Source organism: Catharus ustulatus, chromosome 3 (genome assembly GCF_009819885.2).
Source record: "Catharus ustulatus isolate bCatUst1 chromosome 3, bCatUst1.pri.v2, whole genome shotgun sequence".
Taxonomy (NCBI): Eukaryota; Metazoa; Chordata; class Aves; order Passeriformes; family Turdidae; genus Catharus; species Catharus ustulatus.
Genome location: NC_046223.1, coordinates 46,809,078 through 46,939,692, shown reverse-complemented (window position 1 = coordinate 46,939,692; position 130,615 = coordinate 46,809,078). Strand labels below are relative to the sequence as shown.

Sequence of the window (130,615 nt, the reverse complement as noted above, 5' to 3'; positions counted from 1 at the left end):
AGCAACCCTCCAGCCTCAGACTGTGTTCAGTCTGCTTGAGAAACTGGAGTTGTACAAACTACCAAAAGGGCACGACTGAAGCAAGATACACTCAGAGGGTGAAGTGGATGAGTGGTAAAGAGGAATGAGTGGATGAGTGCTAAAGGTATCATTCATCCAATAAAAAAGTAACAACACAAAACTTCAGCCTTAATGTGCTTTGCAGTGTTAGAGAATCTCAGGTCCCTTTTCTTGCTTTTCTTGCTTTTCTTGTTTTTCTTGCTTTTCTTGCTTTTCTGGGAGTCCCGATGCATGTCCCTATCCCAAGGCTGACACACACCTGCAATTACGAAGGTTTCTGAGCTGTTTCTTTGAGATGCCCTAACACATGGTGTGCTTGAAGGAAACATTCAAAGATTTGCAGTGAACATGCCCTTAAGTTGTTAAGGGGGTTGTTAAGTTGTTAAGTTTTTGGGGGTTTTTTTGTCTTATGGAGCATTGTTCTTATTTTGCTAAATTAGCCTGTCAAAATACTGTTTCTTTTAATACATTTAGTGCAATACCAGGAGCAGTTTAGAGTTGTAGAGCAGTGAGTAAAGCAGAGGAGAACACAAAGGTGGCATCATTCCTGTGTGTATGTAAGTTCAAACACAGGTCTTGAGCCCACTCTTACCTTTTGGGGTTGTGTTTTAATACCTCCACAACATTAATTACAAAAATACACCTCTCATTCTCATATTACCTGCCTTTATGTCTGAGGATGCATTTCCTAGTGGGTTATTCACATAAGTAATCCTTATTTAAACAAGAACAGTAAAATTATTCATGTTACTATAGAACAGTTGCATTTCAGAGAAATATCTTCAAGCGAAGCATTCACAACTCCATGCAGAAGTCTGAAGTGGAAAAACAGATTAATCTGATTTCAGAGCACAGCTCTTGGCACTCTCTTCTGTGAAATTACCACTTGTGCTGTTTTGCTGCAGCTGGATTCTTGCCCTATTTTGGATTGCTAAGTCGCACTACTTGTTTCTTATTTTCAGAATTTTCTTTGAGCTTAAGAATTACTATTTATTTTTAATAATTTTGTAGACCCAAAACTTAGAGGGTGATTTTTTTTTTATTTTTTTTTTGTGATTGAAATAAAAATTATCTGTTCTGTATAAGTCAAATTATGACCTTAACAATTTTCTTCTAGGATCAAAATATTACCTGAAGGCAAAAGAAAACTGAGTGCTTCAAGATCAATTCTAAGTCCATTCCAAATGTCAGAATAGACTATTAAAGATGTACAGTTCAGGGAAATACCAACAAATTTATTCTACATATTTACCATAGATTTTGGACTTCACTATTAAAAAAAAAGCCCAAAGTCCTCACGACAGTGAAATTAAACACATTAGAGTGAACTGAATATAGCCTTTTGCATCACTTTGGAGAATCTTTGTTGATGAAAGAGTGTATAAATGCCTGAATGGACTAAAATGCAGGCATGAGAGGACTGGGAATTCAATAGGGCATGTAGTCTTACAACCTACTCATACTGCTGGCAAACTGTGTTAACTGCTTTCAACTAGTTACAGGTTTGTGTCTGTAAATCTATTAGATTTAGTATTTCATTTTGAAATTTTGCAGTATTTTAAAAACTCTAAGTATGTACCTTTCAGGCATCCTCATCAAAATCATAGGAGAGAGGCTGATGGTGTTCTCAGGGCCATACCAGTCGATAAAGGTACAGACTCCAGCAGCTGAAGGGAAATGTCAGAGCACAAGCCCTAGGCATACTTTTGCTGCCTGTGCACTATAAATGGGATTACACTTCTCCTGACAAGCGCATTGGTTTGTGTTCGACACAGCTTGAGATCTACGAAAATGTGGCGACTGAGGAAGATTATAGAAAGGTTTGAGCAGCTTTGAATGGTGGACAATGAGAAGACAAAGCCAAGTAGCCCAACCATCTGCATCCTGGTAGTGCAAGCACAGCACAAAGAGGCAGAGGGAAAGGTGGCATGATGTGTGAGTGGCACTGGAGAACTTCCAGCAGTGCATCCGCCTGTCAGGCATGGCTCCATCTGTGGCAGAGAGCATCCTCAATTCTATCACTTTCTTTCATTAAACAGAAAACCTTGTAAGATTTTTTGCAAGGGCAGAGGGAATCTTTCTGTGTAAAATACCTTGAAAGACCAGTGCCCTACTTGTCTTTCTCTAAGTTACACATAGAAACAGTCCCATATGTTGTCAACAATCTCCTAAAAATCATGTTTTATAGGCTGTTCTCTTCTCTTTAAAGGACTTTGAAACTGCAGGACTTTGAAACCACATGGTTCATTCAGTTTGTTTTGAAGTCTAGCATGTTAGGTTTCAAAACTTTGTGGAAGTACTTATAATGACAGACCTAGCATTGACATTTTCCCTACCCTTTCTAGAGGCAGGCATCATCTCCCTTACCTTGAGAGGTATTTGAGCAATGCTATTCCCTCCCATGCATTCAATTCATTCTAGAAGAGCAGAAACAGAGAGGGGAGAAGGAAGCTGATGGGGTCAGGAGCAAGGAAGGAACAGCATGTATTTAAGTCCCAGACATGAGGTAGAAAACAAGTTTAAGGAACCTCTTCTAGAAATATAAACCCTTCTAGAAAACATATTTTTCTGGAGATACTAACTATGACTCAAGAAAATTGTTTTCAGATCAACATATTAAATGAAAGAAAAATGCAAGTAGTACAACAATATAGAATTATCAGACAAAAAAAGAACCTTAATGCTGAAAGTCTCGTGTATGAATGAAGAAATAAAGAAACATGAAAAAATTCTCAGAGATTATGTTGGTTCTAAATCTTGCCTAAGCCTCAGAAATAAAATTGTGAGGAAGAAGCAGCCTCTTATGCCAGCAAGAGCATGAGCAAGAGACACTGACAAGGAATGATGCTCTAGGGCAGAGTTTTTTCTTTAGTTATCAGTAGCACACATTTACATTTAGAAAAAAATGCCCAGAGTGTACTTTGTCATCCTAAAGGCCAAATATTTCCACCCTGTTGGTTACTGATATCTGTCAGGTCTTACTCTTTGACAAGTTTTCAAAATGGAACTGAAAAGTTTCTTTTGTTAGCCTGTGGTCTACAATAATGAGTTTTTTTTTTTCTTTTGACATCTCTTTTTTGTCTTTTCAAACTAAAGGACTTCACTTTGGGCTTTAACACTTGTTAAGCCTAAAATGTATTAAGCATCTAAGATCTGCTGACAAGTCCTCAGAAGTCTCTGCTATTAGCATTGCTACATCCGTTAGCATTTTCCATGTATATTTTCCGGTCTTAGTACAACCCCTCATGTAGTAGAGTCACTGTCAGTGACTTGAGTTTGGAGGCAACATAAGAGGGCTGCAAGAGAAAGTAGTTCCAAGTCTCCCTGTACATTCTGGCACATGAAAATATCCTTCCCTCCTCTCCTGTTTGCTCTCCCACATGCAAGTAGGACAGGTACATTGCGAGCTGGCAAAGCCTCCAGAAGGGTATGAAGAGGGTAGAGGCTGGGGTGTACGTTAATCACACTTAAGTCTCCTGTCCCCTCTTTACCATAGTAGAGCAAAACTCACTACAAGCATTTTGATGCTTGCAGGTGCTGGTGGAATAATCTATGTTTTATATCTTAAATTTTCATGTGGTACACAAACATCTTTCCATATAGAGCTGATGACTGGAGAGCTTACTATCATTCCAATCTATCAGAGGGTCTAATAAGTACTTCAGGAGTAGCAGGTAAAGCTAAAGATATTAAATAAAAACAAAGGGAAGAACACTCTATTGCCTTAGTACAAATCAAGAATAACTGCATTCTGATCAAGCAGAAATAAAGTGTCTCCCTTTAAAATCCAGTTTGAGGGACAGTCCTTGAAATCATTAAACTAGATTTGAGTCAACATCTGCAGTCAGAAACATTTAGGCTCTAAGGGACCGTTGTTAAAAGCGGGAAAAGGGCAGTGGCAGACAGAGGCTGGTGTCTGAGTTAGGAGGGAGAGTGATCTGCCAAGAGACAGTAATGCTTAGGAAGGGAGGTGCCACCTCAGAAAAGGCAAATTAATGGCCACTGCTAAAGGCAATCCTGTCTACAGAGCAGCACTTCAGTTAAAGGCCACCACTACAAGAAGAGGTAATGACCCTGACCAGGATATTGCCTTATGGAGCTATTCCAAAAGGCAGAATGTTCATTTCACTACAGCTGTTTCAGTTGTCCCTTGCAAATAAGGCCAGCCAGGCCATCTGGGTTCATGATCTGGCTGGAAGAAACAATGAGCCTTACAGAAAATCTGCTGGAGCTCCCAGAAGAGCAAGAGTGTTGGACTAGTCAGGTGGGGTCATAATTGAATGGTTTCAGTTTTTCATGCTGAAGGAAAATTAAAAGGCTAGTTATTAATTTTTGATGGGTGGAAGGTGTTTGCACAACCATAATCAAAACATTTAGTTTGCAGTGCTGCTGGAATGAGTCTTCTTCAGTTTAGGCAGCTGATAGAAATGTATTGTTTGTTAAGAAGAAGGAAAAGTGTTAAAAAATGTGTTGTCTTTTTTTACATATATATATGAAGTTTACATTTTTCTTTTTGCCACAAGCACAATTTCCACTGCTTACAAGTGCATATGCAGCTATATTAAAATGAAAAGTGGGAAAAAATGAAATAGAATTCAATGTAATACTTATGCATTTTTATTTACATATTAAAATACTGACATTTCAGCCCCTCAAGCCCACAACTCGTTTCAGATAATGAGACAGCTATTATTTCCAAGTGCCAGAAGTGTGTGTTGGACAGTATGGGTGTTTGCCAGCTTGCTGTGGCAAATCAGGCCTTGTCACCTTCCATTAGCGAATAACAAAGGTAAAAGTTAGAGCTGCCATGGAGTGTTGTCCCTAGACTCTGCACAAATAACAGCAAGACCACCAATGGTAGTGTAGGCAACTGTAGGCAGCGGGCAGGACAGTCAGGACAGACAAAGAGATCTCTAAAGCCAGGTCTTGGAACTTGTGGTTTATTCAAAAGGGCTTGAAAAGGGGTGAAAGGGCCCTACCTGGAGCTGCCAGCCGCAGCTTGAAGCAGGACAGTAAGAAAGTAAAGAGTAATAGAGCAAGGGGTAAGAGGGCTGTAAGAGAGGGAAGTAAGAGGTAAAAGATAAAAGCTAAGAGTAAGAGAGCGAAGTTCCCATTACAATACAATAAATCTTCTTCTGTGTTGAATATTCTAATTTCTACTAATCAATTTGAGATAGAAATCCTATAGCATTTACATACAGCCTATAAGAATCATTATATTATCATACTGTGTTACACTTTAAAAACTACTCTTTGGACCCCTTCTGACAAGCCAGCAGGGTCTTCTCTTACCTTTGGACCTGCACTGCAGCAGAAGGCATTTTTCTATCAAGGGCAGATTACTTTTGGCCGGCCATCCTATTGTCTTCTAGTTGTTTAGTAATTAAGGTTTGGTATCTCAAAGATGGCTTTCATTTCAATGTTGCTTATGGTTTCCATATTCTCAGAATCTTTTGCTAGGCTATCATATTTATACGGTTTTCCTGATTCATCCTTCACAACATGTTAGATTCTGTGCCTTTGGTTTAATGACAGCAGCAACAGACAAGACGTCAGGGATGTGGTGTTTGACTGCATCAAATCTGCCATACATGTTCATCACACTCACCTGGGCATCCCCCAAACATTACTGGGTGTCTGATTTGCATTTAAATAGGTTTGCTAAAGAGTTTGGCAAAACTGTTACTGGGGTTTGTTTCCTGGGAGGTAACATTTCCTCTCTATTGTGTTGTCTGTGTTTTGCAAACTTGCTTCAGGAACCTGGCATCATGTCCACAGTAATTCTGGTAGGTTACCAGAAGATAAAGAGATAACTAAAGCAACCAAAAAGACTTTGGGAAACAGTTTTGACATGATAAAGGAATGAAAAGCAAATCATCTTTTCTAGCATAGCTAATAGGCTAGTGGAGGGTTTATAGATGCAGTAGGTCCTACTCAAAGGAATACAGAAGGAGCTCTCAAAGCAGTTATATTACTCTGGCAGAAAAACAGACTACATTTTTGGCGTCAGTGTGCAGAGTTCTACAAGTTCGTGATCCACAAATTACTGTCAGCTTGGAGACTCTCTCGGTCACACATGACCACTTGCCATCTCCTTTTCAGATTTTCCATTATTCCTCCTGCTCATAATGGTCGGAGCCAGGACATGAGTCTGAACAAAGTGTTTGATACAGCCATTCTTTGCTTTTCTGTGGTGCCTTTTTAAAAAATTATAATGATTTGCTGTGTCTGTATTGACAGTTCCATTCAAATCAAGGCCAGACTTGCTGGCAACTTGTGCAAGCATTTCTTCTCTTTCAGTCTTATCAGCAGACCGGCTAAAACCTGAAACAGGACCTTCAGTGTCTGAGCCAAAAGAGCTGTTCTATACCTGGGCTTCTGCCACAATTATCCCTTATGCAGCTGGAAGGCTCCAGCTCAAGAGAGCACACAGGATAACCACTCCTCCTGAGGACAGCGCTCAAGGTCATTTTTCACTCAAAGCTTTAACAGGAATCCTGAAAAGAAGAAAGTTTCCATGTGTTGGGGCCAAATAAAACAGTACAGGTACAAGTAGATGAGGGATGGATAGGTGTTAAAATAGCCTCAGGACATTTATTGTCTCAGGACATTCATCCAGTGCATTTGATTTCCAAGTAATTAAAGCAATATGCTGATAAACAAATTTTTGAAAAGCAGTATTACAAGTGCTAATGAAATTTCCCAAAGCCTAGCAAATTAGCAGAGGACTTTATTTTGAAGATTAGGGTATGAAATCCTAGTCAAGCTCATATATGGAAAAGATTTGGCTTATTGTTTAATATAGCTGCCTTAATTAATGGGGGGAACGAGTGGCACTCCTAGTACTGGCTAAAAGTTTGCTGTCTGCACATAAATGTTCTTTTGTTGGGAATAATAAAGGACTTTCAGTTAAAGTGGGTGGCTAGGTCCCTAATTCCACAGTTATACAACCACTTTAAGGTAATGTAAATACAGACTGTTGCTCCAGGGGATAATCTACAGTTCTAGCCACTCTAGATATGTATTCCCAGCCAGCATGGTAACCAGACCAGGGAACTGTTCTATTTATAAATTAATGGGATCATGGAAAAATTGGAGATAGACTTGTCCTTTGTGGTGGCAGCCCACACCTTGGGTTAAAATTAGAAAGGAATTACACATTTTAAAAAGAGACTAACATGAAATAAAATCCAGCTTAGAACAGTCAGTTTTCCTATATAAAAATATTTGATCTAAAACAAGTAGAAGCTCACAAGAACATGCTAACAACTGTCTATAGTCCAGGCTTAATGCTGCTGAAGTGGCTTCCCAAATAAAATACCCTCTGAACACGAGCAGAAGGTAGACTGATGCACAAGCAAATAAGTGCACAGGTTGTTAACCTTGAAATTTGGGGAAGAGTGGCACAGGTAATGAATATGTATTATTTCCTCATTAAATATTACTGGAATTGTTTGTAGAAGCCCAGCAAAAATATTTATACTATCACAGTGATGAAAGCATGCTCCAAAGCACCTGTTCATTTACTAGCGATGATCAAACAATTACTTCCTTACAGAATTAATCTCAACCACAAGCTATTTCAGTCAAGAAAGGAAACTGCTTACCATTCAAATCCAGCTGCTAACATGAACTATTTTCCTCCTTCAGTGAGACCACTCATATCTGGGATAACCTTTACAGACACCACGAACAACCTGAATAAAATAATGTGATCTCCAAGAATTCAGAAACTGAACAACAGGTTGTTCTGATGAAAATACAAACCTCTAGGAGTGGCTCTGACCCTAGCCTTTTGTGGGCAGTGGATAAAGAAAACAGTGATGGAAACTGTACAAAGGGAAGTGTGAAGGTAGCATAAAACTGACAGCAGATTGCTACCTGTATCAGCACTTTTTAAAAATCAGTGAAAATTATTAAATCTGAAAATTATTACTATGAAATCAAAATTATCTTGGCAGGAAGTTTTTCAAAGAACTGTTGTATTCATGTAAAGTCACAGAAGATATTATATTATAGTCATTAAAGCAACTTAAAACCTTACTGAGTTTTGTAAATTGTAATTTATTCTACAACCTTCATTAACATGTTCATCAAAATAATGCTATACCTCCAGCTACTGAACCTTGATTTGGCCCCTGAGATTGACACATTCATTACCCTCGACTCAGCTACTGTACTTTTTTAAAGTAAAACTAGTTTGCTGACAGAATTAGGTGGACAGAAAATGCTGTGTTTATTCCCAGTGTGAAAAGTGATCCTGCAGAAATATACTAATGCCACCTACTAAAAACAGAGCCTTAGAGGAAAGGAAAATCTCTGTAAAATCCATAGCCCCTGAATGTGATCACAGAATATTTTAAAGGACTTTGAGGATTACCCTCTTTAGGGTAAAATGACACAGGGAGATGATACTGGGAGAAATCATTTTATAATATACCTTCATTTTACATGAAAGACATTGAAGTAATAATTATGGTGTAACATTTTTAGGCAAGTGTGAATGGATAATTAATCCCTGCAGTTCTCAGCTACTGGTTGTTCATTCTACTTTAGAAATTAAGGAAGACATATTTGGTCATTGTGGTGTCTCCTCTGGGATTGTTCTGAAATTGCTCCCACTCCACCATCTTAACCTGCAGGGTACCTGCTTTAGGATTGAAATCACACACAGATTTTTAATGCTTCTTATCCATATATTTCCAAACAATGGCCAGGGAAAGCACCATCCTTAACATCCGCTTTTTTTGCACGAGGAAAAAGTCACATACAGAAAAGTTAAGGCTGATGTCCTCAAAAGCACTGAAATCAATCTAAGATTGAAGTCTAACAAGCTACGGACATCTGTGCTCAGGTGACCTAAATGGAAACTCTCCAACTCATTCTGAGCTCCATCTCTCTTCATGAAAGCAGACCTGCCCCTCCAGCACACAGAGACATGCTCATGCAGACACAATGCATTGAAATGTGTGATAGACTTTGAACCATTAGCATCTGAAAACTCCTTTGAGTTCAGAAATGTTTCCTAGTGGCTCCTTAGAGGGAGCCACTAGGTCAATTGCCAACGACAGAGTCTCATAAGGTTTTGAAAAGCAGACTTTATTTAATAGGCACATCATTGCTTTAATAGCACTGGGCTGCACAGCTCGCTTCACCATTTGTAAATGGTTTTGTTTGATTACATTGCATTTCCTCAGTGTCAGTAGAATTCAAGTAAAAAAGTTACTGCTTTTATTCTCTGTCATTTCTCAAGATGGAAAAGACCAGTAAACGTCTAGCACACAGGAGCAGGGTACAGACAGAACTGCCTGCAACGCAGCAGAAGTCAAGACAAACTGAATTTTGAGCACTGAACAGTTAAAACTGCAAGACAACCATAACTACATCTGCTCAGATGGGAGCTTGCTTTATGTAGGATAGAGATGAATGTTGCCCACTAATACATACAATAATGCATTCTTATACTGAGAAACAAAGACTGTCCAACATAGACAAGAATGAGGGTTTCATAACAAAACAGTTCACATGAAATTATCTTCCTTATTATTTCTGATTATAAAAGTTGTATTCCCTCAACTGTAAAATGTAAAGGCCTAAAAGAATAGAACTGCTTACAGAACTCTAAAACTGCACTTTAATCAGCTTTTCCCCCTTATATTACAACTCTGTGACAAAAGCATAGCATTCTGGATTATTTTTGCAATTAAGTAGTTTATGAGGTTGTTACATTTCTTCCCTGAAAATCTGCATTTTAGTATTTTATTAAATTCCACCAATAGAAGCATAGAAAATCAGAAATCATGAGAGGAAAGTAATATTGCTCTATGAAAGAAAAAAAGCATGACTTCTAACATAGTTCTACGAACATTGTAAAAGAAGCACAATATGGCATTGAAACATTTCAAAAATGGAGAAATATTTTGCAAGTTTCAATGTTTTCAGGGTTTACATTCTGTTTTCTGAATGTCTATTTCCAAAGTAAATATCTTGCAATTTTTAAAATAGATTTTCTAGCATTGCATAGGACAGACAACCTCAAACCAACAAGGCAGGTATCTAGCGTGCTGCACACGTTCATATACACCAGTTACTAGCACTTTACACTGACGGTACCTAATGTATTTGTAAAATTTGTTTTTAAATCAGCTTGTCAAAGCTTTTGAGAAGCAATCTGGGCAATAAGGTGGGTATTTTTAGTGTCTACCATGAATACAGCCAATTACTGAATCAGAGGTCACTCTCTCCATACAGTGCTGATGAAAAAGAGGTGTAATCCAGAGCCCCAGGAACAGATCCTGGGCCAGTGTACGGAGGCATTCTCTTGATGCAGTACTGAGCCTGCTCGGGAGGCAGCTCTCGACGCAACTCATCTGCCAGGATATAAGGCTGGGAGGAGGAAAAGGATTGACAAATTCAGTATGTGTTCTTCAAAAACACAAAATGTACTTATTTTATATAACTCTGACTAATAAATTTGGACATCTTGTCTATTTTTCTGAGACCAAATATTTTCCTCAGTAAATTCCATCACAAATTACGAATTGAAGGGGACAATTCCACCAATAAACTGATTAGGTCAAAATGCAGTCTCAGGATAGGTGACTCTGTGTGTGTTAGCTACCAAGCACTGTGCAGCCATGGGCAGACTGCTACAGATGCAGCTTATCCCTGGATAGTCAGTATCTCTGCAGTGCACTACTGCCCCTTTTGCAGTGACAGGACAGATGCAGGGAGTTCCTGTTTGTTTCAAGGTTCTAATATATGTGTAAAGAAAGATGCATTATTGTTCTTAATGGTTTGCCTTTATGACATGAGGGATATCCTCTGTTAACAGACTTGACATTGCTTAAAATAGCAATCTAATGAAAACCACTTTTTCCTGAGACCATCTTCCACATGAATTGCTTCTGAGAACACGTCTGGAATTTAAAATGTGGTCCACATTAACTGAGATCACAAAATCAATACAAGTAGCTGGAATGAGAAAATCAATAGAGCGAGCTTGGGCAAATAGACCTGTACTGCTGTGATCTCTCCTTTCTCCACAGCACAGATTTGGTTTCATGACAGCACTGTTTATGGCCCTGGCTCCTCCAGAAGCTCTTGTGTTGCCATTACACTCCCTTGCATCTTCAAACACCACTCAGTCACAAGTGCACCCGGCAGTGGAGGTGAAAATATGCCAAATTCAGGGGCTTTCTCTACAAGCCCCGTAACTGGAAGAGGCCTCCTCCTGCTGCTCCTGCTATGATATCAATACCCCATATTGCATCACCCTGTTGAGTGGCCACAACATGGCCACAACCAGGGGTAGTCTTGTGCACCTGATCTATAGAGGGCCAAAATCTGCATTGAAACATCCAGACAACAGCATGAAAGGCAGAATGAGTTCCCCACTAATCAATGCTGTGGTGTGGAAATAACCTGATGTACAATATATCCATTATACAGACAAACTATGTCTTGCCTAAGATGCCTAATTTTGTGTTGGCTCTCCGCGATATGAGGATACACAGAACAAGCCTTGTATTCTACACCCATTTCAGGTAAGAGTCTTGGTTGAAAACAAGAAGAAAAGGCACATGCTTTCTCTGAAGTCTGACAAACTGCAAACAAAGCTTCACTATTACTAAAAGGCTGGTAACAAGAAGGGCTAAATGGGAGAGCAATTTAATCCTTATAGCAGCAGCACGGTGACTGACCTTATCTGAAGCCAGGATTCTGAAGGAAGCTATCACTTGCTCAGCTGTGTCTGTGTCTGCTGTTTCTCTGGTCATGAAGTCAATGAAGGACTGGAAAGTGACAGTTCCTTGCCCATTGGGGTCAACCAGAGACATGATTCGGGCAAACTCAGCTTCACCCTTTCACAAAATCCAAAACAAAGAAAATGGTCACCATAATACTGATCTCCAGCAGCCTGAGCCTCTCATGAATCATGAAACATTATCAAACTCACTCTTCATCATGCAGGTAGAAAAGGAGAAAATTACAAAAATATTAGTTTAATAACTGTTAATTTCAACTTTTAAAGTTTCCTTAATTCAAAGAGGAATGCAGTGCATCATAGAATATGGTTTTCAAGTGTTTGTTTTACTTTTAACTTCTATTTTAACCATTTGAAAATAAAGAAAAATCAAAGAAAGTACTATCTCTAGTGTAAATGACATTAGTATCCTCTCTATTTAGATAAGCTTTAGTATTGCTGTGGTTAATATTTCAGCTGTGAGCAGAATCAATTGACATTTTTTCTCAAAGCTCATACCAAATCATAACCCATTGAAATTAAGCAAGCTCTGAAATCATCATGGTCCATCAATCCATTCTTCCTCTATTGGTCGAAACAGTGTAAGGAATATAGAAGGAAGGGTTTGGAGAATCCAAAGTAATTTCCCAAGAGGATGACGAGTTTGGACCATTGGCATATTTGGATCCAGTGCATGAACAGTATTCATTGATGTTGCCAGATCAGGTCACGAGAATCATCATCAGTTTTAAAAGAGGAAGAAGTAACTAACATATTACACACAGGAAAGAGACATTTTCACCACAAAAAAGTAACATCAGGAAAGGTCAGGAGAGAGATAAGGGAGAAGAGGAGATGAATGAGACAAGAACACAGAGAACACAACCAGAGAAGACAAAGAGAAGAGCAAGGAGAAAAGTTTGTTACTAAACTAGTCAAATTCAGCAGATGCTCAAGCTGCCTCCCTGATATGAAATATCTTTGAAATGTTCTGCTTGGAATCTCTGGTAGGTAAAAGTACAGTAAAAAACAGTGAAATGCTTCATTCTAAGGCCAAAGTAAATACATTATGAGAGCAGTCTGCTGATATATGGGAAATAAGTATAGGGATTTTCCTTCTGACTGCAGGCTGTCAAGACCCTGACTACAGCAGAGATGTGCATACTGGCTTAAAGGATGAGACCTGCAAGACTTAGAAGGAGATCAGTTGAAGACCTTATATGAAATGAGGTTGCTCATTTTTCAGGCAATAACATATCTGCAAAATTCTAGACTCAAAGTTGAGTAAACATTAAATGTAAGAAGGTAAATAAATATTTCCTCTGTGCTGGGATAGATTGCAGTGGCTTGGAGAGAATTGTGTCATCCTGTATTAGGAGAGAGCATATGAGAACTTGTATTGAGTCTGAGGAAAGGAAAATTGACAAAAGTCTGAGTGCAAGAAGCATAGGAGCTCTCCTAGGTATCTAGTAGCGTCTAAATAAAATATCTCAAACCAAGTAAAACAAGCAAACAGAAAAATTTTTGAAAAATGCAAAGAAAAATACAGCTCAAAGTGATGCTGACAGTCCATCTAAACCAGTTGTCTTCCCCAAGGCAAGATCTTTTCAAAGTATTATGACCAATAGACTGGAATTTAAACATGCATTCTTTTTGGTTGTTGTTACATCTAAAAACAGAATTATTTCAGTTTCTTCTACCTGCAAGTCATTTCCAACCTGTCCTAGACTGATGAGGCAGGCTTTAAATTCATCAGACTGTAGATTGTCAGATTCGTCCTAACATCCCATCACAGGTCATGCATTTGAGAAGGGGAAAGGAAAGAAAGTTACAGGTCAGGTTAGTTGGTTAGTAAAGAACATACTATTTGCAAATTAATAATCACATTCTTTCAGAATTTCATGGAAATGTAATGTCAACATATGCAATGAATTCCCTAAAAAGTGTGCAGTTTATGCAGTTTCATACTTCAGACTTTTTCTTAGTAAAAGAGGGTCCTCATTTTAACTACAGAATTAAAACTCTGCTTCCTTCCATCTTTTTTTATAACACTTTTGCTGACAAGGTAGATTTCTTTCTATGAACTGCCATTTGTTTCTTTCCTTTTCTGTTGTCATGCAGTGTATGTAAGATGCAATAAAAATATCACTGAAACAAAACATGTTTTCCCCACTCAATTACTGTTACTTCATTGTTGATCTGGTAATACTACTTAATATAATGTGCGTCTCTCAAAATAGATAAGTTCAAAATAAATTTATAAACTTATTTTCAGTTATCTGTCTTCTTTAACAATATACACAGTCAGGTTATGCTCTGAAAACTGACTTTAAAAATGCACCACTGAATTCCAGGTTAAATGTCCCTAGTAATACCACATCAAACTGGAACATTGTTTTGAACCAGTATCTTTTTCTGTTTTGCAGGTGAAGAAATTCACACTAATTTATTAAAAACAGACTGGCTTGTCTTTTTCTTCCTTTGTTCAGAGGGGTACTTTAGAGTGAGTTAACATAAACACAATTAGGAAGATATTCCGAGATGAAAAATTATTAACCTTATTGATTTTACAGACAGTTGGGATAAGAGCCAAGGTTTTCTGTCTGCCTGCTAGATTAATAATTTATTTTTGAAAATTTCTATATAGCTATGCATACATAAAATATTAGTTTTAACAAATGCACTGAGCTTATTTAATATACTAATAGGATGAAGTGGTGCCTTAGTAAGTTAATAATGCCATGCATTTTTAAAGTATCATGCTGTTATTGACTTCCTCTGCATCAACATCCACCAGCCCCATAAAAGAAAGGTGAAAAATAACAGTGGGAAGTCAAGGAAGAGAAAAAAAGCAAAGTTACAAATCTGGAGCAGCATTTAGTTAAAAGCCATAATCATAGTAAAGGTTTTATCCTTTAATAATATGATGATTCCTGCTATAAAGCATTCAAAATGGCTTATTTTATCATTCTCAAAATGGTAATCTAGGTTGGTTTGAAACTTTCAAAAGCTGTCCTGGAGACAGGCTATGACAGGTCCCACCAGGGGTGAAGTTACTCATTTTACCTAATTTCTAAAGCTGAAGATACTTCTGTGTGACTGAAAAAAAAAAAAAAATATATATATATATATAAATGGGAGCTAAGAGCCAAATCCTGCCCCTCCACCTCCTCTAGCAGGTGTTGGTGGAGGATCATCAGATACCACCCCACTTCTTGGGGGGTGGGTGGGTGGGCAGTGTGTGCAGGAGCTCCCCAAACAGCAGCAGGAGCTGAAACAGTGGAGGGCAGATGGGAGTGAGGGGCTGGCACATCCTCCAAGATACCATTTTCTGTGGGAGAGAAGTGCAGTGGTTGTGCTGCAGCTCAGAACAGACACATGGTTAAGTGGGACTCCCTAGTGAGGGTCCAAGTAGTAGTGCCAAGTGCTATAGCAGGTTTTCACATTCTTGTAGTGAAATTTTCAAATCTTCATCATATGTTGCCTAAAAAAGCATCTTTGCAGTATATCAGAGTTTCATGGAATTCACCGGCATTTGCAACTAAGGCATAGATCAAACCCGTGTGAAGGCTTTCTTAATTGGAAATGGTTCTTGATATTTATTTTTATTGTTTGCAGACCAATATTAGGAGCTGAAATTAACCTTTTAATGTATATAAATAACTTTGCCTTGTTCATCTTTTCCTGCCAATACAAAGAAAAACACTAAAATCTCCTTCATGTTTCGTTATTAGTCTCCAGAAATCCTTCTCCTTGTGATTTATATGTGACCTAATAAAATAAGTGAACTTCTCAGTCCAACTAATCCATTCTTAAATATGTCCTTAATTTTCCTGAATGCTAATCGACATGCTTAAGCCTGAACATATGATTCCTTTAATAGGGAGCTGTTGTTTTTCTGTTAGCAAAATATAGGGTGGCATGATGCCATTTTTCTGTATGCAGAGCTCCTACTTGAAATCTGTAGTTTGCAGAAAAATCAATAGTAGAATGTATTAGCAGCCATTAAGACAGTACAGGCAGAGCAGCTGCAGATATTTCATCACATACTTTGCAATCTTATTTAGAATTTACTAAATATACTGAATCTGAAAAAGGAATCCCTGCATAAAGATATGTCAAAACCACTGACTGACAACCTATCTGTGTGGTATCCTGATTTGGCTGCATACCATTATTCAGCTATGCACCATTTTGAACACTTCTAAACTGCCTCTGTGATTCAGACACTGTGTCCCACTTTCTCTTTTTTTCTCTATGCAGTCACATTAAGGAAGGAAATATAGCAGCATTGCTGAAGATGTGTATTTATAACTACAACTAGACTGTGCCTTCAGGCACAATCTCTAGCAAGGAGTAGGGCAGCAATGTAAGCAAGGGTAAGTATCAGGAATAACCCCTGGGGCACCAACCAGCATGTGTACATGCCTGCTGGGAACACAAGAGCCAGGAGGGTTACCCCCATGAGCCAGGGGAAAAAGCCTCTTTGCCACTTGCCTTTTCAAGGATGACTTATAAAGCTCTCTGTGCAGCACATCTCTGCTGGGGGTGCACTGAAAGAAACACTTCCTTTCCTGCCCTTGTTATTCTCACATGCACTGTGAGAATTTTTTAATATATTCTTCCCAGGGAGGAAGACAGGGGTTCCTTTCTCAGATTCGTAAGCAAAGAAAGTTGTTTCTAGAACCACCTTAAAAAGAGTTGTTAGATTTATGTATACCAAAATACATACTTTAAAATGCGGAAGGGAGCTTCCTATTAGTACTTTGATGACATCCTCAACACACACTATCAGACATTAAGAAACGTCTTAAACGGGAGAAATGCCACACAAGTCAAAGCAATACCACACATAAATTATTCTGTTGTACTTAGATATTTAAAGCCTCCTTGTCAATGACAGTATTAATTTTTGGGATCCTTTCTGGCTATTCATCATGGTGAACAGCAGTCCAGTCCTTCAAGTTTATTTTTAAACTAAATCAGGCATTCAGAAATGCTGCTAAGTGCCACAAAAGTTTTACATTTATTGTTAATTCCATCTGACATGAAGAAGACAGTATTTTTCATGGTAGTGCTTATGTTCAGATAATCCAAATTAATATCTTCATTTCTATTTAAGGAAATCAAAACCATAAAAGAATCCATTACTGACTTCTCTATCTAAACATGAACAAATATAAAGTCTTCATTGTTTTATGTACACTGAAGTAACTCTTGAAGCACTTTGATTTTCCTTCATTCACCAACACTAAATATTCGAGTGTGCAAGGACACAGGGAAGATAGAAAAATTTAAAACAAGCCTGTCTTTTCCCAACATGTTTGTTAAAAGTCTCCTTCTAGCCCGTGTAGATGAGTTGCAACTGTCCATTAAGTAACAGTGTAATTTAATCCTTACAATCTTCCCTTTTATCAGTGTTTCTACTATCTGTTCCCTCCATAAAGCCTGGCCTGATGGTTGAATGGTTTTAGATCTTACCTTCTGCCTTTCAACTTGCATTATGCTACAGAGAAAATAATTGTTACGCTCTGTCAGTGCAAAAGTCCATCTAGACCAGTTTCCCATGTCTGATTTTGAGGGATGGGGTATATTAAAGAGGGCACTTCTGACCTGGATTTTTAAGCCATTGGATTATATCTGTCATGGGGAAAGGCAGGGTCTACAGCTAAACTTGCAGATCAGGCCCAGATTGTTGAGGCCATAGAAACAGATGAGGATGTATGATAAATGAAACATCTGTCTCCTTCTGCTTCTGACCTGGCCATACAGGCTTCCTATGACAGGAACCAGGGCAGAAGGAACACAGCCTAAAGCCATGACCCATTATAGCCTGAGGAAAGAGATAGTCAGGGATAGGTAAGAATCTAGGATCTGGGAAGCAATTTTGTGTTACACATTACTGTTGTAGCCCATCTCTAGTGTCCTAGCAGCTGTGTGACACAGTCACCTTCTTCCAGGTCATACAACCTTTCCTAAAGCCTTGCTCTGTTTTATGTTTTGGTATTTCAATATCTTACTGCATCTGCAAATCCTGAAAATCCATAACAGTAGGGCTGGTTGGTGTAGGATTTAGCTTCTCCCTTCAGGCAGCCTGAGGCACCAAGAGCTGACTGTGATATCTGCTCAGTCACTGAGCCAGCCTTGCTGTGAGCAGGCCAGAGAACTCACCTAAGAACTGCAAAGATACAGGGATGCTAGAAATGGCCATCCAGTGTAAAATGTACAGTAATTTCACGATTATAAGCCGCACCATTTTGACTAAAATTTTGGTCCGAACCCGAAGTGCGGCTTATAGTCAGGTGCGGCTTATACATGGACAAAGAATGAAAAGTTGCTGTTTTAGTTTGGAGGACAGGTGTCTGCTGAGAAAGGCAGGAGCTTCTCTTTGAAATGGAGAATGTAAACCCCCTCCCTACAAATTATTATAATTTTAAAATCAAGGGGCTTTCAGGCAAAAATATGGGAATTAGGAATAACAGTTCTTTTCTAGGGAAATTAAAATTGAAATACAGTACTACAAAGAAACAAACTCCAAACCCTGACAAAGTCAGAGTACAGCCTGACACCCTGTCAGGCAGGGTGTTGGTAGCAGTCCCATTAAATGGTGGCTGTATCCTCCTGCAGTGACAGATGTGATTCAGTTGGAGCAGTGCTCCTGTAGGAGGTGCAGTTTCCCTCTAATGGTCCAGTGGTGATGTGGAGAAATCTGGTTTTCCTCTGGAGTCCAGTGGAGAAAGGGGCTCCCTTAGTGTCCCAAAACCTCTGTTTTTATCTTGGTAAGAAATGTTGGGCTCTTCCCCCTGGCTGGAGCAACTTTCAATGGGATGCAGTAATTTTATCAGTCACACAGTGGGACTCAATGGGCCATTATCAGAAAATGGCTCGCTGGAGGAAGGATGGGTTGTGAAAAGATAAAGAACAATGCCCTGCCTGGTTTCAGTGGATGGCCCATTAGCAGAATATCTGCCGTTGAGATAAGGATCACTGCCCCCACCCTCAACAGATGGGGATAGAATAGATACCTTTTATCACACTCTGTACTGTAACATGCAGCTTATAATCAGGTGCAGCTTATGTATGGACAAAGAAGGAAAAATTGCTGGCACCCGGAGATGCGGCTTGTACTCAGTGTGGCTTATAATTGCGAAATTACTGTACTTTGATTCAGTCACTTTGCTTCCTCATCTTTAGGGAGCTGTCAAATCTTTGTGCAAAGACCTTGGTTTCCCTTAGAGAGGTCTCTCAAATACAGGCATGTAATTTATCCAGGCCTGGTACTCTGTCTGCTTTTAATAGCTCTAATTGCTCAATTATCTGCTCTAGTGCATTGGGAAAGCCATTTGGTATGCTCCTTCCTTCTACCCCAGGAAATCTATCTCTGCTTTTGTGGTGTTATCTCCTGCTTCCTTAGAAAATACAAAAAAGAATTATGCTGTACTAGAATCACATTAGGATTTTTCCATAAAATCCATTCCTAGTTCTATGTAGCTAAATTTCCCTATCCTTGTATGTTTCTTCTGCAAGCAGAGGTTTGACAATTTTGGTCTTCTTCCTAAATAGTTAGGGGTATTCTAAAGAAGATTTAGTAAACTGTGACTATCATCATCCAATCCATATTAAATGCAAGTGCATATATGGGCAACCAATTTGAGTAGAGGTGGACAAACAGGATGTTAGTGAAAAGAAAGTGGCATTTTGTTGTACCCTGAAATGATTTGAAGGAGCCAACTCAACAGACTGGTGCTGCATTATGAAAAGTTTTTTCAGTATTTGAACTGTGAACTTGGTTTCTAAAGTGGCTTCATGTGAGCACAGAGCCATCAGAACAAACTCACGTTCAGATCGTTCTCCAACTGCAAATATCAGATCTCCATCTGCATATAATTGCTATTGTATCTATTAATATTTATTTTTATAACAATCTGTCCATGAATACTGCATAACTCACAGAAGAGAGTTAAGTTTCTTCCCAGTAGTATTTTCCTTCCTACTTTTTTGTTCATCCATATTTAGATAACTAAAAAAAGTAACAGCTTCTTATTTCCCACATACAGCCAGAAAAATAAAGGATATTCCTGGACAGCTGTAAGTGTCCCAACTGTATTCTCTACAAATACATTTCTAGGGAGATAAGTTGTGATTCAAACAGGAAAAAAAACCTCTGTGATATAGATTACAGCTAAATTTAATGAGATGGAAACAACAGCAAGCACTTAAAACATGCTGTACTGTCTTAAAATGTCATGTTATTTTCCAAAACACATAGAATTATGCAGTTCTGCTTATTATTTGAGCAAATACTCAACCATATAAGCAGAGCTATAATTCTGCTTTACATTTAAAAAGCAAAAATTAATCTTTCACTTATGTGCACAATGCTACCAGGCTGTGGGGAGCTTGGGCAACATGATCTAGTGGATGGCATCCCTGCCCCAAGGTGGGGAGAGTGGAACTAGATGATCTTTAAAGTCCCTTCCAATCCAAGCCATCCTGTGACTTTATAAGGCTACAAATTCTTACTTAATTGATCTTTTTTTCTCTTTTAAAAAGAATCCATTGCTATTGCATGTACAGGGTTTTTAAACAGCTTATGTTTGGAATGCCAAGAAACTTGCTTTTGGGAAGAATAAATATTGCTAGCTGAGAAAAAGCAAGAGTACTGTACCCTGTCGAAGTGATTGAATGATGCTCTGAAGTCATTCATTTGTTCCTGGGTGATACCCTTGGCATCTCTTGTGAGGATCTGAGTCTCAACCTCATTGATAGTACGAGCAATGGTGGTAAGCAGGAGCTCCCATCCAACACGGATGTGCTATGAGAGAAAATACTGAGTTATTACAGAAGCAAATATATTCTTCTAAGACTACAAAAAGCACAATAAGAAAAAAATCAGCTCTAAATATTTATGTGATATTTTTTCCATACCACTAACTCTGTATTGTGACCAAGGATCACTAAAAATAAAAATGGCCTTCAGAAAAACAAAACTGGTTTCTAAATGGGTACTTCTTCACTAAAAAGTGAAAATAAATGAAAACAAGTCTTATGAGATTGCCAGAAAGCCTGCCAAATTACATCTTCTGTGGCAGTCCCTTTAAATCAGGGAAGGTAGTTACACAGCACAAGAGGAAGAATAAACATAAATACAAAAGGGAGTAAATGGCTACCTCCATGGTATAGTTGGTGTGCTTGTTGTCAAACACCAGGGCTTCTTGTATAAGCTGATGATCTCCTTCCAATTTGTCAATATTGTGTTTATAATTAATGATATTGTGCTCATATTGCTTCAGCTGATTCATCTGGTCCTCCAAAGGCCCTGTCATTTCAATAGAACTGCGGGCAATTTCCTGTCAAAAGAAAAAAAAGACAACCCCCAGTCCCACAAAATTTAAACTTTGGATGTGCTAATTTGACCAATGTTCACATGAATATGTTGTATTTTTATACTAAGAAGCAATAGTAATAAAACCTTCATACAGTGGAGATGAGAAATTTTGCTGCAGAAAACACATTTCAAAAAAAATGTGTCACATTTATATCTGGAATTAGTATTGATACCCCAGTGAACCTCGTATCTTTTCTACAAAGAGCAGAAGCTAAACAGTAATTGTTTAGTGATTGATTTTTCAAAGCTGAATCTCCTGATCACCATAAAGGTACCACTTGTACAAAGTTCAACAGTTTTAAGAATAATCTTAACAGGTGCTAAATAGTTTAGGATCAAAGAGCTGGTGAACTGTCATTGACTTTGCTGTATATAAAGTAGAGATAAAAAAATTATAAATTACCTTGTTCATCAGCTTCTGCATGAGGGTCTAACACTCACCTCCATCTTGGTCTGGATCCATGGCCCAATGACATTGGCCTGAGCAGCAAACTGGCGGCGCAGGCGCTCGTTGGCGTGCTGGCGGGCTAATTCCTCCTGCAAGGATTGATCCCTCTGAGGCACCAGCTGCTTCACCTGTTACAGTGGGAAGGCACTAAAGGTGAGTAGGCACAGTTGAATAGTTTAAAAACAAATGGAACTAGTAAGTCTACAGCTACTAATTTTTATTATTGGTCTGAAGGTCGATATCAGAAGAACAAGCCAGAATGATTACTATTTCATTGACAAATTCTGTGCTAACATAAGAAATTTATAACATGGTCTTGGGCAGCCTGACCTGAGAGACTGACATGCAGAGAGAAGAAATTCTCACCTCTGGTTGGATTCAAGGGTGAGGCAATTATTTCACTTCAACTGCTCTTAGAGCAGTTACTTTGTTTTTCTTTTGAAAAATAAAGGTGATTTTTCAATTGTTCTAAGAAGAGTTGGTGCAAAACATTTTATTTGAGCATCTCCATTAGAACAGGATAACATGAGACGTTCTGAATGCCTATCTGGAGGTCTCTTAATTCATTGCAAATGCTTTTGTTTGGCTTATCCTTCTGAATTGCCCAGGGAGATACTAACCTTAGTACTTACTGCTTGATTTTTATTTCCCACTGAGAGTGTGTTCTTGTCCATGTAAGTTTCTATCATTCTACATTTTACACAATCATTTACCTGCATTATTTTACCTGTCTTGGTTCCTAATGAAATGAAATTGGTGTGATTGCTCTAGAAACCTCTCTTTAATCCCTTCCCAGTACTTTTCAGTCACTAATGCCAATTTCAACCTAATTGGACAGAAACATTAATGGTCCCAAAGAGGCTGATTTTGTACAATATTTTTGAGAAGCAGCATCTGGGTAGAAGAAACACAAAAATTACTCTTTATACTAAGATAAACAATACAATCATTTTCTGTTCTTTTATCAGCACCTCTGGCCAGGCACTAGCTCTGCACTAGCCTCAACACATGCTTCTCTTGCCCTGGCAGAAAGCCAAAGAGGACATAGGTAATACTGCATGACAGGAGCACGAGGCTATTGTGAAGTGAGCCTGGCAAACATAAGGGAGAGCATAAGGTACTGTAGAAATTCATTCTGGCATCTGATGATCTAGAATAATTTAGAGATTTATTGTAAACTCTCTGAATATTCTCAGTAATTCTAAACTGGAATAATGTGTTACAATGCCCCTTTAGTATTTAGCAATTTAGCATACATTACCTTTTCCCACTTGCTACGGATCTCGTCAACTGTAACAGTGCTGTAAGGATTGGTTGCACTTATTCTCATGTTGTAACTCTGGATAACTTTTTCAACTTCATTCTGGATTGACAGTATGGCCTGTCGTTCACCATCTGCCTCTGGCAAAGTAGCTTTAAATTGATCGTGTGCAGAGATTAAACTCTAAAATCAGAAACAGAGAGGGAAAGCTTGAAAACTCTAACATTTCTTCCAGCATCTGGAAGATCTGCTGTAAATAAGCACAGCTCCTCTCTCAGGCTCTCAAACATGCTGACTACTTTGTGTAGATACAGGAAATAATGCAATTACCTGAATTTCCTCTATGCTATGAACAATAAACATGTCCTGTAGGTCTTCCATAGCACCTTCCATCCAGTTGTTGAAAGGAGCAGCTCTTTTGGCAAACTCCAGGTGAAGCTGATCAATTGTTTCGAGCAATTTCTCCGTCCTCTGTACAGGTTGGGAAAAGTGCATTCTTTTGTTATTAGGGCAAGATCTAGCTCCACACACATGCCCACCCATAAACAAAGTCATGCCTTGTCTTTTCAAAAGGATTTGATTGCATTGATTGATTTCACCATCTGCTTTAAGGATTCTCACTCAAGGCAATAGGACTAATTGCAGTAGAAGTATTTTCATATCCAATATATTAAAAGGGGTATGCCTTTGATGTACAATATTGGTATTTTAAGTGGTTTTATATTGTTGTAAGTATTTTTGTTACTGGGATCTATCTGCAAATGAATTAAAATCTGCTACTTTTGATTTCCTTTTAAGTACAAAACGGAAGAATTATACATATGCTTCCCACCTTGGCACTTACGTGTGTAACTTCCTCTTTTCCAAAAGAACAAGGCTTTGCAAAGTATCTCAGTGTGTTGAAATAATCACTACCAAAAATTAATCCACTGCTGGACAGAGAGGTATGCAAGACTGCAAACTCAGACTAGGATAACTAAGAAGTAACTAATCAATGGCTTCTTTTAGCCTTGCTGGACATCAGATTCCCACAGAGGGGTGCTACAAATCACATGCCATTTGTTGCTGCTTTAGAACTGCCAGGGGCAGCTCAGTACTGTCAAGTCTATTCTGAGTAATTCAGTCCATTTGCAAAAGTAACCACATCAAAATGAAATGGAATCTGAGGAAAGGGTGTTTTACTATTTGGACTTCGAAGTGGATGCTCAATGGCACCATTTCCTGATGTGAAATAAATGGTTCATTTCCCTCTCCCTTCCTCAGCTGAGCTGCTGATCGTTATTATAAGGTTTACCTCCAGTGCCTCTCTCCTTTTCTGAGTGAGTGTTCCCAGGCTGTCCCATTGGTCACATATCTTTTGACACCTATCATTGACACTTGCAGCATCATGGTAGTCCAGTTCACTAAGAAAGAGCAAAGACAAAACTCTGTGTGACTTTTTGAATGACAGGAGCAGTGTCCACACTTCCACTGGCCCTCAACAATTCTTCCCCTCTATTTTGCAATATTTCTCCTAAAGTAAGCAAGCGTTGCAGTGCAGACATTGTGTTCAGGCATTCAGCATTTCAGAAAGCACAGCGCAGGAACAGGAGCAATCTCCTCTGTTCTGAGAAAAATCAAGTGACATCCAGCTATTAAAGACAATTAAGGTGTCCAAGTATCTTTGTCTTTGCTATTCCTGTGACACAAGCAATTTGATTCCCTGATGGTCAGAATGCTTCAGTCTTGGTCTTTATGACATTTTCAAAGATTGGTACCCTTTTAAATTATTTGGCCTGAAATATCCATTTTGTTTTAAATAATCCAATCCTTTCCTCACATGCTTTGAAATTATTTAACCGAGAAACAAACTTCAGGTTGTGTTCAAAGTGCAATCTCTCACAAACCTGGCAATACTAATATGGGCTTCCAAGATCTGGGGTGCAGAGGACAATTTTCATCTTCCGTTCCAGGAACTCCTCACAGATCTACACCCCAGAACTGGCTGGTTCGAGAACAGGGATCTCCAGACCAACATATGCCACCAGCATGAATGAGTGCATTCACAAAGGACAGCAGTTACCATTGCCTGCTTAATAGGCTAATATCATCCTGACAGAAAGCAACTTATTATTCTGCTTGAGAATGGAATAAATTTTTAAGGCTCTGTCCTGAAATTCTGCACTAACTCTGCTTCAAACTGAACTTATGATCTCAGTGGCAAATTATAGTCATCCATAATACATGTGTTTGACACTTTGGAAACTGACTTTTATTGGTGCATCGCCATCCATTGAATTTAGCTCTTGGCTTCGCCTTGAGAACACTCTGCCCAGTACTAAACATTGCAGAGACTAAATACGTGACACATGGCAATATGAATCTGAAGTTTACTTTGAGGCTTGAACAAGACAGCAAATACAGATAGAATTTGTTCCCTTTTTTTCTAGCATTCTTCTCTAGGCAATTGGCAAGAAGAATGAACAGATCACACTGCCAGTATACAGAGAATCACAGAGGACAAAATGAAAACAGAGGCAGTTTTCCTCAGTGAAGCCAGAGGCCAGAAGCCAGAAGCTCTGTAGGCCAGGGGCAGTGTTCATGTTTCCTCGTCTAAGCCCAGTCACAACAATCTGGTTTGGGATAAACCTGAGAAGTATGAGAAGCATTCAGTTCAAATAAACTTCAGATACGCTGTGATCAGTAGACTGTTAAAAGTGAAGAATGGTAAAACAGGTTAAAAAAATACCATAACAGAATCACAGAATTACAAAAAGATAGAGTGGGTCAGATTGGAAGGGATGACAGGGGGTCATCTGGTCCAACCTCCCTGTTCAAGAAGGGCTGTCCTAGAGCACATGTTACAGGATTGAGGCCAGACAGTTCTTAAATATCGCTAGTGAGGGAGACTCCACAGCCTCTCTGGGCAATCTGTTCCACTGCTTGTTCACTCTCACAGTAGAGTTCTTCCTCATATTCAGATAGAATTTCCCATGCATCAGTTTCTGCCTGTTATCCTATTGCTCAGCCCCACCTGGCTCCATCCTCTTGGCACCCTGACTTTGGATACTGATAGACATTGATGAGGTCCCTTCTCAGTCATCTCTTCGCAAGGCTGAACAGGCCCAGCTCCCTCAGCATTTCCTCATAAGAGATATGTTCTAGTCCCCTCATTATCTCTGTATCCCTCCACTGGCATTTTCCAGGAGCTCCATGTCTCTCTTGACTGAGGATCCCAGAACAGGACACAGCACTCCAGATGTGCCTCACCAGAGCTCATCAGAGGGTCAGGATCACTTCCCTCAACCTGCTGGCAATGCTCTTCCTAATCCATCCCAGGACACCATCGGCTTTCTTGGCCACAGGGCACTGCTGGCTCTTGGACAGTTTGTTGTCCACCAGGATCCCCAGGTCCTTCTCCACAGAGCTGCCTTCCAGCAGCTCAGCCCCCAGCCTGTGCTGGTGCAGGGGTTATTCCTCTCCAGGTGCAGGACCCTGCACGTGCCTTTGTTAAAGTTCAGTCAGTCCTTCTCTGCCCATCTCTCCAACTTGCCAAGGTCTTTCCGAAGGACTGCACAGCCTCTGGGGTATTGGCCCCTCCTCCCAGCTTGTGTTGTCAGTGAACCTGCTGAGGAGGCATCTGCCCTTCACCTGAGTCACGATGAACAAGGCAAACAACACTGGGCCTAGTGCCTCCAACTTGACCGTGTGCCACTGGGTACAACCCTCTGGGATCTGCCATTCAGCCAGTTCTGAATCCACCTCACTGTCTGCTCATCCAGCCTGCACTTCCTGGCTTTGCCTATGTGAATGTTGTGAGACAGTATTAAAGCCTCACTGAAGTCAAGACAGGCAAAATCCACTGTCTTCCCTCATCCATCCAGGTAGTTGACTCATTGTAGAAGGCAACTGGGTTGGTCAAGCGTTATTTATCTGACTACTCCTGATCACCTTCTTGTCTTCCCTGTAGCTAGGATGGCCTTCAGAATCAGCCACTCCATCCTCTTGCCAGGGATTGAGATGAGGCTGGAGCTACCTGAATCCCCTTTCTTGCACTTGCTGAAGAACTGGGATGACGTTTGCTTTCTTCCAGTCCTCAGGCACCTCTCCTGACTGCCATGGCCTTTCAAAGATCATCATGAGCAGCCTCACTATGGTCTCTAACAGTTCTTTTAGCATTCATGGATGCAGCCCATTAGAGCCCATGGACTTGTAGATGTCAAGTTTGCCTAGGTATTGTCTAATCCAATCCTCCAAACAGTTTTAAAAATAACAAAATTTTAAAACAATTTTAAAATAACAAAAACAACCCAATAGTGTGTTGTATGTAAGGAGAAAATTGGCAGCAAGTCACACTGTACAAGTTTTCCTTAACTGGAAAACTTCCTTCCTTCTTTGGAAGCCTTTTCATTAGCCTTCAAGAGATACAACAAAAGCCTGCTAAGAAATTTTAAGTAAAGAGCATAGAGTCTTGGATGAAATAGGCTGAGATTGATTTTGCTGTCATGAGTTTTTAGCTGAAAGTTGGGGGTGTTTTTTAATTACAGCATAGCAAGTTTATTAGATTATGTTCCTGACTGAGCAAACTTTATTTGCGCTTCAATGGATCACTTATCTCCTTTTGTCGATTAAAGGTAAGGGTAATGTCCTTCCATGAAAGTGAGGGACTGATTGTACCAGCTGGGGTCAAAGTCCTGGAAGGTGATACGCCACCTTCCTCCACAAGCTCTGCCAGGGAGACTCCGTCATTCCCCATAAGATCTCTACTATCCTATTCCTTCCAGAGATATGTGCTGTGGACAAATAGGTAGGAGAGTATTGAAACAACTTTTAAAAAGGGTACACATAGTGCTAACTAACTAAATCCTAAGTTAGTTCATTAAGTGGAATTAAACAGTGTAGCTCCACTACCTTTCTGGGCCTGCAGTTGTTTACTTCAAGTAAGTGTATTATAGGTATCAAAGAACATTTTTCTGCTCAAAGCAGGAGCAGAGGAAGTAATAACTCATCAAAGATTAATTAGTTGGAAGTAAAACACAGTCTTACATTCCCTGTCCTATTAATTTTTGTATATTTTTCAACATTGAAGAGACTAGATTTACATTTTGTAAAAATTTTTGCTTTGCAGTGCATGAAGTACTGCTTCTCATGTGTTACAGGCCTAAGAGAACAGTCTTTCTATTTGTTTGGCTATTTGAAACCTACAGCCTTTGGAATTTAAAAATCATTAAGCTACCCCTATTGATCTTACAAGTAACTCAATCCTATCTGTCAAAAATTTAAAATTCAGTCAAATTTTGACCTGATCCAGAGAAGCACTTAAGTGTGAGCTCACTTTGGGAGCAGTGATAGTGCCACAAAAATAACCTGCTGAGCAACATGTTTTAGCAGTGCTTCAGAACAAGGCTCATGTTAACCATGCACGTAAGCACAATTTGAGCTCAGGTCCCCACAATCAAAATGACTCTCAAATCAGTGTTACAGAAAATGGTCTGCTTGGCTGAAAATCAGTCACTGTACTACAAGTGATGGATATACAAGAAACTGCATTCCAAAAATTTTGTCTTGATGATTGGAAACATTGAAATGAGCACATAAGATCATAAATTAATATGGATTTTTATAGTACAGCTCACTCAAATGAGCATTTCCTATGTCATAAATGGCAAATCTCATTTTAGAAATGCTTGTCTCCCTTCAGCTTTGTATAAAGCCCTATTGTGCCTCTTTGCCAAGGAATATCTAAGTCTATACAGGCTGGGAACACAACAATCTTATAGTAGCATCCTGGCTGGAATCACCTGTTTGCATTCACACATAAATCCTCTATGTAAATAGCATCAATCAACAAGCCTTTAGCAACCTTAACCTTAGGCACACAGTGGACTGAGTTATAGCAAAAAATACTAGGACAGGAAGCTGTAACTAGTAGAGCTCAAGGTCATATAGCAATAGTTCTCCTTTGAAATTGCAACATTAGGCATTCAAGAGATTGGCTAAAACAAAACATGGAGACACAGATTACAATGGTTCTGTAATGGCCTGCTCCAGTGGTGATGAAAAAAAAACAACCAACCAACCAACCAAACAAACAAAAATCAAGAAAGAAATATCCACATTGACTTCAAAGGGCTGATGCCAGTGCACATTTCTTAGCGCTCAGACATTAATCCTTCTTTAAAAATACAGATCAAGAAAGAAATTAGCATTTTCCTCCATAATTTTATTGTGCGAGGAATTATGCATAAATAATTAAAATCAGTATTTAAAGAGAAGCTGCCCATTTGCTTGCAGCCAGCGGTAAAACCTGACCTTTATGACCTTTCATTCAGTATTCCCCATGGGCATTAAGCCTGAGTTAGAGCCACAGTGAAAAATCAGGCACTGATAGCACCATTGTATGGAGAAGCAGAGAAGTCAAATTAGAGCATCTCTAAATGCAATCAGCTTTCAGCACCTTTGCAGCCCAGGCCACAAATAACTTGTTTAACTTCACACAGCAAATTACTGAAACAACTGAGAAGAGACAATCCCAAAATAGACAGGATACAGTGTTCACTGGCGTCACCAGAGGTAAAGGACAGAGGGTTCAAAACACTGGTAAGCAGATGCTGTACTATGTATACTACATTCCCAAAGTTTCTCATAATTCATAGAGCTGAAGCTCAATTAGCAATGATTAGGTGTTACAGAAACTATCTTTAGTATAAAGAGAAACAAATCTCAGGGCAATCCCGAGCACAAATACAGGCTGGGTAGAGAATGGATTGGGAGCAGCTCTGGGAGGAAGAACTGGGGGATGTTGGTTAACAGGAATCTAAATGTGACCCAGCCATGGGCACTCAGAGCCCAGAAAGCCAAATGTGTCCTGGGCTGCATCCAAAGCATTGTGGGTAGCAGGGGAGGGAAGTGATTCTGCTCTTCTGTCCTGCTCTGGTGAGACCACACCAGGAACACTTGCAGCTGGCTCTGGGGCCCCCAGAGAAGACATGGACTTGTTGGAGATCCAGAGAAGGGACACAAAGATGATCAGAGAGGTGGAGCATCTGTCCTAAGAAGACAGGTTGAGAGAGTTGGGGCTGTCCAACCTGTAGACAAGGAGGTTTTGGGAAGACCTTATAGCAGCCTTCCAGTGCCTAAAGGGGACTTACAGGAGAGCTGGAGAGATACTTTTAACAAGGGCAAGGGGGAAAGGTGTTAAACAGCAAGAGGGCAGGTTTGGACTGTTAGGCAGAAATTCTTTACTGTGAGGGTGCTGAGGCACTGGAACAGGTTGCCTGGAGAAGCTGTGGCTGCCCCATCCCCAGAGGCGTTCAAGGCTAGGTTGAACGGGGCTTTGAGCAACATGATCTAGTGGAAGATGTCCCTGTCCATGGTAGGGATCTTGTAATTAAATGATCATTGAGGTCCCTTCCAGCCCAAGCCATTCTATGAAATAACTCCACAACAGAGATCAAGGCATGCCAGAAAGTGTTTCATAATCTCACATATTCATGGCAATCTCCATTCTCTTTGGTTTTTTTCTGATTTCTTTCATTAACATTAACCAAAACATAGTGCTTACTCTGCCCACTGTGCTTAATTTTTCTTTCTTCAAATAATCTTGGAGATGGGATTTTTCTTTTAAATCCATTTGAATTACAGAATTACTGTAAGTGCTGCTGCTATCACATATGAGCTACATTTTTAGACAAGTGTCTGATTTTTAATCATTAATGAATATGGATCTGTTTGTGAGTCATGGTCCTTCACAAAGTGAAAAAAGGGCATGTTTCTAAGATTTCATTTCTGAACAGTAACTGTTCTGTCTATTCAAGGTGAGAAATTGAAACTTGGAGAGCTGAAGCCAAGGGTGGGAATCTACGAGCAATTTATTTCGTTTCCACTGTCCTTTCTGTAAAATGGAAACAATGGCACTTCCAAATATAATATCAAGTGATTGTGAAAATAAGCATATTAGAGACAATTAAATCTGCAGGAAGTCAGTGCATTATTACAGAGATAATAAAGGGATGTAAAGCCTTTTGAAAGGACCAATATACTTGTGAAGATACTTGACCTGTAATTTGTGTAAGTGAAATTATTTTCTAAGTTAAACAACTCGCAGCCCATACCTCTCAGCAGACCATATGAACTGAGAAATAAACACCTCCAGGATTCCCATCAACCCACAATGGATTCATGGGTAGAGCTAATGCTAAAACATTACTGTGAAGTCAAGTTGAAAATGTTTCTTTTCAAATAATTTTGGACAGTTGAATATCTATATTTGGTTGGGGGTAAGGGGGAGATGAGGGAAAGGTCTCAGTGACCAGCTCAGATAATATACTTATGAAGCTATGTCTGGAATTCCTACATTGGTACCTATGACACTATCAAATTCATTGGAAAGAGTTTATCGCAAAGTTAAATGTCAGCAGCTGCGAGCCTTTAAATGGAACATACTTCAGCTCCTGGGCAATGGCAGCGATCTGTTCCACCCTGTCCTGGTGAGCAGCCAAATCGCTCTCAAAAGCTTCATGTTTCCTTAACATGGCACGGACTTCTGTCAGAGAGGCAGACTCATAATCCTTCTGAAGTAAGATCTGCTCTTTGCCTGAAAGAGGAAATTTAAAATATTACTCATTTTTTAGCAGTTTATTTGGTAGGAAAATTGCAAATTTAATCAACGTTTTAGTTGAGGCATGGTGAAAATGATATGTATGAAATTAAATCCCACCCCCACTGAAATCAGCAGCAAATTGTCAGCACATGTTAATTAGAAACATATCTTTTTAAAGCTCTCACAGTAATGTCCTCGTTTTTGCATGGGCTGCTTAAACAGTTCTGAAATAGTATTAGATTGCTGAAGAAACTGGCATAAAAATGGTATATTAGCAAAAATCTGTATCTCTAAACCACTGTGATAATTTTTTCTAGAATAAACTTAAAAAACCCAGAAATCACACTGCTATGCTCAGCTTCACTCTTACTAATGATCTGTTATTATTTTTATGTTCTATCTTCAATTCATTATTTATTTCAGCACTTAAAAAAAATAATAAACCTGAGATGTGTGACTGCCTTTTGTATCAAACACTGAATTTTAAGTGGAAAATGCCAACTTATCTACAAAAGGCTAAAGAAACAAAGATTAAGTAGAAACTGAAATACTACTGCTGAGTAGCTCCTGTATTTGACAACTGAATGCACAGAGACAGGCCCTGCAGCTGCACTCACCACATGGCATTTGCAGTTCTGTGAATCCTAGAGCCAGAAGCAACTATTGTTGCACTTGCTGTGTACCATCTTATGTGAAGTTTTCCCTATACAACAGCTATAACTTGTCACCATGAGCAGTTTATGCTCAGAAAATCGGCTCTCAGGGCTGATAAATGCTGTAGTTTCCCTTCTAGTATCTGCTTGGCAACCATTTATAGCCTTCCATGCTTCCAGCAACTCTGTTAGAGGATGGCCTCCGATTCACTTTCACAGTGTCAAAAGAATCTAACTGGAAAAAGCCAGAAGCATGGCAGAAGCAGGAAGACAGTCATTAGGATGACAGAGCAGACCTATGTTTAATAGTCCCCAACAAAACTGAAGTTCTACAGATGTCACAACTACAGGTAAGGTTAGGTTACTATTAAAAACCAGGACTATAAATGGCGTATAATCCAGGGTTTGGAGTATCATGATGACCAAATAATAATAAACTCAGAATACTTCTGTTAATAATTTCACACACAGTCAGTGGTATGACTGCATTCCTGGTTGGATTGCTGGTGTGCAATTATGTAGGAGTACATTAGCAGTAATGGCCTCTATTCAAATGCAGAATATTCCCATTAAGTTTGACTCACTACCTGAAGTATGATTTTTACAGTTACTCTCATTAGCAACATGCCAACAAGTTAGGATCGTGACTAGAGTCAACAAAACCTGACATTTTATCTGTTATTATTTTAGATTGTCTGAAATTGTCCAAACTGCTTATGAGTAAGTTCGTGGCTGGCAAATACTCAGCACTGACAGTTCAACTTTGAACATTAAAATATTAAAAATGTTAAAAGCCATCTCTCCTCACCATATGCCCACTGTTCATGAGTGGAAGCCTTCTGCCTAAATTTCTCAGCCAAGTGTTCAAGTCGTTCCAGTCGTCGTATTTCATTCAGCAGCCACTCCTCATAGCCTTTCTCAGCTTGTTCAAGTCTCTGCCAAGCGCCGGCAATATCCTGTGAGGAGCATACATGGGAGAGATGGATGAAATTATTATCTCTTTTTATCTAAATTTACAGATTTTTGATTCATTCATAATTGGGCTTCAAAAAGAGAAGTTTTTAAGTTCAGATTTTGTAAAATCACAGAATCATAGAAAATGTTGTCAGGAAGTTGTGTTTTAGTGCAGACACCTGCTCCTCATAGTGTGTTGTATTCAGCTGGGTTCATGAAAGGAGCCCCTATGGAAATAGTTTCCCAGCATGGCTACAGGTCCAATGTCTTCACAATATATTGCTTTTACCTCCCATTTTATAGTGTGTGTGTCCTTTTATAATATATCTATCTGTTACCAAAATTATAGTGCTTTGCTTTCACCAGTTGACAATAGCAAGGTAATTAGTATCAAAAGGATTTGGTGCATATTTTACCTGGAACACAAATTCATTTCACCTTCTGAGGTACAAAAAGTTTTCTGAGCTTCCTCACAAACTCAGACATGAGTGGAAGCCAAAGTAATAGGGTCCTTATTTTCTGCATATGGGGAGTGGACAATAGCACTTTTCAGATAGAGCAATTTTTTTGTTTATGAAAAACAAAACACAATGATAGACTGAAGTACAGAAACAGGTTTGCTATGTTCCACAGGAAATGTTTTGACCCACAGTGAAGTCACAGTACTTATCAGCAGATGAGAATTCTTGGTAGGGACTATTCTTATCTTCATAGACATAAGAGAAAAAGCAGAATAGAAAAATGTAAAAACATGTATTGAGCAATGTTTGTTTGATGACAAAAAAGTCAGTGAAACCACTCAGTTTTGCTTAAATAAGCTCAATAACACAGTAGTATGGATAACACTCTCAAAGGAAGCTCTATATCATCTTGCATCTCCAGATAATTTGCTTTTTGGAAAGCCTTCAAAGAGGCAGGAGCATGCTTATTAGAAAGCAAGATTCTGGAACAAAAGGAAATGTGTAAAAGGAGCTTGGTATTGAAAAAGTACAACAAACATGTTTCTGAGAATGACTTAGAATGGCCTTTCAATCCTTCACATTGGCATTTTTGGGAGGCCATTGATAAAGCAAACAAAATATTGATTCCTCCTTTACTTACTGAAACCATTTTCCCCTCTGATGGCATGAAAGCTGGACGATTGCTGATTCTCAGTTTTGTCTGCAGGGTGTTGAAATTGATCTCCAGCTGACATTTCTCCTGGACTTTGGGAGGTTTGTGTTTGCGGCGGTAGTCCCGGAAATCCTCTAATTTCTTCTGCATAGCCTGCATTGTTTTTTCTGGGGTCCTGTTTTCCAGCCAAGGAATTGTCCGGCGAATCCATTCTAAAAGCTTTCAAACCAACATAAACAAGTAAAATAAAGGCAATGGAAAAACAACCAAAAAAAAAGATTGTATTGAATCTTAATTTTTAAAAATTAAATCTTCATTAAGTTTATTCCATTTTCATATTATTGATTGCAGTTGGTACTGATGTCTTAATGGTGAGTAAGCACAAGATACTCAAAGTTGAAAAATACTTTTATATTTATGGCTTTATACAAAACAGCAAATTTGCCCAGATATTCCAGGTATTTCTAGAAACATCCTGATTTTCAGAAAGATTAACACACATCTAAGTTGTCTGTAACTACTCAGAATCTGAACTAGCCAATATCATCTGCCACTTTCAAAAGTATTGGTCTTGGTGTTTCAGGTAATCATAGTTATGGGACAGACATAGTTAAGGACAGAAATCAGCCTCAGGTCATATAAAAATCTTCACTCAGAAAGCCATTAGTGCACAGAAAGCAGTGCACTGATCTCAGTAGGTTTTTGCAGGTTAAGTAATAAAAGATAAGAGACCTCTCATTTGTACAGTGTACATATGTAGTCCTGCTCAGCAGATTTGCCACTAAACAAGAAAGAACAGGAGGAGCACATTCATCTGTACATTCATCTGCTGTCCTTGCTCACAGGTGAATTGTGAACAACCTGACAGACCCTCTCCAGGTGTGCTTTGCAGTGCATAAAGCCAAGACCTGGTATGCTTGATCTGGTATGTTCCACATGTGGTCGAGGATGGCTGTCTTTGAAAATTAGAGAGACAGGAATCTTGGTCTTGCGGTAGATGGACAACAATCCTCAGGACACCCTTTAGGGAACATTAACAAGCCTGACGGACTTGCTGAAGGTCACACAGGAAGTCTGTGGCAAAGGAGTCAACTGAAACTCATTATCTTGGGCAACTGGGCTTTGTAACCTGCCACTGTGAAATTTGCCCTTTAGAGTGTTTCCACCTTTCTGTCTTGAAGAGAGTGCATGAATCTTTCAGCTTTCAATATTTCACGAACATTGTCACCACATTACAGGTAGCGCATCCTTACCTCACTTGCTAGTCTCTCATACTCTTCCATCAACCTCTCATTTTCCTGATTCACAGCAAGCACCTTACAGATCCGGTTAGCTGCAGTCTCAGCCTGTAAGACACAGCAAATAAACAGGACATATTCATAAACACATTCTGAGATAGGTATAGGCTTGGAGAAAGAGAGAGAATGTGGCTGCTGCAAATAAAAGATCACATTCTTTTACAGTTAGTGATTTATGCTCCTAGGTTGCTTAGATACTAATTTTCCCTCCTTCTGCAGCCATAGATTCCAATGGCTGGATGAGGCACAGATCAGCACAGAGGTCCCCTTGTTATACAATGAAGCCTTATTATATAGTTGTCTAATAAATTTTTTCTTTTTCAAACACAACTTAGACCATTCTTAAAGATATCCTATTAGGTTATTTTTTTAAGTCACATCCAAAAAGTATTAGCTTTGTTAGCCACACTGGAAAGACACCACACGTGATGCAGGAGTCTCAGACCACTCTATATCTGCATATCATACGTACATATACCCTTGAGAATAACTGCAGCTCAACCACTGATGGTAAATCTTTTCATGCCTCCTGAAAAATTTTGTATGTGAAGGCTCTGTGTAGCTCTGTCATATTTAAAATTTACCAACTTGATACCACAGAGTAATACTTTCATATAAATTGACTCTGGAATATATCTAATCAAATAAATATCCATGCAGACTCCTGTGTTACAGAGTATTTGGAATTCCTCTTTTGTATGAATAGCAAAACCTTCGTATCCAGGAATGAGAGAGTGCAACAGTGTGGTAAGGCATAGGTGACCTAGCAGACAGGAAGGGAAATTCAGTCCTGAGGATGAAGGGAAAATATCAACAACTTTAAAGGTTATTTGGTTTTTTGTTTGCTTTTTTTTGTCACCTAGGTTGGGTTATGTCCATTTGTAGGCTAGAAATGTATGAAGCAGAAGAGCGGGAAATGCCACATTTATAAATTAAAATCCCACTGATGACAGGTCTGCTGCTGATGTTCATGCCTTTTATACTAGTACTTTCATCCACAAATAATCCTATTGGTTCAGTGGGAACCAGGCACAAATACTGTTGCATGTTTTCTGTGCCTTTCTATGTCTTTAGGCATCTTTGAAAATCTAGCCCTAAATTACTACTCAGATGAGTAAGTCTCAGTCTTCAATAAGATGTTGTAGCAACAAGCAACAGCTCCACTAAACAATATCATCAAATCATTTTTTTCTGAAACAGTCCTTTAAATTACCAAATAAACTCCCAAAATTAGAAACAGAATGTCTATTTGAATTAAATTAGTTAACTTGTTACACAACATTTAACTAAAACACATTTGAGAGTTGGTTAAAAACAAATATTAGTGCTCAAGTAATACTTGCAAATGTTAATTAAAACCACATAGTACTAAATTAGTTGTGGGGTTTTTTTTTAAATAAACTAGTGTAAATGTGAAACAACCAATCAAAACCACAGCAACCTGAAGGGACAGTCGATTAATACCTGCTCTGCTCCAGCAAAAGCATGGTAGAAGCAGGACACATATGTCATGATAGCTCTCTCATCAGGTTTGGGAGTGTTCACAATATCTACAAGAGGGGGGAGAAATTAAAATAAAACAAGAAAAAAAGGAAGCAAGTAGAAAATAGGATGAATAGATAAATGCATAACTTCATGTCCTTCTTACTGTTTTCTTGTCCATAGCTCTGTATTCAAGAAACTCTACAAAGCTGTAATAAATGTATTGTTAGATTGAGGGGTGCTGAAAGAATAAAAATTACACAAAAAATTCAGTATAAGCTCATACAAAGAGGATGATTTTTTAAATAAACTTGATCTAGCAGTATTGTCATAGGGGGAGTAACCTTAATTTTACCAGGACAGTCTGCTTAAGAACTGGCACACATATGTCTGGTAACTTAAGTTCTGTGGGTTTTTACTAAGACACAGGAAAGGCAGACTACATTTCAGTCAGAGGAGATGTTCTCTGGAAGTTGCACATGGATTTAGTTACTAACTTTAGCATTATATATCAGTATTTTTTATATTACCAATACCTGAAGCATGCCCAACTCCAAATCACATTTTTCTTTTTTTTAGGACATGATTCCAGGGTTTGTCTGAGATGTCTATATATGTTTCTTTGTCTGTTTTGCATAGGAGTATCATTTGATGTTGCTATTTGTACTTACCATTAAGCATTTAACATTTTTAAAACAATCCTGAAAGCATAAGAGAAGGGTTTATTTTCTGAGCATGTTATGATGATTTTGACATCTGCAGCAGAAATAATATCCAGCAGAGAGAAGAAAGATGGCGTTCTACTATTGTTTTCATTCTGAGTTTATTTTTATCTTACATTTTTAATGGTTCTTCAAATGAATCCACACAAATTCATTTAAAGGGAATATCATCCTTTCCCATTCAGTAACTAGCTGTCAAAAACCTACTGGATATTATTAGTAAGTATGCAGAAAGATGAGACAGGAAAGTTTGTTTCTATGGAACAAATGGATAGACTACTACTGGCTCTACCAAAATAGCAGTTCACAGAGAAAAGAGGCAACAGGAAATGAGCTCAGCTCTAAGATGCTGTTCTAGTAACTAGTGAGGAAAAGATCAGAAAAGGAAAAATTGCTGAAAAAACAAGACAGAAGGTGAAGGATGAGATCTGATCCATCTACAATCTCACCTTCTGAGCACCAGCAAATGCATGGTAGTAACAGGAAACATAAGTCATAATGGTTCTTTCATCAGGTCTGGCAGTGTTTACTACATCTGTGTGGAGAGAAGAGGGTTAACTGCTCAGAAATTCTCACAAGGTACTTTCATCTGATTATGCTAATGGTGTCACCTCAGTGCTGTAAGGATTCCAAATAAATACACAATTATTCAGGTTGCATCTGTTTACTGATATGAGTGCAAAGCCACCTAAGATTTAGGAATCAGCAAACACAGAAGACATAACTCTCCCTGAAATGGCAAAACATCTGAAGGTTGAGACTGTGCAGAAGGGTATTGCTACCTTCTGGTTTGTGGAAACTTCCAAGCAGATGGCATGGCTGGCAGATCTACTGGGTTCAGCTTCACTGCCACTCCAAAGCAACTTCATCTGAATCACTGCAATTACTGCAGAGCTAAACACAGCCACTGACAGTCACAAACCAGAACTGCACTCAGTGTGTTTCAGCAGAGGTTCCCTGTGGCTGACAGGGTACTGGCATGTACTGGAAACCTGTACAGCTTCTGCAGTCCAGAAATACATTTTGTGCTAAGAAAAGTTGGATAGTAGCAGCTCTGCAATCCCTGTGCCAGCTCATCTTTTAGTTAATAGCATAAATCACAGGAGGGTTTGGCTTGGCTGGCAAATAGCTTTGTCCCTAGCATGGCAGTAGAGTGAAAATATAAAGTGAGTGCAATCAAAGTATGCATCCATGGGTAAAAATGGACCTTTCAGAGAAAGGCAGGAAAAAGTGTTTTTACAACAGTTATGGCTGAGTATTGAATTATTAGAGTGCAAGCTGCATGGATTCCTGGCAATGTAAGGAGGGGAAAGATACTGACTTGAAAAGGTCCTGGAATGAGGAGAAAATTTATAATGTTAACAGTGAGATTTCTAGGTTCAGGGTCAATTTACTGATCTGCATCTACTTTATGCAGCTGTGAACAAAATTTTGCAAAGCTTCCATGGAGAGCATAGTGGAAGTAAAGATGGTAAAAAGTGACCATGAATACTTAAAGGATATTAGAAAGAATGTAACTTCATTACCTCCTCCCCTGCTAAGAGGAGAATAGTAAGATAAGGAATAGAATGTGCAGAAAATTTGGTAAGGAAAATAGAAAGTTTCCTACATTGACTATGAAGAGAAGAGGAAAAAAATGTAGAAAGGTGCTCAATGGCAAGGGGACAGCACTTCGCTGTTTATGCCTTGCACAGTATTTCAGAGCAAAATAATTAAGTGGTGCTTGAAAGGGGAATTGCAGTTCAAAAGATGAAAACAATTTGTTTTAGAGTGAAACTACTTTTCAATGAAGAGGTTACAACCTTTGGATTTTCCAAAAATCCTGTCTAACTTTCCAAATGAAGACTACAAAGGGAGCAGGCGTAGTCAGTTTGAGTGCTCTGGATAATTCCCATGTTTTCACTGCTCTACTGACAAGCCACCAGATCTGAGTCTCCATTCTTGGGGAAGAATGCTTTGAACTAATGTAGGTGAATTCCAGTAGTTTGGCAGTATTTTTTGCCCAGAGTATGACAGTTTGGTTATCTTGAAGAAATTCAGAAATCTCTCAAGATAATTAGAGACACATGAATTATTTGTTAAAATTATCACTGCAAAAAGTTTACGACTAAAATAAACAAAAAAAAAAATGTTTCCCTCAACCTAGCTGTCTTTCAGAGCAGGTGAGACATGTTTTTTTGTATTCTGAATGTTTTGAATGTACTTTCACTGTTTCTATTTTTGCACACCCCCCCCTTAAACGTTTAAAAAACTGAATATGCTTTAAGTTGCTAACAGTTTTATTACCCTTTATTAAATTTTAATCATTAAAAGCAAGGATTAACTTTTGATCCTGCATTTTACCTCAACACAGTGGGGCCGTGTGCTGCGGTTAGGATCCAAAGTACAATAATAAATGCAAACATTAATAAACAATAAATAATAAAGCAAAAAGTGAGTCAAATTATCCAATGCATGAGGAAAAGGAATGAAAATATTTTTTGAAAACAAAGCAGATTTCATTTTCATTATGATTCATATGGAAGATTGAAAATCTGCTAGGAAAAAAAAAAAAGGAAATTTTACTGTGTCCTGCTTACAAGCAACACAAACTTCTGTAAGATATAATCCTCACCTTCTGCATCCAGCATCTTTGGGATATCCAAATGCTTTTCAGCAATTTCCATGGCAAGGTTGATATTCCCTATGGGGTCATCCTGCATTAAAGAAAAAAATACAATGAGTCAAAGATAAAAGTCTTCTTTGAAGCAAGACTAGAGTAGGTACACTAAAATTTGGCTTCTGTTTTTCCAAACTGTAAACTGGAGTCACAGCTATTGCTCTTCAAAAAACAGAGTCTAGGTATATGAACTTTTGATCCATCTGCTGCTATGTTTTCAAAAGAAAACTTTAATAAACTGTTATCTACTGCTAGAACTCTGTTGGAAATGCATTCTGGAGGTGAACACAGATAACAGTGTACACTCAATTCTGAGTTAATTTTGAATGAAGTACAGCAGCAATAGAGACACTAAATGCCACTGGACCAGCAGGCTAAATGAGATTTTTCAACACAGAGTTAGTCCTGCCCGTTTTATACCCACTATACAGTACATCACAGGCACATGACTTCCACTGAGTTCTTGGCTGGTTAGGTGCATGCATGACAAAGAAGTAAGCAAGAACAAATGCTCTCCAGAAGGAGTGAAACTTGCCAGTTTGGGCTTGGAAATAAAATTCTGTAATGCCTCTATAAATGGAATTTTAGGGCTGTGGAAATTCAAACATTTCCACTGGTTTTGAAATTTTGGTTTTTGAAGGGAAGAGAAAGGAAGCAGTGAGCACAGTTCAGATAGAGAGCACAGATTTTGTATCTTACATTACAGACAGCTGGTGCCGACAATGAAAGAGTGTGTCAGATTAGGGCTGCCATTAAGGCAGCCTTCCCATATCAGCTTGGAGGGAAAAAATGCTATGTGAAATGGCAGTTCTTGCATTAGTGCTATTATTGTTTTGACATAGCCACAAACTAATAACTAGTCATAGACACTCTGAACAATGCCCACGTCTGTAGAGAGAGACTGGGAAAATTAGATGCAGAAATGCAAAGTAAAAAAGATAATAAATCTAAGTAAGACCTATTGACAAGGTTAAAGCACTTTGCTTATGAGCACTTCCTATTTGTGTGCTTGATACTAAGTGCATGAGTAAATAGTGCTCTGCTAGTTAAGGGTTGCTTTAAAATCATAGCAGCTTCTGAATAATTGGAGATTTCCATCACCCATGCTTTTAAGCAAAACTACAAGCCACAGTAACTAAAAATCTCTGCTACAGCTAAAGAAATACCTCATCTAACTTGGCATAGTCTAGGAGATCAGGCCTGTGTCTATGGATAAGGGCGTTGAAAGCAAGGCCATTTTTCCAGCTACAAGTTCACACAAAACATGGTGAGAAAAGGAAAGGACAGCATGCAGGAGATAAGAAACAAGACACCAAGACAGCTGTTAATGTAACCAAAATGAAGAGTCAATCAAACACAGCCAGGCCAGAAAAGCAAAATCTATTTTAGGATCTTTTTTCTGCATGTGCTTTAGGTGCAACAGCTCGGCCTCAATTTGAAACCTGACCTGTTCTTATTTTGGAAACCTCTAAGAGGAAAATAGTAACATTGAAGCAGACCTGCTTATGTTCTGTTCCCTTTTCTCAGCACTCATCCATGGGATGGTTAACTGTGATGTTCTTTAGCACTGTGTACCACTATTCCAAGCACAGATTCCATCAAACTCACTTCTGTTCATGCCATGCATAATAAGCACATGTGCACAGAGACAGGTAGCTCAGTCATTCCATTACTCTGTTAATCTGTAGGAAAGGTTGCATATAGAATTGGAGAACAAGCCGGTACTGATAGCCAATATTTTGCCCATTGGTTCAGATCTGAAGTTATCTTAATAGCTGCCTAAATTAAAATTTTATGTGTTTAGTACTAAATTCATTTAATTTTCATCACTGCATACTTCAGGGGCTCTGGCATAAGTTGAACATACAAACATATAAAGCAGAGTAAGTTTTAAAATAGTTTCAGTTCATACATTTATCTTTTCTTCACCAAGGACTTTCTAATAACAGTTGATTCCACTAGTAAACCAATTTGCAATGAAAAGGCATGGAATGGAAAAATACAGTTGATGTTTTACCACTCTCTCTCATCAATGCAAAGTCGCAACAGATTAAAACCATGATTAAGGTTTCTGTTTCATTGTGTTTACATGAGACGTCAAGAAGCATTCATTCCAGAGAGGAGAAAATAGCATGTATGTATTGAGACCTAATGTGAAACAACAACACTCTACTTCTTTCTATGTTTTTTTCCTTCAGTAATGATACCAAGAAATTCTGACATTACTGCTCATTCCTCATTTCTTCCTCTCAAACCAAAGTATCTTTTAGAAAACATGCATTTTGCCGTAAGTAGTAGACTGTAATGGAATAGTTTTTAATACCCATGAGGTACTACCTAAGGAGGTAAGGTTATTGGTTTTGCTTCCTCTTGTCTGGAAGTATAAGTAGAAGTATAGTCTGAGAATACGAATATTTTCTTAATATGTAAGGCTAGTAATTTACTGTGTATTCCTAATCAGCAAGAATAGTGTTTGTACTAAGGAATTTTAGGATTAATTGTCATGTCATTGTTTACTGGTCAGCAATCTACAGTCATTTACACCAGATAAAAAATGGATGGATAATACTATCAGCAGAAAGTGGATAATTTCAATTTATTTGATTTAGCATCCATATTGGGCAGTTTAAAGACTCCATCAACTGCCAGAATCTGACAGTCAGATTATTTGCAATTAAATGGTGAAGTCATTGTAATGGGAAGGACACAGGACAGTCAGGAGGTCCTCTCCCTCATGCTATTGAGGTTTTTTTGGGAAGGACCTTAGAAAGTCAGTCAGAATTAGTATGAACTCCTCAGCCTGTCTTTTAGAAAACATGCTAAGCAAACCAGAAGCCAGCCAAATCACTGCAGGACAGCATGCTGTACCACCCAGACTGATGACCTTATTTAGCTTGGAGTAGTCAATAAGATCAGGTCGGTGTCTGTGGATAAGTGCACATAATCCAAGGCCATCTTTCCAGCTTTACAACAAAAAAAAATAAAATGGAAAAAATTAGTTAATAAATACATGGCATTTTACAGTTTGATCCTTGCTCAAGGCTTAAATTAAAGCAGGAATTTTGACAAATCCTGAACTTATGTCCTGTCAGCTCTCTCTGAGCTGCTCTGTTACTGCTCCCCTTTAACCATAGTACATATCTTACTCTACGGCCCACACACACTTAAAGTATACTCCATGTAGACTTCATATACTTTCTAGGCAATTTACATTTTGTGCAACAGTCCCTGATTCCAATTGCTTAATTAATGCAATGTTCTAAGACAGCTCAAGTACACATTCATCCATGAAAGTGCATCATTTCTCATTACACTCACGGGTATCTTTGTGAAAAAATAAAAGGAGAGCAAACCTGCAATTACTTGAACTTGCTAAAGCAATTGGCTTTTCCTGTTTATTTCTGAGAATTTTACTGGCACAACCATGTGCTCAGAGAAGTAAGAAATCATAAATCAGCTCAGTTTATTTAAAACACTTCACACATATAGCAGCTCTGATCTGAGTTCTTACACTTCACCCTGACTTCAGACTCGCTACTTTTTGTGGCAAGAACAGGAAATGAATGGAGCTACAAATAAAATATTTTTGGAAATATTATGAGAGGTTCCTTTCAGCCAAAAGCAATTATTCTGAAAGATGCTTTATGCAAACACTTCAAGCAATTACAGGGACCGAGCATTTGAGGTCTTGTCATGTGCAGAAATTGTGTGAGCCTAAGCATGTTAAGACTGTAAGACTGTTAAAATCCCTAATATGAGATGTCTGGGTAGGTCTTTCAAATAACAGAACCATTTCCAAAAAAAGGAAACAAAGTCAAGCAGAACATACCTATACTGTATAATATAAAATCATCTAGAATATAAAACCAAATCAAACTGAGCACCAAACATTTTTTTTTCCTAAAATGTGTAAAATAAAATTATCTGAATAGCCCACTGCAAAGTAGTACTTTGAGCCAATCCACCCAAACATAAATCAAGGTACCTCCACTCAAGATGCTTTCCTCATATCATGTATCAGACCAGTGTATGTACATATATATACTAAGATTCTGACACTGTAACTTACAGTATACCATCAATCTATAAAAAGTTCTACTAAATATATCTTTGCATATTCCAGGAAAATAACGCACAACAAATTTTACATCTCTGAAAGACAAAACAGGGACTGTAACTCAAACATTTCTTATCTTCGAATGTATGTATGAACTGTATCTTCTCTGTCACTACATGTGTTTTAGGTACTACACATTAAGAATTAATTCAAAACACTAATATAGAGCTCTTGTTTTAAATACTAGAAGGGTCTCAGGGAAGGGAAGATCACCTGGTTAAACAGTGCAAATGGTAAGTCATGTACTTTAATGAGGTAGGCCAGTAGCACAGATTCAGGAACTAGCCCAGTGAAATCCCCAAACCAGGCAGTCTGTATAGGGCCTGGAATTCCCATTCTAGGTCTTAATGAAAACACAGGAACACAAGGCTGGAGCTTCACTAAATTTTCCAACTTAGGTTATGAGCCTGATTCTGTAAACAAATGTGTTTAGAGTGCTGCTGTTGTGTGTGTACCAAGTGCATTTTATGCTCCTTATAGTAATGTACATTGCAAAATAGTAAAGAGTGAGCCATCATAATGAGATATTCAAGTGCTCAACACACTGGTCTTTTTGCCAGAAGAACTTCTCTGTGGCTCTCATTTGAAAGCAGTCATTTGCCACTATGCTGCAGCACTCAGGAATTCCCATATGATACAAAGGACTTCTAAAAATGCAATATGGTCATTCTGTATATAGCAGGATCTTTTTCTTTTGAATAGTAACTCTACAAATCACAGTAAATAATGCTAAAGGCTAAAGTAACACTCTGAAGATAGAACAGGAGAATTTGAAAAAGATCTAGTTAACAGTGAAGAGCAAAATTCTCTGATCAAATATATACCTACACAACTGTGGGAAAAATTCAACATAACATTTTTAGATTGCTTCTACTTCTTGAAACAATGGAAGTTTACCTAAGATGGAAGTTCTGAATGTTCACATTTCTGTAAGGAGCAGTTTTCCTCTGACACCACAGCAGCAGCCCTTCTTTGGCAGAGGTCTCTGTAAAAGACACAAGGAAGTAAAAAAAGAGAAAAATTTTGAAAGTGCTCAAGTAATTAATTTCTTGCCATCTTAAATATGGTTGACCACCTGAAACTGAATGGCATAAACCAACATTTAATCCTAAAAGGTGTTTATATAAATGGACTACTGGAATTTCATTACAATACAGAGGTCAGTTACGATTAGAGTCTCAGCCTGAACAGAAGTTCTGGTATGTTAGAATTTGAAGGAATTGTATTGTTTGGACAGCAGACTGTACATTGGAGAAAAATACCCAATAAAAACATAATGCAAATAGACATAAAAGATTGTGTTGGTGCCTACATGGAATATGCTCATAGCGCCAGTTCATTTGCTTGTGGGGAAGTGCCCAAAAAATACATTTGTTTTCTGAACCCTATGGACATCTGAGTACATAAGTAAAGGTCAGAAATTATTAAATAAACCATTAGGTCCACATTTAATATCCCACCAATTATGAGGGCAGGACAACATGGAGAGCTTGAAACAATTTTACCTTTTGTTGGAAATTGAGATTAGTTTCTAGAATTCTAGACTTTCACAGCACAGACTTGATTTAAAGAGTACTGTAACAACATTTTTTTTTTGAGCCAGTTACTAAGTGGAAGTTAAGAAAAAGATTCTGAAACAGCGAGGAAAAAAAGCAATAGATAGAAAGAAGAGGGATATCAGATAATGTTTATTTGCAAAGAATGTGAGAAATGGACAGAACTAAAAATGTATGTTGGAAATAGAACCAAAACACAAAAGGTACAGCTCAGAAGCAGTCATGTTTCTGTCTCTGCAGCTGAGAGACATGACCAGAACTTCTGCACTTAGAAAGCTGGCTCAAGGTCCCTGTCAAGATAAGGAGAGAAGTTAGTTTTCCCTCCAGAAATTAATTTTGTCACCAGGTAGAGAACTTAAAGTATAATTTTCAGTGAAAAAAATATTTTTAGAACACTCCTCTAACTTATACACAATTCATTTAAAAATGTCTTTAAAACAAATTTCATAATCATTTAACATAATTGTATTACTCTTACCTTCCACTGAAATATCCTGAATAGCAAAACGAAGGATGATAGTCCAGATCATACCCAGTGTCATTTTCACATTGCCATCCACGATTTCTAAGGTGAAACATAGATACAATAGTAGTATTTAAAAGTGTTTTTTCAATTTTATTTTATTTAATCCTATATTTCTATAAATAATACATTGTAACTAATAAATTAATTATACTTCTACTATAATTTTTTTACTCACACAGAATTCACCTGGGTTCATTTTTCAACAAACTCATGCTTGTGCTACTCTGTCAGTTCGACTGAAGTTTACTGAGGTTAAGGTCACTTCAGTCCTTCCATGCTAAAAGTCTTCTCTCAAAGTAGTTTTAACAGTTTCAAATCTTTACCTTTTAGGATGATGTTTTAGAGAGAACATGAAGGGAAATATTGGAAGTTTGAACAGTATCAGTATTAACAGTTTTCAAATACAACAGAACCAAAAAATACTGGGGTCTTACCCCAATTTTTAAGAAACCACAGGATATTAACTGTACTGTTTTTTAATAAAATAGTAATCAGAATTTCTATACTATTTAGATATGTTTGAGAATTTACCTCTAGTGCCAGCCCAGACAAGACACGAAGAACAGTTCAAGAGACACAGCACCTCCTGACACTGAGTTACAGCTTCCTGCCAATCTGTTCAGAATCACAGCCACAAGGTTGTAATGCCCCGCGGCTATAAAGCATACACCCATTTGAGAATCTTTAATAAAAATGGGTTTGTTTTTTTTTACCTCTGGGGTTTCAATTTGTTTCAAGACTGCTTGAGACTACCTATAACACAGGGAACATGGGAATCCTTGCCATAAGCCAGGTCAGAATCCAATGCTCCCACGTTGTAATTAAGTGATACCACTTAAATTTCTCAACAGCAAAAAATGTACTGCCAGATCACCTAAGTGTGGTGGCAGTGTTAAATCATTCTGAAAAGTAAGTCAAGAGACTAAGAAAAACATAGTGAGACTATAAGGAGGGTGAAGCATTGGAAGGGAGGAGATAGGACTGCAGACTGACTTTCCAATCACCTCACACCAAAAGAGCAGCGGAGCAAGGAAGGCAACAGCTGCTCTCCTACTTAAAAGTCACCTCCAGCCTTTCTCAACAAGTGAAGTAGCTGTGTCTGCCTGGGGGCCCACTGGTGTTCTGGGCAGGAACAGGAGGAACTTTCAGCAGGAGGAATTTCCTCAATTTAAGATCAAATGCCAATAGAGGTGCCAGCAGAAAATGCAATCACTCTGCTACTTAAAATTGCCTGAATCCAGGGGCAACTTTTACAAAACAAAGGCAGCTGCTGTCTCTGAGACTTGAGATACATGTTAAATTGCAGTAGGACGTGACACAAGCTGTCATTTGAACCTATGGAATTAACAAATGTGATAGGAAATATGTAACCCATCACTACCCTATACTTATTTTGTTAGTGTGATAAGTCAAGTTTATATACAAAGGGCTAATTTCCCACTTTCCCCTTTGGATCCTGCACTAATTTTACACCCCTCTGCCTGCCTTCCATGCATCCTGCCTTATTGGTCCTGAAAGACCTCAAATCTCAAAACAAAACCCTTCCAAACAAAAAAAAAGACCAAATGGCAATTAGAGCATGTAGCTACTTCCCTTTCTTCCCTCCTCCTGAGGGAAGTCAAGTCACTTCACTAGTTTGATCAGATGTCTGCTAGGTATATACAGTAAAGACAAATTTCTTCAAATGTAAAATGAATCTATTTAAATACTCAGGAGGCATTGCTAATTGTCAGGCAATCAATTAACAGATTTGCATAATCATGACATCACTGTTTTGATTTACATATCTGTGTGTACACACATACAGAATAAAAGAGCAAGAGAGGGAATTTTCCGTGCTGTGCCACAGGAGGATTTTCAAGTGATTTGCCAGCTTTGGTTTCTCATAAAACTGCTAGCATAAAACAACAACAAAAAAACCACTCCTATACAAGACAAGGAAGAAAAACAAAGTTGCTAAAATATTGAAAGTATCAGTGACAAAAAGGCATTGATTAATTCCTATAATTTTCCTCTACAGATCAATAGAAGACTTCATTAATTTTTTCACACTGCCTGTTTGCTCTGGCTGTAATAGAACTCCTACCCCTCACATACACAAAGCTACAGCTTCCTGGGGATGAGGGCAGAAAAGAAGAGAAAGTGAAGGGGAAACAGTAAAAACTAGCTAGGGAAAAAGTAAAGCAAAGCAATTTCTCAAAGGTTTTAGTCCTGTTTTTCTTATTCTGCTTTGGCTTTATTTATTAATTTAATTTTTTTTCCTAACCTTCTTGTAGCAGATTCACAGATCATTTGGTCTTTAACATTTTTCCACTTCCCAGAAAAGCAATACAGAAGTATTTCCAATTAACAGGACACTTGTCTTTTGTGGTTCTCCATATCTAGTTGATTTCATTCAGGATGCAAGTACCTTACAAATAGAGTTACTGCACTTTTTTAAAACTTAAATGAAAACTTCTAAGTCATGCACTGTGAATGGTTCATAAAGATTACTTTCACAGTTTTTTCTTTGAGCCTCTTGACTCTGTAGTCTCATTTCATGACCAGTGAAGAGTGAGATTCTTTGACAAGACAGGTCAGAGTACATAAATTTGGCTCCTGCTCAGCATCACAATTTAAAGTGATCAGCTCTCTCCACTCCACAGACAGCCTAGAGAAGTCAGTCTCAGAACAATAATGATGACTTCAAAGAATATCCCTGGGCCCTTAGAAATACTAATTTTATTTTTGTACTGGTGTCCCAAAGCAATCACCATTTTGAGGCCCCAATTTAAGTGCCAGTTGTTCCCCTTGAGCCTACACGCTCTTCACCATTCAGTGTGTCAGATAACGGAACATGATCCTCAGCAGATTTAGATACAAAACTTTCATGCTTTGGAAATTAAAAAGTATTCCAAGCATCCATGTAACTCAGAGAATGCCCAAACAGATGGGTGCGGGCAAGCCCACACTCGTGCTCACACACAGCGACAGAGAGTTAAGGGGTTGTAGACTTTGATAACAAAACAAACTTAAGGAGACTCTGCTCTGCCTCCTTGCTGGCATTCACTCCAACCTACTACAATGACTGCCTGGTCAACAATGCTAAAAAAATGCAACGAAAAAAAAAAAAAGAAGTGGAGTGTGTTTTAAAAACAGATCAGATTGCTGATCCAGTCTCCAGCAAAACCACAGCACCAGCTGTCAGCCCAAGTGAGAGGGCAGGGCTGTGAAGTGTGGGAGCAAGAATGCAGTTCCAGGGGGCACAGGGACTCTTTAAACACACACTGGTGCCAGAGGTCCCACACTGTGAAACCATACCCAGTCAGATGTGATACTGCATTGCTGCATCAGCATAACGCTGTGCCTTGGGTAACAAATTTAGGAGAGGGGATGCAGTAAACTTAACAGGGCACTAAGCACGTCTGTGCTAGAGCTGGCTTTGTGTTCAGGCTGTTTAGAGTGGGAGGGGAAGGCACGTGAATCTATCTGCTCCTGCCCACATGGATGTAATCTAATGTGGGCATCAGGCCATACTCTGCATAGTGTCATGTCTTACAATGACAGGTTCCTTTCTGCACCTAAGCTATCACAGTAGCTGTGAATTTTTCTCCCATGCTTCCATCTAAGAATTTAGGGGATTTTTAATGATAATTAGTTCTTTTTCGCTTTTAATTCATCCGTTTTACAGATTGAGAAATCCAGAAACAGGGAATAATATCTAAAACCATCACCTTAATCTCTTGGATTACTAGGTGTGGCCTGTTGTTACATGCAAGAATAAATACTGGATGCATGGACAGTCAACTTGCAGCAAGTGCCTGAACAGCTGGAATAGGTTACTGCCCTTTTTGCTGCTACCTTCCCAAAAGGAATTATCATGGAGCACCGAAATCACAGAGCATCTGAACCCACGCCTGTTGCTGTTAAGGAGAACAGCAAGGTTAGTTTAAATATTTTCAATGTCTGATCTGAGCTATCCCAGATGCTTTGCCTTCAGAAAGTGCTCAACTGCTGTTTCTCAGCCTGAGTACCCTGGCAGTAGTGACCAGCAATAAACAGGACAAAATAAGGGAGATGGGAGTGCAGAGGGCTGGCTTGCTCCTTTCAGGAGCAGATACAAGCCGATTTAAGTAGTCCAGCCTTATGCAAACTGTGATCAGCGAGAACAACCACTCTGTCCCACAAGATACTCCTTTTGCTACACTCTGATTTTGGTTAGGAAGCCTCAGAGTCTCCTGCGTGACATGACAGAAGCTACCTTTCATTTGTTCCACACTCTGTAATCTCAGCATTTCTTCACTAGCTATCAAACAGGCATCTGTATCCTTAATCTTCATTTCCACACATAAATTGTCTCTTCAGTACCCTCTGCTGTCCATTCAATGCCATGTCGCTCTCAGAAAAGCCTTACTGCAGAGGTTTAAGGTAGCAGCATATTTTTCCATCCCACTACATTTAATTGAGCAGAGGTGCCCCAGAAGTCTGTAAAACTGATGGAGGGAGCCAGGCACTTCTGAAATACAGTAGAGCTCTTCTGAGATCTGAAGTGCCTGTGGAATTGCCCATTTCTCCTCACTGATGACACATTCCCCAAAAAAGGTCTCTGTTATGTGCCTAGAGATAGATGTTATGGATTTGGACTCAAGTGACCCACCCAGTTCAGTCTCAAATAAATAAAGAGTTAAAAAAAAATGCTCTGCCCGTGGAGCACGTTTCTTGGGATTTTTGAGTTCTAGGTCTAGAAACTGAAGACTTGGTGAACAATACTCAAGGAACCAAGTGGCCAGGTCAAACCATGGCAAAACCAATGAACACTGACAGATCTCTCCATTATTTCTACAGATACCCTTATCCCACATAAAGAATCTCCTGTTCCATCCATAATTCCAGTAAGGTCCCTGGGATCAAGGTTTGGAAGCCAGAATAAGGATACATATAAGCCTGTAGAAATCTGGAAACTGGAAGAAGAGGTTCATAAATCAATCTTAAAAGGTCTAAAAATGTCAGTAGAATATAGGAGTGTTTCTCATCATCATAATGAGGTTACAGACAAAATTTTTCTCTAAGGACATGTTAGAGTGGGGGAAAAAAGCAAAGAAAGCACATCATTGAGGCTATGGAATCAAAAAGAGTTTGCTAGCCACATCATGCTTGGTATGGTAATGGCTATGGAAACCATTATGCAAATATCTTCATGGAGCAATAAGTTCTACATACAACTTTGTCATTTTTAAACAATTAATTGAATCTCCTAGTGAGGCATAGGTTCACTTACAGCAAGAGTCTGCCTTCTTTAGTTCAGTTTACATCTATCAGAATCTAGCTAGCCAACCACATATTGGTACTCAGCTACCTGAACAGCAGAACAATAAAAAAGCAATTACTTTAGTAAATAGCATCCCACTCCACTTTCTTCATATGTTCAATCTCTCCCCAGCTACCACAGTTTCTTTTGATCACTCCCTTAACTCTACATCTGAATTTTAGAAACACAGCTGCAGAAAATCTCATAATAAAGTGGGAGTAGCTTCCAGCCACTCAGCAGTGATATCAGCCTTTGTTTTGTCTGAATAATATCTCCTAAAGATGCCAGACTGTATAAAGCACACCCTAAAATCCAACCTGGTTTCTAAAGGAGTTCCTTAATTGTAATAATGTATGGAAAGACCAAAATGTTCTGTAAGAAAATAAATCTTTATCTGAACACCTACTGAAACACAGACAATTCAATTAAACCTTGGAGACAAACTAAACTTAGTACTCATTTATACCCCATCCTTTTCCAGGTGCCCAAAAATTTCCACCTCTTGTCCTTTCACAGATACAGTCCAGCAATCAACATTAAGGCATTTTTGAGGCACCCATATGTAGAGAACAGCAACGTGCACATAATGTGGCCAAGGGTCTCCACCAGACTGCTCTGTAATGTGACCTAAGCAAGGTACACTGTCAAGTTCTGTCACATACCTTCTGCACCAATGGACACAAGCTTCACTCCTTTGCTGGCAATGTAATCCAGAGCTTTGTTGACATTAGCAATTTTATGGAAGCGCATCTTCCCTCTGTCTGGTTTTGGTAGCCTCTCCCCTGCAGAACAACAAATTTAATGTGTTTATTCTTATATACACCTTGTTACAGACATATAAGTTATTAGAAATCAAGAGTGGAGGTGCCCTAACGCTACCTAAAAGTCAGCAATTATTTTAATAGGTATGTTTCTGAAAGAATGCCAAAGAGGTTTGAACCAAACCCTGAAAAGAAAATTCAAATGTTGAAGCATCTGATTTTGATCTTTCTGATACTGCAGTAAAACCAAAGTAAAATTTTTGTTTGCCCTAAACATCTGGAAGATATGTGTACTTCCTCCTACTCCAGTTCTGGTTCATCGCTATTGTCTTACAATATGCTATTGTATATGTCTTATTGTTACAGTAGCTGGATATTAAGGCAGAATGTTCTCAGAGCTCATCATCCTTATCTGCCCAGCTGTAAAGAGAGGCTGGATTCCATCCAGCAGATCAGCCACAGCATCCTTGCACACCTGACCAAGAAGAATGGCTTTTAACAACCTCATTGAGCACAGCAGAGCAGCTAATTTCAGAGCATAGAGCTAATGTGTTTGAACAAACTTATTTTTTCAAATGATCACAAAGAATAATAATGTCTAAAAAGATTATCCATTTCATGAAGAATGATCATTTGAGGAATTTCTTTCCACACTGAAATCTCCAGCAAAATCTAAACTGCCATGTGTTTGTAGCTTGAGCTACACCCTTCCCATTAAGGGGCATTCTGATCTAATCTTGGACACTGCCCCTCTGAGTAATTCAAAACAAAAGGGACATAGTGACTTTACATCAGTTAGCAAAAGTTCTTGGATGTTCCACTCTTTTGAAAAATGAGACCTTTTATTTGTGACTAAACATTGATCTAGGTGCACTGTAGATACTCACTTTTGAAAGTGTTGGTACATCCAATAAAATCATTAAAAGCAAAGCAAAATGTTTATGCTGAAAGCAGAATAAAATGAAATTTCAACCTAAGTATAAAGACTTTTTAAGTGTTAGGGGCTAAGACAAGGCCCTCAATGTTTTAGGTTTGTCCAACAACACTGTGATGTCAGTGATATCCTGATACACTGAGATATCCTGGAACACAAGCACAAACCAGAAAGTTTTGGAGACAAGCAAAAAGCAGAGCTTCTTTTCTCCTCCTCTTTGCTTTACAGTGTGTTTAATCTCTCACTTTTCTGTCTACTTAGAGTTTGTGTTCACTGTTTAGAATCATTAACAATTTTTGTTCCTTTAGGAGTGTTTCAGTTAGTGTGCTGTAAATACACAGAAAATTTTATTTTGGCTAACCTGAGATAACTTCCAAGAGGAGCATCAGTTTGAGGCCATTTCTGAAGTCCTCCTCAATGTTCTCAATCTGTGTGCCTGCTTTCCTGAGATGGGAATTGCACCAGGCTGTAAATGTCTGTAATAGTAATTAAAAAAAACAACAACTTATCAACAAGGCATTTTCCAAACAACTGCTAAGCTGAGTAAACACTGCATCTGAGATTCTGTGCATGTTACATTCATTCTCTGCATGCTGTCAAGTACAAAATTCTTCAAATACAAAAATTCAAAATACATATCCCAGATGTTCATGAAGATGCAAATAATTTCTTGAATAGAAACAATTTTGTGCTAGATTCCTCTTGCAGATGTATCTCCAGACAGAAGTTCTACGCATAAAGGCAAAATCTGGACACAATTGCAGATACTTACATTTGCAGGGAAAGAATGATCATAAAAGCAACCATGAATATTTTTGTGTCCATGTCAAGTAACCAAGTCTGCTTTTACTTGCAGAGGTGAAAAGCAGAACTAACTCTATTGCAGTGGTCATATACATGTTACCTTTTGTATGAATGAAGTCAAAACACAGGCTACTACAATAACTTAGTAGTTAAATTAGTCTGGTTTTAAATATCCATTACTTCTCACAGCCTTCTGACAAATTGTCCTTGCTTTTCAGCATCTGTTAAGATCCATAAAGTAAGTTTGTATTGACTAGGTATTTTAGCAGGTGTTTAGCTATATAACAAATTCATTGTTACTAAACATTTTTACTAAGTTAGACTTCAGCTTCTTAAAATTGTCAGATAATTGGAATTCCCTTTCTTTTGCTACATCAAATTTCCAGTTTTAAAAACATTGAATTCAAATAGTTTAAATAAACAAGATATATCCAAGTTGTAAATAAGATATTGCCTTTGGCCTTCATTATTTTTGCCTGTTTCTTTAGGCTATTAAATTTCTGTTCTCTCAGAAACAGAATAAGGGAGGCCAGTAGATTAAGACAAAGATCTTCCCTGGAACTGAATTCTTCAAATTCTAGACAGATTTGATACCTTAAGAAAATATGGAGTGAATTTTCCCAAATGGTCTAATCTTTAAAAAGTAGCTTTTTGTTAAAGAATAACATTGTGATTACTTTGGGATTGACTCAGTTTATGTGAAGAACTGGCAGGCAGCTTACTGGGCTCTTTTCTCAGTGCTCCTACATTAACAAGGAACAGCTTCCTTTTATCACCTTGTCCTTTTGAATCGAAAGGAAGCAAGAAGTGCTATGGATATGGCAGAACTGTGCAATGAAATCCCTAATTCTAGGCACACAGAAAAGGGAGGAGAGAGAAGTAAATACTGGAAGTGTTTCTAGGTAGGGGATTTGTTGACATGAAGAGGATGAATTGTAGGTAGGGATCTAAGTTGTCCTGTGTGCATATAGGGGTAAGTAAGGTTGCAGCTGAAGCATATCTGCAAACTCATTTAATAAAGGGACGTTAGCTTACATTCAGGAAGGCAGAAAGTTCCTCATTTTAAGGTAAATAGCTTTACTGAGTTCATGAGAGACCTGAAACCAGAGCATACCAATCCTCACAGCACAGATTCTAGGCACCTCCACCCTCAGGGCACGACATGATGGAGTGCTAGGATGGCATTTGGTTTGGATCATTACAGGGTTAGGATCTAGTTTATAAGACTAATTTGTCTGCCTCAAGCAGTATCTTGTTTTGGTGGTATGTATCTCAAAAGGCTTAGCACCACATTAAGTCATTTGCAAACATTAAAAATTATTACAAGCTTCTTGGAAGGAATAATACTATAGCAATACAGAAAAAAAAAAAGCTGAAAGCACTCAAGGGTAAATGCACATGAATCTTGTATGGCAGTCTGACAATAAATATCAGAAATATGAACCTTTAAATAAATGAGCCTTTCATGAATTAGGCTTAAGTGATGGACATGTGCTTATTTGCAGATGCTATTGCAATTTGTAGAACTGCTCCAAGCACGCCATAATAAACTCAGAAAGGAAGTTGGAGAAAGACCATTTCCATCTCTTCTTTTAGATATCTATGGTAAATGTCCATCTTGTACCACTCAAGTAAATTAGTTTTCCTCATTTTTCATTTAATTAAGAGTTTAATGGCAACAACCCCACCAGTTAAGAAGTCTTAAAATATGAATCTGATGCCTACTGTGAAGAAGGCTACTTCTCAGTTGCTTAAGAAGAAATGGATCCTGGTAATTTTTAGCTCATATACATATATATATATGAACCAACTTACTTGACGCTGCACTGATAGACACAAAACGTAACTTTTATCCAAAGATCACAAAGTTTTCAAATAATTTAAACAGTTTCTCTTGAAAATGGACATTTTTACAGCACTTCATTTCCTGAGAGACCAAAGTTTTTTCATCTCATTCATTCTATGCAGACAATAATCAGTCCATGTTTCTGTGGCATAGAAAAGAAAAAGATGCTGCTACTCCTGAGTCAAGCTGTTATCAATAAACAGTTCAATGACAGAGTGTTTTTATGGTCTGTTTATTTATATTTGTAGGTTATTTAAGATTCCTTCCAGTTGTATTGCATTTGTAGATTTTGAAGGATAAATTGGAATTACCACAAGGCCTCCATCCATGAGATAACATGTTCTGCTGAAGCACTCTACTGTGATTGGAATCTTTATTTAGACCATTTGTATCTAGATAGTTTTGATTACCTTCTATATCTAGAGTAAGAGAGTTACATCTTTTATTTAAACTACAGCTACTCAGTTTTCTGTTTTATCAGTGCCCCAGGCCATGACTTGGTGCTGTCCCCTTCCGACAGTGCCTCATGGAAATGCCACTGCAGTACTTCACAGCAGACTCTTGGTGTGCGGCTTCTTAAGCCTGGTGCCACCCGACTTCTTTCCCAGGACTAGACACAGTGATAGAAATTATACTTAGGGAAGTGCTAACTGTGTTTCAGTGATGCAATTCATTAGTGGCTGCATGAAGGCTACTGAACAATTTAACTCGCAAATTTTAACAGTCTCCACATTTTCTTTAATCCTCATCCCTCTATTCTTATTGTGATACCACTTGTTCTCACTGTTTTGGCTTTAACTAACAATTCTATTCATAGTTATTGAGAAACAATTCAAAGTACGTTCAAGTCCGGAGATCAAGATACAGTCAGCCTATAGTACCCTGGAAATTTGTAATCCATTGGGATTTAAAAGCTATTAAATGACTTAGACAAAGTAAATTCCTTTTTCTGCTGAGATGTACAGAACATTTCAGAGTATCAGATTGCCCAGACAAACAAAGCAGGACTGAAGGCACCAAGCTGAATACCAGGAAGGACACAAATAAGCAAAAGGACACAAAAAAGCTAGGCATTTCTTTTTAGGATATATTTGCCATATGTGCATCTACAAATTGAAAATATAAATAAATAAAAATTTCTCCTTTGGAAGTTTGCTACTACAAAGGAAAGTTTGCTAACATTCTCAGAGGAAAGACCTCAGAAGAGGGGATGCAGGGCAGGAAGCCAAAGAATTTTCAGTCCCACAGGTGAATGTTCTCTTAGTGCACCATTAATTGTCTACTGCTGTCACAGGTCTATTTTGGAAACACTCCAGGAAAGAGAATGCAATTTATGTTCTGTGCCCACCTAGCCTCCTTGTGAAGACTGCCAATAGCATATTCACCACAATTCACAGATCTGTGATGCCCAAATGTGTATCTATGGGGAAAAAAACTCTTACCTGGTAATTTATTCAGGCCACTTAATTTGTCTCTAACAAATAAAATTGCAACCAAGGGGCAGAAAAAGGAGCTATCCCTAATTCATTATCAATCAACTGCAGATAATGCTAAAAAAAGAATAAAGTATGCCCAATTTGTAGAAATATTTTTACACGGGCATAATGAAAGACGTGTTTTGCTGGGGAAAATTGTGTCTTTGAGATCTGACCTGTCCTACAGTTCTGTGAAAGCCCACATTCTTTTTATGTGAGTGTAACAATAATATACTTTTGATAGTGGTTCAAAGACAGAAAACAAGATGCTATGATAACAAGTTTCACATGTGAATGTAATAATATGGATAAAGACAATAGAGAAAGCACTAGTCACCACACACTCCAACACTGGTCAGCCAAGACAACTTGTTCCACCTCCTGAAGATGTAAATTTCTAGTTTGGCACCAACAGTGAGTCCACAATGAGTATCACTAAAACAGCAGCAAAATTTGCGTGCACAGGGGGAACTCCACATATTCAGAAGGATTTTTTGCTTCAGAAGTGGACCCAGCCTAATGAGGCACTGGGGACCTACATCCTGTTTAGTATATACAGTAATTTCACAATTATAAGCCACACCTGATTATAAGCCGCACGTTACAATACAGAGTGTGATAAAAGGTATCTATTCTATCACCATCTGTTGAGGGTGGGGGCAGTGATCCTTATCTCAACGGCAGATATTCTGCTAATGGGCCATCCATTGAAACCAGGCAGGGCATTGTTCTTTATCTTTTCACAACCCATCCTTCCTCCAGCGAGTCATTTTCTGCTAATGGCCCATTGAGTCCCACTGTGTGACTGATAAAATTACTTCATCCCATTGGAAGTTGCTCCAGCCAGGGGGAAGAGCCCAACATTTCTTACCAAGATAAAAACAGAGGTTTTGGGACACTAAGGGAGCCCCTTTCTCCATGAGACTCCAGAGGGAAACCGGATTTCTCCACATCACCACTGGACCTCTGGAGGGAAACTGCACCTTCTACAGGAGCAGTGCTCCAACTGAATCACATCTGTCACTGCAGGAGGATGCAGCCACCATTTAACGGGACTGCTACCAACACCCTGCCTGACGGGGTGTCAGGTTGTACTCTGACTTTGTCAGGGTTTGGAGTTTGTTTCTTTGTAGTACTGTATTTCTATTTTAATTTCCCTAGAAAAGAACTGTTATTCCTAATTTCCATATCTTTGCCTGAAAGCCCCTGGATTTCAAAATTACAATAATTTGGAGGGAGGTGGTTTACATTCTCCATTTCAAAGAGAAGCTCCTGCCTTACTCAGCAGACACCTGTCCTCCAAACTAAAACAGCAACTTTTTGTTCTTTGTCCATATATAAGCCGCACCTGATTATCAGCCACACTTTGGGTTCGGACCAAAATTTTAGTCAAAATGGTGCAGCTTATAATCGTGAAATTACTGTATATCTCATATCAAGGTTAAATCTACCTTTCATCCACTCCAACTCAAATCAATTTCTGTCTGCTATAGTATTTATAAGTGTTCAAAATTAGTATTTATTTCAAAAGGCTTGTCTGTACCCCTGTCAGTAGCCCAATAAAGCCTGCTTGCTCAAAGGAGTCATTTGGTTTTACCTGAATTGGAAATTTAATATTTTCTGTGCCTGCTAAGGAAAACAGAAACACAACTTGTTTTCCATGGACCTTAAATTCTAATAACTAGAGCAGGAGAACACACCTGACTAAAATTAACTTCAAATACAAATATTCCGCACATTTGTTTATGTACATATTATCCTGAATTATTTCCATCCCATAGAGCTGTTTCTTGAAACTGCTTTACAGCCCTTCTTCTAAAGAGCTTTTCCTCTCTGTGTTAGCTGAGGGTCTTCATTACTTCTAGGCTAAATGGGATGCAGTGATTCACTCTGCAATTATACAGAACATTGCTGGGCTGTGAGTGCATGACAAGGGTATTACAGAAGGAGCTCTGCCAGAACATTCCCAGTAGGCCAGACTGAGGTTTCCCCTTGAACAATTTCCCATCTGACTGTTATCCACGTTTTAAAATATAAGTTGTGAACTTGTAACATGATCTCCTAGCTCCTGTGTCCACAGCATGTTCTGGTGGCTGCAGAATCGGGGGTTTTCTGGACTTAGGATACAGTCTGTGTTGGCCCTCGTTCTCTTAACTGTTTATTCTGTTCCCAAAAGAGGCTGGAAGGTGAAACTCAGTAGAAAATTGCACAGCACTTTTAAACTAGCTTGATGTAAACCAAACATGGTAAACACATGGTATCTTTCAGCTGTTCCTGGAGCATCTAGAGCAGCTATACTTGTACACATGCATGAGTATATTTTTGTGAATTAAAAATAAATTAAAACTTACATTTTAGCTGTTGGTTTGAATTATTTTTATTATTAACTGTTCCCTTGCTTTGCTTTTTTCTTGCAGTAGAAACCTAAATGCATTGGCACATGTTAGTAAAGTAACTAGAATAACTCTAACAGGAGGTGCTTCACCAGTGCAACTGGATCACATCAGAACACCAGGCAGCAAAGTGGAATTTTAACACCAAATATTCCTGAGCATAGCAACAACTGAAGTGAAGCAAAGGGAAAACACTGTGAAGGATGATATGAAGGTTAAGGTGGGGGAAACATTTAGCATATTCCAAAATGTTATTAAAAGGAAACCTTCAAATCACAGGCACTATCTCAAAGCCAAATTCCTGGGAACACAAGAAAGGATAAGCACAGAACCATCTCACACTGGAAGTGAGTAGAGGCTCCACCACAAATACTCCAAATCCAAGGCTGGGGTAAGCCCTTCATGCTCCAGCACATCCATCCATATAGCTGAACAGATGGTGTCAGAGATGATAGGCTGGCACATTCTGCACTGTCAGCAGATCTGCTCTACAAACTCAGGGGACTTCCTCCCAGTCCTTTAGTTTTGTCACTCACAGAAGTCACCAAAGGGATGCATTCATCACACAGGACTTTGCACGTCTTATTGGCATTCTGCTTGCATGGAAGAGCCTGGGGAGACCTCAGTCCTTGCAAAGCAGGTGGCCTAATCCCATGTGAGTCTAGGGTTTCCCATAAAACATGCAACTCCCTCCAGTACTGAATGACTGCACGTCTGTTTTACAGTGCTCTCTATTACCAAAAAAAACACCCAGAGCATGTAAATATCCCTTGAAGAATAATTTGGAAAGGTTGAACCCTGAGCAATGTCAAGATTATTAAGCCTTTTGTTGCAAAGTGAGTGACATTAGTTCTTTCTTTCAGAGGAGACAACAGATAAAGTTTATGTTATCCCAGTGGTCTAAACTGGGAGAAACCTCAGGTGGTAGCAAGTTGCATGGAAAATTTAGTATGGCTCACTGCCTGCACTATCCTCACCGCAGCCTTTTTTGTTAAGGAAAGAACAGGAAGAAAAGGAAGGAAGCTGAAAGGTTTCACAAGGTGTTTGAAGAGACTAAAACAGTTAAAATGTTGCAAAATTTATCAGGAGCAGATATCTTTACTGGATCACCTGAGATAGCTGGAAAAGGCAGAGAAGTTTTAGGCACATAAGCCCATCTTTACATGCAAGAGAGAAGCCTCAGGCTTAAATGTGAAAATTTAGGTAAGTGTTCAGGCAACTCAGAGTTATGATGGACCATCGATACAATGCTCCAACGCCTCTATTCCCTGAAGGAAGCCCCTTCCTTTTTCAGTATTGTTGATGACACCCATTAAGAATTTTTAAGAGAGCGTCTGTAAAATACAACTATGTGACTTCTCAAAATACATGCAATACCATATGGTTGTCTGCTGGAGTATTTTTTCAATTTAAAATGATTCTGCTTATTCAAAATATATTTTCAAACAAAAACTTTGATATTTCAGAAGGAAGAACACATGCAATATTAAAAATCCCATTTGAAACTAAAAGGTACTTAGGATCCATAGGAAAATGCTGGTCTAAATCTACTTTTAATTTTTGGAATTTCAAGCATCATGCAAATAAGAGACACTACTCAGAAAAATAACACAGAAATAAAACATGTAGACATCCTATGAAAACCTTTAGAAAAAGCATGGGTGTGGTTTTATCTTGCATTATAAAAATAGTAAGATATCTTTACTTATTCTTATCTTTACAACAATTTCAAGCTACCCAATCTGTTAAGGTGAAAGAATCAGAAAGACAAAGGAACTGTTGTCAGGGGAAAACCAAAACATTCCTGACTGCTTCTGATGTGTTCTCTGAATTCTGAATGTCTTTTAATATACTCCTATCACCTAAGTAGACCAGAATGGTCTATGGCAGGTTTACTTGTGGAAATTTTAATTAAAAAGGGAGAAACACAGTCTTGTAAAGGTCTGGCATATTTACATAAAAGTGGATAAGCATTAGCTTCTGCTAAATCCAATCTTATATTAAAAACTAAACTTCCAAGGACAAGCAAGCAAAAAACTTACATTGTATACAGTTCTAAGCCATAGGTACACACGTTCTCTGCTCATGATTTTATCTAGATTCTAGCCATTAGTCCTAGTTGCACTGGTTAAGACAAAGTATTTTAAAGGTCCCTCACCCAGACTGTACAACAGAAGCAGATCTCTTTTATGTCATGTACCTAAGTTGGTTGCAATAGCATCCAGCTATTTACCAAAGAGGAAAACTAAACACAAAGCCATAGGGAGGAAGAAAAGTGTGTTTATTCCTACTAATGGTGAGTAGTGGCCCGCTCTAAGTGGAAGGGGTTGCTAAACATACTTCTGTCTGTTTAGATTCTGTAGAAATCTGCCCTGAAGCATTTCCTATACTACCCTTCACCTACCCATTTGGGTAACAGACCAGGGTGCATGCTTATCACATTTGAGTAAGGCAGCAAAACAATGGGTCTGCAAGGATGTTTCATGACAGAGCTACAATTCAAACTAATCTTAACAAATCAGTCAAATTCAGATAAGCAAGAAGTCTCAATTCTCCCAATTGTACTTTGTATGATCTTCATGGAAGATTCATATCCTATCTGACATCTACACTGCAGCCTTGAAAAGGGAGCATATCAAGAAGACTGTTTTTCCTGCTAGATTGTGTCCTGCCAGATAAGTGATCCAAAGACTACAAAATAAGAAGTCACTCAGCAGAAAACAACACCCTCGTAGGAATCCAAGCACTTGGCAAGCAACAGGTAGTTGTAAATTTTGTTTCTGTCAGGGTGTTCTTTAAGTGGTGATCCCCATTTCCATCTTCTATTTTCATATGACCCTCTAATTTCCCTTAGCAAAAAGAAATCTAATATTGGAGATTTGTCAGTGATATTGGAGAAAAAGAAAAGAAGATGGTGAGGGCAGAGAACAGTAATGAAACAAAGCTGAAGAAATACAGGGTAGAGGGAGAGTCAAAGTCAATAGGCAGAAGAGTGTTTATGGGAAACTAAACAAACCAAAATAAAATGAAAGTGGATTCTATTATCTGTTCTATGGGTACACACATTTCCACATTTCCTGAGGTCTGTATTATCATCATTGAGAAGAGACCCTGACACTTGTGCTTTCTCCCCAGCTTTGCAACAGCCTTTAAGACACTTAAGACAAGAATTTTAAAAATGTTTTTACTGTCCTAACTGCTGAGCAAATTATGACCTCACAAGGGACTATAATCCTTCTCAAAACAATGGGTGAGTCACAGGTGAGTGCTTTTCAGCAAAACACTTCTGTATTCAAGGATAATAATAAACCCTCCATATTCCACAGCACTATTTTTGGGGAAAATTAATCATTGTTTTTTAGATGCTCAAACACTATCCTGAAAAAAAGCCCAATACAGAAAGAGGAGCAAGAGAGATTAGAAAGCTGATGAAATTATAAATGTCTCATAAATGTAGAACTGTGGAAAAATGAATCAAAACCAGAACCTACACTTCAGAGACAGAAAACAACACATAACAACTACCAACATGTTCGGTATCTGTTCAGTCACCCAATGTTAATTCTGCATCTAAAAACCAAACTGAGCTTTTTAGTATAAACCAGTTACCTACTACTGTAAATCTAGCTACATGCTAGTTATTCTTCTCTCCTTAAACTCTTTAGTGAATGTGCCAGCCCCTCCAGTATGGAGAAAGAAGTAGCTCAAGGAACTGTTAAAAATAGCAATGACTGTGAGTAACCCCACAGATGCAATCTGAGAAAGCATTTTCACATACAGAAATTTTTTTAGCTTTCACCTCTAAGATGAAAAGTCACTGTCCCTACCTCTCACTAATAAGGTCAGTTTTGGGCACCTCCAATGAAGCTGCCATTTCTGGTAGTTTAAGTGATGGGGACACCTGTCCCCCTGAGAGCTAAACTGAGACTACAACTCACCTCATAGATATTACCAAACAGTCTGCATGTGTTAGCAACCTTGTCACTTACTCACCTGGCCTGGGTTCAAAACACTGACCTAAAAGTGAAAGGTTCCCGTCAGCCACACAATCCCAACCAATATATTTAAAGTCCATCTTCAGCACAAGGTTATCTTTCATCATGAGGTGGGGTGTGGGAGCTATCAGAATATTCCACTCAGAAGGCTTTCCAATACTGAGACTTTTAATTAAAAATGTCACCACCTTGCTAAGCAGTGCAAGTCAGTTTTCTCTTGGATGTGAATGACTATTTTTGCAGTGCAGTTTGTTCATTCACATCATATGCACGAATCCCTGGAAAAAGATGGTCCCCAACAGCATCCAGGCAATATTCTATGAGAATCCTTTGTCCAAATCCACAAGTCCAGTTGTATTGTGTCAACCCTGGATAATTCATAGTAGCCAGATGGAGCAATGGGGAGTAATCCCTTCCTTGCTGTTTGTAATGATGTTACCTCTTCATTTTCCCTTCTACTTCAGTAACAATACACATGACATCATTTACAGTTACTCAAGTCTTTTGATTACTCTGCTCTCTTTGCCTTTTATTTAAACCAACAGGAATGTTAGCACCTCATCATAACAGAATTAATACCTCTGTATTTTGGATTACATACCATTATTCAGTGCACATTCTCAATGTGGAAGATTAGCTTTAGAGAATGGCAAATAACGGTACAATCTGTGGAGTAAACAAAGTTCTCAAATTACTAACAAATTTCCAAGTTATAATAGCCCCCATATTAAATTACATTCTCCAGTCAGTGTGAAAAGACAGACTGTGAGTAATGACTGAGTTCTTGCTCTTCCACAGCCTTCTGTACAACTTCTTTCAAGTTATAAAACCTCTTTACAGGTCTAAAACCTTTATCCCACAGTAGAGGTGAAATATAAATACATTCCATGGACTGAGACCTCTAAAGGCAGAATTAGACAGGCTCTGTTAATATTTACAATGGAGTGCAATTCACAGTCTCATCTACATTTTGAAAACTTAAAATGCTGTAGAAAGTGAAAAAACTTGTATTTCATAATCTTCAAAAAAAAATATTGTTGAAAAAATTATCTGTGAATCAAATCTATTCAGAACTCGGTTCTTAAATGGCAGTAAAGTTTTAAAAACAAAACCAACCAACCAAACAAAATGAATCAATGGAACAAAACAAAGTTTTGAATAATCTATTTTTGGTCAATGGCTTTTTTTATCTTTTCTTTTCAGATGTTGATTTTGTATTTCCCTCAACGGAAGAATTTCAAAGGAAAAGTTTACACAACATCCTGATCTCTTTTAATTTGTTTCTAGCATTTATTAATTCAATTAACAAATCATGGGATAACGTTTTTCATTACATGCAGCACTGCAAAATTTTGCCTTTCAAAATGCCTCCTATTGAAATCTGCAGAAATAGAGCTGCATCACCCACAAGAACCTGTGCCTTTCTGACAGAACCAGGGTACTCCTACACAGCATGGCAGGCAGTTCACAGCATCCAGCCTGAACCCCTGAGGACTGCCAACTATTTGCATGGCACAACAGTATTTTCCTCTAACAGGGTAAGCAGACTTTAGAGTGTCCTATCCAAATATTCTCTGCTCTGATACACTGCACTTTGCAGAGCTTGCAAGTACACTCTATAAACAAGCAAGCCTGACATTACAACCTGCAGTAGTATGGCTACTAACATCTTACACAGCATTCCCGATCACTTTACACTGCAGAACCCCACAGTGCATGCGCAGAAATAAACTAGTTTTTGCCCAGTTGTCAGGGTATTAAAATAGATTTGCCACTACACTGCACAATACTGAGTGCCGCAAGGAAATTTGCACACTTTTATGAGTTCTAATGGATTCTGTCATCCATGTAATAAAGACTGCATCTTTGCATTTATACAGGGACATATTCACATCTCATAAAGTGCTGTCCAAACATCCCTCCCTAACCAGTCAGGCAGGGCACTAGGGACCCAAGTAGAGAGCCTGCAGAGCATGAAGTGTGTAGATTCTGTTAGAAACTCCAAAGTACTGATGCACACTCCCAAATATCTCTTTTCCATGCATCCTCTCTCTTGCTCTCTGTAAGACTTTTAGATACAGATCTTGGGTGAACAAAATTAAGACAATTCCTGATACTTTTGAAGGCATGCTCAATTAATGGAAAAAAAACCTATTTGCATTCTGGTGCTTTCTGGATCACTTTTGAGCAAAGTGGTATTTGAGAAGTCTCACTCGAAATGGTAGTTAGACAAAGGATCTAAATATTGAAAAACTGAGGGGAGAAGAGCATAGGAAAAGGTATTTCATATGACTTCATATCATGGGACCAATGTATACAACAAAAAGGGTGAAACGTGATAGGGTCAAAGGAAATTCACCCATTTCTATGTGGTTCAGAATGAGTTAATCCTGGAACACCACCCTTCCTCTATTTCTGCTTCACGAGAGTATCAACAAACCAGAAGGCCTCTTCAGGAAAAGATTTGCATTAAAAATGCCAACAGGTTTGGAGGGAACTGTTTCAGCAATGATAAAATATCTGAGACCAGCTATTCTACTGTTTTTCTCTCTCCCTCTATATTCTTAATCATTTGTCCACTTCTTCACTATTACAGAAGGAAAGAACAATCTCTGTTTCATTTGCCTCTCCCTGTGGGGAGCAGAAAACGAAATACAGGTAATCCCAAAAGGGACACTGTGATGGATCTGCAAGGGAGAAATCTCCAGGTGAGGGGTAGTCAATGTCCCACATACTGCCTGGGGCTTTCTCTCAAGTTTATTATACAAAGAACATGCATTGCCACTACCCTGTGAGTGCCAAATGAACTTTCTTAATAAAGAGATAGGATCTCCTATTGCTTCTATTCTTAGGTCCTTCTTCCACCAGCTGTACCTCACAGTGTTCCTCCTGGTTTCCCAAGAGCTCATGAACTATCACACATAGTGCTGGCTAACAGTTTTGTTTCAGCAGATACATGTTTTAATGGCCAAATACTATTTAAGATGAAATGAAAGAAGCATTCACACATTACAGTATGGAAGGAACTAAAGGTATGCCCTCTGGAAATAGAAAGATTAATTAAAGTAGGCTAATCCAGGATTTAGTTGACTGGATTTCCAAATGTCTTTCCTTTGCTTTCTCTGTTGATTTTCTTTGGCATGCTATCTTTATCTAGTAATTACACATTACATTGCCAGGTGAGTAAGTAAATCCATTATAAATTTGTCAATACAGAGTCAGAGTGGGATAAAACTACATTCCTATCCAAATTAGCAACATTCTTTAAAGCACTTCCATAATCGTAAAAGCAGGTCTTCTGACAGATGTTGAAAGTTTTTTTTCAATTTTACCCTCACCAAAACACACATCCTTAAGTCTCTGACACTAGTAAATGATAGGAAAATATGTCGATAGTCAGACCCAAAACATTTACACAGTAAATGTTGTATTTGCACTCTGTTATGTAGTACACTTGGAGATAACCAAATCTAGTTTCACTTGTAATCTAAGGTTTCAGTTGAGAATCATAGAGAAAGGAAAAACTCATATACTTATTCCCAATTACACAAAAAAAGGCTTCTCTGTGGCATACCTGCCATGTTACTCGGTGTAATGTTTCTCAATACATAAAGCACATATTCTGTCCATGTGAATTACTTCACTATTGTAACTGATGACTAAAAAAAAAAACAATTTTTATTTCATGCTTCTTTTAAGAAACTGATTTTTAAAGAATTTAGATATTTCTGTGCTTAAAGATACCACTTAAACATACTGAGTTTAATTTGTTTATGCTTTAATTATTTTTATGAGACATTATCTATAGAATAAAATTTTCTAAAACATTTAAAATATCCTATTAAAAAAAGCAGACTTTCAGTCAAATTTCTGAGTTTCTAAATAATATTTAGTGAGGCTCAGGTTCCTTATGTTTTCTTTAAATGAAAATAAATAGCAAAACATTACTTGGGACCTTTGGATGATTTGATTATATATGAATAAGAAATTTAACTAACCTGTTCTCAAGCACTTAGTTAAGAATAGATGGATTAACAAACAATGATGACTGTAATTGCTAAAGGCATAAACAACAGTTTGTGATAAGCAAACTGTTTTATCAATTAAATAAATAGTTCTTTGTTAATAGTGTCTCTCTTCTCAACAGGAGTCACACTGGGACATGTGCTTGGTCACGGAAATGAAGGCCTTAGACAAAAGAAAAGAAAACCAACTTCAGCCTCTTGTCTGGTGTTTTGCTTGTCTTTTACTATAATACCAGATGGGTAATAATACATGCATGCACAGATATAGCTCCTTGTGGGGCTGCATTGCAAACTACATTACCAACATGATTTAGGATTAAGAAGTATTAAGAAGGGGGAGGGTATCTTCAAATTTCTTGCATGATCTGCTATATAGCAAATCATTGTACCAGCAAATGAAGGGGACTGGAAGCCTACAGATAGTAGTAGAGTCAAAGATGGTCAGCTACTCTGCCAAAAAAAACATGTGGTGGAACTACTCTCCAGAACCAAACTGGAGATGAGCTTGGACTACAGGGGTTTTAATAGCTCAAAGGAACTCTTCTAGGCTATAATATCTTAGATAATAACACCCTAGAGCTACACAATCATTTATAGTTGGGTGTTAGAGGATTTGTGCTTTTTTTAAAATTTGAATTCAATGCAGCTGGGTACCAGTTTTCTTCACATTAAAGAGTGCAATGTCTTAAGTCTTGCAGCAGTGAAAAACTACACTGGTGCCAAGATTAAATATAAACCAGATTTAAAAAAAAAAAAAAACACTTTAATGCTAGATAGTTAAACCTTTCTGTAACTGCCAAAATAGCAGGCTGATTTTCAAAGGTGCAAAATGGACAGAAGTTCCTCCTGACGTCAGTGGAAATGCCTGGGTGTTCAACACCTATAAAAAAATATGAGTGTTTCCTTAGATGCTCAAGGAATAATCATGGATGCTAATTTTAGCCTAGGGTAGTCACCTTCCACAGACTCCAGCTATGGTAGTGGGGGTGAGCAAGGCTTTTCAGAGGGGCAGATAAGATTAGAATCTGTCTGCTCTAAATTAGGTTCTCAAAGTTATCAAAGTAATGGATGGCTGGACTTCTTTACTTTACAAGTTTTTTGAAGAGAAATAAAAAAAACCCATCGGACTTCAAGTTGAAGGATTTCTGGAAGCTAACAGCAGTTGGGAGGAAGCATTTGAAGTAAATGGAAAATGTTACTCATATCAAGTACAGTAAACATGTAACACTGCCATCTGCAAAGTCAGCACACACACATTACAGCCACTGTTTTGGACATGAAGACATGGACAAAGCAATGTGTCCTTATAACTCAAAAGTGGGTAAAATCAGGACACGCACAGGAGCAGCAGTGTCCCTTCTTGCACTTAGGACATAAATTTTCTCCCCTCTGTGCACACTCAGAAATTTTAGGTCCAATTATAGAAACTAACTAAAAATCAGCCAGACAGCTGTCACCTTCTGCTTCCCTCTGGCCTTCAAAAGTATGAAGTGTATTTCTACAAGCTACCATTTCCAGTGGGAGACACTTTCATAAAAGAAGACCATTGCATTTCAAAGCCTTCTTCCTCTGTCTTTTCCTGCAGAGCAGTAACACCTGTCCTGTAAGCCTTTCACACTAGTAGTTGGAGGATTACTGAGACCATGCTGCCTTGATCTGTACTGGTGCTCCTTGTAATGCCAGCAGGAAGAGTTACTACAGTTTCTGTACAGAAACAGGCACAGAGGGTGATCATAACACTGTGTTTGTTGGTTATACAATGTGAAAAAATGAACCTTCTACATTTAAATACATGCCAAATTTTATCATGTAGAAATAGAGCATTGGATAGCACTTGTATAGTTATGATAACATTTATGCATCAAGTCTCTCAACCTAAGGCATATTTCAAACCAACAAATCCAGTGATCTAAGAACAAACATCACATACTCTTATCATAGCATTTCATGAAATGGTGTTCCCCAAACACTGAAGATGTGAAAATTACCCCAAATTACTAGGATTGAAATTTAATTAAGGAAGAAATGGAGTGCTCAGTGTGAATACATGCTCCTTCTGGTATCAGCTGACAGTAAGGAATGCATGGCCATAAAGGAGATCTTCACCCAGAGTCAGCAACTTCTCAGTGCTCACAGTGGAGGAATACCACATCAGCTACACATTGTTTATCCCAAAAATTATGGCTCAGAAGAAATTATGCTTGGCAGTAAAGCCATTGAAACCAACTCAACTTTGCCAACTGTGTAAGCACTTTTATATTTGCTTATTTGTAAGGATTTAAAACAAGACACAGGAGAGACTTTTTTTACTTGGGACAAAGTAAAGCAGCACAAATTTCCATCTAATTCTATTTTATTGACATGTTTCTTCCTGCCTTGCATCTATCTCACATTCCAGCTGCAAATCCAGTGCATTCTTCTATAAGCAGGGTCTGCAGTACAATTTCTAAAATACTACTAATATCTGCATATTCATCAACGTTTGCAAATAAAGAAAATCAGCCTTTTTGAAATTTATCAGTAGAACTATACAGTGCAATTCAGAAATCACTAGCTAAATTAAAAGTCATTAAACAGATCAGAATTTATGCAACGTGATCAACTCATGTGAGGCACTTGTTGGCATCTGATTTTTCCATCATAATGTCTTTTGTCTTGTAAGAGGACAGAAGGGTTTTAATGAAAGATTTTTACCTGGCCCCATTGGCCAAAAGTAGTCAAAATTCCTTTGGCAAAGCTGTTTTAGTTTAATTTGGAAATTGATGATGTAATCATGATATTTTCTTACTGATACTCATTAGTTTACAGAACTTACCCCAGACCTGCTTTTGTTTGCACAGGGCTAGAAATTGTATAAGCATGGATTCATTTTTACTGTGGTCTCAGGGCTGAAAACCCTCAGAGCTCTTCCAAGCAAACGCCTTCCGTGTTTCTCTCTTCAGCTCTCCAGTGACCCAAACAGAGATTCAGGCAAGATGCAGACATCCCACCCTCAAGAGATTATTGCAAAGTCCACTGCTTAACACACAGCTTTTCTCTAGCTCTTAAGCACATTGGTGGCAGCTTATGGAAACCCACTTAGATCTATACTTTCTTCCAATCCTTATTGTCTTACTAATTGAATCAACGCATCTACAGACATTTTACTGTACAAACTTCAAGGGAGGTTGTGGCGGTTCTTATAATTTCTTTTCATAATATGTTGCTGGCAGATATTTGAGGGCCAATGGTACTTAACAGCTAAACTGAGACTGGGAATTATCAGTTGGATGACACTTAAAAGCATACACAGCCTGAAATGGGTCAACATTGAGAGGATCATTTGAGTTTAAACAGAAAACATAATATTGAGTAATTTATTGATTTCTCTCACTTAGTACTGATAAAGAAAACCTTCCCATTCAAATAAAGTACAGTAATTTCACGACTATAAGGCGCACCCTTTTGACTAAACTCTTTCCCCAAACCTGGAAGTGCGCCTTATAGTCCGGTGTGCCTTATCTGACGTACAAAGTTCGGAAATTTGCGAACCCGGAAATGCGAGCTGCGAGTTGAGCCGGGACCCGTGGGAGCTGCGGCCGTGCGGGGGGAGTCAGGAACCATGGGAGCCGTGGCCGCCAGGCAGGGGAAACCGGGAACTGGTGCGGCCGCTGGCTGGGAGAAGCGGGGGGAAGCGGCGCGGTCGCGGGGAAGCGCCAAGAAGCACCGCAGGAAAGTGCCGAGAAGCGGCGAGAAAGTGCCATGGAAAAGCAGCGAAAAGCAGCAAAAAGCGCCATGGGAAAGCGCCGAGAAGCGGTGAAAAAGTGCTGGGGAAAAGCGGTGAAAAAGTGCCACGGAAAAGCAACAAAAAGCCGCAAAAAAGCGCCGCGGGAAAGCGGTGAAAAAGCACCATGGGAAAGCAGCGAAAAGTGGCAAAAAAGCGGCGAAAAAGTGCCGCGGGACAGTGCTGAGAAGCGCCGCCGCCGCCGGCCGGGGGAAGCCGGGATGCAGCGCGGTCGCGCAGTGGGAGCCAGGAGCCGTGAGCCGTGCCAGCCGGCACCGGGGGCAGGCGGGAGTGCCGGGGCCTGCTGCACAGGGAGGGTGCCTGGGGCTGCGTTTAAAGGCTACACCGATCTTTGAAAAATGTTTGCAAATCGAGCACCTGCCAGTAATTCGTTACTTTGTTGTGTGCCACGCGGCTCCTCACCACAAAAAAATAGTGCGCCTTATAGTCCGGTGCACTTTATATGATCTACAAAGTTGCGAAAGTTGCCGACTCCTGGAGGGTGCGCCTTATAGTCTGGTGCGCCTTATGGTCGTGAAATTAACTGTACCTACATAATCATTTCTAGTACAGTGAATTCCATAATAGTTTTCTTTGATTTTTCCTTTATATACCAGCACCATAGTATTCACGCTTGCACACCTTACTGACAGCTTCCAAGACAAAATATGACCGTTCCACTATCCTTTCAGCATGCTCCTCTCAAGCATCATTCCATGCAAGTAACATCAGCAAGAGGAATTTAACATGCTACTATTTTAAAAAGCACTAATCTCTAAGAGGCAAATTGTACAGAACAAGCCATAAAAATATCTCTTATTTCTACTCTTGCTCTCATGGCAACTCTTCATAGGATAAGAGAAATTGCCACTCCATGGCCTTCTGTTGCATCAATGTCTAATACTTGGGACATTTACAGTACATGCTGAGAAATCAAGATGTGCTGTGGCAGAAAAAAAAATATGTTTGTCTATTGACTACCAGCTTCCCAGGCAGAGCTTCTATGGGGCCATCTCCCACTGAGAATGCACACAGCATGTAAAAGAAAAAAAGAGATATTCTTTGTGTGTTCTTAATGCTAGAGCTTTTGGCATCCACTGTTTGAACAGAAAATCCTTGATGCACACAAAAGAGGAGTATCTGGTCTTGGAATGCTGAAACTTATGCTCCACAAGGTGCACTCTGTATCTACAGCAACATGTATCATTCAGCAAGACATTGCTATTCTGTAAAAGACAGCCAAATACTCGCTGAACACTAGGGGGGGGAAAAAGTCTAGAAAAGGTGAAATTGTTGGAACTTTTAAACTATTAATACTAATAGAAAATCCTGCATTTCTGCCAACACAATTCACAAGACACTGACATAATACTAATTATCTGCATAAAAGGTAAGGGAGGGAGAGAACTGCAGTGTAGGACTCCGCATATGAAATAGCATATGCTACTAAGGTACATGATTTTTCCATTATCATTCTGCTTTTGATTCTTTGATTTTCTTCCTGGCATATTCAATTCCCTCTTGAAAGCAGTTCTAAAGCTACTCAACTCTTTATAAGAAACATAAGAAATATTCTCTTTATAAGAAATATCCAACTGTTAACAGGTTAATACTAGGAATAAGCAATGAGAAGGGCCATACTCTTAGAAAGGAGAGAACCTTTTGCTTCCCTCACACCTCCTACATTCATGTCCAGACCCTGCTCATGTTGCTCACTTGCAGAGGGGAATCCGTGCCTTCTCACCAATCCCACTGGTATTCCAAGTGGGTAAAAAGTGCCATCTCAGTAAAAAACCTCTAGTGGTGATTTCTGAGTCTGCCATGTGAGCCTAACCCCAAGGCTCACTATTCAAGAAAAGAATTTTACATGGTTTAAAACAAACAAACAAAGCCAAACACAAACCAATTTTATTCCCAGATAATCTCAGTAAAAGAGGAAGACCTAGGCTGGAATGCCCTCTACACATTGCAGATATTGTTATATTCTCCACAATAATGATTTCAATCTGGAGCCTGTAAATCCATGAGAAGTGGTTCTGTAGTACTTAATTTTGCTGGTAGCAACCAGCCCGTCCTGTCAACCCTTTTCTGCCTTACATTTGTTTTTCATTCATTCATCCTTACTTATTTTTCTTGTCCAGTGAAGAATGAAGTTCTTTCTTTCACTCACCAGTAGAATTCTTACAGGAAGAGGTTTCTGATAAGAAACAAACTTAGATTCCATCCATAGAAGACCAAGCAAACTTTAGAGTAAATCTGGGATACTGACTGTAAGTCTATTTATAGACTCTGAAGTCAGACTGAACACAAGGTCAATTTCTCTTTCAGAGAATGAACCTCTCAAATCTGCAGAACTCAGTAAAGCTGCAGCAACATAAGAAAAATAAGAACTTTCATAATTCATAGTTCTGATACCTCCTGCCAAATAATTCAAATAATTTGCCATGCGTGTGACCAATTTTTTTTTTTTTTTTTTTTTTTTTTTTTTTTTTTTTTTTTTTTTGGCTTGCAAGGAGGTAATGCAGATAAATCCTAATAGGTCACACTGGAAATGCAATCTGATATGCACTGCTGAAGACTAAAAAGACACAGCTTTTTCACTTAAGAAACTTTTCCAAAGTCCTCACTCGTGCACATTTTTATCAAGAAGATTTACATTCAGAAAGAGGGCAATATCAAGGTAAATAAACATTTTAAATCTTCTTGTTTATTTTATGGCAGTATAAAAAAAACCCCATCCAAATGGTCATTTATATTGACATCTGCATTAAAACCCTTCTGCATTAACAAAGCAGTGGTAACAGGGCTACAGAGCAAGCTACAAAAAGATCATTAATCTATAACAATGTCAGCAAGACAAGGAACATGTTCCCAGTTCTTTCCTTATGTGTGTTAGGGCAATAGTATCAGACATGTCTTAACGACTGCAGAAGGCACATGTTAAATATATGAGCTCAGTTTAATGCCTTACAATACAATACAACTGTCCTGAAAAAGGGATCACACTTCTTTCACAACCTACCTTGGAAATCTAACAAACCACTTTTCCTGTCGAAGTTTTTGAAAAGCACACTCACTCTTATAATTGCTTATAGCAAATGCTGCAAATAGGCAAGAATTCCATTTAACACACAGGTCACCAAGCAGTGTTGGCAGATCAAAAACATTGCAAAAATACAGTGCTTGTGCATTTCAAGTAGTATTGCAATGCTTGGTTTCCTAAGCTAAGGGACACTGCATTTCCTTATGTTCCTTTTAGTTCTACTGAGACACAGGGTAGTGAAAATTAAAAGGTTTGTGGAGTCTGTTGAACTTTTCTTGAAAACTTAAGCAATAAATTTATTATGAAGAAAAGAGAAATTATGTTTTAAGTCTTCCATTATAAGCTAGTATGATTTCCACTTCCACTCCAGTCCAGAAGGGTAGGGACCAAAAGACAGCTGATCTCTAGTCTGACAGACCATAGAACCAACCATTTCTACCAGTTCATACAAATATCTCTGCTGTCCTCTTTGTACCAGTGAGAAAACTGAGATCAGAGGTGAGCTGACCTTGTCTACGGTTACAGAGTAGAATGAAGAACACAATCCCATCCCCTCTGGCCAAGCTTTCTAATTTCCAATGCTTTTTTATTTCTGTGTAGTACTGAAGAAACAAGGGGTCACTTCCATAGATCTTTCAGCTGCTGTTTTAGCACATGTGGGCAGCGGAAGTGTAGTGGGTCAAGGACCAGACTTCAGAAGTTTCCCATCTCATGGTACACATCTATATATTCAAATGACACAAAGGCCACAGTTCTCTAATTATTTTCTACTGTACACAGCATGTCCATACAAAATACAATTTTTGCTCTCTTTAAAGTCGCTGTCTGAAATGCCCAACTGCATTTAAGTTTTTGTGAAGAGCATCTAATGCATAAATTGTCAAATTGTTGCATTTTCTTGATATCCTGAGTTGGACACAGGCTAAACGTAACCTCAACTAAATTATTTAAATTGTTGTTCACATTCAAAGAGACAGCGCTAAACTACAACTCAGCTTTTTTTCCTATAATGTTCTTCATATATTTTTGGACATCTGCGACCACCAAGGAGCCTGGATTACAGCAGACCATAATACTCTACAAACCATGGTTATAATTAGGCGTCACCTCCATTGTAATCCTATGGACGTCATCATGTGTTACCAGCATCTGTTGACAGATTTCATACCAGGCATATCACTGAAATGGCAAGTCTGGAGAGGGCAGCCCACAATAGAAACAATGGCATTTATTTTAGGTTTGTTCCAAGACTGTCTAATAGAAAATATATGCTGCCAACTGCCAGGGCTCCACCAAGATCACTTTTGCATATTGTATTACCAGTTAGAACAAAGATGTGTGCCCATGCACTTGCAATCTTCTCCTAATGAATAAGGAAACTAAGAAAGCACTTTCTGCAACTGTCTTAGCACAAACTAGGAAGCCTTGACATTCTACAAAGTTTATGAGGCCCTTTATCATGAGATTATTTACTTCTCATGTAATAATAAATTCAGATTTCTTTCCAAGATAAGGAATAAGGATCTCCTCTTGTAAATTTTATTTGAATATGGTATCATATTAATATTAAGACTAAACTCTTAGAACTGACAATGTTAAATAGCAAAGTCACACTCTCTACTCTATGAAATCAAAACAGAGTCTGCTTTAATTTGACAGTGTGGAAATTTGACTTTCTGCTGAAGTACTGCCTGTTCAGAGCACTGGAAACATAAAATTTTCAATGCAGTATAATTGCTCCCCACTTTCCTGTAAAAATCAAGAGACTTATTGTAAATATAAGAATGTCTACCTAATCCAAATTGTCTTTACTTTTTAACATCTGCATTGAAGGAAAACTGCATTAGATGAAGGAAAACTGCATTCGAGTGCATTCGTATCTAGTAACTTGTCCATTTTCTTTTAAAAACAGCCTTCTCTGAAATACTGGACAATTGAATTCTAATCAGATGTAACACAACCTCTTACAGCTGAGCAGTTTCAAATCACTAAAGCACTTTGGCACTAAGACAATTTTCAGTCTCATTATAAAACACGAAAGTATAGTTCACCATCTGAAGAGCACCAAATTAAAACAAATGCCAGTGTTGATGAGTAATTATTCGTTAGGAGTTGCAGCAGCTGATAGATCAAGAAAAGTGAACTTCAACTTAGAACAGAACTTCTCCCCCTATCCTCACACAGCAGGATAGGAACATGCAGGAATGCAAGAAAATTAATGAAACCAGCTAAAAAAAAACAGAAGAAAGGAGGCTACAAGATAAATCTGAGAGGAAAATACTGCTTCTACAAATTTTAATGGAAAAGCAAACCCACTGTGCCCAACTATTCTAACAGCTTTTATTTTTATAATTACACTTTTATAGTATAGCTTTTACAGAAGCTGTAACAGTGGGACAGACTGTCATAAGATCTAAATTGGCACCTTCTACTTAAGCTGCTCATCTGTGCAAATGCATATTCAACCTTATTGTCCAGAGCACTGTCTCTCACTCCCTCCCTTTTTTCATTCTTGTAACCAGCAGATAACCTTTTAATCCCAGATCTGTCAGCTGTGACTTCAACATCACCTCTTAAATTAGGAAGCAATAAATCCTTTGCATTATTTCGTCTTTCTTTTCCGTATGCTACTTAAAACTGTATGTTATAAAATTAGATATTGCAAATATTACTAAAGTGCCAAAGCATTGACATGACTGCTGCTGGGATCATAATTTCTGCCTATGTACAGAAAAAGAACATGGGTAGTACTTGGTGGCACAATAGTTTTCTTACACCTACAAAGCAAGAAGTATTTCTTCTAAAACCATGTATTCGGAGGAGTTTACAGACATGGGGTTTTTTTCCCAGAAAATGAACTGGCATACAGGAACATAATCATGACATACAGTTTTCCAAATATAGCGTGGATATATTTCTAGCCTGGATATAATTGTATATTTCATATAATTCTATGACGATATTTTCCTTGTCAGGCCATTCAGTCAGAATGGAGATAAATAATAATTCTAATAAGAGCTGACTTGCAAGATCACAATTTCAAAAGTGACTTCTCAGTCTGCTCTCAAAAATACTGCAAAATTTCCTGCACACTAATTTTGAACCATCTCGTTCATCTCTGTTTGTAATTACAATTCACTCTTTTTGAAAACCAATCAGACACACACATCTATTTAGAGTCTGCTTTCCAAAAGGAATACCCAGGAAGTGAAAAGTCACTGAAATACTTATACATATATCTAGAGGTACTGACAGAATATTTGCAGCACAATATAAACTCGTAACTCTCATAAATTATTTTTATCTGACATAGGTTTCACTTAAGAATCAAAAAAGTGAATGTTTTATCCTAAAAATATGGCATAGTTACTATACATTATATAAATAGTTTATACAATGTAAAATATATTTTATTAGAACCCCTTGCGTACAACCCCGACAATTCCAGACAAAGCACGGGCAGTAAGATAGGGCATCATTCCACACAGAAGCACACAGACAGATAGATACACGTTACTTCCAGACCTTCCTTTGCTGTTTCTCCCATGCTGGGTCCAGGAGCAGGTCCCTGTCCCATTCTTCTTCTTGGGTCATGTACTCATCTTCTTCATAGTTGTAGGTGTACTGCATGTTTGTATCTATCTGATTCATGCTATTCATGTTACCCGGGGATCAGCTTCAGCTGCTGTGGCTTCTACTACGATTTAAGTTTAGTTTACTTGCTGAGAGGTTATAGGTAGCAGTGTCCTTTTTCCCTTCTTTCTTTCTTTTTTTTTTTTTTTTTTTTTTTCTTTTTCCAAGGTGACAGGGAATGAGTATTGTCTAATCTTGCTGAGAGCAGAGGCTGAAACTGCCAGACAGGTGCTGACCTGTGGTGACCTTCCCTGCTGTGTCCCTGTCCCTGTCTGCGGCCGCTGCTGCCGGTCCCTGTGGCTGACCCTGCGGAGGAGCCCGGCGCCGCTCCCTGTCGCCGCTTATTATCCCCGCCGGGCCGTCACGTGGCGCTCGGGCGGCCCCGGCACCGGGCGGGCACCGGGCGGGCAGCGCCGCGCAGGGCACCGGGCACAGAGCACCGGGCACAGGGCACAGAGCACCGGGCACGGGGCACAGAGCACCGGGAACAGGGCACCGGGCACAGAGCACCGGGCATCGGGCACGGGGCACAGAGCACCGGGAACAGGGCACGGGGCACAGAGCACCGGGCACAGGGCACAGAGCACCGGGCACAGGGCATCGGGCACGGGGCACAGAGCACCGGGAACAGGGCACGGGGCACAGAGCACCGGGCACAGAGCACAGAGCACCGGGAACAGGGCACGGGGCACAGAGCACCGGGAACAGGGCACGGGGCACAGAGCACCGGGCACAGGGCACCGGACACAGGGCACCAGGAACAGGGCACGGGGCACAGAGCACCAGACACAGGGCACAGAGCACCGGGCACTGGGGGCTGCCGCCCGACACAGCTGGCTGGAATGCCTGCCCCTCCGCTCTGTCTATCTGGTACACACCTGTCCTTTGATTTGGGTTTTTTTCTCTGTTACTGACACGTATTCCTGCTCCCCAAGACCCGCCTAGGGTCTGCCAATGCATCTCGACATCGTTTAGCGTAAGCCCGAAGCGTGCGTCCCGCCTTGAGCCACTTCGCACTTTCAGATTAAGGATTACACGAGCCAGCCCAGCAAGGACACCCAAGTGATGGAACGTTTTCCAGTGCAAACAGGTCTGGAGTTAACCAGACATCATGGAAGCACAACTTTAAAAGCGACACATCTTTTTGTCCAGGAAACACGCTCAGTAAATCCAAAAGCTGGCGCCAAGAAGCACATACAAAGCTCCGTGGAATCAGGAACTTTACAAGTGTGCGGCAGGAACCATTTGCCCGTGCCTTCTACAGGGCAAAACCTCAAAGGGTAGTGCTGAGATCAAGCATCCTGGCAAGCATGTCCGGTATCTCCCGTGCCCTATCATTCCAGTTGCTTTGGCAACAGTGCTGCTTCTGGGAATTGGCAAGTTTATTACGTTCTTCATGGAGCTTGTCATTAATGCCTGCACCTATCATCAGCCAAGGTCATCTTCTCTGGCGGTGTCCACACTCGATACAATACAAACCTAACTCAGAAAATGAAAATGCTTACCAAAGCTGAGCTTTTGGAATCTGTAAGTTACAAAATCAGGTGTATGGGAAAACTGTGCTCATTAAAGTCTCAGTAGGTCTCTAAACCAATGGGAATGAATAACCAGGATAATTTACACCCAGACAGCATATGCCCTCCATTTCATATTGCTAACTAAAACTCTGTTTTCTTCCAAGTCACCTTCTATCCCTTAACTTCAAGCAATACAGAAGAACATGCACACATGCACAGAAAATACCTACTCCTCAGCTCAAAAAACCCTTGTAAATGCAGCACTAAAGTTGCAAATTGGAATTCAGAAGAGGATTGCAACAATTCATGCAACAACAGCAAGCTGAACTTATGAAGACTCATGTACATACTGTGAGATAAACAGTCTAAAAATGAAATTCTAAATCTAAGCACCCAGACATAACCACATGCTTTTCACCTGCTCAGTGCAAATACTCTGTAGGTTGCTACACTTCTATCTACAGAACAAAGCAAATGCTATGCTTAGACTTTTTTGCTCAAATGCAGATGAGCATTCTCTTAGGATACACTGAGACAATATCAAACAGTAATTACAAAACAACATAGTTTATGTACATACACATGTGTATGCTGGTGTAACTTGTGTGGTTTATTTTTATAGCTCACTACTCACCCTTGGTTTTCAATACAAATCTAACTGCAATCACTTATATGATAATTCAAGCCTTCAAAGTCAGTAAAACCATTTCTTCTTATTCGCTATATAAAGCACAGGAGAAGTTTATAAAGAAATGCAGGAATCAGTCAGAGGAGTCATAGAAGTACACACATAAATTGTAAATGTGACCCAGAGCTGCCCCTCCATGCAAAGAGCTCTCCTGCACTGATGAAACTGACCTTCCATGCATTCCCTCATTAGAGGGGAGCCACTGCAATCAGCTTTGTGCCTTTACTTGGCACTGCCTTGTCTGGAGATCTTCATGGATGGAAATGGTTCGGCACCAGTCCCCACTGTGCAGTACAGGTGAGTTGTACAGACACTGTGGTTTCATACAGGGAGGTATTAGCTACAACCCACATTTTATTTGTTGGTCCTCACCCTCTAACATAGGCCAGGGTGCCCACCTCAGTCATAAAGTAAAAACTGAGGTGCTTTGGCAAAGAATTTGTTGACAAAGAATATTCAATCACACTGTGGATTAGGACTAGAATCATATCCATGTCTAGATTTCTAGAAATCAAAGGACATTCTACACAAATTTTCTAGAATTCTTAAAGAAGGTTATTAAGTTTTTCATAAAATAACTGGATTTGCTCAAAATACAACTAACACTGCTGCAAAGGTACTGTTCATTTTTCCATGTTTACTTGATAAACATAGGTAAACACTACTTGATGACAAAGCAAATAAAATAAAAATGTCTTCATTGTTCCTAGGAATGAAGGAACATTGAAGGAACAACAGCCAGAACCATAGTATCCCTCAGCTAGTCTGAGAAATTAAAAAAAATCAAGTGTTCCAAGATCCACTTTGGCCAGGTTATATTAGTCCATTTTGGATCAAAAAATATTTCAGAATGAAAAATCTTTCTCATTCTGAAAATGTCAAAATAGGAGGCTTCAACATTGTCAGTGTGCATTTGGGGAACATTGGGCTTTTAACCCATCAAACAGGAAGCTAAATGCAACAGCCCCACTTAAAAAAAAAAAAAAAACAACCAAAAAACCCACCAATACTGCCTATCTTGATGGAATCTGACCTGCTTTAGGTTCTCTAATGAACTGCTTACTGCCCCTTAATCGGACAGCATGAGTAGGCAGGGGAGATATTTATAGATGGAGCTTTAGGAGGAGTATCTGGTATTTTGTTTACTACTTTAATTTAATTTTATAAACTAACTGTGTGGATGGTAATGAGAAGCATATGAATGGAGGTCCATAGTGGAAAGAGAGCCAAACTTGAAGTGGAAAGGAAGCTGCCTCTTTCAGCTCAACAGGAGAATAGGAAAGCTGTGCCTAGCACAGCAGTGTGAATAAAGCAGCTTGCTTCACCAAGCTTCTTCACACATCAGAGGTAGGTTAGGACTATTCCCAAATAAAGCTGGCAGATGTGCATAGCCATGAACTATGTGTACCTAAGGAGAAAGAAAATAAAACCAAAACAAAAATAAGCAACCTGAGCAGGAAAGAAAGGACAAAAGTCTCAAAGAGAGAAAAAGAAACACTATGAACCATATGATTAAGTTGACATGGCAAGGTAACTGAGAGTCAGCAAGTATATTTAAGGTAGAAATGACACAGGTTGTTTACAATGGGGCAAGACAAACAAAAACTCATGACTGCCAAATAGATTAGGAAAAAAGGTGGCAGGGGGAGATGAGGAGCAGAGACGGTAGAGCTGAATTGCCAACTGCTTTTGTCTTTTATTTGGCAAAAATGTGCAGTTGTAGTTCATGCTAACATATATGCTAGTAAGGGCCTACCCAGGAGAATGGTGCCTTGAACCCAGGAGAACACTGTGGCTACCAGGCATCGCTTCCCATGCACGAGGAGCACCAAAAGGCCAGATCTTTCCTAACAGCAGCAGCAGGTCTGTGAGTTCACACAAGTACCACCCAAGTGAAAGCTTTCTAGTATGCTCTGCATGAAGCTCCTTGAGAATCAAAGGGTTTTTCTACCTAAAGGACATTAATCTTTATCATTCGTCTTAATGAAACAAAGTTTTCAGAGTTTAACATTCATTTCTTGTCAAAAGCCATCATACCATTCTTTCAAGAACTCTGTCCTCCGCATTTTTACAGTTTCTCAGATTTTTCAATCCTTCAGTGTTTTGCATGCTTCCCTGTCACAAAATTGTAGAATAAACCAACAACTTTTATTGAAACTTTAAAAATGCTGAATGCTGCAACAGTGTTTCACCAGATCATTCTTCTATTTGAACTTAATGAGATCGAGAATAAGAAATGAGCCAGATTTCTCTGCTTAAATAATTGCCTGTGAAACAATCAACTGACATGGAAATGGTCACCATTAGTTTTCAGCTGTAACACTTCTGTGTAGGAACACAATAGTTCGTATCTGCCAAAACTGTCTCAGAAAGGCCACAGGAAGATAAAGAACTTCATGAGAGCTCAATCAGTCATTAAGTCTATAAGTAATCATTTTGTCCTAGTCACAGTCTGTTTCTTTGTGAAAAAGAACAGTAGGATGCTTTCTCAAGAAAGAAGTCAATGAAAGATAAAGAAAATAAATTCAAAGTGACTATTCTTTTGTGCAAACTGTTGATAGAATCTTGAAACAGGGATCAAAAAACCCTTGTCTTTTCAATGTCATAACTGTCGCTTGTACATAAAATATCTTTTTGCTTGTAGCAAATATCCACTAGTTTAAAGCTTAACCAATAAAAATCTGAATTATTTAAGAAAATTATAATTTACATTGGGCCAAAATGTTGGATTCTGTTAAAATTATGCATAAGTTTCCCTAACAAAACTAAGCAGAAAGGTAAGGTGTGTTGTTATAAAATGTATTCATCATTTATTAGAGGTGTTTTGGGGTTTGTTTTTTTTGCAATACAATAAATATAACCTGCCTTCTTCAATGTAAGAAACACACTATATAAGAAGAAAACCAAAGAATTAAATACATTATGTAAAGGTAGTATGAACTAACTCAATATTTCTCAAACCAACACACACATAAGAAAAAGAGTGAGAGAAGACAACAGAGCCATACATCTGGGAACCAAAACCCTGATTTTGACTGAGCTAAGGAAAAGCACTGTGGGCACTGAGCATACTTAGCCCTCCCACATTTAGCACCAAGAGGCACAAACTTTGACTCTGAAAAATCTCCATGCTACTCATACATGGTGATATTAACTATACAATATCTAATGAGTTTCTTTTAAAAGAATGTTATTTCCAATGACAGGTCTGGAAATAAAAATTAAAAAAGAACAGAAAAAATTCATTTGCTGGCTTCATAGTAACAACTGTCATTGCCAAAAGATCCCAAAGTGCTTCATCAGCTATATATAGAGACAACTTACTCTGTCCCTGGAATTCAGCCATGGATGAAGTGTAGCAAGAAACATTTATGGGACCAACAAATACTACCAAAGCATACCTTGGGCTTCAGGGGTATGGAGAAAATGCTGACTGCACTGACATCACTGGCTTTTGCCAACCCTTTGTGCGGAAGGAAAATCACGGGGCTGAGACGTGGTGTGACCATGCCAGCTCAAGATATCCTTATGTGACCTTGAGCAAGTAAATTCAGACAAAATTTTCCCAAAAATTTAAGTGTTAGCTTGTTAGACTACTGTCCCTGAGAGAAATGAGTTTATCATGCTGCACTCTGCCATCCCTGAAACAGGGTCAGCAATGCTTCCTTTGGTCCCTAATGTCCACCTAGAAAAGAATTCTCAGAAGCAGAGGCTTTGTCTAAAAGCCCTGAGGAATCTATACAACAATTATGATTACATTGTGCTTTACCTGTCATACATCCTTTACCCCTGTGTTTGCCTCTCTAGACTGTGTGTGGCCTGTACCCAAACATCCCTAGCATTATTCTAGGATGACAAGCTTGCTCAGGGATTTAGGGTCTCATACCCTGAAGGCAGTGTTCCTACTCTTTGTAGGGCTATGCTTAGAATCCTACATCCTGAACTGCAGATGGCCCTGGCTCTCGGAGTGGGTTCAGGGCAGGTAGCAGAGGGAATCAATCAACATCTGGTCTCTGCCAGAGTCACTAGGCAGCACTGTGACACCTAGTAACAATCACAAACTGCAAGGCGAGTGCTGAAAGGTGTAACATAGCTGGGCAAGCCCTCCAGCAACGGCAGTGCCAGGCAGCACTGCACAAGATCATACCTTCCATGAATGAGAAGAGCCCTCAGACTTCTCATTCTGACACATTTCTATTCATAAGGAACCACAACACCTAAAGTCCCTTATCCCTTGAGCTAGACTCTTAAGGGTGTCTTTTTGGTTTAATGGTTCGTGACAGGGTAGGTGCAACTCTCAAAAACAGATCATAGACTAAATAATTTGATAGATGCTTTGCACAGATTAGAAGTGGGCAAAGGAAAAACTGGGAAAAGTATATTGTAATTTATATACCACACTGCAGCCAGTCTGTTGGCACACTGCAGTTGTGGAGCAACACGCAGTCAGCTACAACACAGTACACACAGTAACAGGTGGGGAAACTACAAATAGGGCTGGCGTAAGAGCGGAAAAAATGGCGAGACAGATCCAGGATTTTAAAAATGGTTCAGTGACGAGAATGCAAGGGGCAGGACTAGGGGTATAGCATGGCCTGTTACAAACCTTTTGAAGAAACCTTCACATATCGTGTGTTCCCAGAATCCTGCCTGTGTTCCTATTTTATGCTAGCTTAGCTTTACGACACAGAGATACTAAGCAAAGAAGAAACTCTGTGACTAGCGCAATGTGAAAGCTGCAACTGATGATACAATTTTTACTTCATTAATTCAACCAGTTAAAAAATCCCTTTGTAGGCCAGCTTGTGACCCTTAACTGATCTAATTGAAACTGTCATCTAAAATGGCACCACATTGTTCAGCAATAGTTTTGGTCACAATGAGAGAGGTGTGTATGTGAGAGACCAGGAATTGCAAGGACAATATGCCTTTATTTATCTAGAAACAAATCCTGTCAACTAAGTCAGAGTTTCCAGACGGCAATTATCTGAGGGGCACAGGTTTTAAACCACTGAGGTATGAGGTAGAGATTATGGGTACAGGATATCAGGCACTGCTGTGTTCTAAACTCAGCATTTGTACACATTGACTGACTGACCTTTGACAAGTTGCAGTCTCAATGTCCTCATTTCTCTTTCCAGATACACCAGTGTAGTATCACTAACATCAATGATACTCAAGTTGCACAATCAAGAAGGCAATCTGGATGAACAAATGGCCAGCTTGTAAAAATGAATACTATCTGCTTATTATTCATTGCACAGAAGTGATACAAAGATTAATAAAAGCAGCAAATTCATCCTTGTATACCACAGCGTTAGGCACAATCTGAATTACTGCTAATCAGGGATAACATGTTCTTCATGTATAGCACAAGTTTTCCTTTTCAGCTGTTGTCCTTCCATGTTGCCCAAGGAAGTTTTACTCTGACACTGAGCTGCATTAAGAACCTGTACTAAGAAAATGGGCAATGCTCCTGCCATGCCTGATGTAAAAACAGCAAGGCCTGAATTTTCCAATTCCTGTTCTAAAGACAATTGTTTCCTTCTCACCAACTTCAGACATATTCTTATGCCAGGAGAAATGAGTATCAGTTTTGCAGACCTTCCAGTATTGGACTGCTCTTGAGATCTACCAGCAACAACCTACTCATGGTGAAGGCTCTTGTGTATTCTCAATCCTTCTGAATGTGGACAAGTCCTTTGTTTCTTAACTAGCTCACTTCTCTCCCTGTCTAAGTGCAGTTAAGCATAAGCAAAGGAGGATAGGAGAGCACTTAAATGTTTCTTCACTTTGAACCTAGTTAGTTTTTATGATAAATTGGCTAAACAGCAGTCTAGATCTCTGTTGTGTCTCATAGTTAAATTTGGAATAGCTGTAATCTTCCAAAATTTCACAGTTGAACCAAATTTAACATGTGTGAGGTTTTCTTCTAAGCCAGAAACTGTTCTAGGTAATTTTTCAGGCCATATGAACACTTATTGGAAGTGGAGTCAGCAACAAAGGTGAAATTACCCCTACAGGCTGTAAGGCTCCACATGTATTTATACAAACTCCCACATTAATTTTTCAGTAGATACAACCTGAACACATCTTCCCTGATAAAAACATTCTGCAGAAAACTCATTTTACAATTCAAATGAGTGGACTCAAATACATTTCAGGCTTCTCTAGGGGAAATAATTTTGTCATGAATGTGCTTCTAGAACACCATGACACTTTTTCATTTGTTCCCCATAGTTTGATCTCTCTTGTACCACTTACACTGGTAACCTTGGCACACAAATGATCTACAGAAGATCAGGTTGATCAGGCCCTAAATTTGTAGGGCCTCATTTTTTACTGTGAAAGTACCAGTGGTGGGAGAGTCACTGCACTTCCAACTGCAGGAGAGAATGTTTAAAACAATGCATGATGGAAACACCAGAAAAATTTAGGATTCTGATGGGCCTAAAGGTTCAAACCATCAGGCTTACTCAGTGGGGAAAAGTGAAATTGGTAATTGTAGTCTGTAAAGTGCATAAGGGAAAAGACAAATTCCATACTAACAGCATTCATTATCCTAAAGCTATCCATTGTATGGGGAAATGTACCTCAGTACGTGGAGCATGTACCTCAGTTTTCTTCATACAGACCATGAATAATACTAAAAATGTGAAGTATAAGGAAGTGTGTGAAAATCAAGTACCAGATAAATCTGGAATACTTGAAGAAAAGTACAAACACTGTGATGACCAGAGTGGAAAACCATAAATTATATACTTGGGAATATGCTCCAACTGAGTGCAACTGACATTCACTGAATAAAAAAGAAAAATCATAATGCTGTTGAGCACTGCTTATGCATTACACTGAACAAAGCACAATTTCTAGGAAAAAAAAGTTTGTGACTATGCAAATAAAGTCTGCATTCTGATACATACAAAACAGATTGGAAAACTTAACTCTGGCATAGTCTACCATTAATTAAATTGTGATCTTGATTTTTTTTAAGATAACTGCACTACAACTAATTATAAATAAAGCATAAATTAAGTAATTATAAATGGGTTCAGAATTGGAAGACAATCCATACACAATGTCAAGAAAAGCACTGAAGGCTTCCAATGCAGCCCAGCAGTTGCATAACCCCTACAGCTTCTGCTCAAGAAATAACATCATGTCTTGCATCTCAGATCTGTCTCTTGCAGTTCACATACACGAGTCATTAAACATGTTACAGTGACACAGACTAGACACATTTTTTTAAATTACATTAGTAATAAATTGTTTAAATTGTTTTGTTGACCCTCTGCAAATTAAAACGAGCCACATACACCACCATACTGTTAAGAATCAGCAGGTAATACAAACCAAAGGGATCACACTAAGTGAAGAGACAAAGATTCTGAAGCATAACCTCTCTCATGCAGTACTTGAGAGTGTAACAGCACAAAGTGTTTTGCCACCAGGTTCATTTAAAATAAATGTATCAGCAGTGCTCCACACTCCCCTTCACTACATGCTCAAGCCCAGACTGCCTTCCTGGCCCTATACTAAGTGCCAGTCAAGCCTTGTGTAGAAACAGTATTCTCATCTCTGCGTACCCAAGGAATTGCCTCTGATGTCACAGGGTCTTTCAAGTAGTTTCTCTGCAGAGAACTCCCTTAAGTCCCAGTTATGGACAGGGCAGGCAGAGTGACAGAGTAAGAGACACAGGGGAGAAACCACTGACATCACTTGTCAGTAAGAGCTGTTAGCAGTTATCTAGAACATTGACAGGTGTCACGACTACTTTATGCAAGGTTGCAAGGCACAGAGACAGCAGGGTCACTATTTTAAATCTGAAAACATGGTACCTCTAGTTATCAGCAAATCTGGAGATGTAGCCTTATTAGTAAAACTCAGATGCAAAACCTTGTCTAACACACTACCTCTTCCAGTAACAGGGTTTTTTTCTCCCCACAATACATAAGAGCCTGAACAGTTTTCAATCCTCAATGAAAGAAAATACAAAAGCCAAACATTTCTTTAAATGGCACTGAAACACAGAGAAAAAAATGAGAAGATTTTTGTGACTGCAGATACTTTGTGTGACTCAGTATCATGAAAATGCACTTTCTGACTCTTTATTGCTTTTAAAATATAACAGTATTAATATCTCTCATACATGCATGCATACATACATACATACACAAACATTAAAAATGTTCTGGTTTTTGCAGTGTTTACAGTGCCACTCTGCACGGCATTACACGAATATATAACTCATTCCTACACAAAAATATGTAAAATAATTAAACTTTAAAACGTGAATAAACAAAATATGTAACTAAATACAATTGAACAGCAAAACAAGCAGATAAATATTCTCTTCTGTGCCACTGAATGGGGATTGTACCTGCTTTCAGGAATTGTCACATGAAGTTGTGAACTCATTGTAGTCCAAATCATGTATTCACCAGCTACAGAAAAGGTCCATGGACTGGCAGCAGACAAATGAAGAAATGAAAGTAGCACAGACTTCAGTGGTCAGCTTGGGAAAAAGGCTGAAATTTGTATTTAGTACACCCATATAGGAATGACGCTATTTCTTCTTCGGGGAAAGAGCTGTGATTCATCTTACCATTTTTTAAAGACCCAGAAAGTGGTTGTCTGACAAGCAAATTAAGGTTTGAAGATCTACAGGTCAGGAATGGGCGTGTGAGATCTGCTGCTGTTCCAAAACCTGTCAATTGCTTGATTAACAGGCAGCTGAAGGAAGTGATAGCAGGAATGTACACCACAGTAAGAAAAGTGTGTTAAGCATGTTCCCTATTGATCACTTCTTTCTCCTTCCCATCCTTCAGTTTATTGTCTCTTTTCCTGCTTACAGCCCTGCTGTGAACAATGAGACATGTCTAGTACACAACACTTTCCTCATAGTTCAGTACACCCAAGTCCCCAAAGGCCAGATTGCTTTCACTCCAATTACCAAGTTCACCCAATGCATTAAACAATGTGACTCACAGCTACCACACAGTGGATCTATGACACCTACTCTCTCAGTAGATTGCCTGGCTCAGGTTCTTTTTCATAGTAATAAACAGTTAATTTATACACCCACTATTGTATTCCCCAGGCTAAGAAACATCAGAGCATGACAAAGGACTATACATTCACAACAATCATGAGAATTTTCCTACTTTTCATTGCAACTGTTATGCAGTCTCTATAATCCAACTTTTAGTTGACTTTTTACACAAACAAAAAGTCACAATTCATCAAGCAGCTCAGCACTGAAAGGACAGCTTCTTTCTTCCACTGTTTGTCTTCTCCATTTGTCTTCCTTACTCTCCTTCACGCTGCTAGGATAAACTAGACTACCTTAAATGGATACAAATGGATTTACAAAGATGACTATTGCCTATTCTTTTCAAGATGATGCTTTCTCTGCATGTGTCTAGCTGAAACTAGTTTGCTTATTTTGGGTTTGTTTCTCCTTATGTAGAATATATATTTTAAAGTTTCCTTTACAGCAATTTTGATTCAAAAGCCTTAGTCTATGTTACCATATCAGAAAGCTTTTAATACAGTAAAATCCCCTAAACAGCTTTCCACCATCCCATCTAAAGGGTTTCTATTTATTATTAGAGCTGGGATGCAGCTAAACATGAGAGTTTATGTGGCTGGGGGAAGCTACAATAGATTTTCAGGGAAATCCAGAAAAACATGACACTGTTTCCCACAGTGGTCAGTAAATCAATGATGAGCTGAATGCACTGCCTAGCAAGGAAACTTTTTGCAGCCCTTCAGTTCAACTCAAGAATTATTCTCCCTTCAGACCTGATCCAGCAGTGAGAACTGCAACTTCCTGCAACCTCAACCACCACTGAGTGGTGAGGGTTGACAAAAAACCCAACATGACCAAGCAACATGTGCTCACAGCCCAAAAAGGCAACTGAATCCCAGGCTGTATCCAAAGCAGCATGGCCAGCAGGGCAAGGAAGGGGATTGTGTCCTTCTGCTCTTGTGAGACCTGGAGTGCTGCATCCAGCCCCAGTGCTCCCAGCATAAGAACATGGAACTGTTGGAGCAAGTCCAGAGAAGGCCATGAAATTGGTAACAGGACTGAAACACCTATTCTATGAACACGGACTGAAAGAGTTGGGGCTGTTCAGCCTATAAAAGTTGTGTGAAGAGTTAACAGTAACTTTCCAGTATCTGAAAGAGGATACAGGGAAGCTGGAGAGGGACTCTTTGTCAAAAATTGTGGTGATAGGATATGAGGAATGGCTTCAAACTGAAAGAAGGTAGGTTTATATTAGATTTTGGAAGAAATTCTTTAATGTGAGTGTGGTGAGGCACTGGAACAGATTCCCCAGGGAAGTGGTAGATGCCTCAACCTTGACAGTGTTCAAGGCCAGGCTGGAAGGGGTTAACCTGGTCTAGTGAAAAGTGTCCCTGCCCACGGTGGGGAGGTTGGAACTATAAAGCCCCTGCCAACTCAAACCATTCTGTGATTCCATGCATTATGCTTGATTGTGTCTGCCTCCAGTTACACCAGATGAGCACTCATACAGCTTCACTGATCTCATCTGAATTACGCCTAAGTTTCACTGATGCAAGCATAAAAAGATCAAGCCCTTATGGGAGAAGGCAGACAGGGAAAATAAATCTTAACTCCCTCATTTTAGATCTGTGCATTGCTATAGGACAAAACGGCTCCCATCTCCTTGCTTCTAGAAAAAGCTCAGCCAAAGGAATAATGTCCTCAAGGCCTTACCAATGTGTACCTTGCAGAAAGGTACTGCCTCATCATTTCACAATGCCCACCAGTGAAGGGTGACTGCTGCATTTCCACAGGGTACAGAAAGAACTGAAAATAGAGAAAAATACATTAATACAGCCTAAAGAACACAATAAAGCACTGTTCTTCCTGATAATCACAGAAACTCTATAAATTCAGAGACCACAGGTGTATTCTTATAAATTATAATGTTCTAATAGGAAGCAAATATGTACATGAATCAAGAACAAAGGACATGGATTAGCTCAGAGTAGCAGATTTAACTGCAGTTTCCCAGACAACAAAACTTCAGTATGCCTCCTAAAACAACAGCAAAACATAATATATTCTTTGACAATGAGATTACCTTGGGTGAGCAAGCTGTTCAAGCCACTGCTCTGAAACACAGATTGGTTTACAGTTCAGTTAGTAGACACATACCCACATTAAACACACAGATTTGTTAACACCTACTTTTGCTTAAAACATTAAAGAACTTCATACACTCCAGAAAAAGTGACAATCTTTGCATATCCTAGAAAGGTTTTACTATTACTTCATTATGCTGCAATTAGATTGTATTTTAGATGCCAGGCACTGTCACATTCCCAATTAGAAATGGCATGAGGAAATGTCAGGGAGCATACCAAGATTATTAGCAAGTGATGGGAAGCACAGGGAAGGTGGCTTTCTTCTGTCTCCTTCAGAATTGTTTATCATGGTGGCTCACTAGATTAAAGAGGGTGCTGCAAGAAGGAAAAAACAATCATAATATTAGTTAATTAATAACAATTTGAGAATGCTTAAGATCATTTAATACAAACACTGTAATTTGGTATGTAAACAGTAAATTGTATAGGTAGCACTCAATTCCTTCACATTCATTCTGACATATTACAATCAAACACTACTGAGCATTCCCTTTTTTTTTAATGAGAAGAGATTCCTTTTTCCTCTCTACATGAAATCCCTCCTACCTCTTGCTTACAAATGAAACCAAACCAGAAAGATGCATTCCAGGAATGCAACTCATGGGAGTTTGACCAGACAGAATGAGATGTGGTCTGTATAAAACTTTTGAAATGCACACTGTGTGTGGCTCCTCAGTACCATTTCATTCTACAAATCTCTTCCTGCTGGCTTGCATTACTTATCAAGGCAGATGAAGATCTGCTCAATGAACAGCTGGTGAGGTGAATTTGGAAGAAAAAGAATATAAAGACTAGACCTCTCTATATATAAAGACATTCATTATATTTTCTCCATTATATTTTACTTTTACAAAAATAAAGAACGTTAAAAGTTTCATAGCATTTGCCTTTCTCAATCAAACTTTTTCAAACACGCCAATGCTTACAAGTGAACAACTTACAGAAAATGCTTGAAACAGATCACCTTTTCCCCAATTAAAAATTAGTATATGATAATTTATATTCTAAGACCCTACAAATTTTAACAGGCAATGTATTATTTCAAATGCAGTTTAATAGTAGCCATCAGTAGAGGTGATCTCAGCTGTAGTGTGGCTATGAGAATTTCACCTACATAGACCATCTATGTAATGAAAAAAATGACTGCTTGAAACAGGTTTGGATTTCAGTTCCAAAAAAGCACCTCTTTGGAGTCCAAATCTCCATGGAGCAATCGCTATGAGGCTCAGCTTCAACACTGGATAATTACAATGTCAGCTAAGCATATTTCCTAAAAGACTTTCTGAGCTAATATTTTTCCACAAAACACTTGTTTTCTGGAAATATTTTTCCCTCTGCAGAAGGTGTCTCTGTTCCTCCAATTTACTTCCAAAGGAAATCCCAGCTTTACTCTGGAACCAAATAAAGATGGAACAGAAAGCACAAAGGTATAAAACTTTTGTCTTGCAGCTCTCTGTGAGAAAAAACAGAGTGGAATAGGAGTACTGCAGAACCTGAACACATTCCAGCATTTACAACTTCCAGTTTATCTTTCTGGCTAGATTATTTAAATAATTAATCATATTGCTACAAACAAACAAACAATCAAACAAACAAACTAGACTGGTTTTCTTGTTTCAGAACCAGCTTTCTGCCCCTTGCATATTTTCTAGATATTTTAATGTTTGATACTTTTAGGCATGGAAATTTGCAAATTTCTGCAAGTTTTAAGGTAGGCTAAAAGTAAGGTCACATTAAAGTTTCATGAAAGAAAAGGATGGACAGAAGCCACAGGGAAAGTGAAAAAGTGCAATAAAACTGGCCTTTTGGTTATCACCACTTCCAGTCAGCTCCTTTGCCAGGTAATCAGAATCTCAAGTGTTAGAACCCTCAGAAAAATACAGTATTTTCACGATTATAAGCTGCACTGAGTATAAGCCGCATTTCCGGGTGCCAGCAACTTTTCATTCTTTGTCCATACATAAGCCGCGCCTGATTATAAGCCGCATGTTACAATACAGAGTGTGATAAAAGGTATCTATTCTATCACCATCTGTTGAGGGTGGGGGCAGTGATCCTTATCTCAATGGCAGATATTCTGTTAATGGGCCATCCATTGAAACCAGGTGGGGCATTGTTCTTTATCTTTTCACAACCCATCTTTCCTCCAGCGAGCCATTTTCTGCTAATGGCCCATTGAGTCCCACTGTGGGACTGATAAAATTACTGCATCCCATTGGAAGTTGCTCCAGCCAGGGGGAAGAGCCCAACATTTCTTACCAAGATAAAAACAGAGGTTTTGGGACACTAAGGGAGCCCCTTTCTCCACTGGACTCCAGAGGAAAACCGGATTTCTCCACATCACCACTGGACCTCCGGAGGGAAACTGCACCTTCTACAGGAGCAGTGCTCCAACTGAATCACATCTGTCACTGCAGGAGGATGCAGCCACCATTGAATGGGACTGCTACCAACACCCTGCCTGACGGGGTGTCAGGTTGTACTCCGACTTTGTCAGCGTTTGGAGTTTGTTCCTTTGTAGTACTGTATTTCTATTTTAATTTCCCTAGAAAAGAACTGTTATTCCTAATTCCCATATTTTTGCCTGAAAGCCCCTTGATTTCAAAATTATAATAATTTGGAGGGAGGGGGTTTACATTCTCCATTTCAATGAGAAGCTCCTGCCTTTCTCAGCAGACACCTGTCCTCCAAACTAAAACAGCAACTTTTCATTCTTTGTCCATATATAAGCCGCACCTGGTTACAAGTCACACTTTGGGTTCGGACCAAAATTTTAGTCAAAAATGGTGCGGCTTATAATCGTGAAATTACTGTAATATCAATTCTACTTAAATCAGTTATATCCTCCAAACACTTTGAAACTCCTATAACTGCAGTGGCAGCAATTCTTGCCAGCCCAACAATTGCTGTCAGTACATCCAGATCATACCATGTCAGAAACAACATGACACAGAGTTAACACACACTCTGTAACAAGGCACTGGTAAATATATACAGGCACAGAGTCAGACATCCAGCTGCATTTCCTCCCTCTGCTGCCACACCTACAATGGCTTAACATCACCTAAGCCAAGAAAAATCTGAGGAATAACAAAATGTTGAAAACGGGACATTCACAATGGATAAAACTGAACATATAAATAATTCTCTGCAATGCCAGACTTTTATCAGCATTTTGTATTTCTACTGCATGTTAAATGGTTGCCAAATACAGCCTTGTTATAAAATCTGTTATTTTTGTCATAGCTATGAAGTTTCTCAACAGTATATGGAAATAGTTTTATAGAACTGTGCTGGAATTGTTATATTTGATATCATTTTGTCCATCTGCTAACATGCAGTTTGGAGACATTGTATTTCTGATTTTTATGCCAGGCTTTTCTTGGTTTGTCACAAGCCATGTTTCCTTTCTGGCTTTGTGCACCAGCTTCCAGATGCAGAGCCCTGCAACCTTGAATGCAGACCGATGGGAGACATCATGGGTTTTAACATTAGAAATTTATTTTTAATCTGAGGTTAATAAAATGTCAGATGAGAGGCTCAGTGAAGCCATGGAATTTCCACTCTTTGAGATATTCCAAACACAACTGGGCAAAACCATGAACAAAATGCTCTAAGCTGGCCTTGCTCTGGGCTGAATCAGGTGGCTTTTAGAGGACTCTTCCAGGCTACATGGTTCGGTGCAGCTAGGATCTAGCCCACACACATTACATCATGGGAATCCTGCACTTTTCCTAACATCACTCACATATGGAAAAATCCTGAGGTGGAACAACTCTAGTTGCTCTAGTTGTGCCATCTCTTCTCTGTGAAGAGATGTCTGGTGGATCCCCACTCCCAGCCCAGGCTGCTGCCTTGCTGGGCTTGGCACAAAGTCAGCAGCAGCCCTGCCCCAGGCACCTAGCTGAGGTGTCTCCATCTCTTCATGGCTGCTGCCTTCACATCCTAGTCGCTGCCTCAGAGCAGGAGGCTGGGCCCTGCCCCACACCTGCATGGTGCCTCCACAGGGACACTGCCCTCCAAGGACCTGCCTGGATGGGTGAAACCAGCTACTAGAGCTGCTTCCCTCATGGAGACCATCCACATGGCCAGTATGGCTGCTTCCCTCATGGAGACCAGCCACATGCTGGCATGGCCGCTCCTGGAGGTGGCACATACTCAGCTGCATCACGGACTGTTTTGTGTTGGAAAAGACCTCTAAGATCATTGTGTTCAACCACTACCCCAGGACTGCCAAGCCCACCACTCAACTGTGTCCATAAATACCACATCCATATGACTTCTAACTACGTCCGGGGTTGGTGACTCCATCACTTCCCCGGGCAGCTTCCTTCAGTTCCAATGCCTGACTACCATTAGGGTGAAATAATGTTTCATAATAAACAATCTGAACAAGCACAATTCGAGGCTATTCCCTCTGGTCCTGTCCCTTGTTGCCTGAAGAGCCAATTACCACCTGGCTACAGACTCCTTTCAGGAACTTGTAGAGAAGGACAACATCCTCCTGAGCCTCCTTCTCCCCAGGCTAAACACCCCCAGCTCCCTCAGCGGCTCCTCACAGGACTTGCGCTCCAGGCCCTTCACCAGCTTTGCTGCCATTCTCTGGATTCGCTCCAGCACCTCAATGTCCTGAAGGGCACAGAACTGGACACAGGATCTGACGATCCTCTCCCTGGTCCCTCTGGCCACACTATCCCTGACACAGCTCAGGATGCCACAGCCCCCGGGTCACAGCCGGCGCCTGCTCGCAGCCCTAGAGCGGCAGCTCCAGCCCCTTTCCGCTGCCGGGGGCGGAGCGGGCCCGGGAAGTTCCCGAGGCTCGGGAGCAGCCGCTTCCGGGTGAGCGGCGCGCGCAGCCCACGTGCGGCCGGCGGGGAGCGGCGGCGGCCAGGTCGGTGTTGGGGACCGGGATCGGGGCCGGGATCGGGACCGGGATCGGGACTGGGATCGCGTCACGCCGGGCGCTGTCCCCCTTCCTCCCCGGCTGGGCCCGGCCCGGCCACGCGTGTGCGCCCGAGCGGCGGCGAGCCCGGAGGGGCGGCTGGCTGCGTGCGGCTGCTTCACCGGCGGGCCTGCCGTGGTTTTCCTCCCCAGTTTTCTCCGGAGGCTCCTTTCCCCCCAGCGCGGAGCCATGACGTCCCTGGCGGAGCAGCTGAAGCGGCTGGCGCTGCCCCAGAACGATCCCAGCCTCCTGGACCGCAGCGAGGTGGCATCGCTGCTCTTCACCTGCAAGGAAGCCGCCACTATTGACAGGGACACGTTTTTTGCCATCGGTGAGTTCTGGCTGCTCCAAAAACTCCAAGAAACAGCTGGAGAAAGATAAATAGGAAAGGCAAACCCAGACTGAAAAAAGGCCGAAAGAATAGTTCAAAAATCTGTCGGCTAGTTAGCATCACTCCAGCCCTTGGGAAAACCAAGGAGCAGTGCATCTTCGAGGAGGTTTCTGGGCACGTAAGGGTAACGTGATGGGCAAGAGTCAGGGATCCCCGAGATGCTCAAGGACTGGAGAATTTGCCCAGTACGGGAAAGTTGGTGAGAGGAATGTCTCTGTTTTCGTTCTGTCTGGAGAAGAGAAGGATGGGTCTCATAGGAGCCTGCCATTACCTTTGAGGAGGTTCCCAGAAGAGGCACCAAGCTATCCACAGGAATGTATGGCTGGAAGACAGGAGCTGAAAGAATAGGAGTTAAAACTGGATAGAAGGAAAAGTTGTTTCAATGTGAGGGCAGTCAAGCAGTTAACGAGATTGTCCAGGGAGATTGTGCCTTGGAAAGGAAAAAAAGTGACTTTTTTGAAAACTGACAGGATAATGCCCTGAGGAACCTAGTCCAGTTTTGGAGACTCTTTTAACCCTGTTTTGAGCAGGGACTGGAAATCTCCCAGTGTGCCTTCTGACATGAATTCTATTTTCATGACAACATGCTGATGCTCTGCTCTTGGGTAATGTTATGGTCACAAATAATGTGAAGTGGCAGTAGCCTTTGCCATGTTGGGACACTTCAAATTCTTTATGCTCTATCCTTTTCCATTTTTATATAAAATTTTATCCAGAAATGTGATACTCTTGAATAAGAAAGCTTTTTTCTAGAACCAGGCAGATTGATATCTTGTTTTCATTTTAAGTGACAGGATTGGAGATACATAGATTTGATGCAACACAGCTTTTTTTTTTATTTCTGAAATAGTTACTCTAGAACTGCTTGGCTGAGTTTGAGGGTGGAATTTTTATGGTCTCTTATCCAGTTTTGGTCTCTGATCCAGTGTTTGATCATTCCACTGTTAGAAAAAATAAAATCTATGCATTGGGTTTGAGTTTCCTGTGTTCCAGCTTCCATCTGTTGTCCTCCCATCCTTCCAATGTGCACCTCTGAGAAGAGTCTGTCTCCATCTCCTTGATAACCCACACTATATCCTGTTAAGTAGCTGCAGACAGCAGGAAGATTTTCTTTTGACTCTCTCTTCTCCAGGCTGAACAGTTCCTCCTTTTCCTTGTATGTTTTCCAGTCCCTTGACCATGTCGGCATTCCTTTGCTGAACTCACATCCAGAAATACTTTTTCTTCTACTGATTTCAAAATTGCATGCAGGGCTCCAGCTGCAGCTCACAAATGGAAGGGGGAGTTCCCCCCTTCCTCAGCCTGCTGGCCGTGCACTCAGGGACAGCACAACCCAGGATGCTACTGGCCTTCACTGCTGCAAGAGCACTCTGCTGGTGGTTGCTAATGTTGTTTTTCTTTGTCAGTTGAGAAATAGTTCAGGTATATCGAAGGTTTTAGTCTTAGGCCTCTTTACTGTTTGTTTTGGTCTGCTTGGTGAAGATGACATATACCAGTATAGCAAAAAAGTTGGATATGCCAGTAATGAGCTAAGGGGGTAGGACTGGAGAAGAAAAACTGTTGTGTTTAAAGCATTCCTCTCATTTTAATTTTTTTTTTTTCCCACAGGATGCACTGGCTTAGAAGAGCTGATGGGGATTGATCCTTCATTTGAAGAGTTCCAGTCCAGTTTGTTTAGTTCCACATCCAAAGGCCTTGAACGCAGTGTTCAGACTAAAGCAGTAAATCAGCAGCTGAATAAGAATATTTCCTTGTTCCTCATTCACCTGTCCCCTTACTTTATGCTTAAGCCAGCCCAGAAGTGCCTTGAATGGCTGATTCACAGGTAATCCACTGAATATCCTATGTCTCAATAGATAAGGCTAGAAAAATTTTGAATAATTTTACTTTAGCTTTCTGAAAATACAGGTTAGAATGTTAATAATGTTCATTTGAGCTTAGTCTTTATGGGCCAGATGCTCTTGCTAATTAGATTTTTGTCTTTTGATAAATTTCTGTGGTTATTTTGATCTGTCACGGTACTCTGTGTAAAAGCAATTAGTTCCTTGCCTGGCTTCCACCAAAGTTGCCCAGCCCTTGGCATCTTACAGAGCACACAGAGAGGCACTGCCGTATTCTGCTTTTAGAAGTGGGCTTTGTAAAATAACAAATTTTATTAACTCTGAACCATGAACCCTAACTATTCTTATTTCAAGCTTTTGTAACAAGGTATGAAGAACAAATAATGAAGTATTTAGTGATGTTATGTTTATTTATAGAAATTAATCTGTCCAAATGCAGAAAGTGCAGTACTTCTTATCAGAAAAGAGTATATAATTTCCCTGAAACATATTTACTTGAATTATAGTTTTTCTATACATATATTATACTGAGAGGTTCATACTAGATTATTGTAACATCTGGTTTAATATTGAAATCTGTGCAGAAGAAATTAAGGTAATTTTTAGTCATACAGGGACTTAAAATTGTTGATAGTGAGGGAAAAAATATGCTAGCATTGTTTTTTTCTTCTAGCACATACAGGCTGGTGGTCACATTGAGTTTCTGGACTAAATGGACTATTGATCTGAGTCAGTATGACAACCATGTCAGGTCTTGCTTAAAAGCAAGTAAACAAGATATTCTGAGAGAAGGTGGATGAGTCTTTTTTCCTTTTAGACTTCCAGATACTTTTTAACTACATATGTATGTTTTTTTCCTTAGATTCCACATTCATCTCTACAATCAAGACAATTTGATTGGTTGTGTTCTGCCATATCATGAGACTAATCTATTTGTGAGAGTTATTCAACTTTTAGATATAAAAAGCCCAACTCATAAGTGGCATTGGATGGATCCAATACGGGTAAAATATTTAACAGATGCAAGATGGAAGGTTGAGGGACTTTATTTAGTAATATCCTAACTCTTCTACTCTGCTCATGAATATGGTCCACTCATTTATGTGGTTAGCTGTAGAGCTGTTCTGAAAAATTTAATTACAGGAATGGAGTGTGGATGCCCATGTGTTGTTTCTGCTATCTTTCTTTAAAGATGTAGTTGATATTAAACAGCTTTGACTGTAATTGCTCTTTGTTTTGGCTAATTTAAAGCATGCTTTTAAGGTGTTAAGTGTTTGCTACAGTTAGGAAGATATATCAGTTACTAAAATTTATGTTTATTTGCATGTAGGTTAAATGTAATTGCTGTTAAATGTTAATTGTCTGTCTTAATGTAGACACAAAACATTCTAGAGTGGAGTGTGGAAATCCATTAGTTATTTCAGTTTCAATGGTGTTAACTGATCAGTTGGATTAATTTGGAGATTATAGTAATGTTTACTTTCTGTGCTTCACTTTACTCTTAGTGTTCTAATTTTACTTTTTTTCACTGTGTAAAGAAACCTGGAGTCCCACTGGCAAGAGGTACTGTCATTACACACTGCTACAAAGACCTGGATTTCATGGATTTCATCTGCAGGCTGGTGGCAAAATCTGTGAAGGTTGTTAATTTATTCTAGAACGCTGTTTTCTGTCACTTTGTCTTCTCCATGTTTTTAAAGTACTGTGCTATTTCTTAATATTTTGAACTGCATATCAAAGAGTAAAATGAATCGTTTATCAGTAAGCAATATGAGGATTTCTTTTATTATAATTTGTGAAGATGGCAGTCTGTCAGAAGCTCTTATAAGGAAGTTGCTGAGAACCATTGAGCCATGACAAAACATTTTGGCCATACTGTATTATTTACTGTGTTGCTTCAGGGTACTTAATTGTCTTCTTTTCTTTCATAAACTCGTTCCTGCTGTTTGTTTGTAACTGTGCTTTGAGCTTCCATGTCTCTTCTGGGGTTGTCGTGGGTGTTTTAAATACACATCTTCAAATATTAATGAGAATTTTAAATTGAGAATGTCTGAAGGTGGGCAAATTTTTTTGTTCTTTTCAGCTAATGTCTAATAGAGGGCTAGTTCTATAGTCTCTTAAGGGTGAGATGTATGACAGATCCGGTTTTTTAGAGAATGGGATGTATCTGCTGTCAGACTAAGCAAAGCAGACACAATAACAGAGTTTATTCACAGGTGCAGAAGGAGGTGTTAAACATAACATCAGTTAGCTTCTTGGCTGTCCAGTTCTGGGTCCTGAGCAGGACACCAACATCACAAGTGATTTTGGCTACCTTATTCTGATTGCCTACATCAGTCCCCATTTCCATCTGCCGTGTCTGTGCTGAGGAGCAGTAACCTCTGGCAAGGGTTGCTGCTGTGAGAGGTGATGACTTTAGTTGTTCCAGCAGGAGCTGTGGGAACTTGCAGGCTTTAAGAGTTTTAAGATTTTTGAGGATTTGAGGGAAGCCATAATATATGCATTTCCACTTGCCCTGATGTCTGACAACCGATTTTTTTTTTCTGTGATCCAGGTCTTTTCAGAGAGTCCCGGCAACCCCGCTCAACTGAGAGTTCTCCTTGTGTTTTATGCTTCCACCATTGTGTCAGCTCTTGGAGCTGCAGAGAAGATAACAGACACTATGGTCTCTCTGCTGCTCCCTTACATCCAAAAGGTAGGTGAAGCTCTGTTTCCCTCCTGTGTGATGAAGGGTACTGTATTCTGCAGACACGAATCTGCAGATAACATCCAAGAGAGACATCCTGTGTGATACGTACTGTACCACTCAGCCTGATTTGAAACCTCAGGCAGGTGAGGCTTCATGGAGAATAATGTTTTTTCACACCTCAGATGAGCACCTTAAGAACTGTTTTCTGCTCTGCATGAGAAATGGAGCTGTGAGAAATGGATACACGGTTTGAAGAATGTCTTTGCTTTGAGATTTATCATGCTAAACCATGAGGAAATGGTGTCAGGCAGACAGCCTGCTTTAATATCCTCTCTTCCACAATTGTTGCTTTGTCAACAACCAGCAGTAGTTAATAAATGTGTCTTCTTTATCTGTGGACCCTGCACGACAGCTTTTTCTTCTTGAAAGTTGTGTTCATAGATACCTTAAACGTTAACACATGGAAAAGAACATAGTGGGATTTTGTGGATGTCAGAATAAAAATTATTTTTATGTTATTGTACTCTTTTGTGTTATTCTGTGTTTAAAATACACCTTTATCTCTTTTTCTAGGGCCTGAAATCCTCTGTACAGGACTACAGAGCTGCAACATACATGATAATCTCCCAGATGACAGTAAAAGTGACAGTGGAGACTTCCTTGGTGCATTCCTTGATGGTACAGATAACCAAGACGTTATTTAAAGTGCCCTTATTAATCAGAGATGGGCTGGCTTGCTTGAACCTACTTCTGCAAACTCAGAAAGGAGATAAACTTGGGAAAAAGTAAGTCTGCATGATTTCCCCACTTTCTAAAATTCCAAACTCGCTTTGATAATTTGAAATTTTTATATCCTCATCATTAAAGGGACACTTCCCTGTCAGAAGTTTTGGTAGTTGACATTTCAAAGGGCTGCTTTGAAAATTTGTATGCTCACTGTAGCAAAGGAGTCTCGGTGGTGCATGCTGGTCATCTCTTGGTCCTTCTGCTACTTCTCTTAGTAAGGGATTGATGTCAAGGTGCAAAACTGAATCCTGTAAAGTAAGAGATTTTCTGGAAAGTGCAAAGAAGTTCTGTCCCTTCAATGGAAGGGCTTTGAGTTAGTGTTGAGTTTAACACCTGAAGCATAAATGCTTCTATACCACTTCTATACCACTTTTTTGGTCTCACTTCAGGTGAAGTGTTCTCCTGGAGGTTCGTGTGGTAGATTCCCATCCATCCATCTGTGCTGCTCTGGCACAGTTGGCTTGTGCTGGTAACATGCATTTGAACATAGTCCCACATGCTACAGGGAATTTGCTTGCTGGCAGTGAGGAGTATTCCAATAGGAAAAATCTTGAGGGATATATAGAGTGATTAGCTTCCAGATACATGAGCACTGTCATAGGTTAAAATGTGCAGGTGTGGGGTTGATACATTTTGCAGCATCCAGCCAGGTGAGTGTGAAAGGAGACGAGATGAAGCTTTGTGTTAGCCAAAAGGGAAATGACTTCTCCTCAGAGGATCTGTCATTGCATCACCCTGCCTGCTGCTGCCAAGGAATAGACATGCTCCTTGCAGTGTGAGGATATCTCTTGTAATTTATACAAGTCATCTTCCTTTTACTACCAGCTTTGCAAAAAACATACGTAGATTCACTGTGCCATTGCAGCAGCTGTGCTCAACATGACTGGCAGTACCCTCTTTTCTTCTTGGATATTAAATGTGCCAATAAACATCTGGCATTAAGGAAGTGGAGCCCTTTGAGTGTTTTCAGTGTTTGTTTACAATGGGGCTGTTACCTGATGCTGAAAATTGAATCCTTGTGAAGTCTGCATGGTTTTTGAAAGTGTTGTAACCCAGATGAGCATACATACTTTTCTTTTTTCCCCCTTTCAATTGTGCAGGCCATTTAATTATCTGTGCAAAACCCCAGAACTGGTAGCACTTTTGCAAGGCTTGTCAGCAGGCTATGATATCTCTCCTCTCCTCCGCTACATGTTGCCTCACCTTGTTCACACCATCGTGAAAAGTGATACAGGTAAGTTAGCACAGGTTTTTTGTAAAACTTAGATCAGCCTTAAGGACAGATAACTGTGGTCAGTGTCACAGCTGTGTAATTGCTTCTTCCATTGAAGCTGTGCCAATACCTGTGAAGACCTAATTGAGCTTTTGTGTGTTTGCTTTTTGTTCTTCCGGGGGTTTTTTTAACTTTTTTTTCCTCTTAGATGTGTATTGTAGTACTGTGAAATCTTGAGTAGATTGCATGTACTCCTTATGTGGTTTAATTAGGGGACAGCTGTGTTTACCCAGGGAATTAAATGTGCCTAGGAACAGTCTGGGCCAGCGAGGCTGGCTGGCATGCAGTTGTAGCCTGTGTCTGTGTCAGAGAGTCTGTTTGCACTGTGGGATTGTAGTGCTGAATCACAACTGGGAAAGCTCTTTTATTGAAAAGGTCCAGATTCACACCAAGGAATGCTCTAGGGAAGTTGCTGGCAGGTCTGGAGCACGCCAAAGTGTTCTTGAATTTATTGGCATTTTAATGACATTGGTATAAAGCATTGCTAATGGATCACAGAGAATTAGTACTGGTAATCAGTGAGCACTGTGGTCTTCAAGTTGTGTGCTTGGTTCACCAGAGGATGATACCTTTACAAGCTGTTTGCTTTAATCAGTGAGAACGGGCTGTTCTCTAACACTTGTTCATCTTTTATGATTGTCCTTAGAGGAGCAAGAAGAATCTGAGGAGACAGAAAATAACATTTACATCAAACATCTTCAAGCTATTCTTGAGAGTATACCACTGGAAAATGATTTAGATACCCTGTTGGCTTCGTGAGTTGACTTCAGTTCTTTTTCTTATGCAGTACTGCGGTCACTTCTGGTGTAATAGTAAATGATTCCTGACAATGGCATTAGCATTATATGAGCATGTTTTTCTGAGTTCGTAAGTTAAGTCCAGACGTGGATTTTGAAATTTAAACATTCAGTAACCCAAAAGAGCCACTCATTTAGTGTTTGTGGGAGTGATTTTGGGACTGAGTGAAACTTCAGGCCAGCAGCAAATCTGTACTTGCAGTAAATAATATTATATTTAATATATAATTAATCCTAATCTGTTAAGCACCAGGCTTTATAACAGTAATGAAAAAGGTACATTGCAAAATATGGTGACTTTTGCTTTTGTTTGTAATTTTAGCAAGTTTCTTGAAGAGTTTATCTCCTGTGGTACAGAGATTCAATCTAATCCCACCAAAATGGCTGCACTCAATCAAAAGATCCTTCCTCTTATTAGACTTCTCGAGATAAAGTAAGTTCCATTTTTCTATGACAGACCCACAGTCTGTAGAGTGGTGATAACAGTTATGATCTTGGATTATTTGGTGTAGTCAGCACAATAGTCTTGCTGAAATAAGTACAAAAGAAATAACTGACTACTATTGTCTGTCCAAATTTTGTTTGACTGATCTGTCCTTACATATTTTGTCGTCACTGTAATATATGGATGCAGACCTACTGGCTTTGTACAGCTCTTTACTTTGTAGCATGACCTTCTTTACTTATTATGTATACCAGTGGTCTGCACTTAATTTATCTGAAGACATAATGATTTATTGCCTTTGCAAAGCCACTTAAAATGTCTGGTTTGAATGAATGCGTGTGCATTCAGTTTCCTTGGTTTTCCCGGTTTTTTCTCTTGTAAATGCATGTTTTTCTATAATCCTCTGCAGAAAGTATTGATGGTTTTGTCTTTTGGCAGGTATCCTAAAGCCTTAGACTCTGTTTTGGAGAAGCACCTGGAAGATAGCACAGATGAGGCTGACCAGAATCTTTTTCATCAATTTATTTCTCTTTCATTAAGCTGTGGCAAGTACAAGGTAGGTAGAATTGTGATCCTAGCACTTATATGGTTATACTGTCAGAAGGCTGATTTTTGACAGAGTTCTACTCTCTATTCCTCCTTATCAACAAAATGTCTACCATTCCCACTAAAAAAAAGAAAAAAACCCAAACCAAAAAAGGAAAGAACCCTAACTTGGTTAAATATTTTGGAGGGAGGCTTGGTCAAAACTTGTAGTAAAACAAAAGCTATCAGGTCTTTTAAGTTTTTTTATCATAAGGACTCATGAGTGTGAGCTTTTTTCCCTGGTTAAAATTTATACATTTCCACCTGCTCCAGTTGCTACCAATAATTTTTTCCTTAGAAACGTGGCCACTACATACACTGGTAAATAGTGATGACACAGTGGTGCCCAGCAAGGCCTCATCTTTCTAAAGGATGTTGTCAGTGGCAGAGATGTCTGTTTTGGGAAAGCTGAGAAACTTTATCACTGTTGAGAGAAGATGGCTTGGTCCTTTTTCTTGCACTGATTTTATGAATGTTTACAGTCAGTAACAGGGAAGAATAGAGTGACCACAGAGTTCTTCCTGTGCCATTTCCGAAGAGCAATTGAAACTCAGCCTAATACAGAATAACCATTACTACAACAGATCTGGCCAAGGAATATATTATAAGAGCTGGTTAGTATTATGGCTGTTGTTTGCAGTGATTGAAGGACTGAAAGCACTTAGGAAAATATGACGAACTATATAAAGAAGCGCTTCCTGTATTTTTATACTGATTTAACAAAGGTGCAGATTCTGTGTCTGAGTAAAAAGTGGATTAACAGAAAAATAAGGCATGCAGAGCAAAGGCATATGACTCTCTTCCAGCTTTTAAGGTTCCTGAGATAAGTGCACGCAATTGGACTAGCAGGGATGCCTTTTTAACAGTTTCTATCTGTGCTCTGTCACACTGACATTGTCACTAGAGCTTTCTCAGAATCCTTAGATAAGCGTAATGCTTTTCTAGGACATAATGGTGTCTGTGGCTTACTGTACTTTTCAAGCTATCTTCCAAAAACGGTCTGCAACAGTGAAGAAATTTAATAATTGAAAAAAGTTATACAATATCATTGTACTGTAATTTAACTTTCTAAGTCTTGATTATGCAAGTTTTCTTCTGATGCGAAAAATTGCCGTAATAATGTCTCCCATTATCCTTATGTATATTTAAAGTATTTTTAACATGCACTGAGGTTACTGTGCAATCTGTATTTCAGTTTCTGGAAGACTCTGATACCTCCCTTCTGCTTAGTTTGAATCACCCTCAGCCTGCTGTGCGGGTCCTGGCTCTTCAGCATTTGAAGGATGCTATTGAAACTTCAAAGGTTTGTGTCTGAATCTCTCACTTACAGAACTGACTTAACATAAAATGTCTTCAAAAAGCTGCTTGCCAGACTTAGCAGTTGAAGATGAGTGGTATGTGAAACTGTGCCTATGTCATCCTTACTGATTTTCATGGCGTTTTCAGTAGGCTTCTGTCACTATTTCCCCGTATTCTGGACTTTGGGTATAGTTCTTGTTGATTAGACTGCTCACATTCTCATAAAATCCAAGTTTATGGATTAATCCAGGTTTCTTTCTTTTGTTATTGAAAGTTAGTCTGCCTATGATGTTTAATTTAGATGATATTACCACTTCTTTTAATCTAGAATTCAGATATTTCATTAAAAGCCTCTAGAGTGTTCTACAGACAAATGATTTCTTTTCCCTTTGACTCTGTTTTCCTTTATTTTTTCAGGAAGGCTTTGATCAGGCTTTCATAGAAGAAGCAATCTTTGGACGGCTTAAGGATGACAACAGAGATGTTGTGATGTCTGCTCTCAGTTCTTTGGAGGTAAGTGTGGCATGCGAGATTTTACCTGGTCTCAAATGTGTGTGTGTCTGGAATGTATTCTGTGTAGTTTTCTTTCTTGTCCTTGTGTCCTTATTGCATGACTTTTATCTTTTAACAGGATAAAGCAGCACAAATTTAGGAGGCATGCATTATTTGCCATCTCAGAAATTCTCCCCAAATCTCTGCTACCTGATCCTTCTCAAAGTGTTGGCAGTTAAAGTGAATTTATCACTTTTGGTTTTCTTTTTTTTAATTTAATTACTGAAGTGTACTTAAATCTTTGATTATTATTCGAGGCATGCTTCCTGCTTATTCTGTACGTATTTCTATAAAAAGGCAAGCCACACTATCTGTCTTTTGGATGGAAAGTGGTGCAGTCACAAGATGTTACTCTAGCGAGAGGTGCTCAGTTGAGTTTTTCCATATGCGAGTCATTTGGTCAGTTGATAGTGGCAAAGTCCTGAGCTCCAGCTCAGGTTTACTGGATAGGACTCTGGTATGCATTGTACTGATTGTTTCCAGCTAGAGTAACAGTCTGTCTTTATGGCTTCTGCTAGTAGTAGTGGAGAATATTATTAGCAGTAGTGGAATTGGTCCTGTGTTTTCATTCATTCTTGATCACCAGTAAGTAGGAATAGAAGCACATGAATGCTCCTTTAAACTTTAGTGTGTTTTGTTGATGTGCCTTATGTTTTTGTGATCCAGATGCAATGTAAAGTAAAAGCAGTTCTTACTTAATTATAATATAGTTTGCATATCATTTATCAATTTTACCCAACATTTCCACATTCAATAAATTCTCCATACTTTAGCATATCAACAGGGCATACTGGGCAACCTTATTACTTCTTTTCACCTGACAGTATTTTCATTACATGAACATCAGCAGGAATGCAGTTGGTCATGTTTGATCTCTGTTTCCGCTTGGTATAGCATATGCATTTTCCACTGTGATGTGGTAAACTGTTTTGTATATTGTTGTATTTTCATTCATTCTTCTTGACTATGGTTCAGACTTTCAGGAAGCAAGTCAATCCAGAAGTAATAGTATCAAGTCTTTTGAACATTTTCCAGAAAGCTGATCTTTCAAAGGACGGAAAGTGGTATGTTTGTGCTTTTTTTTCTTCAGTTTACATTCTTTCTGTATAAATTAAATTTTCAAAAGTAACTATAAAGAATACAGTAAATTCACGAATACAAGCCGCACTGACTATAAGCCGCATCTCTGGGTGTTGGCAAATATTTCAGTTTTTGTCCATAGATAAGCCGCACCCGAATATAAGCCGCTTTGTCGTTCGCAGCGAGGACCCGCGTGCAATTAGTAACAGAACCGCGGGAGGGCGGAGTTTACTGGCTGAGCTAAGGCTGTGCAGGCTCGGCCCGCTAGGGGCCGCTGACGGGGCCAGGTGGTCCAGCACGGTGCTGCAGCTCGGGGCTGGCCGCCGCTGACCCTGGGCTTGGTCACCCCGGGTCGGCGCTGCCCTGCGGTGGCAGGCAGGGACGGAGCTTCCCCTGCTCCTACGGCAGCGGCGGCGGGCGGGGACGGAGCTTTCCCGCGCCCGTGGCGCCGGCGGCGGGCAGGGACGGAGTTTCCCCGCTCCTGCCGCGGCGGCGGCGGGCGGGGACAAAGCACCCCGTCGGCTCCCCGAGCCGTGGCAATGGCTTGCGCGGGGCTCCTGTCGGCTCCCTGGGCCACAGCAATGGCGGCGCGCGCTTCCCCCCCCTCCCCGGGCCACAGCAATGGCGGCGTGGGCTTCCCCCCCCCTCCCCGGGCCGCGGCAATGGCGGCGCGGGCTTCCCCCACCCTCCCCGGGCCGCGGTAGGGGCGGCCCGGGTCCCCCCTCTCCTCCCTGGGCCGCAGCAATGGCGGCGCCGGGCCCCCCCCGTCTCTCTCCTGGGCTGTGGCAGAGGAGGAAAGAGAGCTCTCCCGCCTCTCTCCCCGCCCCCCGTGCTGCCTACAGGGAGCCAGGCTCCACCCGCGGTGCAACAGAGTAGCGATTTGTAACAATCGCAAAATGCCGACGTTGCAGCTGCTCGGCTCAGCACTCTGGCAGGCACTTCTGAGGTTGTATTAGCCGCTCCTGATTATTAGCCGCATTTCCGGTTTAGGAGCAAAATCTTAGTCAAATTGGTGCGGCCTGTATTCGTGAAATTACTGTACTTCAAAAACTGTGTTTCTTTGCAAATGCATTTTGTTAAGCTATTTCGATGCGGAGTTACAGGAGAGGTGTTAAATTACTTTCATACCATTTCCCATTAATTCCTTATTTGTTCTTGCTGCTGTTTAGGTACAGAAGATCACCATGGAGAACAGAGAAAAAATAAAAGAAATGTAGATGATGTGATTGAGTAATGTATTTTTAACATGATTTGTTTTCTTTTAGGTACAAGGTTTTGGAGCGAGCAGTAAAGATTTTAGTCAAAGAGAAGATTCTGAAAGAGAAGAAAGAACTGCTAGATGCAGCAGTAATGCAGTTATTACCTTTTATGACAATCACTAATGCAAATTCAAAATCTTCAGATTGGAAAATGGCTGTTTGTTTGTCAGAGTCCGACCTCTGCTCCTTACACCCTTTACTGAAAGGCTGGCCAGAAGGTAAAGCACTTCTTGTAACTAACTTGGTAAGAGGAAACTTCTAACTAGTTAGGGGCTCATCCTTATTGAACCTAAACACATATTGAAGGGTGCAGGCTGTCACTGTCAGGCTATTGTGCTGTAACTGTGAATGGGTTTCTTAAAAAAACTCTTTGAAAAGAGGTAGGAATTGTTTAGTATGTTTCTGACTGATTCTAATTATTACTGTGCCACCAGTATGTTAATACGTGAATTTTGTACCTAGATTATTTGATTTTTTTTTTTTTTCCCCTTGGAGTAGCTCTTGAAGAGGCAATCAAATCTACCGAGTCTGCAGAGTTGGTTGGAGTGGCCAGTGAGAAAATGATTCTGCTACTTTCTGGAAACTTGACTTCAGGGGACCCTTTGTTACTGTTGCAAATGGTAAGTGTACCATGTCAACCTAACCTTAAAGAAGTTTTACTTTTCAGGTGGTGATCGTAATCAAACAAATGTGATATAGAAGAACTTTGCATGGCTGCTCTAGGCTATCATCTAATATGCTATCATCAGGCTGCTAGGCAAATACATATATGTGTGTGTGCACATATATAATTATATATATTTTTATATGTATGTATTTTTATATATATGTATTTATACATATATATGAAAATAGCAAACCACAATACCATCCATATAAACCCAATTTCTTCCTTAACATAAGGAAAAGAAGTGATTACCTTTTTTGACAAACGATTAGTGTAACTAATTTAAAAGAATTTTTAGTTTCCTGAAAAAAAATTTCTAGAGAATAAACAAGTTTACCTGTGGGTAGTTCATAGAAACTGCTATTTGTGCATTGCAAGCTTTCAAAGAATATAATTACAGCAGACAATAACTTTTTACCTATGATAGAAAGTAAACACTATTACACCATTTTTCATTTACATGTTCAGTTTAGTCATAGTGAAATCCCACTGTCATGCTGATTTTTGTTGTCCTCCACTCTTTTGTCTAAGGTTGATGACCTGATACTCGTTGCTGAAACAGAATCTGACAGTGTGGGACAGAAAGTAACTACTCATATAATTGGTTCAGTGCTTGTTCAGTGCTGCTGCAATACACAGATGAAGGAAAATTATTTCCCAGTGGCTATCAGAGTCTTCCGCTTCTTGGATAAAAAAATTAAAAATCTCAGAACTTATGAACCTGAAGAGGTAAGATGTAAACAGTGTGGAGAGGGTATTTTCTTTGTATTGAAAACAATATTAAGAAGGTTTTTAAAATTGTTTTTACTGAAGACCAGGTTCAGAAACTTTGAGAAGGACTGAAAAATCTCATCTTCATTTCTCCTCAGAGCAAAAACACACTTGGCAATAGTGCCATTAAGAATTACAGTAATTTCACAATTACAAGCCGCACAGACTATAAGTCGCATCGCCGGGTGTTGGCAAACATTTCGTTCTTTGTCCATACACAAGCCGCACCCAATTATAAGCCGCTTTGTCATTCGCAGCAAGGACCCGCGTGCCACAAAGTCGCCAAATAGTAACAGAACCGCGGGATGGCGGGGTTTACTGGCTTGGTTTGGGCTGTGAGGGCTCAGGGCTGCTGACAGGGCTGGGTGGCCCAGCTCAGCGCTGCCGCTCGGCGGGGCCGCTCGGGGCCGGCCGCCGCTGGGCTCGCTCACCCCGGCCTGGCGCTGCGCCACGGTGGCAGGGGGCAGCAGGCGAGGATGGGAGCTCCCCCCCTTCTCCCCGGGCCGCAGGGATGGCAGCACGGAGCCCCCCGCATCCCCCTGGGCTGTGGGGCAAGCAGGAGGGAGTCCCCGTGTAAGCCGCATTTCTGGGGTGGGAACAAAATTTTAGTCAAAACAGTGCGGCTTGTAATCGTGAAATTACTGTACTCTAATATTTTATGTGTGTTTCCATTGGAATTTTCTTGACTTATTTTGTTGAGAAACATCTCTAGGTTTTTTCTGTGTGTAAGAAACCCATGTGAGCAGGGCAGTGTTTCTGTGTGTACCTACCCTCACACATACACACGTAGGCACAGAATTGTTTATTCTGACCTCAGAATTATTCAATTAATGATTTTTGTATATGCAAGTATCTAAAAGATATGGTTTATTTTTCTGGAGCAGAGCTAGATGAAAGTGTTAAAGTGACTGTTAAAAATGCTACAATTCCCAGTCCCTTTGAAAAGATATTTTAGAGAGACTGATATTTTACTCTTCTGTTACCTCATTTATGTATACTGTAACTATGGTAGAAAGAACTGGCATAGGTCTTAAAACTGCAGATGTAAGTTTCAATGTAAAATCAGAAATGTAATCACTCCATAAGGATACCTCTTTAGAGGTTGGAAATTAAATGTTGCTGAATTTTAATGCTAAATTTCTGTTGCATGGAATTGTGACAGAACACATTAAAATAAATTTTCATTCACAGGAAACTCCCCTAAATTGGTCTGTTGAAACAGCAGAGGAAACTTTGGTGCCTAAGGACTTGTTAAGTGCATATATAGGAAAGCTCAGTAGTGATGAGACTGCTCATGCAGAGGAGTCAGCTATGGTCCTGTTCTTATTGAAAAACTTCATTAATGGCCTAAAACCTCCCCTGTCCTTTTCAAAAGGTAAGTGTTAGATTTTGCCTGTCCCTTACATCAGTGAAAAAGGAAAGTTATTTTTTTTTCCTTCAGAAATTGTTGGAAACAAGATACTGCTTCCCTAACCTTCTCCTTTGTTATTGACATCTGTAAAGATTATTCACTTGTGAATATGAAATCAACCAAATGTACTGTCCTCTTTTAACTAGAGATGTCTGTTTTCTCCTGGTTTCTGAGGGTGTTCCTATGCACCTGCTGTGTCTTAATTACAGCTTGTGTTTTTTAGAGGAATCTTGGTGGAATCCTGAATCTCTGAATCAAAGTAGCCAAGACTATCTGCATCTCCTTTTGGGGCTGTTTGACCTGCTTGTCAGTGGAGCTAGTGAGGGAAGTGATGCTCTTCAGTACAGAGCATTGATGAATCTCTTATTCAAGGTACTATTTTTGCATTTGTTGCTCTGAGTTATGAGTCATGAACTATTACATGGTTGCATTAATTTTAAGCAACATTGAGAAAAATGGTCAACAGGTCATGCAATGTTGCTTGTGGCATTCAAGTACTGTGAGGAGATGGAAGTGTAAGCTTCAGCTGGATTACTTAACCTTAATTAAATGGAATAGTGGAAAACAAAAGTTAAAAAACCAAAACAAACCACAAACGTACTAGTCGAGGCAAAGATGAAAACATAACACTGATTTGCAGGGCAAAATTAAGAGCCTGAAGTTTGAGGAAAAAGTTTTGGTTCTACGTGGTATCTTGACAAAGGGCTACTCTGTAAAGTTTGGTAGTGTTCAAATACAGAAACTGAAAGGAAAACCTCTAGGAGAACTTTTGTGTTTCCTTATTACGTCATCTCATGTTTTTTCATATGCATATATAAATGTCTGAACTTGTATATACATGCAGCATTTACTCAGTAACTTTTTCTTCCCAAAATACACTGTTTCACTGTTTTCCTGAGACAAAGTTCTCTTTTGGTGTACTCCTTTGAAGTGGGTAGGGTGGTTTATCAAATGTTTTCAGTAGAAGTTTACCAAATAAATTAAACAAGTACTTTTTTTCTTTCCCACTGTGTTAAATTTAAGGTACATCTAAAAGATTCAGAGGTTCTCTTCAAATTCCTTTCCATTTTATGGACTTACAGTTACAACCTTTCAAATCAACTGAACTATGAAGTCAGTGCAATGCTACAGACTCAGGCTCTATATATTGGCTATGCACTGCTTGAATCACAAACAAACCAGAAAAAGAAAAAACTGCTATCACCATCATCTCCAGGTAAAGTAAAACATTCCATCTATCTGTCTGTCTGTCTCTCATCTCAATCAATCACAGTACCATTTAATTTTGTGCAGCTTTACTATATTTTATACCATGAAGGAGATCTCGAGTTATTTACGTTTAGCTGCACTGGGCTGAGACAGTTCTTTTCCTGATTGACTGGTGCAGCTCTAAGTCCAAACTTGAATTAAGTGAAGCCACTCTTCTTTTTAATTTTGAAAGTGTTAAAGGAGCACAGTGCTGTGCTGAAGCAGTCAGTTACAGGACATTGCTGTCTGTGCAGTGTCAGGGTGTGACAGTCAGTAGCAATATATGAACTCTGAGCTTAAACATGAATATAAGGACTGTGATGAAGTTCAGAGTCATGAATCTATGAGACTTGTGTTGGTTTTGTGTACCCTAGAGGTTTACAGTGATAAGAGATGACTTTTTAATTCCAAAGTAATGTTGATGCCCCTTCAGGGACAGCTACAGTAAAATTTTCACCTCTCACTTTACTCTGTTCTTTTCCTCCTTCCCCCCTTCTTGCAGTGGTGATATCTTTGCTAATTAACCTGGGTAGTCCTGTGAGTGAAGTTCGAAGGGCTGCTCTCAACTGCCTCCATTCCTTGAGAGGAATTAAGGACTCTCTATTTCATCCTGTCCTTCATCATTTGGAGGAAAAAACAGAAGAGATTGTATCTGACCCTACATACATAGCACAGGTAAGGTGTACATTAATACAAGACAAGTATTGTCTGCTGCTGTGAGCTTCTATCTTAGAGAAATCAAGTTAACCAGGAAAGTGAATTGGCTTTGTATTCTATAGTAGACTGATTTATAATTTTTTTAGGAACTATAAAAACATTCAAGTGATTTATTACATGCAGAAAGCTGAGAACCTAAGAGGCATTATGAGTGGTTTATTTCCAGATTAAAAACTCTACTTATATCTAGATTGCAGTTTTATGAAAGCATCAAATAATTGGTTTTTTAAGGCATTTTTATTGGAAGAAAAGAAATTAATTTTCACTTTGTTAATGAACTAGATTATGGGAACTCTATTTGAGGAGCTTGAGACACAGCCAAAACAGAAATCTCAGAAGAAAAAATTGTTGGAAGCTTTGGAAAACATACTTGATTGTGTACAGAATCCTATTTTTCCATCATATATTGGAAGAAACCTGCTGAAAATTCTTCATGAAATCCATGGTGAAGTAAGTGCTGCCTTTTGAGATTTTTGTGGGTTCTGCACTTCAGTGAAATGCTGAAATCACATTTCATTTAGTAATAACACTGTTAAATAATTCCGTAATGTGTTGGATTATTATGTATTAAGTTGACACCATCAATAATATGTAGTAAAGCTGCGAAGTGTGGTTTAATGAAACATACAACATTTGCATGCTCCACTGGAATTTTTAAGGAAACTCCCTTGATATTACTAAAAGAGACTGTTTCAAAAGAGATTGTTACAGAAGAAATGTATTACCTTGGTTAGTGAACATAGAGTTTTCTGTACAGAATTGCAAGGTATTAAGCAGTACTGCGAATTTCTTTTATATATGTTAACCTACTCTTTCTAGCATATTCAGAATTCTCCAGGTGCTGGAAAATATATGACAACATTTAAAAATTGAATTAAATTAGAATTTTTATGTTCTGTTCAGTTGTATGTGTCTGGAAAAGATTGTAAACTGCGTAGAGGGGGTGAGTGATTTTGCTTCATGTTTGGGTTTTCTGGAAAACAGCAGTCATAAATGGAGGAAATATTACTTTGTTTCTGTACTTTGAAATTATGAAATACTGCTCTGCAAAGGAGAACAGCTAAGGAGCAGATGAGCAGGTACTTGGGGAAATCTCATATTATGTCTTGTATTTTTCCAAGTGAACAGCTGTTGCCTAAAGTAGTGTATGCAGTGTGGTCTGAGAGAGGGGATGCTGCAGTAAAAGGGAACTATGCTGCTGGAAAGTTGTTAAATTGAGAATGGATAAAAACTTCTGTTACACATTTTCTCTGTTTGCAGATGGTTCTCTCTCACCTCTTGCCTGTATTAGACCGTTTGCTAGAGAAGGTCTCTAAAAAACCTGAGGAAATGTTAAAAGATGAAGTAATTCTCCTCCATCTAATCCTTGGAAAGTTTAACGAATATTCAGCAACTCTCCTGTGCAAGAATCAGCAGAGTCTAGATTTATTTATCAAAAGTCTGCATGCTGACAAGAAAATATATGAGGAAATTCCAGCATTTCAGATCACAGCACTTGGGCAGGTATGGCTTTATGAAATACCTTTTATATCTTTTTATACTTAAAGCAGCTAGCAGTGTTTGAGATGGGATTTACAAGAGTTCCTGTGTGGAGGAGTCCATAGATTTCGAGCCGTCTTTTTTTTACTACAAGATTTCAATGTCTGCATAGTCTTTGAAACATCTAAACAGGCTGCAAAACTTGGACTCATAAAATTATCAGGAGATATTGCTGCCTGCTCTGTTTTTTGCATTTTGACAAGCACAAAATAGCAATACTGTATTTGCACACAGATGAATTCCTGTAACGTTACAGATACTACTGTTCCATAGGTTTTAGGTTTTTGTCAGTCAGGCAAGAGCTTTACTTAGTGTTTTCCATTTGAGGAAAAATTGTCAACAAAATACAGTAGGTGAGAAATAGTTTCATTTGACAGAAGCTACAAATTCTGGCCTATGTTGGCCAGGTGTTGGCATGTACTTCCCAAAGGCTGGCAACAACAAGTTTGTTCCCCACACCGTTGTCGAGTTGTGTGAAAAATTTCAGAAATCGGTCTGTCTGTTGGGTATTTCACATGTATGTGATTTACATCTTTAAGATTCCTGGATATATACAAATATGTTGTTAATTTGCAAATTTTTGCAATACTGCATGATGGGATGTGTCTTACAGAATCCAACATACATTAATTCCACGTCCTGCACTTTTGTTACCTTCTTAAAGTAAATCTTTCTGCATCCTTTTTTCCCCCCCTTTTCAGATTACTAAGCCATTCTTTGCAGCTGTGTCAGATGGGATGGTGCAACAGAAGCTACTGAAAGTATTGTTTGACTTACTCTTAAACTGCAAGAACCCACTTTGTGCCCAGACGATCAGCAGTGTGTTTAAAGGGGTAAGTGGCAACCTCCAGAACACAGAAATATGTTCAAACTTGTTGCAGTGTGATTTTGTGTCACCTACATTCAGTAACACTTGTTGTTTTTATCATTTATAGTGGGAAAGGAATGGGAAGCTTTTTGTGAAATAATAGAATAGTATTAATGGCATGAAATGTTTGTTAAATGACTGCTTTTAAAAGATGTTTCTTTAAAAGCCACCTATCAGTTATTTACTACACTAAGTGAATGAATTCAGCAAAAGTCACTTCTTTTCTCCTGCACTGATTTTCATTTTCTGGGATATGACAGGAATAAGTGGATTATATACCTGTATGTGCATGAAAGGGATGTGGTTTTAAAAAAAGGCAGGGCACAGACATGTGATGTGACAAATTGTTCATCGGTGCTTGTGTTGTTGTTGTTTTGTTTCAGATTACAGTGTGTGCTGAGCAGATTGTCAGAGAACTGGAGCCTCCTAAGAAAACCAAAAGTCCAGCCACTGTTCAACAGACTAGAAGGGAGAAAATGCAGCAACAGAGGTAAAATAATTAGAAACCCACAAGTATTATCCATGCAGTTTGAAAACACCACTTGTCTTAATACATTGCATAGTTTGTACTGAAAATGCAAGCAACTGTTTCTTCTTTTCCTGTCCATAGTAAAATAAGTCTATTTTTGGCATGAGAAAAACAACTCATGTCACTGTTTGAGAATTGATGGAAATACAGTCAAAATATATTTAAAAATTCAGTATATTTAATGTTGACAATTGCTGTTATAGAATCTTGACACAGCTGAACAAGATAAATTTTTGTTAACAGTGAGGTTAGTTTTAAATATGGATGCATGGACAAATTACATACACTTGGCTGAAACCTAACAGATGTTCATCAAAATATTCATTAGTTGACTGAAAAACAGTATTTTGTTTCCAATAATTTGCTAATATAATCACTGATCTTTAGATGTTTGTTCTGTTTCTTCTCTCCATTCTCATAAGGAACTGTTGTGTTCACAGTACTTACTCTCTTTAAACATTATTTCAGCCATAATGAAACAGGGTATTAAGTTAATTTTTGTGGTTTGACCTAGAACAGCTTTTCTGATTTTCCTTCACTTGACCATTTTGAATAATCATCACCTATTAGACTGACCCATCTGTAAACTTTAACTGTCACAGTTTGCAAACACACAGGCTCACACACACCCCCATTGCTTGTATAGTCAGTGTGTTAATCACTAGGAGTTCAGAGAAGCAAATTTCCTGGATGGGAAGCAGATCATCATTTGGACAGTTACCTGATAACAGATTTTTTCCCCCCACCCCCCCACTTCCAGAAGTGTTTCCAAGAAACACTTGCTTTTTCATGTTCGGTCTGAATTTTTTTTTGTTGTTTAAAACATGTTACTCCTTCAATCAAAAGCCTACACATTGCCACCTCTCCAGGGAACAGCAGTAAAGGACGTGCATTACTATGTGAAAGAAAAATTGTCTGTTTTTACTTGGGGGTATGTGTGTTTGTTTTCTGAAGCACTGTGGCATTTCCTTTGCAAATCTCTGATTGTCTTGTCTTTTTAGAAAGCCTCAAGATGCAGAATTGGCACCAGAAACAAACCACTTCAGCTGGCAGAGGGTGATGCTTATTCTGGAGTTGTTGCAGCATAAGAAGAAGCTTCGGCGTCCGCAGGCGTTGGTACCTGCACTTTTCAACCTCCTGAGCAGGTAATGGTGCTCCCACAACAGAACCCTGGAGCCTTCTCTTGTTTCTTAGCAGACACTCCAAAGCATGGAAATACGGCCTACTGTGTCTCTGCTTTATTGCCATGTCTGGTATCTTAGCTTGCCTTTTCCAACTGAACTTCTTTTAGGCAAATCAGAGGAGGGGAATGGGAAGTGATTATCGGGTTTTTTTCCCTTTGAAACAGTAAGGTGTTTACCTGGTGCTTAGCTTCTCTTGTGTGAAAACTTTATCGGGCAGAGGGCTTGGGATTGCCAAGAAGGATGACACCTGTCCTAAAACTGGGATGACTGGCAGGACTTGTGTCTTCAGCAGAGCTATTATAATTCTCTAAGCTTTGAAATTCTTCCCAACACATTGTGGAACAGTCTTAGTCCAGTGCAACCTAAGGAAACTATTGTTTTTCCTGCCAGCCCTATATCCAGGCACTTAGGAAAGTTCATATACAGATTAGTCTTTCTTTCCTTATCACTTGCTTGTACATAGACTGGTAATTACAGTCCAGGTTATACTTACATTTTTGGCAGTACTTTGATAAATGTCTTTTATTAGACTAGTTAATGCATTTGAAAACAAAAAAAGAAACTTTTGGCAAAGACCCTTTGGAAGCCTCAGTATAGAACTTAGATGGAATTAAAATTGTGGTTTCTTACTTGTATCTTAATACACAGTTTGGTCACTTATTTTTCCATCTCATTTTTTTCATGAATGTATAGGTGTCTGGAACCCATGGCATCAGAAGAAGAAAATATGGAATATACAAAGCAGCTGATCCTCAGCTGCCTGCTGAACATCTGTCAGAAATTGTCATCAGACGGTAGCAAGGTCCCAGCAGGTAAAAATCACCAGACTGATTTCTTGGTAATTCTCTCACTGGGTCACGGTTAGAACAATGGTCTCTAACTTGTTTTTTTTTCCTCAGTCTACTCTGTTTTGTTGAAGAGGACAGATTCCTCTATAAGGGTATACAAGTTTGCCTTCCTAATAATTTTTTGCAGCTCCATTAGGTACAGTTTGCAAACTGTAAACAGTGCTTGAGTGTACTGTTTATTCCTACATGTCTGACCATGAATGTGTTAATCAGTTATTCTTTTTAACCTGCAGTTATCCTGGACAAAGAAAAATTCAATGTGGAACTGATAGTTCAGTGCATCAGGATTTCTAAAATGCCCCAGACACACCACCATGCTCTGCTGCTCCTTGGTGCTGTTGCTGGAATGTTCCCTGTAAGTAACACCTGGAATTTATGTATTGGCTCTTCTCTTTGGTTTCCAGGTATTGGGTAGAATTGAAAAACAGATCTGTACTGTGGGGAAAAAATTCCTGAAAAGGAGCCAGAGGCAAAATTGACAGGTTTCCCTGCTCTTTTCGGGCTTTCTACTCCATTTTCTTTGAAAACAAACCTCTGTCTTGATCCTTTGGTCATCAGCCATTTATGGCTCACAGTGGAGTGCAGTAGAAATGGGAGAAGCTTTCTGACACCAGCTCTGCCTCACTTTTCCACTGTGGCCACACTTCTCATGCCTTGTTTTCTTCTTTCTCCTGCTTTTCTATATAAAAAGGGAAAACACCTGGCCTGATAGCACATGCATTCTTACAAGTTCCTATCTTGCACAACACTGAAAAATGTAATTGTAGTTGATAATAAAACTGGGTTTTTCTGATTTTAGTTGACCAAGAAGCAGGCCTTTTCTTGTATGGACTGAAATTTGACTGTACGCTGGCTGTTCTAAGATTCTTTTACTCTGAATGTCTAAATCATCAAAATGTATCCAGGTGTATCAAACCTGGTTTTCAGCTTTACATGCACATCAATATTTTTTCCACATGTTTGGAAAGGTAGCATGTTTTCTGAAAGACAAAACTTTTGGGGTTTTTCGGGTTATTTTAATAGGAATCTAGTGTCATTGGGGGAAATAAGAAATGCCTTAAGGTACAATATGCACAGCAGCATGAACTAATTTCATCTGTTCTTTTCCAGGATAAAGTTCTTCATAACATTATGCCCATTTTTACATTCATGGGAGCAAATGTCTTGCGTCTGGATGATACTTACACTTTCCAAGTAATTAACAAGACAGTGCAGATGGTTATTCCTGCTCTTATACAGGTACATTTGTCTGCTTAATGAAAGATTATTAATTACGTAAATTATTTAAAATATTGGCAGTAGAATAAGTTGTTACCTCCTCTAGGATTATTTTGATAGACATTGTATGTAATATAATGTAATTCAGACTCTGTCTCTGGCCAAGTTCATCAGACTGCTGCTTCTTTTCAGTTTTTTGAGTTCTTGCACTTTATAAATGGTTTAGCCAAAATTACCACACCTATACATAGAGAGGACCTGAAAGCTTTAAGTTCAAGCTTTTTGTCATAAAAATGGCGGGCAAGTTCAGTAGAGGAACCATTGGAAGGAAGAATCTGGTTATTAGTCCTATAATATGTCATGGTCATAGCAATAGTAGACATGGTCTGAAAGAAGTGGAAGGGTATAATATTTGAAAAATGCTTTTATTCTTCCAGCTGGTGTTTTTGGGGCTTTTTTTTGGTATTGCCTGGACCTCTTAGATAAATGGCTATAAACCAAAACAAAAATAGATCTTCATTTTTCAAATCATCATTTCTTTCATTCAAATTTCACTTGCACCTAAGAAATCTTAATTCTTGATTGTAATTAGATTTAAACATGAAACATGATATATAAATGTCATGTAAAAATGAATTGGGGAAAAAACTGTCTTCAGTATTGGGCTGAGGATTCCCCAGACTATTTTTAATTATATGTGTACACATTTTTCATCCTTTTGTAGTTCTCTGTTACATAAAAAGAGAGAAAAATTGATTTCTTTAATTTTTTCCTTTAAAATCTTTCCTAGCAGCCCACATAGGTTTCTGTGACAAATTATTTGTGGCACACAATTATTACATGTGGGAAGAGACTAAAGTTACTTGATACCATGTTGTCCATGTATATTATTTTTCCTAGGCTTTTGAATCTGAGACCTTAACTCAGGCAAAGTTCTCTGAAGGATGTGGCTTTGCTTTCTCTTGAAAATGTCTTGTTTGTTTCAGCTGACACTAAGCAGAGAGAGTTTTTCTCTTTTTCTTTTCTTTTTTCCCCCTCTTTTTTAAATTTTATTTGAAGCATCTTCCTTGAACACTGAAAAGGAACTGTGTGATTAAAAACTTCACTTGGGAACAGTTTATGTTTTCCTTGAGTTATGCAATTTTGCGTGCTATTTGGCAATGCTGTTATCTGGCACGTAGTCCTTTGTCTTTCTTTCTGAAGTTGCAAGGAAGGCCTTGTGCCCATCTGCAGTAACCTGCCTGAACTGCTGTATTTGTGCACAGGCTGAAGACAGTGACTTGTCAGAGTCCTCAGGAGGTGTGGAGGAGGTGGTGATCAAGATCATCCGTGTGTTTGTGGATGCCCTGCCTCATGTGCCAGAGCACCGGCGCCTGCCTATCCTGTCCCAGCTGATCACTACGGTGGGAGGAGACAAATTCCTCTGGGTTCTCCTGGTGCTGCTTTTTGAGCAGTATGTGACCAAAACTGTGACAGCAACGTCAAGCACAGACAAGGTTAGCAGGCTGAGGAGGTCAGCTTTTTCCTTGAGATCCTGATGTCTTTTGTTTGTGGTCTTGCCTTTAAGAAGGTTCTTAATAAGGCCCAGGTTATGCTGGAAAAGGCTGTGAGCTCTGGATTTGTGCTAAAGCACAACCTGATGGTGATGTTGACTATGACTTGTACTGTACATTCAATAGTATTATGTCCTGGAGCCTGAACAATAAATCAGATCATATTATACAGCAATCCTTGATCTGAAGAGCTTGTAATCTCATTATGTAGTGCTTCAGTAGTAATGAAGTTGGGGTTTTTTTCCTTCAATTGTGTTTGTGAAACATAACACTGGTCTTTCTGTACAGACCAAGATGAAAACCCTATTAAATTTAAATCTCAGGCAGGCCCTGAGATTAGGTGAAAGCATGGTTTATGGTAAAAACAGAAAGAATTATTAAAGGAACATTGGTTAGAAGAAAGTCTTTGCTGCAGCAGTTTAATCTCTCTCCACATAGCTCTCTTTGGAGCTATGTTCTCTCCAAGAGCTTGCTGCTTTTACCTCTGCTGTTAATCCTGGCAGTGTCCAGCTCAGCATGGCATTTTCACAAACTCACTGAGGAGTTTTTGAGAATTTTTAATATTATTGATAGAAATATTCTTTCTTAATCCTTGAAATATTATTTTTTTTCCTGAACCATTAACAGGATGCTGTTCTGGAAGCAGACACTGAATTTTGGATTTCGATCTGCTGCGAATTTAATGTACGCTCGCAGTTCCAAAGCGTGATGAAAATAATCCAGTACCTGACAGAGCTGCCAGAGAACAAAGAAGGTAACCACAAAACAGAGCCAGAAAATGCATGTAAACTTTCCTAATATAAGAGACAAGGAGTAGTGGTTTTAAACTAAAAGAGGATAGATTCAGACTAGACGTAAGGTATAAACTTTTTACTCTGAGGGTGGTGAGGCACTGGAACAGGTGTCTCAGAGAGGTGGTGGATGCCCTATCCCTGGCAGTGTTCAAGGCTAGGTTGGATGGGGCTTTGAACAACTGTAATTTTACTTTGTTTCTATGATCAGAAATGAAGGATCTTTTTTTTTCTTGGATGCAAATTTGTTTTGTCCATGTCTTCAACAGATGATCCTGGGACAAAAAAGTTAAGAACATGTAAGACAAAACCGAAAAATCAGGATGGGCAGCTCTTTAATGTGGAGTCTCACTCCGACAAACAACTCCGGCATTTCAAATTCTTGTCAGTCTCCTTCATGTCACAACTTCTGTCCTCTCAGAATTTTGTGAAAAAGGTAATAATGGCAGTTTGCTTCTAGATTGATCACAGGAAGTGATTGTGCCATACTGTAATAGCTGAGGTGTAATTTACTTTTTAGTATGACTTTATATTCAAAGTGGTCGCACTGTCCAGTGTAACTTGCTGACACCTTTACTGGCACAGTTTTGAAACCTCTCAGTTATGTTATTTATCTTTTAATAAGACTTTTCCAGACAGATTCCATTTATGTGACTCATGCATAGGTAACCAAGTGAAATTATGGTCTCAGTGTATTCCTACTGGCTTTATGGAGCTTGGGATTTTACTCACAGCCTGTGTAACTCCAAATTCAGTGTAGGATTCATGCTGTTAATTGAAAAGACAAAATACTATGAATTTCAGGCTCTGACTCTAGCTGGTAGTCCCAGTTTTTCAGCTGAAAATCATCCACCAACATGAAATGTATTTGCTAATGTGACTGCATTGCCCAAAGTTCTCAGATTTTCTTCGAGAATGATAGCTTAAGTATAAATGTAGGGACTCATAATTACCATGTTAGTGGACACTTGATTTTAAAAAAAATAATAAAAGTGTATTCTGTTATTTTATTTAATGAGGGGAGGTAAGTTTCATATTTTCATTCTTGCTTTTTAAACTAGATAGTTGAATATGAAGGAAGAGAAGAGCTGCAGGAGTTGGAACAGAGGTATGCCTAAAATATGCTGTACTCCTATTTTTAGCTGTTACTGCAACCCAGGAATATTTCTAAGTGTAGTGCCATTAGAATATCTTTTACACTAATTATACTTTTTTAATGTCCTCTGCAACAAGCAGTATTTATTATGTGCAAGTTACTTGGTTTTGGTTTGGTTTTTTCATTTTAATAGAATGTGAAGCTTTTTATTTCTGAAAGATTGCTCTACCCAATATTCACTCTTTTTCTCTATTTTTGATAGAGGTTATTTACATGCTTGGCCATAACTGTCATGCTATTCATGTCTGAATCACTAAAGGAATTCCAGATTTTTAGCAAAATATATTGGTTCATTAGTAGAAAAAAATAAATTAATCATTGTTCACAGGTACCTCTGTATTGGTGTAAGTACCAGTAACCAAACATCACAGTTGTAGCCATTGTGCTGTAAAAGCCAGTGGTATGAAATTGAGGGTTTCTTTTGCAGAGGCCTGACTTCTATGTTTGTTCCAAAAGACAAAGTGTGTAAGATTTATTTTAAATGCTGTGTTCCATGAATGCTCATTTTAAAATTTTTTCTTTCATTTCCATGTATTTTTGTTGTCTTGTGAGATTTTATGCTTTCCAGTGATAACAGTGGACTTCTTTAGTCTTCTTTTTGCTTACTAAAAGTTACTTCCTTTCTCTCTAGGCTGTTAGAAGAAGTTCTTCACTATATAAACACTGTGGCATCTTCAGTGGAAGGAAACGTGGACAAGCCAACGGCCAAATTTTGGAGGGTTCTGCTTAGCAAGTGCTATGATATGCTGGATAAAGTATGTCTCACTAGGCCCCATGTTAGCACTGGGACATGGCTGCTTTTGCTTGTTAATATGATTATAAACTTTGTGGGGTTTCTTGTTACATTAGTACTGTATTTAATTGGATGGTCTGCAGCGGTACATCAATGTTTAAACTCAGCTAACAAATTGAATACCTACAGCTAACAGCTTCTTAGAACAAGCAGAACAAAAATCAGGAACATTTGTTTCCTTTAGTTGAACAGTCTGCTGGCTGTAAGCAGTCATTTCATTATGTCTGGTAGAGAAAAATGGCTCTTGGCAGCATTTCTCACTATTAACTCATAAAATGACTTAACTAATGCTGTTGCGTATTTCTACATGAAATTGAATCCTTACACTTTTCATCTTACTGTTTTTTTCTGATTAGAAATATATTTGTAGAATTTGAGTGGCTGTCTTGTTGCATAAGTCAGAGCATATATCTTTTGATATAGAAAGAAAATTAGAAAATATAGAAAATTTTTTTTACCTGTAAAGCATATTCCAGTTTTCATGACGTACATGCAGAGGGCATTGGCAGAATTATTTTGGATAAAGAGGGACAGCTCATGAGAGCAGACAAAAGGAATTGCTGAGGAAATACCAGAGCTAGTGGATAATGGCTGCTTAGCAGCCAGTGAACACAAACTAGCTGCTTTGCTGTTTTGTGTGCCTCAGACACAGCGTTGTAGTTTGTCCTCTCTTCTTTGATCCTGAAACCCGTGAGGAAAGTTGAAGAGTCTTATCAGGACGCTTCCATGTCACAGTGCATGCGAAAGCATTCATGGTACTGTTTTGTTTGTTTTCTTGTAGGTCAATGCCTTACTGCCAACAGAAACCTTCATCCCTGTAATTGGGGGGCTGATGATGAACCAGCTGCCCTCGGTGAGACGCAAGGCCATGGACCTCCTGAACAACAAGGTGCAGCAGCGCACCAAGTGGCAGAAGAGCCAGGTGAGACAAAGGAGCTAAACCAAGGCTCCTTTAGCAAAAAAACCCAGAGAGAGATTGATGTGCAAGTGCTTGGCCCTGTGTAAGGCTGTCAAGTACCAGTGCCAAGCCTGGCAAGGGCTCTTGAGCAGTGACACAAAGGCTACCTGTCCACAGCTGCCTTGCAGGTCCTGAGTTTCAAACTGTATGGCTGATGTGGGTGTTCTTCTGTCCTCTCAGATCCTGCAGCTCTTAGAGCTGGTTCCTGAGCTCATTGCCATTGTCAAGTGTAGAAGAAAGGAAGAAGAGGAGGAGCAAGCCATCAACAGGCAGACTGCTTTGTTCAGCCTCAAGCTGCTCTGCAAAGGTTTTGGCACAGAAAATCCAGCACCATTTGTGCCTGTTCTGAAAACTGCCATTGATCTCATTTCTTCAGAGAAGGAGGAGAAAAATGTGATGGGAAGCGCTTTGCTTTGTATAGCTGAGGTCACCTGTACACTGAAAGCCCAAGCGATACCTCAGCTTCCAAGGTACTGTTGGGCTCTTTTTAACAGAACCAACTGCAGCAGGAATTAGTAATACCAAAATGCATTACTGAAGGAATGCTGATGAAGGTCAGATGGCAGTCTGCCCCTGTGTGTGTTTTGTGTAGTCAAGATTAAAATTATTTCTAGTGCTTGAAGGTGCTTTGTGGTCACAGAACTAAGAAACTAGTGGGGAAAATTGCAAGACTTTTATAATGCACAGTATAGTTCCTTATGGAGTCTGCTGCTGTCACTAGAGAGACAACCTTTATGGCTTTAGAAAAATCAGACCATAGTCTGTTTTTTTTCTGTAGAACAGATTGCATTTAAAAATATGAGAACAACTACGGATGAAAACCCTTCATGCTACATTATTTTATTCTCCCTATTCAAGAAGAATCCAAGTATCTAACTCATTCCTTGAAAGACTGTTTCATTTCCTTACAAATATAAGTCTCTTATTGTTATCATATCTTTAAACTAAAGACGGGGCTTTGAGTAACTTGATAATGAAAGATATTGATCTAGATGATCTTTAAAGATTTCTTCTGACCAAACCATTTTGTGATTCTAAATCTACTATCCTTCATTAGCTTCAAAATAAAATATGGCAATGAGTCCTGAATAGTGAGTTTCCTCAAATATGCATGTAAAAATTCTTGTGAAAATTGTCCTGGATTGTTTGGATTTGTTTGATTGGAAGTGCAGCTCCAAATGGTCAGTTACTTCACCTTTTTCTGTTTACGTTTGGTTAATCACAGGCTGATGCCAGCACTCTTGAAGACTTTAAAAAATAAGAAGGAGCTGGTCTCCAATGAGATTTACCTGCTGAGTGCCATCACTGCTCTGCTGAAGGTTGCAGAAACACTTCCACACTTCCTTAGCCCTTACCTTTTGGAGTGCTTGTTGCAGGTGAGCTCTGTGAATCCTGCAGGTGTGTAAAGTGGGGACAGGACCTGCCCAGATCCCAGAAGAAATTACTGTAGAGATTACTTTTTTTTCTCTGAAACTGAAGTAGGGGTGTGTGCCAACTACCTGAAAGTTCATAACATACTATTCTTCTACTCACTTTCTTATGCAGGTAACTCAGATACAGAACCTAAGAGCATCTCCTTCTCCTCCCTCAGATAGGTTGTATTTAGCCTCTTTGAAAAGGGAGATGAATCACTAAAGATCATTCTGTAATATCCACAGTCTCCTCAAATGCCTAGCTAATACTCTTGTTGGAGTCATTCTAACCCTCTGCTGCTGACATGGGCATTTTTCAGTGTTTGTCTTCTGACGACAGTGAGGCTTTGTACACAGACAGCGTAATGTAAGGTGTTCCAAGTGTTGCAAACAGCAAAATTCCTATCTGACATTTGCCACATGCTCTATAAAATAAGTTCTTGAGTTGCTAAGTAGGCCTAACTTTTTTTTTAATTCCTCACAGGTTGTCCGCTTGGAAAAGATTGTGGCAGAGTTTGGTCCTTCTTCCCAGATAAGTGTCCGTGTATCAACACTGAAAACCATCCTAGCAACAAGGCTGGCCCCCCGAATACTCCTGCCTGCAGTTACCAAGTGTTACAGTGAAGTGCTGCATACTCGCAAGGTAAGGGGTTTTTTCATCCTTTAGTATTGTGATAAAGGAGAAGAAAAAAAGAAGCAAGCAGGCCAAAATTTGGTTCAGCTGTGTCCCCTCCCAGTGCCTTGGCCACCACTAGCCTGCTCACTGTGGTAGCAGAGTAAGAAACGAAGTTTCACAAGCACTGTGCAGCAGTAGCTAAAACACCACTGTGTAATCAGCACTATTCTGGTCACAGATCTAAAACACGGCACCATCTGAGCTGCTCTGAAGAAAATTAATTCCATCCCAGCCAAATCTACCATAGTCTTTATATTATAATCTCTGTGTTTTTCTGTACTTCTGCAGTGATTCAGGAAAGGTAGATCTGCAAGAGATCCAGCAGTTTAATGTCCTTTTTGTGTTACTTGAATCAGGGATGAATTCAGGGATGAATCCATAAAGGATTTCATTTATGTGCTAGGAACATGAGTGAGTTGGAATTCTCTCCAGTATGGCAGAGGGTAGACAAAATGCTTTTCTGGAATCTTACTAACTGAAGCCCCCAAAAGTAGGGAAAAAGCTTATTTTTTTATCAACAGTATTTCAATGAGTGAATGCATGAAGTACATAAATCCAATGTTTCTCAGTTACTGTCAGTATCTCAGTTGCCTTTGCATTGCTTTGCTCTTGTTTTGGCAGAACTGCCTGGGTCCCCTTATGAACATTTTGAAGGAGCACATTGCTGGTATGGAGAAGGAGCACCTGATCTCCCATCAGCCTGAACTGACAGCATTTTTCATGAAAGTCTTGGACTTCCGAACAGAGCATGCCGAGGTAGCTTGATTGGGAGGACGAGCAGCAGCTGCACCTCTCTACATGCCATTTCTATCACTAGTTTAGAAAAAGATGTGTAGATTCCATTGTATACGTGCTCTGAAATTCTGGGTATCAGATACTCCGTTTCAAATTGGTTTTATGGTAGAAAACATGGTAGTTAAGTATTTAATCTGAAAGAGACAAAATTAAAATGTGCTTTAAAAGCTCAAATTCTTACATTTCAAACTTAAAATTATGTTTTCTGATTCTTCTAGGATGATTTAGAGGAAGTTGGTAAGATAGAGGCTTACATTATTGACTGTCTAATCAGTATGGTTATGAAACTTTCCGAGGCTTCTTTCAGGCCCCTCTTCTTCAAGGTAAGAAGTCTAAAAGTAATTAATCTGCATCAACATGTTTGTGTTTTCCAGTGCACAGACACAGGAAACTGCTAATCTGCCTTTCACTTTCAGCTCTTTGATTGGTCCAAAACAGAGGCTACCCTAAGAGACAGGCTGCTGACATTCCACCGAATAGCAGACTGCATTGCAGACAAGCTCAAAGGTCTCTTCACCCTCTTTGCCGGTCACTTAGTGAAGCCCTTTGCTGAGACACTGAACCAGGTCAACATTTCCAAAACTGGTAAGCTGTCAGTTACTGGCTACAGAGGGGCTTAGTCTTGATTGCTGAGAGGTTAATTTTAATTGTGGAAATTTTAGTCTTGCAGGATTTATTTCACAGCACACATAATTTCTCTCTATTTACTTCCTCTGGTAAATGAGAAATCTTTCTCTGATGGAACCAAAGGACATTTTTCATCCATGGCCATGGGGCTGCTATTACAATGTTGAGACCACATGAAAATTTTCCATGTCAGTCCCAGTGAGTTCCTTGAGTATGAAATTGTGTAGAAAGAGGGAGATTTGTTTCTCTTTTTACTTTTCTCTTTTTCATTCATTGACTTCTTTTACATGCTACCTAGTGTATTCAGACTCCTGTGCTTTCTTGGGCAAAAATAGACATTAGTTTCTATGGGAAACTATTTGCCCATCCTGTGGGGGGAAGTTTTGTGTTTTCATTCTGTTGATGATGTTTTTTTTCTTCTCCTTGGCCGGTGTGTAGATGAAGCTTTCTTTGACTCTGACAATAACACAGAAAAGAGCTGTCTACTGTTGCAGTTCACTGTGGACTGTCTGCACAAGCTTTTCCTGTTTGACACACAGAAGTTCCTGAGTAAAGAAAGAGCAGAAACCTTGATGCAGCCTCTGGTCGATCAGGTATTGACAAGTCCATAAAAACAATTCATAGCTTATTTTTTTTCCATAGCTAAAAAAAAATAAATCAGATATCAGTCCTCCCCTTTCAGAAAAAGGAAGGGATTAGTTCATTGCCTTTGGATCACAGACAATATTGATTTCTTTGCCTAAGGCTCTGAATTACTGATTTATTTATTTATTTTAGTCCTTTGTTTAAATGTTTTCATCCTATAAGGTTAATGCATGTTATTGAGTTCTTGCAGACCAGTGCACTCCCACTGATGAGCTTTGACTTAATTCTTGAAAGCCAAAGCTGGAAGTGTTTTTGGCTGGGTTTATCTGAGCCTGGATCTGTTTTACTTCCACAGCTAGAAAATGTACTTGGAGGAGATGAGAAGTTCCAGGAAAGAGTGACAGCACACTTGATACCCTGCATAGCT

The 130,615-nt window shown here is 39.2% G+C and overlaps 2 protein-coding genes across 5 annotated transcripts in view; one reads left to right on the top strand and one right to left on the bottom strand.

Annotated features, from left to right (window-relative positions):
* Window positions 1-9,148: 9,148 nt before the first annotated feature.
* Window positions 9,149-78,624, bottom strand: ACTN2 (actinin alpha 2). 4 transcript variants are annotated; one of them, XM_033056210.1, is made up of 22 exons: window positions 78,413-78,624; window positions 53,905-54,019; window positions 52,511-52,630; window positions 46,514-46,600; window positions 45,377-45,464; window positions 43,247-43,325; window positions 40,318-40,399; window positions 38,153-38,238; window positions 35,455-35,547; window positions 34,190-34,420; window positions 32,943-33,090; window positions 31,325-31,475; window positions 24,195-24,303; window positions 23,231-23,371; window positions 22,901-23,083; window positions 21,633-21,767; window positions 20,974-21,153; window positions 20,472-20,618; window positions 13,504-13,581; window positions 12,323-12,388; window positions 11,763-11,921; window positions 9,149-10,446 (listed from the first exon to the last, which is right to left on the bottom strand). In XM_033056210.1, the coding sequence occupies exons 1-22, from the start codon at window positions 78,545-78,547 to the stop codon at window positions 10,288-10,290; spliced, it is 2,772 nt and encodes a 923-aa protein (XP_032912101.1). In that variant the 5' UTR covers window positions 78,548-78,624; the 3' UTR covers window positions 9,149-10,287. The 4 variants fall into 4 exon arrangements, with proteins under 4 accessions (XP_032912101.1, XP_032912099.1, XP_032912100.1 ...); XM_033056208.1 differs by lacking the exon at window positions 12,323-12,388; XM_033056209.1 differs by lacking the exon at window positions 13,504-13,581.
* Window positions 78,625-96,753: 18,129 nt separating this feature from the next.
* The window catches only part of LOC116994040 (HEAT repeat-containing protein 1-like), a 35,286-nt gene continuing 1,424 nt past the window's right edge, over window positions 96,754-130,615 (top strand). The window contains exons 1-43 of the mRNA XM_033055432.2: window positions 96,754-96,794; window positions 96,998-97,176; window positions 98,845-99,061; window positions 99,940-100,081; window positions 100,616-100,717; window positions 101,632-101,772; window positions 102,340-102,551; window positions 103,653-103,786; window positions 104,472-104,580; window positions 104,945-105,055; window positions 105,506-105,623; window positions 106,848-106,955; window positions 107,369-107,464; window positions 108,479-108,567; window positions 109,849-110,060; window positions 110,341-110,462; window positions 111,041-111,238; window positions 112,472-112,655; window positions 112,915-113,063; window positions 113,715-113,907; window positions 114,442-114,614; window positions 114,939-115,106; window positions 115,917-116,159; window positions 116,897-117,028; window positions 117,447-117,553; window positions 118,594-118,737; window positions 119,470-119,588; window positions 119,858-119,979; window positions 120,735-120,863; window positions 122,108-122,338; window positions 123,023-123,149; window positions 123,456-123,622; window positions 124,248-124,294; window positions 124,974-125,097; window positions 125,917-126,057; window positions 126,274-126,563; window positions 127,319-127,469; window positions 127,990-128,148; window positions 128,803-128,937; window positions 129,195-129,299; window positions 129,393-129,561; window positions 130,042-130,196; window positions 130,544-130,615. The exon at window positions 130,544-130,615 is cut by the window's right edge and continues 87 nt beyond it. Coding sequence (XP_032911323.1) covers window positions 97,035-97,176; window positions 98,845-99,061; window positions 99,940-100,081; window positions 100,616-100,717; window positions 101,632-101,772; window positions 102,340-102,551; window positions 103,653-103,786; window positions 104,472-104,580; window positions 104,945-105,055; window positions 105,506-105,623; window positions 106,848-106,955; window positions 107,369-107,464; window positions 108,479-108,567; window positions 109,849-110,060; window positions 110,341-110,462; window positions 111,041-111,238; window positions 112,472-112,655; window positions 112,915-113,063; window positions 113,715-113,907; window positions 114,442-114,614; window positions 114,939-115,106; window positions 115,917-116,159; window positions 116,897-117,028; window positions 117,447-117,553; window positions 118,594-118,737; window positions 119,470-119,588; window positions 119,858-119,979; window positions 120,735-120,863; window positions 122,108-122,338; window positions 123,023-123,149; window positions 123,456-123,622; window positions 124,248-124,294; window positions 124,974-125,097; window positions 125,917-126,057; window positions 126,274-126,563; window positions 127,319-127,469; window positions 127,990-128,148; window positions 128,803-128,937; window positions 129,195-129,299; window positions 129,393-129,561; window positions 130,042-130,196; window positions 130,544-130,615 — 6,189 coding nt within the window. The 5' untranslated portion in view covers window positions 96,754-96,794; window positions 96,998-97,034. The remainder of the gene's footprint in view (window positions 96,795-96,997; window positions 97,177-98,844; window positions 99,062-99,939; window positions 100,082-100,615; window positions 100,718-101,631; window positions 101,773-102,339; window positions 102,552-103,652; window positions 103,787-104,471; window positions 104,581-104,944; window positions 105,056-105,505; window positions 105,624-106,847; window positions 106,956-107,368; window positions 107,465-108,478; window positions 108,568-109,848; window positions 110,061-110,340; window positions 110,463-111,040; window positions 111,239-112,471; window positions 112,656-112,914; window positions 113,064-113,714; window positions 113,908-114,441; window positions 114,615-114,938; window positions 115,107-115,916; window positions 116,160-116,896; window positions 117,029-117,446; window positions 117,554-118,593; window positions 118,738-119,469; window positions 119,589-119,857; window positions 119,980-120,734; window positions 120,864-122,107; window positions 122,339-123,022; window positions 123,150-123,455; window positions 123,623-124,247; window positions 124,295-124,973; window positions 125,098-125,916; window positions 126,058-126,273; window positions 126,564-127,318; window positions 127,470-127,989; window positions 128,149-128,802; window positions 128,938-129,194; window positions 129,300-129,392; window positions 129,562-130,041; window positions 130,197-130,543) is intronic.

What these genes read in the sequence shown, in the direction of transcription:
- ACTN2 (XM_033056210.1), bottom strand. Translation starts at nt 78,547, where the DNA reads ATGAATAGCATGAATCAGATAGATACAAACATGCAGTACACCTACAAC. An exon ending in TGTGTCCATTGGTGCAGAAG is followed by an intron (nt 46,601 to 52,510) that starts GTATGTGACAGA and finishes GTTTCACCTTAG; the next exon opens with AAATCGTGGATGGCAATGTG. An exon ending in AAAGGAGAGAGGCACTGGAG is followed by an intron (nt 23,372 to 24,194) that starts GTAAACCTTATA and finishes CAACCTGTACAG; the next exon opens with AGGACGGAGAAATTGCTCGA.